Source organism: Chenopodium album, chromosome 20 (genome assembly GCF_948465745.1).
Source record: "Chenopodium album chromosome 20, dcCheAlbu1.1, whole genome shotgun sequence".
Lineage (NCBI taxonomy): Eukaryota > Viridiplantae > Streptophyta > Magnoliopsida > Caryophyllales > Amaranthaceae > Chenopodium > Chenopodium album.
Window position 1 is genome coordinate 1324877 of NC_137853.1, and position 142650 is coordinate 1467526.

The following is a 142650-nucleotide window of genomic DNA, read 5'->3' on the forward strand; positions in this document are numbered from 1 at the left end:
CGTTGATGGAGAACCTATGTGAGTTTGGGGATTCCGGCTTTTGTTACCGTCGGGTAACCTTGGCGAACTAATGGAACATCGTCAGTTGCCTTATTTCAGTTGTCTACATAGGGTATCCGCGAAACGATGAAGTAGTGTTTAGGGTGGCTTGATGCGGACTATAATTCAATACGAGCGAGGAAGATTAGTATTATTAATTAGTCCAATTCTTGACATTTTGTGGCATGAAATCATCGTAGTAGCGAGTTTAGCCTTAGTTAAGGATTGGAATTGTACAAGAGGAGGCGGGCGCTCAACCCAAAAGGTTAGGGGGTTGCTACAAACCTCAGTAGGGTTTGTCCATAACATTGGCCCAAATCGCAATACAATCCAAACCTGGCTTTGATACAATGATGAACAGGTCTAGGCCACACCCATCACAGTTATCCACTTTATATGACCAAGGAGGTTCCATCTCAAGATCATATGTCAACGAGGGCCAGGTTATATTGCGATTTGGGAGTGTATCCCACATGCCAGTTGGGTTTGTCCATAACATTGGCCCAAATCCCAATACAAACTCTCACTTATACACTCAACTAATGTGGGACAACACACCACTCACATGTAGGTTTTTCTCATGGGCTCAAGTGCTCAACATGTATAGGGATATTTTTAATAATTTTTGGGATTAATTATGTTTGAAATGGATGGCTCTTTCAAAAAAAAAATGTATGAAATGTAAGGCAGAAATCAGAAAGGCAATTCGTGAATAGTCTTCTAGAACAGCATATAAATTCTTCAGAATAAAGATATTGTAGCATCCAATGTAACATTAACTCCAGAAACGTTTCTTAGAAATTAAACAAAAACGTACTAAATGTTGAAGGTCTTGCTTCCAAATTGCTGGCATTAAAGAAACGTTTATTTTATCAATATATATCATTCTAAAAAAAACGTTTAGAATCATCATGAATGAACCAGCTAATCAAATTGTAGATCCATTACATTGACGGCAAATTAATATGCAATTAGCTATCTTCAGAAATCTTCTTTTACGTATTACTCCGTAGTCCGTAGTATTTAACTTGACATATTCTTGAGTTAAAAGCTTAAAAAAAATGTAGTATGAGGAGAAGCTTGGCCCCTTGCATTTACATAATCATTAGTCATATTGCAAATTATATGTCTGTATATCAAACTAGTCGTTAACTTGTAAAAGTCCGAAATGAAATACGCATAAGGGTCTGTTCTGATTGACTGAATTGAGCTGAACTGAACTTATTGGAGCTGAATTGAATTTTTTATGAGAGAAGGAAATTAAGATAAGAACTGAATTGAACTGAATTGAACTTATTAAAACTGAATTGAACTGAAATAAGCTGAAGAGAACATGCCCTAAGTATTAAAAATAGAGATTATTATATGTTCAAGTAGGAGTTTCTTGGAATCTTGTATATTATAGAAGAAACGTTTCAGATTCGCTAGCTGGACATTTACAAGAAGCGTTTCTTTGATAGAAACTTATACTCCTAGCTCCTACTCATGGATATTATATGGACATGATATGGAGTATAAACTGCATTATTATAGAATTTGACTATTTCAAGTACGTATGTAATGATACATTGATACCTAGTCATTATCTTGGTTCATAATAAATTTTGTTTTTGTTTTTTTTTTTTTTTGAAAGAGGTTCATAATCAAATTTAACTAATGAGAGTGTAATTAAAGGGTTATAGGAAACTAATTGCATATTAATAACAAAAATAAAATTACAAAACTCAACAACTATTATACATTTATACTGTAGATTGTTTGTATTGCAAAAACTTGTCATGTTGCTGCCAAGCAGCCAAGGAACACCCATGTTATAGGCATAGGCACAAGGTATGTATCAAATCATACATCCGATTATCCAAAAAATGTATTTATTGATGGTAAAATGAGAAATAATGCAAATTTTAGAACACCATTACGTGCTTGCATAAATCAATCAAAATACTCCTCTATCTCAGAATAAATGTTTGATCAACAATTAACTTACTTAACTTCGTGCTAAAATAGTGACAATTTTGCTATTATTAATCAATTAATTATATGGTATGGAGTATGTATCAAACAGCTACAAGATGTATTAAGAAAAAAGAAATCATAAGTTGACCAAGAAAACTTCAAATTCATAGTTTAGATAGTTAATAGCAATCATGCCTTCCAATTTGAGCAAGTCAAAGCACCATAATATACATATATACCAAAAAAATTTAAGTATAGACATTGTAATATCACTAATATGTAAAGTGCCCAAGGCAAATAAAATTCACATATACAAGAAGCTAATAAACAAAATTGTAAGGCTACAAAGTACATACATAGTACAAGTTAAGTTCAAAATTGTCTTAAAATGTCAACAAGTAATGTGACCCCGTTGCCATCCCTACTAACGCCACCCGCCGCCAATCAACCACCAACGAGTCAGCCCTCGTTAAAGCCATCATCAAGCAGCAAGCTAATCCAGATATCAGTCCTTAAAAAGGTATTGCTTCTTCTTTTATTCTAAGTTTTGCTTATTTCTTCCCGTCAAAAAAAAAAAATGTTTTATTTATTTCTTACTTCCTACTACGTATAGCAGAACAAACCTTTTCATCCTTAAAAATTCACTTCATATTAAATTTTATTTTGTTATACTTCCTCCGTTCTCTTTACTTTTAGTTGTAACAATTGATAATTTGCAATATTTAAGTACTCTCATTTGACTAACATTGTTAATTTATATGTTGGGTGACTTATAATTATATGAAATCTGGTTAAATTCATCTCTATTTATATTTTCACGGTATAAAAGTTTTATACTTTATATTTATCCGTAATTAGAGATATTAAGGCTGAAACTATACATTGACAAACCTAAAAAATCAAAACATTGAAACCAAAAAGAGACGGATCGGATGAAGTATTAAGTTTCAAATGAAAATAATAATCACCTTTTTTTTTTTTTTTTTTTTTTCTTTTGGTAACAGGCTGGTGCAGAATTTGTGGGAACATTCATATTGGTATTTGCAGCAGCAGCAGGGCCAATAGTAGACCAAAAATTCAGTGGAATTGAAACATTAATAGGAAATGCAGCATGTTCTGGGCTTGCAGTTTTGATACTAGTTTTATCAATTGGGCACATTTCTAAGGCCCATCTAAACCCAGCTGTAACACTAGCATATGCAGCCCTTGGACATTTTCCTTGGGCCCAAGTTCCCATTTATATTTTGGCTGAAATTCTTGGTTCTATTTCTGCTTCTTTCTTGCTTAAGGCTGCTTATGACCCTTTTATGTCTGGTGGTGTTACCATGCCTTCTGTTACTGTTGGACAAGCTTTTTTGTTGGAGTTTGTTGCCACTTTTATCCTCATGTTTGTTATTATCGCTGTCGCGACTGACCATACGGCTGTAAGTATTTTTTTTTTTCGGTTTAGTTCTGTTCCTTTTTAGGAAATAAGCCCTCCTCTCGAGGGGAAATTAAACTCTGATGTTATCATTTAAACACGTAATGCAACAATGTAGGTGGGTGACTTAGCGGGTGTTGCAATTGGTGGTGCTGTCATGCTTGACATACTCATTATAGGGTGAGTTGTTTGCAATTATACAAGCTCTTACAAGATTAATTTACACTTGTACAAAATGTAAAAAATAATGGTACAATTTTAAAATAAACGCACAAAGTTAACACCTTGCTATTACACACGTGCATGTATCGTTACAACATTAAACTAAATTAAATTGAACTGAATTTGAACACACGCAAAGCCTACGTACATAAATGATAGCTAATATGTAAAATGTTGCAGGCCAATGACAGGTGCATCGATGAACCCGGCTAGGACACTAGGACCGGCCATAGCAACAGGAAGGTACCGTGGAATATGGATATACATGGTGGCTCCACCCTTGGGTGCTGTTGTTGGTGCAGCTGTTTATGCACTTATCAAGCTTCCCAAAGAGGACTGATTAATTTTTTAGGAAACTTCAACTTAACATACATACACAAACTGCAAGCATTACATTCATCAATTTTTAATTCTAAGCTCTTCCCAAGGTAAAATCTAGGAAGGGCATTACTCGTGTAAAAAAATCACTACGTATTGCTTTTGAGGTAATTTGTTATATCGTTGAGGGTGATGAGCATAGTTAGTCACTTTGTCATTTAAGAGGTGACAATCTTTATGATCGGTATTATGAACAATTTAATGTTTTAGAAGTTAAGCTTAGATTTTATGTAAAGCAAATCTCATTGTATAGATACAATCATACAATCCTTAATTTTCGTTTTTGCCCCTTTTTTCTTGTTAAATTGGTGCTTGATGACTAGCAAATTAATTGTCATCTTTTTATAATAGTATGTTAGTATGTACGTATGACGTAACATTGATTAGAAGAGCCAAGACTATGTACTGTATATTGAGGTTGCATCATCCATTCATCAATATATTTAGCATACAAAGGTTTTCACCCGAAAAATATGAGATAAAATCAAAAGATACACCAAATATATTCTTGTACCAGTCTAATAATCCTATAAATAAGAAAACAATCAATCAAGATATATCATACCAGGTAAAAATCGGTAAGGGTGGCTCAAAGCACCCAAAAAATTTGGGATAAAATCAAAAGATACACTAAATATAAACAAGAATCAAGGTATATCACGAAATATTGTCCTAATATTCCTAACAAATATGCACCTATAAATAATTCTAGTTAAACCCGTGATAGTACTCAATAATACACAATAATAATTGAAAAAAAAAAAGCACGAATAATATTTACTCTTTATCCAAACAATCGCAAACATAATGGCATCAAGAACTATTTATTCTTTTGTCATCGTTGTCTTTCTATTGATGTTTGCAAATTGTAAGTCACGCAACTATTTATTCGTGTTTGCATCAAATAAAAATAATAATAATAATAATTCGTGTTTGTTTGAGTGCCTGCTAGTTTAGGTTTCTATACCAATTTATTTATGCACATTTGAGTGGTTATAATCTTAGCAATGTAATTGTTTTGCTTTTGCTTAGGGATTGTTCAATATCCTGAATTTCTAGATATAATTTAAAAAGTAATGTAGCATAATAGCATATGTTATATTATTATAATTAATTCTTACGTACCCTACTTTATGCATGCATGTAGGTGATAACGCTGAAAATGAATTTGGATCAGTGAAGTTAATGAGCAGGAAAATTGTAGTACCAGAAACTATTCTTTGCACACAAAAGCATTGTACTTATGGAAATTGCTGGTGTTGTTTGGATACACAATGTTTTCATACTCAACCAGAGTGCAATGCTTTTGCTAGCTCTAATAAATGTAATCCTGGTGTGTGAAAAAATCTACAATGGCATTCTTTAAAAAGCCACCAATATGTAGATGTGGCGAAATCTAATTGGCTTTCATTTTCATTTTGGATTATTTTTAATGTCCATAATGTATTAAATTATTCTTTTTAATATGTATTTTTTTTAAGCATTACATTATTATAAATTATGTAAAACTATTTTTATAATATTAATTAAATTTCGAAATTAAAATTAAAAATCGCAAAGTTAAAATTGTTCATCAATGTTTTTTATTCATGTCATAGATTAGCAACCCATTCCCAAAATCATTTGAAATGCTTTTTTTTTTTTTTTTTTTTTTTTTTTTTTTTTTTTTTTAAAGAGGCGCTCAAAGAGCAATGTTCTTCATTCATGTCATAAATTTAGCCATTTGTATTAGATTTACAACTAAAATGCAGCTTTGTAACCTATATTCATTTGTTAAATCTTTGTCCATAGCAAGTAAATCCCTTGCTACATCATTGTATACTACTTTCAAGTTCATTAACTGACCATTCTATTTCAAATAGTGAGAAACGGTCAGTTAGTGAACTTGAAAATTATTTTATTACCTATTGTAAAATGTTGCAGGCCAATGACAGGTGCGTCGATGAACCCGGCTAGGACCGACCATAGCAACAGGTTGGTACCATGGACTATGGCCTGGATATACATGGTGGCTCCGCCCTTGGGTGCTGTAGTTGGTGCAGCTGTTTATGCACTTATCAAACTGCCCAAAAAAGGACTGATTAACCTTTTTAGGAAACTTCAACTTAACACACATACTCCCTCCGTGTTTTTTTTAGTGTTACAGTTTGACCGGCATATAGTTTTAGGCAATTTAATTTACTTAAATAAAATAAGAGGTAAGTGGGGTAGTTAGAATATTAAAAAATTGTAGAAAGATAGTGGGTTAATAATTTATTGAAAATTAATGAATGTGAGAGGAAATATATAATAAAAAAGTAGTAGGACCATAAGAGGATAGAGATATACGTAGTAATATTTTAATGTAGTTTTTTGTCAAAAAAAGAAGTATAACACTTATAAAAACACGGCCGGATTTAATAAGTGTAACACTTATTAAAACACTAAGAGCAAACACAATGGTTGCCCACAACCATTGTGGTTATTGCTTATTTTATTAATTTCTATTTCTTCCACGTCACCTATAATCACTCTTATACCCATTTAATAACCAATGTCTCCCAATAGTTAACCACGACTTTTTGGTTATACATTTTCTCTTTCTTATTTTTACCCAACTCCACCAAATAATCTCTTTTTTAAATCCTATCATATACATTTGCCACATTATCAAAGACACCCATCAAAAGCAAAAAGTGGATATTATTTTAATCAATAACCAAAACTTGTACCTGGTTATTTTCATAACCTGGTTATTACTTTTTTTCAACAAAACTTTATCTCTCTTCATTGTTTTAATATTTTTTCACTTTCTCGGTCCCCATAACCAACCAAGCCAATTGGTTAATGGCTGGGTTTGCTCTAAGGGAGTACACAAACTCACAAGCATTACATTTATCAATTCTAACTTCTAAGCTCTTTCCGAGGTAAGATCTAAAAAGGGCATTGGTTGTATAAAAAAAAATCTTGTTCTCATATGGGGGTTTAGATGACATTTGTCTCATCATAATATTTCGGTGGAATATACTACGTACTAATTTTGGGGTGATATGTTATATCGTTGAAGGTGATTAGCGTAATTTGTCACTTTGTCATATTGCTAGCTAAGAGGTAACGGTCTTTATGATTGATGTTATGATAAGTGTTGCACATCAACAAAACACAAACTAATACAGTTAGGACTATAAGTCTATTCATCTTTTTTTTTTTTCTTTTTTTTTTTTTTACGAAGATCATTTTGTTGTTAACATTTCAGAATTTAGACATTCTATTTGCAGTTATTGAGGTAATGAAGTGACAATGACAAGATTCTTCAAAAATTTAGTGAACATCCACTAGATTACGAATGCATTATAATAATGAAAGATATCAACGCAAGATTTTTGGGGAAAAGGAATCAAATGTGACGAAAATCTAATTATGCAATGATAAAGTTGTTTTCACAAGTAATATTCTTCAGGAAATAATAAAATGTAATTTAGACCCAAATAATTAAGCACCCGTATAAATGTATAATACTCCGTATATCATTAGCAATCGAAACAGCAATGAAAACGTGATAACGAAGCCGAAACCGAAACGAGAAAGAAAATGTGAAATGTACCAAGAACGAAACGTTTGAAGCCTTCAAACTCAGAGTATCATTTTTTGTGTACCTAAGTAAGCTCATTAAATTAAGCCAACTTGATTACAAAAATGTCAATGATATACACTAGAAGACTTGAAATTGAATGGTATATTCATCGTAGAATTAAGATACGAACTGAATTCCCTCCGACCAAATCTATTCAATCGACCTACAAACCATCCAACCGGCCTCACAACTCCAAAATATTCAGTGAAATAATTTACAGTTGGTGTATATCCCTCATGTCACAATATTTACCGTATACAATTAGCTGCAATTATCAATTGAAAGCGAGCAGGTAATTTGTCATACCAAACATCCTTTGAATCCCTTTCTAAGCATTGTTTCATCCAAATTGCGTCCAATAAAAACCAGTTTGTTTATCCTCTTTTCATCCGGAGTCCATGTTTTTCCCGGGCAACCATCTAACATAGTGTGAACACCCTGAAGAACCACCACCATAAACCTAAGGTTCAACAATTGTGCAATGATGACCAAAAACTAAAATAGAGGAAGAAATTTATGGTCAAATACCTGTAGAACATAGCGCTCATCAGATCCGTTGACTGATAAGACTCCCTTGTATCTGTACAAGTCTTCTCCCTTTTCCTCGATCAGTCTTTCGAGCCAATCGTCAAGCTAATCACAAAGAAGCTCAATTTTAAACACTAAGATTCTCGAGATAAATTGGCACTAAGGTTCTGATCAATGAACGGCACTAAAATGGTTGCTTTATGCTTTGAAAAGTTGAAAGTTAAGTAAGCCTCCTATCTCAAGATAAAATCCACTAATAAGAACTGATTACTCATTACTTTATCATTATGTATGAGTAATCCCTCTTACAGTTTTTCATAAACAATTACCAAATTGAGAAGAGAGCATAACTAGTTACCTCATCAAGATCAATAGTTCCTTCTGAAACAATGCTCACACTAGACACAGCAGAATCATGAGTATGATCATGATGATGATGACCCTGGTGATGCTCTGTTACATTCAACAAGACAGAGGATAATTAGATGAGCAATTACTATTTTACTTGTAGATCATCCATAGCAGTAGTAAGATGAAACCGCGGAAGTAAATATAGCATGGGAGAATTATATATATGGAAAAAAAATCCATGAATTTACTTTGAATTCCTGCAAGGAATCAATACTTAGGGAAAGGGCAGATTAGTCATAGTCTATTAGTAGTAACTTGGGGAAAGGGCATTTTGTAACTTGACCCCTCATACACAGCTGTATATGTTCAAAATACTCCTAAAAAATCTGACACCTAGACACCTACTTATCTCCAACCTTAGTCGTGAAGCTTACTAACATAGTACAATCAATCAATCAAACAAAGCCTTAATCCCATAAGTAGGGTCGGCTACATAAACCCTTACTAACATAGTACGGAGTACAACTAATGTTAATTTGCAATACAAATCTATGCAACAGGCTAGGCTTTCAACAACTTTGAATGTTAATGTTTCCAAAATCAAATCATGGATCAGCAGTCACCACCAATGATTTTTACCAGAAACCAAGGATATCATGCGGCTCATGCCAACAAAAGATCTATGCAAGCCTTGCAGAGTAGTGCAAGCTACAGATTATACCACACTAAAAATCACCAATCAGCAGAGTAAACAAACTTTCATAAATATTTACTACATATCATGCATTCATGCTACAGATACATCAATTATTAAAATTGGAAAGAAGCAGTGATGTAAGATAAATGTTAACAACTAATAGTAGAGGCGAAAGTTGTTACTCTACCCTAGTAAAGGCAGCAACAAATACCACCTTCCAGCATTAGAATCTTATGCAGAGAGAGTAATGACCAAAACATTGATAAATGACAGAAAAACAAAAAAGTTCCTCACCATGTCCCTTTATATGTTCATGACTAGCACAATGTGAATCATCTGATCGGACAGCAGATTCAACCCTGCAAATTCCAAGAGGGAAATAATATCACGTTGCTTGCTCCAAAATGACAATTAATTATCATACTTAACTAATCCTCAATGAACATAAGATAGAAAGAGACAAAATATTGAAGTTGCATCTGAGTAACTGTAGTTACAACCAGCACTAGCAAGTCTCAACTCTCAAAGTATGACTCATAAATCATAAGGATCACAGACTGCAAACAAAACCTGACCTGTCAAGATCATATCCACCTACTCCTAGAACAAAGTCGATGTCAACAGCTCCATATTTTGCGTGCTGTGTTTGTGCCATTCCATTTATATGCTGCAGAAGAGACAAAGAATACAAGAGATAGAGTGAGTTCATCTCAATATAAGATTCCTACAAAGGGCACTAACTATTTAACTGTATAGCCTTTCATGGCTTTGAAACAATATCCTCACCGGTTAATCCTGAAGGAAATGTGACATAATCGAACCAAGTACTGATTTAATTCAAAGTGTTAAAAATATAACAGTTATAAAATGTAAAAAACAGAAGCTTTTCCCTAGACCAGTCTTATTTCATGCAATGCAACACAGCACAACAGCAATTAAGAACTCTCACACTGTAATGAAATTAAGAACTTCCTAACTTCCTCAAAACTTCCAGAATATCAACAGAAATTATTTTGAGGTCTGACAATCTTGCATTATCTCTGCATAATGCTAGCCGATATTGCAAAATCCTTGGAACCATGAGTATGAAGCAATGGTGACACTACTAAAGAGGACAACAAGAAAGAAATGTTCTCTCACTACTGTATAAAATGTTCAAATAAGAAGACTAATGAGAAATCAGAGTAGAAAGCCTACCCTGATTTTCTTTGTCAACACTTCCAAGTCAGCCTCGGAAACCAAATCAGTCTGCAAAGTCATTACAATTATGATAAATGAGTACTGCAGCACAAGCATACAAACCTTTCATTGTCAAAGCAATAAATAAAGTTACAGAATAGTTGCTGAACAAGTAGCAAAGCTTCACAAAGTACCTTATTTATGATAATCCGGTCTGCATAAGCAACTTGTTCTACAGACTCATTCACAACAAATCTTGGTTTAATTTCATTCAAATGTCTTGTGGCATGTTTAGAATCTACCATTGTTACAACACCATCTAGCTTTACATAACGTGAGACCATCTCATCACTGCAAAATGTCTCAATTACTGGACCTGGTTTTGCAAGACCTGATTGAGAAATGTAAGCCACGAAGGTCAGTAGTTAATATTAATGACTTTGCAATCTAGGAAACTGAAAATTTTGATAATCAAGCACAGGAAGCATGCTGCTACTTTTTTCCTCTAACCCCACCTAATAAGGTAAAAAGACAGAAAGACCTGAATAAATCTCTGTGAAAGCCACAGAAAATTATCTATTTAGATAAGAAAAACAAAGAGTAAATTATATGGGTTGACAAATAGAAGACCAGAATAAATTCTTCAGTAGGAGCAGTTGTGTCCTAAGAGGCTAAGAGTTCCTTAGACAACATAGGTTCTTAATTTAACAAAAGAATTTATGTTATAATTCATATTAAGAAAATCATTATCACATTGGAATTTCCTTTCCCTTTTCCAACCCTGTGAATACAATTGTCATGACCTTAGAGCTGTCAAAATCTGACCCGACCCGAGAACCCGACCTGAACTGGCAATGATCTGAATCCAACCTGTACCCGGACAATGGGATGAAACTAATAACTAGTAATTCGACCTGAACCTGACCTGATGTTAACCGACAACCGATTTGATCCAATACTTTTTGACCTGAACCTGAACCCGAACCTGCACCCGACCTGAAAGTAACTGTCAACCGATTTAATCCGACCCAACAACAACCCGAACTAGTACCCGACCCTATTAAAACTTGTACCCGAGTCATGGAAGGTTTAATAAAATTTATATGCCTTTTGTTCAACTTATATACTAGTACAAATCTGTAAACCCACAATCCGATTCAGCTTGTATACCTTTTATTCTCTATTACTCATATATAGGTTTAATAAAATCTTGATAATGCTGATCAAATTATGAAAGGCGTAATGATATAGGTTCAACTTGAACAAATCGATATTTATTGGAATTGAAATTGAACCAAAACCCAACTCAACACTAACTCGAACCCGAATGTACCATCTATTAACCCACTCAAATCTGACTCACACACAACCCGAACCTAAAATTGAATCCGATCTGAATTTGACTCGAATTAAACCCGAGGAACCGACCTTAACCGACAATAATCTGAATCCATCCTGTACTTAAACAATGGGGTGGATTATAGCCTTCAATTTTGCCATTTTTCGCCACCGGGCCTCAAAACCTCAAAATTTCCATAAAAAGCATGGATAATAGCCTTCAATTTTGTAATTTTTGACATTTTTTTCGACCGGAAATAAAATTGCCGAGATGTTTACCATGGTCCCTAATACCCTTCGGAAGTCCAATTAGGTCGGTGGAACCATCCAATATGCCCTCAAACGGTCACTTTACCCGTTCGCAACTTGCGCCGATTTTGTAGACTCAAGCCTACCACGGACGTTTACAACAACATATAATGATCATATAAGGTTTCAAACGGCATTATATGACCCCGAGATGTATCCCTTAGGGTCTCAAGGCTTTTCGCCACCAGGCCCCTAAACCTCAAAATTACCTTAAAAAACGTGGATTATAGCCTTCAATTTTGTAATTTTTTAACCTTTTTTCGTCCGAAAATAAAAATTACTGAGATGTTTACCATGGTCCCTAATATTCTTCGGGAGTCCAATTAGGTCGGTGAAACCATCCAATATGTCCTTAAACGGTCATTTTACTCGTTCACAACTTGTAGTGATTTCGCCAACTCATGCCTACCACGTACATTTATGACAATATATAATGATCATATATGGTTTTAAACAACGATATATGACACCGAGATGTATCCATTAGGGTCTCAACAATAAAAAATGCTGAGATGTTTACCATGGTCCCTTATATCCTCCGGGAGTCCGATTGGGTAGGTGGAACAATCTAATATGTCATGAAACGGTCATTTTACCCTTTCGTAACTTGCACCGATTTCGTAAACTCAAGTCTACCACGGACGTTTATGTCAACATATAATGATCATATACGGTTTCAAACGTCAATATATGACCTCGAGATATATCCCCTAGGGTCTCAACAATTTTCGCCATCGGGCCCCGAAACCTCAAAATTCCTCGAAAATCGTGGATTTTAGCCTTCAATTTTACAAGTTTTGACCTTTGTTCGCTAGAAAATAAAAATTCCCGAGATGTTTACCATGGTCCCTTATACCCTCTAGGAGTCCAATTGGGTCGGTGAAACCATCCAATATGCCCTTTAACGGTCATTTTACTCGTTCAATACTTTTAGTTATTTCGTAAACTGAAGCGTACCACGTACGTTTATGACAACATATAATGATCATATATGGTTTGAAACGGCATTATATGTCATCGAGATATATATATATAACCCCTAGGGTCTCAACACTTTTCGCCATGTGGCCCCGAAACCTCAAAATTTCTCAAAAAACGTGGATAATATCCTTCAAGTTTGTAATTTTTTTTGACCTTTTTTCGCTCTAAAATAAAAATTGTCGAGATGTTTACCATGGTGTCTAATACCCTCCGGGAGTACAATTGGGTCGGTGGAACCATACAATATGCCCTAAAACGGTCATTTTACCCGTTTACAACTTGCACTGATTTCGTAAACTCAAGCCTACCACGTACGTTTGTGACAACATATAATGATTATATATGGTTTTAAACGGCATTATATGACTCCGAGATGTATCCAATGTATCAAGGCTTTTCGCCACAATACCCCGAAACCTCAAAATTTCCTAATAAAGCGTGGATTAGCCTTCAATTTTGTAATTCTTTGACCTTTTTTTTCCCGATAAATAATAATTTCTGAGATGTTTACCATGATACCTAATACTCCCTGGGAGTCCAATTGAGTCGGTGGAACCACTCAATATGCCCTTAAACAATCATTTTACCCGTTCACAACTTGTAGTGATTTCATAAACTCAAGCCTACCTCGAAATTTTATGACAACATATAATTACCATATATGCTTTCAAACGGCATTATATGAACCCTAGATGTATCCCTTTGTGTCTCAAGGGTTTTCGTCACCGATCCCGAAACCTCAAAATTTCCTCAAAAAGCTTGGATTAAAGCGTCCAATTTTCTAATTTTTTAACCTTTACCCGAAATAAAAATTAACAAGATGTTTACCATGGTCCCTTATATCCTCCGGGAGTCCAATTGGGTAGGTGGAACCATCCAATTTGTCATTAAACGGTCATTTTACCCGTTCGTAACTTTCACTGATTTCGTAAACTCAAGCCTAACACGGACGTTTATGACAACATATAATGATCATTTATGGTTTCAAACGTCAATATATGACCTCGAGATATATCTCCTACTGTCTTAACACTTTTCAACATCGGGTTCCAAAATCCCAAAATTTCTTCAAAAAACGTGGATTATAGCCTTCAAGTTTGTAATTTTTTTGACCTTTTTTCGCTTGAAAATAAAAATCGTCGAGATGTTTACCATGGTCCCTTATACCCTCCTGGAGTCCAATTGGGTAGGTGGAATCATCCAATATGTCAAGAAACGGTCATTTTACCCGTTCGCAACTATCACTGATTTCGTAAATTCAAACCTACCACGGACGTTTATAACAACATATAATGATCATATATGATTTCAAACGACATTATATGACACCCTATATATCCCTAAAGTCTCAAAACTTTTCGCTACCAGCCAGAAACCTCAAAATTTTCTCAAAAAACGTGGATTATAGCCTTCAATTTTGTAATTTTTTTTACCTTTTTTCACTCGGAAATAAAAATTGCCGAGATGTTTACCATGGTCTCTAATACTCTTTGGGAGTCCAATTGGGTCGGTGGAACCATCCAATATGCCTTTTAACGGTCATTTTACCCGTTTATAACTTGTTGTGATTTCGTAAACTCAAGCCTACCACAGACGTTTATGACAATATACAATGATCATATATGGTTTTCAAACGTCAATATATGACCTCGAGATAAGGGGTCTCAACACTTTTCACCACCAAGTCCCGAAACCTCAAATTTTCCTCAAAAAAGCGTGTATTAGAACCTTCAAGTTTGAAATTTTTTTTAACCTATTTTCCCTCGGAAATAAAAATTGTCGAGATGTTTACCATGGTCCCTTATACCCACTGGGAGTCCAATTAAGTAGGTTGAACCATCCAATATGTCAATAAACAGTCATTTTACCCGTTCGCAACTTGCCCTATTTCGTAAATTCAAACCTACCACGGACGTTTATAACAACATATAATGTTCATATATGGTTTCAAACGGCATTATATGACACTGAGATATATTTCTCAGGTCTAAAAGCTTTTCGCCATCGGACCTGAAACCTCGAAATTTCCTCAAATAGCGTGGATTATAACTTTCAATTTTTTAATTTTTTGACCTTTTTTTTGCTTGGAAATAAAAGTTGCCTAGATGTTTACCATGGTTCCTAATACTCTCTGAGAGTCTAATTGGGCCGGTGGAACCATCCAATATGTCCTTTAACGGTCATTTTACCCGTTCTCGACTTGTAGTGATTTCGTAAACTCAAGCCTACCACGGACGTTTAAGAAAACATATAATGATCATATATGGTTACAAACGGCATTATAAGACACCGAGATATATCCTCTAGAGTCTCAACACTTTTCGCTACCGGGCCCCAAACCTCAAAATTTCCTCAAAAAGCGTGGATTATAGCCTTTAATTTTATAATTTTTTTACCGTTTTTCACTGGGTAATAAAAATTGCCGAGATGTTTACCATGGTCCCTAATTATCTCTGGGAGTCCAACTGAGTCGGTGGACCATCCAATATGCCCTTTAGCAGTCATTTTATCCGTTCACAACTTATTGTGATTTCGTAAACTCAAGCCTAACACGGACGTTTATAACAACATATAATGATCATATATGGTCTCAAGATATATCTCCAAGGATCTAAACACTGTTCACCACCGGGCCTTGAAACTTCAAAATTTCCGCAAAAAGCGTGGATTAAAGCATTCAAGGTTATTACTTTTTTGACCTTTTTTCGCTCGGAAATAAAAATTGTCGAAATGTTTACCATGGTCCGTTATACTCTCCGGGAGTTCAAATGAGTAGGTGCAACCATCCAATATGTCAAGAAACGGTTATTTTACCCGTTCGCAACTTGCACCGATTTCGTAAATTCAACGTTTATGTCTTTATGACAACATATAATGATCATATATGGTTTCAAACGGCATTATATGACACCAAGATATATCCTTAAGGTCTCATCACTTTTCGCCATCGGGACCCGAAACATCAAAATTTCCTCAAAAAACGTGGATTATAGCCTTTAATTTTGTAATTTTTTTGACCTTTTTTCGCTTGGAAATAAAAATTGCTTTGATGTTTGCCTTGATCCCTATTAATCTCTAGTAGTCCAACTGGGTCAGTGGAACCATCCAATATGTCCTTTAATGGTCATTTTACCCGTTCACAGCTTGTAGTGATTTCGTAAACTCAAGCCTACTATAGACATTTATGACAACATATAATGATCATATATGGTTTCAAACGGCACTATAAGACACCGAGACATATCCCCTGGAGTCTCGACACTTTTTGCTACTGGGCCCTGAAACCTCAAAATTTCCTCAAAAAACGTGGATTATAGCCTTTAATTTTGTAAATTTTTCGACTTTTTTTCAGTTGGAAAAAAAAAATTGTCGAGATGTTTACCATGGTCCCTAATACTCTATGGGAGTCCAATTAGTCGGTGGAACCATCCAATATACCCTTTAACAGTCATTTTACCCGTACACAACTTGTTGTGATTTCGTAAACTCAAGCCTACCACGGACGTTTATGACAACATATAATGATCATATTTGGTTTCAAATGTCATATATGACCTCGAGATATATCTCCTAGAGTCTCGACACTTTTCGCCACCAGGTCACGAAACCTCAAAATTTCCTCAAAAAATGTGGGTTATAGCCTTTAAGTTCGTAATTTTTTTTTGACCTTTTTCGCACGGAAATAAAAATTGTCGAGATGTTTACCATGGTCCCGTATACCCTCCGGGAGTCCAATTGGGTAGGTGGAACCATCCAACATGTTAAAAAAAGGTCATTTTATCCGTTCGCAACTTGCACAAATTTCGTAAATCCAAGCCTACCACGGACGTATATGACAACATATAATGATCTTATACGGTTTCAAATGGCATTATATGACACCGAGATATATCCTTAAGGTCTCATCTCTTTTCGCCATCGGCCCCGAAACCTCAAAATTTCCTCAAAAAGCGTGGTTTATAGCCTTTAATTTTGTAGTTTTTTGACTTTTTTTTCGCTTGGAAATAAAAATTGCCTAGATGTTTACCATGGTCCCTAATACTCTCTGGGAGTCCAATTGGGTCGGTGGTGATTTAACCGTTCACAACTTGTAGTGATTTCGTAAACTCAAGCCTACCACGGACGTTTAAGACAACGTATAATGATCATATATGGTTTCAAACGGCATTATAAGACACCGAGATATATCCCCTATAGTCTCAACACTTTTCGCTTCCGGACCCCGAAACCTCAAAATTTCCTCAAAAAGCGTGGATTATAACCTTCAATATTGTAATTTTTTTCCCTTTTTTCGCCCGAAAATAAAAATTGCCGAGATGTTTACTATGGTCACTTATACCCTCCATTGAGTCCAATGGGGTAGGTGGAACCATCTATATTATCCTGTAACGGTCATTTTACCCGTTCGCAACTTGCACCGATTTCGTAAACTCAAGCCTACCACGGACGTTTATGACAACATATAATGATCATATATGGTTTCAAACGGCATTATAAGACACCAAGATATATCTCGTAGAGTATCAACACTTTTCGCTACCGGACCCCGAAACCTTTAAATTTCCTCAAAAAACGTGGATTATAGCCTTCAATTTTGTAATTTTTTTTACCTTTTTTCGCCCGAAAATAAAAATTGCCGAGATGTTTACCATGGTCTCTTATACCCTCCGGGAGTCTAATTGGGTAGGTGGAACCATCCATATCGTCTTGCAACGGTCATTTTACCCGTTTGCAACTTGCATCGATTCCATAAACTCAAGCCTACCACAGACGTTTATGACAACATATAATGATCATATATGGTTTCAAACGGCATTATATGACCCCGAGTATTATCCCTTAGCGTCTCAAGGTTTTTCGCCACCGGTCCCCAAAACCTCAAAATTTCCTGAAAAAGCGTGAATTATAGCCTTCAATTTTGTAAATTATTGACCTTTTTTCGTTTGGAAATAAAAATTGTCGAGACTTTTACCATGGTCCCTAATACCCTCCGGGTCTCCAAATTAGTCGATGGAACCATCCAATATGCCCTAAAACGGTCAATTTACCCGTTTACAACTTGTAGTGATTTTGTAAACCCAAGCTTACCACGTACGTTTATGACAACATATAATGATGATCATATATGGTTTCAAACGACATTATATGACTCCGGGATATATCCCTAGGGTCTAAACACTTTTTGCCACTGGGCCCCGAAACCTCAAAATTTCCTCAAAAAGTGTGGAGTAGGTGTTAAAATTTAACCCGTCCTTAACTGACAATGATCTAAAGCCAGCCTGTACTCGAACAATGTGGTGAAACTAGTGACCTGTAACCCGACCTGAACCTCACCTGATCTTAACCGAAAACCGATTTGATCCAATACTTTATGACTTGAACCCGAACCTGCCTCCAACCTGGTAGTAACTGTCAACTGATTTAATCCGACCCAAAAACAATCCAAACCCGAACTAGTACCCGACCCAATTAAAACATGAACCCGAATCATGGAAGGTTTAATAAATTTTATATATCTTTTATTCAGCTTATATATACTGGTACAATTATGTAAACCCTCAATCCGATTTAATAAAACTTTTTGTTCAGCTCATATACCTTTTGTTCTCTACTACTCGTATATAGGTTTAATAAAATCTTGATGATACTTAATCAAATTATGGAAGGCGTAATTATATAGTTCAACTTGGTCATATCGATATTCATTAGAATTGAACTTGAAACAAAACCCGACTCAACATTAACCCAAACCCGAATGTACCATCTTGTTAACCCATCCAAACTAGAGGTGATAAAAAATCGGGCCAGGCCGGACCGGGCCTTAACACAGTTTCTTGTGTCCAAACCCGGGAAAAAAGCAGTGGGCTTGTCGGGCAAAACGGACTTTGCGGGCTTTTTTGGGCCGGGTTCGGGCTTTTTAACTAATTTGTATTTTTATGCTTGCCTAAACCCGCCCTATTTTCGGGCCGGATCGAGTCGGGCTAGCGGGCCGAGCCAATGTTGACCACTTCTAATCCAAACCCGATTCAACACACTCGAACCTGAAATTGAACCCGATCTGATTTTAACTCAAATTGAACTCGACCTATATCCGAAAAGATGAACGACCCGTTATAACTTGAACTGAAATTGACCCGACCTGAACCTTAACCTGATCTGAAACTAGATTGACCCGATATAAACTGATCCTGATTTAACCCGAGACCTAATTTGACCTGACCCAAACCCAACTTGAATAACTGAATTGACAGCTCTACATGACTTTCAATATATTGACTTTAAAACTTAGCCCTACTTGTCCCACTACATAGACCTAAGAAGTTAGCATAGCATCACAATCCATTGTTAATGCCTAATGGCATGATTAATATAGTTCCACTTTCTAAATATACGAAACTAAACTTGATTAGATTTGACCACAGTGACAAAAGGTGGGAATAGACTAACTATTATGGAGTACATATTTATTTAAATCATAAGAGATACTTAAGGAAATCAATCATATTTGTTGAGATGCGGGCTGAAGCAAATAAGATAATGTAAAAAACATGGCAAGAAGTACCTGTAGTCTCAATGATTATGTGATCGAATTTGTCTCGCCTCTCCTTAACTAGTTCCAGCAGCATTTTCACAAGATCGCCACGTACAGTACAACACAAACAGCCATTATTGACCATAACGATGTCATCTTCATTAGAAGACGAATGACTAGCAACCAAAGAACCATCAATGTCTACCTCCCCAAACTGGATACACAAAAAAAGAGTTAGCTAACAGAACACTGCGACGATCAGTTTTTCAGATGAGAGCATATGTGCCACTGTGGTCATTTGTAAGAATCACGGAATACTACATAGCAACATATCCTCTATAATTTAACAAAGGGAACAAAGTTTCAAACATTATTTATGAAACTATTACAGCTTTCTTTAAAAAAAAAAAAAAAAAAAAAAAAAAAAAAAAAAAAAAAAAAAAAAAAAAAAAAAAAAAAAAAAAAAAATTGTCTACAGAGATGGATACAAGGAATATCCAGGGAAATGACAAGTCAATAGATAAATGTAGCAATTCCTGCATAACATGAATGCTCTCTAGGTCATTGTAATATTAGTCCATTTAAAAAATAGTTAAGAGTAAACTGCACTAGTGATTCTTTTACATTTATTCAGTACTCTAGTTTTGATGAAAGGTAAAAAGGAGTTTGCATAGTATATACCTAGATACATCTACTAAGCTTGATATCATTTTGGCTACTTATCATCAAAACTTTTCTCTTCATATTTCAGTCTTCTCAGTTACTACTAGCCAAATGTTTAAAACTGCTGTCGTAATAGAACAAGTGCAAAGGCTATATACTCACCGTGTGCTGTATAGCCTTATGAAAGCATAAATCAAAAGATACTCAATGGTATCCAAATACATATGGCCTTTGCTTCTTGTTGTCAATATTGTTGCAATTACTTCTAATATAGGTTGATTATCTATTGTATCATTGTTGCTTCAATCAATTCTAATATTATTTGATATAGTCACTTGGAGGCCGAATCACTGTGAAAGTAACTCAAAAAACGGTAACTAATTCTAAATGCAGGTTTTTGTAGTATAAGAGTACACAACTATTAGAACCATCTATTAATCAATTAGCACAAGAGGCACATGTTTTCATACCTCATTTTCGATGACAGCGATGCGCTTCCCATGCTCAGCTGTTAGAATGTGATTTAGCAAAGTAGTCTGCCAAAATAACACCAAGCAAGACAATCTTATAAACATATGAAATAACAGCAACATTCCCAAATAATTGTAGAAACTTGCACTCCAAATTCAAAACCAACAACTTAAATTACAATATAATTGCTATAATTATAATCAAAATTAAAGTTCCATGCTTTTTTACCTTGACAACACTCAAAATCAAAAGAAATTAAGAAATAAATTCACAAATTTAACTCAACCCAGAATACTTAAGCTTCTAAAAATAACATAATTAGGCAAATGATCAAGCAACAATATAATTATGAAGTGGGTAATCTTATATTATACAAAATTAACAAATAAAAATTAGATTAAGAAGAGAGATATATATACCTTGCCAGAGCCAAGAAAGCCAGTGATAATGGTAGCAGGGACACGAGAATCGACCCCGAAAGCGGCATTTTGGAGATTATAATCAGGGAATGTTGACAAATTCCTTGAGTTTTTTCTGGGATTTCTGTGAAATACATTTTCAAACAATGTAGTGTGAATATATCTGAGAAATTGGTATGAAAATGGAGTTTGAAAAGAAGGGGTTTTGATTAAAGGGTTAAAGAATTGGGAAGAGGTGGTGATTTTTGTTGCAGAGGCTCTGTAAAACATGTAATTAGCCGCCATTGTTAAGTGATTTCCGAAGAAAATTTGGGGGAAATTTCAAATTTGAGTTGGAGTAGTAGTAAAGTGTTGGGGCTTAAACCCTAGAGAGAGAAGTTGGGAAGGGTAGAGAGAGAAAAGGGTTTAAGGTTTAGGTTCCCTTCTAGAGTTCTAGTTGAGCTTTAAACCTTTTAGGGAGTCTTGTATGACTAATATGTTTAACCATCGAGCTTGTTAGGTCCGGTCAAAAAAACAACTTAGGTCTGTTTATGCATTTTGTATAAGTTATTTCTTTAATTTTTGTAATTAAGAGTACTGTGTAATTTTAAAAGGTAACTCAAAGTATTAAAATGGTAATTTTAGAAATAAATTGACAAAAATGTTAGGCTAAGATAAGCCTTAGTCGACAAGAATAATTATGAGGATCGAATCCATTAAACGGAATTGAGGTTTGCCAATTGAGGATTGAAGAAAAATCTCATAGATTTGCAAATTGAATTTGCTCACTTTGGTGATTTAATTTAGAAAATAGTGAACAAATATAATAGTGAATTAGTAGGTATGATTGAAACTAGAGGATTGACCTTCCCAAGTCGAAGAGGCAATGTGCCTATGCATAATACTTGTATTACTCTCATCGATGAGCTCAAATTCAAGATTGACCAATGTTGAACGCATTCTTACTTTTAAGTCGTTAGTTTAATAATCCAATTGATTTTTAACAAATGATATAACTTGCATAACAATAATCTAGAACATGAGCATGAAGATGCTCGTTTGTATGTAAATGTTAATGGACAAAATATAAAAACGTCAAAAGAAAAAAATAATATAATAAAAAATCCAAATCATTTGTATACTTAATTACTAATTAGAATCATACCTATACATCATTAACAAATTAAAGTAATAATTAGGAGGCTAAACTTTGATCAAATTCATGTTATTATCTTCTATAAGCAAGCAATTTGGCTTCAAAATCAGCCTCATGTGCACCACCAAAATCATAACCATGGTTATTAGTACTAGTACCATTGTTTAAGTTCAATTGTAAGGAGCAATAATTTCCTGATGCACCTGCTTCATGCTTAATCTTCAACATATCTCCCTTGTGATCTTGCTGATCGCCTTCGGATCGACGATGATCAGGATAAATTTGATCAAAAATTGATTTCATCTCCTTACTATTAACATGTTCACTAAACATTAGACTTTCTTGATTATTATTATTATTACAACTATTATTGTTACTACTAGGGCAGCTCATATCAACAGAAATGCCTTGTTGTGCTTTGCATAATATCGATTGTAAGTACTTTTCTTGTGCCTCTATCCTTGTTCGTAATTTTTGCTGAACCTGTTAAAAAAAAAAAAAATGTTATTAATTAGAATATGTACTTTTCTATATTTTTTACCTTAAAATTAATGTTTTACTTAATCATTACTCCCTCCGTCCCTAAATTACATTCCTCTTTCTAGCATTTATTCCTCACATAATAGAGAGAAAGAGGAATGTAATTTAGGGACGGAGGGAGCATTTGATTTAAGATTTGAAAAAAAAAAAAAAAAAAGTATATGCACCTCTAATTGATCCTGTAATTTGGTTTGTATCTCGAGTTGACTTCTTAGTGCCTCCGTGATTGGAATATCTCTGTTTAAATCATCATACGAATAGACTATTAGTTCTTCCATTGTTTCAAATTGTAACAATGTAAATAGTAATAAGGTCAAAAGTACAATTTTTATAAGAATAATGATCAATTATTCAGCTTTAAGCCGATGGTTGAGGCCCAGGAATATGTTTTATTCTATCAACTATATATTCACATACCCTAGATCGTAACTTCCACTTGATGAACCGTGGCCAGTGCCACTAGTACTTGCCTCTGAGCAGTGAAGGCTATATCTTGAGTATGAATTTCTCAGATCTTCAAGAAAATAATCATAAGAATATAATTATTCATGCAAAATTTTAGTACAAGTATATAGTTTAAAACTTTAAATGCATATATGAAATACATAAATGAAGGCATGTTTATTTGATTTCAAAAATAATTAAACGTAGTAAATAAAGCTTACTAGTGGAATCTGTTTTCCCTTCAGAGCTATTTTGCTTCTTAGATTGTTGTCCAAGCCTGTATTTCTACACATAATTAAGAACAATTAGTGAGTAAATTGACACATTAATTTAGGACAAATTTATCAAAATTGAATTATTAACGAGTGAAATGATAATGATATACCTGTAAATGGCTCTTTAAATGATACAATGTCAATCCTTTTAATCCCATCAACTTCAACACTGACTTAGGAGTTGCCTCTACAAATTTTAATGTGATCAAGTTAGACATCAATAGGAAATAAATAATTCCACGTTCAAACAGTATACTATTAGCACTCTAATCATATTATGCATTAATGCATTGCTCTTAACGCTAGCTTGAGAGTAGAGGGGGAGGTAAGGGAATCTCCCTAGCTATATATTCGCCTATTCTCAAGCATTTGTTATTAGTGGAGCTCAAATTTGTGTCCTTAAAGTCATAAGGTGAGTTTCCTACCAACTCTACCAATAAGCATGCTTGGTTACTTATTTTTACTATTATGACTCGATAGCATATATACTACCTCGATACCTCCTTTTTTAATTTGTGGTACTTGATATCATACAACGAACTCTACAAATCATTTTCATGTACCTAGTATAAAATATGATCATTCAAACTACCCCCGATTTCAACTGTTTAAGTACATACCTATGCTATATTGCTAATAGTAATAAAAAATAAAACACTCATACTTTATATATGAAATGCTAAATAACGCTTAGCTAAATTGTTAAGGTTCCAAGTGTTGGGCAAAGTTTAAAAAAATAATTAAGGTTAAGACAAGGTTAGAAGCTTAAGTATACGTGTACGCCTGAAATCACAAATGTTGAAATTCTTGGTGCAGACATGTTCAACTACTCCAATTACAAAGTGTCTTCTTTATATCTTAATTAGGGTTTTTTTTTTTTTTCAAATCAACTCCACTTGTTTATGTTCCTCTTTTGGGATAAATTCATCTCACTTTTATTAATTTACTTAAGCACAACAAAACCACCACATCAATTCATTTAACGAAGATAACCAATGTTTAATTATTTAGTAGCATAATTATATCAAAGCCGAAAGCTTCACTTATCTTAATTAGCTTCTAAAAAGTCTAACTAGCTAAATCATTGGCTTAGCCAAAATAAGATACCAAATATTACAACCGTATGTTATAAAGGGTATGCTTGACAAAATTAGTTATTTGTATGATTGTATCTATTTGGTGTTGTGGTAGTTGCCATACTTGCCAATGGTTCTACTAAACGTTAACTTTTGATCTAATTAAAAATATTTCGTCGTTGAACTGGTTGTACCCTACAAAATATAGATAACTTTTAACGCATTTGCTCATATTGACAAAATAAGTAACAATAGTTGTACCAGGCCAAAACAAAATATTTATCATATTGTATAACTGGTTGTATATAGATAATTGTTGTACTACATACTTGATAGTTGTTTCAAGTTAGTTTTCAAATATATTAGTTGTTCATCATCAATTCATCATTAATACTCATTACATAATTTTATAAAAAAACTCCCAAAAATAGAATAGTTATGTTGGATTTTGTCTAGCTTTTGCAAACTCTACAATCTACACAAAAGCCAATAATTTTGGCCACTTTTGCCAAAAACTACTCTAGTCTAGATAACTAATAGAGAATCCAATGCATGCTAAATGCTTTGCTTTGTAAGAAAAAACTTGCATTCGGTATTTCAGTGTTAATATAATCATTTTTTACTCAAACAAGAACTAGAAATTACTAGTCTCTAAGCTAGTCTCTATCAATAATTCAACTTAAGTACAATTAGTACCCCCTCCGTCTCTTTATTAATGTCTACTTTCTATCACTTATTACTCACATAATAAAGAAAAAGTGAACATTAATAAAGAGACAAAGGGAGTAATTAACTTGTAGGAGCGTATTTACACTATAGGTATGCCATGCACATAGTGCATTATTCACTTATTTCTTTCCAATTTGGAGATATCCTGATCTGAATTAGCAAAAGTACAAACTAAAAAACACCCAAGTACATCATGAGAAGAGTTGATCATATTGACATGTTTGGGTTCAACTTTTACCCTAAATAATGCTCCAACATTACACTGACAATTAAATAAATAAACTTGTTTATAGCCTTGATGTATTATTGCGAGTATTATTTTGTTGCATTCACAATTGCACATATTAACTGCTGTAACTTTTGGACGGTTAATTAGTTGATGCTCCAACAATATACTGTACTGTGTACTGTACCGATTAATTAAAGTAATGTATGTAGGAATTTGGTTCCCAATACAATGAAACATGCATATTAATAGTAATAATAATACAGAGAAATAGATAAGTAAATAAATATAGAACTAGAAGGACTAGAATAATTAAAGGAATTAAAATATCTAAAAAAAGGAAAATAATTCAATAATTATAGTGTAATAATTAGTCTTCTAATTCAATGCCTATTAAATTAAAGCTACTAATTTGTGAAAAATGCAATTATTAATTCCATCTAGATTTATAAATTAGTCAATGATTAATTAATTGATCGGCTTAAAGACATTCAATTCATATCCCATCAAACATAAAAGTTTCATAAATTCATTCCAATAATTTTGTGATTTGATGATCTTATAAAAATGGCTAACTCTAATGTTTGCAAATACTAGCTACCTAGCTAGTTCATTGATCAATTTCAGCAATCACATGTGTAAATTAACCTAAACTTTATAATAAAATTCTAAGATATATAAGAAAACATTTAAATATTTTTCCTACAGTTGCATAAATCATTTTCCTTGAATTGAACAAAATTCAACAAAATTTAACTTTTGGAATATCGGATTTTCATAAATTAAATGTAAAGAAAAAAAAAAGTGAAAGAGAGGGAAATATAACATACTGTCAGGACCACCAAGCTTGGTAACAGCATCAACAAAACGTTCATGAAGATCAGGAGTCCACCGTAGACGTGGCTTCGGGTCCCTTGACACCAAAACACCGCCTTCTAACGCTTGATGATGGTGGTACGGGAAGCTTCCGCCGTCTCCACCGCCGTATACTCCGTTCATACCTCCCTCCATCTCTTTTCTTATCTCTTTCTAATAGATCGATCAGAAATATAATTATATTACAAAGTTTACAAGCAAACGAACGTAGGTTAATATATAGAATGTGTCCGACATCATAATTTTTATATATTATTTTTGTCTCCATTCTCCAACTCCTTAGCTTGTAATTAAGTTCAAATCCCTATGATGTTTTTAAATTTATTTGGTTAAAGTATAATATATGAGAAGCTAGTAAAGCTTAAAATTAAATTGGGGGAATCAATCGTGGCATTGTCACTTTAACTCATATAATTATCACTAATGATTTTAATTTACTTTGCTTGACTTGATAATATGGTGTTAGATTGCATGACTCCTTGGTTGGCTAACCAGTAATGTGTCTCTATGAATCGATTGGCCTTAAGACAACTCACTAATTAATTACTAATAATGATTTTTTCACTTATCATCTCGATCTTTCTATTTTCATGTCTAAATAAAATGAAGAAATGTAGTTAAAAGTGTTTTTTATACCAATGAAATGATTATAATATATTTATATGTCAACTATGTGCATTTACGCCATATATATAAAGTAGTAAATATGACGCGAATAAGAAATTAACGGAGTGAGTAGAATATATCCTGGTAACATAATTTGTATAGATAAGTTGCTACAAGAAATAAAGATGATAAATTTTTCGCAACGAGATGAGGAAAACTAAATATAATTGTTGAAAATTAAAGTTCCATAAATACATATATTTGTTGACATTACAAATTTACAATATATCATGAAGAATAAATGGATAATGGATTAATAGTCAATCGAAGATTATAAGATTGAGGGGCCAATTATGTGATGTTCATGAAGATATATAGACCAAAAAATCAAAAAATTATTGTTAGAATAATTAAACACTAATAAGTTTGTAAGGACTTCATCTAACCTTTGTACTTTACATTACAATATTAATAAAAATACTTGTATTAATTAATAATTATTTGACAATAATTAGGGTTGGGAATCGTAATCTTGAGAGATACTGACAGCATAATATATAAAGTTGTGTATGTATATACATGGATTCAACGGTGATGTTGCTTGGATATTGTACAAGATTCAGAGAACTAAATATTGTTATCGATGTAGCGAAGACAAAGTCTGATTTAATTAATAGAAATTAATTTTTTTTGAATAGAATTAATAGAAATTAATTAGTGAAGGGTTTTTTTTTTTAATAATTATTAACTGACCGACAGTGTCATAATTCATGAAACCAATTTGGTCACTTGATAAAATTAACCACCCTTGCTAACTAATTTTAAATGCAGCCTTAATTAAGAAGTTTTTTTTTTTTTTTTTTTTTTTTTTTTGGGGTGGTGTAGTGAGAGCCGGCTATGACAATGATATGTGAACGGAATTTGATCTCAAATTCTTAGTACTCCGTAATTCTGTATGGTTCAATACTTTAATTAACCAACTAAAGTAACAATTTGGTACGTATGAATTGATCACAGGTACTATGCCTGGAAGTCGATAAGCTTGGCCAATTATTGTCTCATGCTCCCTTCCTAGATTGATTGACAATTTTATAAATTTGGCCACATGTATGTTGTTGTCAATGCACCTTTGGGTATGCCATATATTTAGGAAATAACACTACGTATAATCCAATGTCTTTAAGTAACCTTCTAAAGCTGAGCATGTTGCTGAATGCTCATACTTTGTGAGGACGAACGTTATCTTGATGAGCCTGAGCTTGGCTTGTCTTTAAATTATTATTTTTTTCGATCATTTTTTTCGTAAATAAGTGAAAACAAGTTTAGCTCAGTACGGTTAAATGTTTGCTCGCTCTATGTACATTTTTGTTGACGTTGTTCCTAAATGTTTACTTCAATTCTTCTTTATTAAGAAAGTAAACCGTTAGGATTTTAGCCTAGTTATATCCCTTGTTTCATAATATTTGCAATATTGATTGACTTTTGCATGCAATTTTAATTGACTTTGTTCTTTTTTTTGGGTAAATTTACACGCGTAACAAACTTGTTCATGTTAAGTGTTTTTGGATTAGTCTCAATGTATAATTCCAATACTTCCAACTATTCAATGTTATAATTTAGTCATTTAGATATAATCCTCGGTTAATGTTATGTATTGACAATCAAGCATATATATAAACCAAAGCATTATTGCAGATGTTTTAAATAAGGTCTTATATTATAAATACTTGACCCCATCATATCTAATTGTAAGAGTAATCATCACTTTTAATCATTACCACATTACTTGATATAATAATGTAATTCCACATGTAATAATCCATAAACAATAGGTTTTCCCAACAAGGGACAAAAAACTCAATTGTGCTAAGACTACAAAACAACAAAAGGAAGAAAGAAAATAAAACAAACAATAAATAAAAAAGAAAAAAGAAAACATGTAGAGAGAAAAACGGCGAAGAAAACAAGAGTCTGCCATGCATTGATGACGAGTTGCGAGGGGAGCAAGAGGTAATAGGGGAGGGATGCTTGGCCGGGGTATTTTGGTCATTTTCTGTGAAATTTTAAATTTAAATGGTATAATTTGTGTACCATTAGAGAAGTGTATATACTATATAGTATTAGTGGAGTCTTAGTGGAACTATTAGTATCACATTAGTATATTGAAATTCCAAATCTAAAACTCTAGTTTTACTACTAGAAAAAATGTCAATTTTGATGGTATTAATGTGCTATCTAGACCTATTAATTCTTGATCCAACCTAGTAACCCGTTTCTATTCGATTCCAAACTTGAGTTATGAGGGAGACTTTAAATCCAACCCGACTTGACCCAAACGATCCAAAATCGAGCCGATTCGACTCAATTATCATATTTTATTTGTAATAGCGGAAATGATCCAAATCACTTGAATCAAACGACCCAAACCGACTCATTGACCCAAATTGGCAGGTCCAGTGATATCTAATGTTACAATCAAAACTTTAATGGTACTATAACTATGTTTCCAATTTACACAAATTATACTATTGAAATTTAAAGTTTCATTGAAAATGACCAATAAACTTTGGTATGTAAAATGCTCCTACTTAACAATGTCACATAATAGGTTAATAGTAAGGCATTTGGGATATATGGATGAATCAAACAGTTAAAATTGTAAAGTAAGAAAGGTGAATGTTTATTTTGATCTCTTTACATCAAATCATGGCATGATTATTCACTCATGCAATTGCCGGCCATAATATTCGGTAAAAATCACGTGCCACGTCCCCGAGTCAGGATTAATTGGGCCAGTTTAGTAGACGGTGCGCACATGTTAGTCGGTAAGCGTAAGTCATTGAGGAAGCACAAACTTTTAAATAAAACAGATGTTAACATCCGTTATAAAGTGACAATAAAATGCGCAAAAGTTACACTGAAACGCGCAAAAGTTACTCTGACATATATTAGAGTTATTTATGCTTCATTGATAAATTTGACAAAAGTGACACTAAATTTAACAAAAGTAAACTCGATGTACAATAAATTACTGAAAACAGGGTGTATACAAAAGTGATTGTTGAAGAAAAACTAAGCTACTACATACTTCTTTTTTTTATTAAAAAAAAAAAAATTCTTTCTTTACGATAATTTCCTTTCAATTAATATATTCATTTCAGTTTATATATAGATAATAGATATAGGCCAAACAAAGGTTAAAAATAAAAAGTTAAACAAAAAAAAATTATATAAATTCTATAAGTGTCAAAGATGGAAAAGAAGAGTATTAAGTTTGTTACTTATCTTTGTCAAAATAAAATGAAATCAAACTAGATCGGAACTTATGAAATTACATATCCAAAAGTACACGATGAGACAAATATAACAAATTTTATTTTGATAAATGTTTTTTTAATTTTTATTTTTATTATTAAATTATACATTACCATATCATGTCTTATTACAGTAAGACTAGATTATCTTATTTCATGTAAAAAAACAAGTACAAATTAAAGATATAATTCAAGGAAAACAAATTAGACAATCAAAAGACAAGGACAGCTTAGAAAATCTTTAATTTTTACATTTTTTCCCCCTCACAAGTAGCGTTTTAAGTAATTATACATCCGAGTGTATTCAACCTCCGGATAGAGTTTTGAAGCTTCTTCGTCATCTTTTACCTCAAAATTAGTAAGGCATCCTTCATAGAAAATGTGGTAAAAATGTCCTATTCCCACTTGGTGTGCTAATTCAGCATCTGAAACACAATAATTTTAATCATATGCAATTACCTACAAATGCTTTTAATTACATAGGCGACTAATCTATATATTCTACAATATGAGTACTACCTTCATTTAAGTATTAGTTGCAACTTTAGAATATTTTATATATCTCACAAATAATACGCTAAAGTTGCAGCTAATATTTAACGGAGGTAGTATATGTGATAATTATTTTGGTCGGGGGAGTAAAATTGAAAATCGTACCTTTCATAGGGGCAAGAAAATCCTGAGCAGAGATGGTGTGCTTGTTGAGGTCCTTTCCTGTGAGCTTCTCCCACATTTGAACCAATTCTCTTTGAGACAATATATTTTCTGGAGGCCTGATGTTAATTGTTTTGTTTACTGCACGAGGATCGTCTATGGTCTTCACAGCATATGTTGCAACATCATCCTCGTCCATGAAACATGCTGTTGCAACGTTGTTCACGTACTTAAAATTTAAGTGCATTCTAGACAAACATAATTACGTAGTATAAAACATTTATTCATACATGCATTATTCCTCAATAATATCTTTATAAAATTTATATTAAGGGTATATTTTATTCACTCGATGTATCTTTCCACACTTAGCAGAACTATTATTTTTCGAAATAGACTTTTTTGAACTTATTAAAGTTTTGAATTGAGCTTTAGTATATATGATGTAATAATACTTATTTTTCATGAACGAATAAGGTGGACAGTTTGAGCCAAAATATAAAATTTTCGTGAATAATGACTTTGGACATATGGAGAGAGATCGAGTTTGAATCGAAAGGTACCTTTGACATTTCCATCCCCATAGAGTACAACATCTTCCTTAGGAGGGAGAAGAGAGGTCATTTGAGAAAGGTTGCCAACAAAGTAACCACCAAAACAATTAGCAATTACATAAGTAAATGGAATTTGAGCATCTTCAATTGCTTTTCTCACAATCATCTTCTCATCAAACGTAACTCTTCCTGGCTCAAGTGCATTTCCCATTTTTGCTGGGTCCATACCAAACTCTGATGGCAAAAAACGCTGCAATATACATGTACATATACATGCACCATAACTATTGTTAATTATATTACAAACTTATGCTTTCTTTTTTATGCAACTTATGTTATTATTACAAACCGGACAAATTAGTAAATTTATTTGCACCATAAAGGCATAAATGCGTACCATAGGTGATTAGCTTGAAAATTTATGGCAAAATACGGTTAGTATGGTTTTATAAATTGTTTGCACCAAATCATTAATCTTCTTTTATTATTCATGGGGTAACCATGTGATTCCTATCTAACTTAGCTTTTTTCCATATTCTAAACCCAATTTATTCATAATAGAAGAAGAAGTGTAAGTTAATCATTACTCTAGTCATAAATGACGATATTAATTAAGTGTTCGTTGATAATCGAATCAACATGAGGTCATGAGGTTTAAAAAAAAAAGAAAAGGACCTGTTAAGAAAACAATGACCTCATGTTATATATATACTCATTGAAGACAATACGTGGTAGTAGTAATTGCACGTTCCAAACAAACTTATCCATAACATTGTCGTCTAGTACTCTAGTCCCATCCAAGTCGTGAATTGTGTGACCAACGTATAAAATTAATTTTTAAAAAATCTTACTCAATATATAATTATAAAACTACTGGTAGTTTTTTTTTTTTTTTGGCCCGAACGATGTTCGGATCGGATTATTATATGGAACTGATCAATTAATAATTTAATATACATTGTAATTCATGATTCAATTTCTTGTAATAAATTTTGTTGTTTATATTGTCATTTATTACATACAAAGTATTAATATTTTGTATTCAATAGATTGTATAAAAAATCACATAGCTTGGTAATAAGACACTTAGTTCTAAAATTAGAAGTTGTGTTCAAATCTTAGCCATGTGGCATAATGAGTACTCTCTCCGTCCCTAAATTATATTCCTACTTCTCTTTATTATGTGAGGAATAAATACTAGAAATAGGACTGTAATTTTGGAGATGGAGGGAGTAGTTGAGTGGGTGACGTGGCATAGTAATTGGGGTTTATGTGACACGTGGACGTTCTCAAGAGAATCTTTTAAATATACTAGTATAGGTTAGATTATCCCCGTCCGATGCACGGTTTTAACAAAAAAATTATAGTGTAGAACTCGTATATACAATGAATCTTTCAATTTTGTCATGAATTCATTGGAAGGAGATTTCTAAAAAGGAATACAATTTGAATCAGGAAATTTCTGGATGTTTGAATATTAGTATTAAGGAATTGAGGAGAGGGAATGATAGATCTTTAAGTCAAAAGAAATGAATACTGTTAGCTATTCAATTTACTATACTATGATTTTCTAGATTAAAGTTGTTGAAAGAATTCACTTACCTTGTTTACCAAGCATCACACACACACCAAAAGAAATCCTTTCAACAAAAAAAAAAAAGTATCTTAAGAAAATAATATCATCAAGGGTTTTAGGTGGAAAATTTTTTTATAAGAAAGTGACAAGTAGATAATTTTGAGGAGATGAGATGAGATGATATCAACAATGTTTTATTTCAGTAATATTTATTATTAGATAGAGGGATCATGGGGCAAATTCAAGTTAATCTCTCGATATCATGCATATATGTACTATAAAAAAAATAAATATATTGTTATAGCAGAACATATATACCTTGATATTTCCAGCCTCCTTAATGGCCTCAACAAGTTTGAGTTGTAACAAAAGGTTATGGCTTCTAAAGTGAACACCAGACATAGTTGAGATCACGACGTCGACAAGCTTCACCGCCTCGACAAGGCTGTGATGATCTTCGAACGAGCCCTCGACGAGGCGAGCACCCTCCATCTTAAAGGAGAGAAGCATCTGGAGCTTGTCAATATCTAGACCAATTTCCCTCCTAAGGAGCACATAAGTTTGATGGCCTTGTGCTAAGCATGCCTTCACAATCCTCTTGCCTATGTACCCTGTCCCTCCTACAACAAGCACCTTAGTTGTCTTTGCCATTTTTCTCGAATAATAATACCTTACAACTTTTTTGTAATAAAAATTTTGAGTTATATTTATACTAATAATTTGTGGCCTAAGACTATAAGGTGAGGATTTTTATATATAGCCTCTTATTTTCTAGCGTTGCACTGTAGTGTGTTTGAAAAAAAGGTTACTTTACGAAATTGACATAATGTTTGGTAGAGTAGCTAGAAGTTACTGTACAACTTAGAAATGTGGCCTTAGCTTAGTAGGTAGCAGTCTAAATTAATATTTACAAAAAATAAAAAATGTTTGGTGGAAGTTACTTAACACTCCGTCAAAAAAAAAAAACACTCCAAGTGTAACTTTTGAGTGGTTATAAGATAAAAGGGCACCAAACTATTGTTAGAAAATATCTATTGACAATGATATTATTGATATATGTAGTCCATAATGAAATAAGGCATGACAAATTTAATCTCTATTACTCCCTCCGTCCCCAAATGATAGTCCCTTATGGCCTATTTTTAGTCCCAAATTGATAGTCCCATTTGCTTTTTTTAAGTACCATTAATATCAATTTTTTTATCAAAATTTCCTCCAATTACAACAATATTTGTGCAAATTTAACTTTCCCATGTAAATTTTGTTTTTCAATGTACTTTTATTACTTTCTCTCTCTACTATTTTACATACCCAATGTAAATTTATCTTTTCAATGTATTTTTACTACTTTTATTTCAGTTTCTTAATTCCCGTGATTTTTGCCCATAATGGACTATCATTCGGGGATGGAGGGAGTATTTTTTATCCTTTATATTTTGACTTTTAAAGTTGGTTTTAATAACTATTGCTATAAAAAAAAAATTATTATTATAAATATTGATATAATAATAATTGAGATCTTGTTAATTCAATTGGAAATATTATTTTAAAGATCTACTCATACCTTCATTAATTACTTATCAATTCCCAACCATTTAACATGATTAGGGATTTAGTATATATTTCTAAAGTCATATACAACGAAAGAAGGGCATAGATTGGACCGACATGCCGCCTGATCTAACATAAGCCCGTTACATAGATTGGATACGAACCTTACGTGAGCATCGTATTGAAATTTGGCACCCAGAATACTAGCTAACTGGTTAATTTTCACTACTATAGTTCCCAAAAATAAAAATACAAAATACGATACAATACTAATACTCCCTTCGTTTTTAAAAATGTCCTATATGCGAAAACTGGTACATACGACTATACGAGTAGATGATAAATTAGATAATGCATTAGCTCATTTTATAAAAGATCGGCACAACATGATTTTTTGGCCCATAACAGCCTTATTAGTTATTACGGCATGTGGTGGACCGGCCCAACCCAACTATGTAGTCTATGATTAGTTGATTACCCAACCTACAAATATCAATTTTTTTTTTTTTTTTTTTTTTTTTTTTTAAAAAGAAACAGATAATGTTTACCGTTTTCGTTTAGCTTCCTCTCTTTTTTTTTTCCTTGGTAAACAAAATGCCGTTTTCCGGCGCCAAAATTCCGACGGCAATTCCATCTCTCTCGTCACCTAAAGTAAGTTAATTTTTTTTTTCTATTTTTTTTTTCAATGAATATAATTCTGAAATTGTTAATTAGGTTGGAAATTGCCGGTTATTTGAGGTTGACAACATTTGCAAAAATAGAGCTTTGAAATTGAGTTGGAATCTTGGAACTACAAAATTGAAGCTGACAAGAAGTAAATATCACTCAAGATTTGTTACTTATGCTTCAAATGTCTCAGTTTCTGACGCTTCCTTTCCAACTGATTATTCTGAGCTTCTTCGTCAAGTAATTATTCTCCCCTTTTTTCAGTTATTATTGTCCATGAATTTAAAATTTAATTTGATTTCTTCGTTTTAGGCCAAAACTTTTATACAACGGGTGTATTGTATACGACAATCTGTCGAATTTGTCGATGCGATTGTGGTGACTAAACTTGTTATATACGAAGTATTTTGTACTACTTGTTGGTGTATTGTTGGGTTAGTTGATACAATCTGTTGATATTTAGGTTTCAGAGAAATTACAATTGTATAAACATTACTATTGTAGCAATGAGCTATTTTGTCCCATTTAATCTCCGTGATAAACAAAACGGAGATGAACTTGGATTTTCTCCTATTTTAAATCTTGAGTGTTTGTTGGAAACTTGGAATCAATGAAATAATATTGAAGTTCTAAATATGAAGAAAGAATGGACATTGGAAAGCTGAACTGCCAATGTACCTTATATAACTGCGATTTTCGTTATCATTCACCTTAGAGGCCTGTAATCAAAAGAAATTAGAGTGCAGTTACTCATGAGTAGGCTCTAAAATCTTCTACTTGTATTTTTATCCACGCGCTTACCAGTAAAATCAATTCTAATCGTTTTGCAAACCAAGTTTCTGATTCTCACTTCACTGTCTTACTGGCTGACTACTTGTGTCATTGTGTGTTGTGAATTGACAGGCGAAGGAAGCCACTGAATTAGCAATGAAGGACAATATACAGTTGATGGTTAGTCGTGGTTTCTAATTTCACTTTGGTTTATCAGCACTAGCAGTTATAGTGTTGTGTCTAACAGACATGTTATGCAGGAGATTGAGTTCCCAACCTCTGGATTACAGTCAGTGCCAGGTTCGACATACATGCTTTGTCTGAAATATCACTTATCCCGCATTTCCTGTCCTTAAGTCTATCGATTACTCTGAACTGATTAGCTGGTATGAATGTATGGTTCTTTGATCCCTGGATCAGGTGATGGTGAAGGTGGTAATGAAATGACTGAGAGCATGCAGTTGATTCGTGAATTCTGTGACCGCCTTGTAGCTCCAGAAAAAGCTACCCGGACCAGGATAGTATGAATGTTTCTGGATAATTATATGTATTCTCCTTTTCTTATAATAATTGGAGTCTGTTTTGCATGATTTTTCAATGTGCATACTTCATTTTACAAATATCCCAATTTTCTAAGAATGTTCAAATTTTGTGTTACCCGATTTATTTGATTGTGAAAATGTTCAAAATTATCGAGCTACTATGTACACTGAGTGTTGTGTAATTTAATGGTAATCAACTAAAAAAATATTCCTTTTCCCCATATTGAATACTCTTCAGAGTTGAAGTTCTTAGAGAATTGAAACTTGTGGATTCTGGTGTGAAAAGAGAATATTGATAAAATTGAGACAATCAAATCTGCTGAGTCTCAGCCCTATGGCCTATAATATGGAAGTTTTTTTATTGTGTATAATGGAGTCCTTAAGTTATTCTTTAAATTCAACTAATTAAAGTTTTGCTTTTGTTATTTCAGTTTTTCCCAGAAGCCAGTGAAGTAAAGTTTGCGAGAACTTCAGTTTTTGAGGGAGTTACATTGAAATTGGATTACTTGACTAAGCCATCCTTTTTTGAGGATTTTGGTTTTGGCACAAAAATCAAAATGGCAGACCGCGTACGACCAGAAGATGAGCTTTTCTTGGTTGCATACCCATACTTCAATGTGAATGGTAGATTCTGTATCACATTCCTCCTTTTAGTGATGTTGATCTAATCCTAATGTGTTTTTATTTGTTTTTTTTTTTTATTTTTTTATTTTATTGAAGAAATGCTTGTTGTGGAAGAACTTTATAAAGAAGCAGTTGCCAACAATTCAAGAAAATTGATTATTTTCAATGGGGAACTGGATCGAATAAGATCTGGATGTATCCTTTATTCACATGAACATTACTTTGAGTAGTCTGTGCATGCTTCGCCTGAGTTAAGTGCTTGTAATTCCTTTTTCTCTTAGTGGCCATTTGGTTTGACATGAGAATCTCACATCCCATGTAGTTGTAATACTCAAAGAATTTCCTTGAATGTGACCAAAAATTTTTTGGTTGGAAAGCTGCAATTAGTAAGGAAGTTCCTCTATAAAATGGGAAGTTGTACGTGCAGTTGTTTGGTATTGGCAAACCAAGCAACATTAGAGTTTGTATTTCATGTTAATTTTGACTTCCTGTGTAAATATGTAATATCATAATGTATGAAATTGTTGTCCTTTACAAAAGGGGATCCAGACTACCCGTCATTCTTTTACCCAAAGTTGGCCGCACTTACCAAGACATTGTTGCCAAAAATGGAAACCGTGTATTACATTCATAATTTTAAAGGACGAAATGGTGGAACTCTTTTCAGGTCTGTTGCCAAAAGTTGCATTTTAGCTGCTCAGTTGCAGATATTTACATAAATCTGAATTTTCTAAGAAGCCAGCCTTTTTGTATCTTCTATCAATTATCACTAAAAAGATACAATACTGCAGGTGTTATCCTGGGCCTTGGCAGGTTCTTAGAAGAACTGGAAACAAGTATATATGTGTACATCAACGAGAAACTATGCCATCCCTGAAGGAAGTCGCCTTAGACATCCTTCAACCAGCTTGATCTTCATGGCTGCTTCCAAGTATCTTGTATATTGTATCTTCTGATCGTAAATCCCAGGTACATAAAAATCATAAAATAATAATTAACTCAATAATTGTAAGCATATTTCTTCCATATATGGTTTGTTGTTATTCTGTTCATTAGTTCGGTCTTGTATGTTTGAGATGCTGTGTTCTGGTGTTCAACTTAACTATCCATTGTTAAATTGATTCATTGAGCCCTTGTTATTGATATTTGGAACCTCATTTCTCTTATTGTCTTTTTAGTTACTACAGTTATTAGGTGGTCACTCTTGTAGTGATCAAGCTGATCATAGGGCGTGGGCTGGGCCATTCTGAGTTCTAAATTGTAATATGTTTATAGCTCGGAACTCTGCTTTGGATCTTTTTATTAGGGTCATGTACTCATGTCGGCCCCTAACATTCTTACAAGTAGCCTAATCATAGGGTCCGGCTACCATCCAGACCCTAATAGCAGTCCGAATCGAGTACAGTTGAATAGGCCCGGCTAGATTTGCTCACCTCTAGATATATTTGACATACCAGCCTCTTGTTGTAGCTAGGAAAAGCAATAGCCAAATTTCAAAGATCCACGTAGGTAAAGGCAGTGTGCCAAGATCACTATGACGATGACTACATGAAACTGGATGTTGAGACTTGAGAGTGACTCAGAATTGGTTGACTTAGGTGATAGCTTGTGCAACTAAACCTTGAATTTTATGACACTTTATGACTCATTATAGGATATTTCAATAATTTCGTTTCATTTTACTATATAATTTTAGCATGTTTATAAGATAAAAAGTAGGCTCGCTGTCGTAGTCTTTCTCCTGACATTGATATTTTTTTAAAAAAAATTAATTAGTAAGCCAATCAATGCTAAAACTATTGCACCAACTCACTAATGACAGCATTTTTCTCTTAAGAATTATTGGGAGGTGAAAGAGCGTAATTAATTGTGTAGTTGACTTGCTTGTCAAATCATACAGTGAAACGAACTGCTTCCTCCGTTTTATTTTACTTGCCTCGTTTTTCATTTTGTGTGAGGTACTTCAGGAAATAGTTTTCTACTTTTTTCACGGGACAAAGGGAGTAACAAGATATAAGCTCGCTTGGCCTCATTTGTTAGTTAGGGCAGTTTTCTCCTCTGTTTATTTTGAGGCTTTGTCTTTCATTTGTACAACTGTACACAAGGACTACTGACTAGTTGTACACAACGGGCTCAATATAAAAAAACAATAAATAAAAAAAAAAAAAAACAAATCTTTACTTTTGCTCCTAAATTAGTCCGTTGCCTTCTATTAATATATTTTATAAATCTATTCTATTAAATTAAATTTTTTAAATCCCCCCTTAATTTTATAGGTGTTTTGCAAAAGTTGTTTACTTATATGACTGACTTGGTGCAATCTTGTGTATATTGTATTCCCTTCTTGTCAAGATAATATTCTTTTACTAATATTTTTATTCGATGTTATTGCTGTAAGATTAGTATTAATGTGTATTTTAACATATCAATTTTTTAAAATTCTTATTAATAAACTATTAAATATGTTGGTCAAAGTTACGCATTAGCATATATATATGTAAGTCCTATTATTACAATTATTTTGGAACAAAAGAAATATTTACTTACATGCAAATGTTGTGTTTTCCTGCTTTGTGAGTTGTACCTACTACTTACAGAGTTTATAAGTATTCCTACTTTCTGCATGCAAAACAATAAGAAGCAATCCATTATCTCATATGATGTCTTACCTGAAAGCCTCAATCCTTGCTCTAGTACTACTTCCAACTCTGTTATCCTCTTCCTTTGTAACTTCACAATCTCTTGATGAATCCTTTAAACAATGCCTCAATCTAAACTCCAAGCTTCGAATCCAGTTCTCCAATACATTTTTCACTGCAAAAAATCCCTCCTTCACTTCTGTTTTAAACTCTACTATTATGAACTTCAGGTATTTGTTGCCTTCAGTCCAAAAACCTTTGATTATTTTCACCCCTTTACAAGAAACCCATATTCAAGCAGCTGTTATATGCTCAAAACAACTCGGGATTCACCTAAGGATCCGCAGTGGAGGCCATGATTATGAGGGTGTCTCTTTTGCATCCGAAATTGACCACCCTTTTATAGTTGTAGACCTAGCCAAACTCCGAAACATCAGCATTGATATCAAAGATCAAACTGCATGGGTTGAAGCAGGCGCCACTGTTGGTGAATTTTATTACAGAATTGCTGAAAAGAGCAGAGTTCATGGCTTTCCTGCTGGTATATTTACCAGTTTAGGCATGGGCGGGCATATTACTGGAGGAGCATATGGATCCATGCTAAGAAAGTTTGGCCTTGGAGCTGATAATGCCATTGATGCCCGTATAATTGATGTGAATGGGCGGGTTCTTGATAGAAGATCCATGGGAGAAGATCTCTTTTGGGCTATCTGTGGAGGTGCAGGAGGAAGTTTTGGGATCATTGTTGCTTGGAAACTCAAATTGGTTCGTGTACCACCTACTGTGACTTATTTCGTGATCAACAAAATCATGGAAGAAGATGACATCAAGGTCTTAGATAAATGGCAACATGTATGTGATAAATTTGATGACAATCTATTGGTTAAAGTCACAATGCAGGCAACAAATCCTAATGAAGAAGGCAAAAGAAACGTGACAATAGAATACCAAGGTCTATTCCTTGGCAAAGCCAGTAGACTGCTTCAAATCATGGGAAGAAAGTTTCCGGAACTTGGTGTTTCAAGGAAGGATTGTCTCGAAATCACATGGATTGAATCGGTGTTGTACATGGGTGGATACCCAAATGGTACATCTCTTGATGTTCTACTTCAGGCAAAGTCATATTTTAGGACCTTCTTCAAAGCAAAGTCTGATTTTGTCCGAAAGCCAATTCCTGAAAGTGCAATCACAGAGCTTTTGAAAAGGCTGAAACAAGATAGTGGTGCTATAATATTCACTCCTTTTGGTGGAAAGATGAACAGAATCTCAGAATCCGCAACTCCCTTCCCGCAGAGGAAGGGTACCGTGTATATGATCCAGTACCTTACGATTTGGCAAGACGGGAAAAAGAGTGAAAAACTGCACATGAAATGGATTAGGAAGCTGTACAAGTTCATGGAGCCTTATGTCAGTAAAAATCCTAGGAGTGCATATGCAAATTATAGGGACTTTGATTTAGGGATGAATGAGCTAGGGAACACAAGCTTTAAGAAAGCAAGTGTTTGGTATTATAAATACTTCAAGGGAAATTTCAAGAGATTGGTTCAAGTTAAGACTAAGATTGATCCCGATAACTTTTTCAGACATGAACAAAGCATTCCAATCCTTGCAATGTAGATCATACTGTTTTTCCGATGGTGCTTGCCGCCTCGGTTTCTCTTTTGGGTTTCGACTGAGTAAACCTTGGTAGAGCTAGGCTAAATAAACCAACTCTATTGTTGTTCATATAATTCAACTCTACATATATAGATCGAAGTGTTCCTTTTTTCTATGTAAGATTATTACTGAAACGATTAATTATGGAAACATTTGCTTCTAATGGGCTGGCTATATACCAGACAGAAATGGGCTTAGACCCAGGACCAGGCCCACGTGTATCGCACCGATATAGTTCATTCAACAGACTTACAACAAACTAAAAATTACAAGTCATTTTACTTTATTGAATATTTTCTCTCAAATTTTTTTTTTTTTCACAAGTTGTTCACTCAAATATTACCTTTATTTAAACCTCATTTTAATTGTATTGAATCATGTAAAGCCTGTTTTCTTAAATACCGCAAAAAAAAAAAACAAAGAAAGTTGTTGCAAGTATTAAAAAAAGAAAAAGTATATTCCAACAATAATCACGAGAGTGTAGTCACACTTGAAACCATGAATTTTCCTCAAGAGCACAAAAATATATATTCTACACTATGTACTTACGCCTCAAGGATTTTCCATTATAACAGCAAAAAAAAACAGAAGAAAAAAGGGGGGAAAGATATTCACTATAGATGTTGATTGTGGTATTCTAATTTCTAAACTCTGTATTATGTAACTGAGTTATACATAGACATCAAAAGAATAAAACAGATCAACTGCCACGTCAATAAACTTGTACAACCTCAACATATTCTGGAGGCTGAGTAAATGGCAGGACTTTACACCTTAGGAATGTATAACACCGATAGATTTAGCACATTTTGCTGTCATCTTGCTCCAAAAATATACAATGTGTAGCTGCTCTGGGTGGTTGGTTCTTCAGCTAATCCAAATGGCGTAAATCTTGGTATTGTTTTGCAACAGGAATGAATATGATCAGCCAAAAAGAATGACTGTACTTCCGGATAAATATATGCACATGAACACCAGCCAGCTGTATAAATGCTCATTCAGCAGGTGTATCTGGCAACTCTGGCACAACTGCAGATGACAATTCGATATGAGATACACGGACAGCACCAATCAACCTCTCTGGTAACTCCTCTTCAGTATTTGCCTGAATTCACATCAGCTTGGAGTCAATAAGCCTGCAAACAAAGCAGTTTGCTTGCGAAAAAGAGAGCAATTGCCCAAATTAAACAGTGCAGATCCCTAAATATAGGGTTGAGATAATTTTTCCCATTTTGATTCCAACCTAGTGCCTCATCCATAAATTGAGTTTGGTTCATAACCAGCTTCAAACTAACCATATAAAATCAATGGTAAATGCAATGCAAGTGCTGTAACTAAAAAAATTAGGACATAAGAAGGAACACATTCATTGGATTTCCACAGCACACAAAGATCCCAGATCCAACTAAACCGCAAGGTGCCTAAAGTTCCCTTGAGTACGAAAGAAAAGAGAACTCTCTAAAGTCTATACCACAATCTCATTAGTTACACAAGAAATGAGAACTTAAACCGCAAACCAATTCACTGTCACATAACCTCAATTTCAGTCCTAAAAAGGGGGTTAAAAGAGAAAGACGGGATTTAGAAAAAAACTGATTCTCTAATCAAGCAATAAATCTCCACCTGATCATAAAATTTCATATATTCATTCATTAAAATTTCAAAAAACTCCTCAGTAGCTCTGTAAGACCACAATCTCATTAGTTTTGGGCCTTTACTCTAGGCTCCATCAGTTGCCACTTTGTAGCAACTTTTTTTTTTTTTTTTTTGTTTTTTTTGGAATCCATACCTGTACAAGGAAAGCCATATCAACCACCAATGTTGTAATCACCCCAATCACAAGGCCCAAAACTCCATTGGCTACTGTTGAAGAGCCAATATCTACATCAACCTACAAAAGGTAATCAGCAAAGGATGACCAAAATCAATGCAAATACACTTGAATCAATATTCGATCTCAAATTCACAAACAAATTTAAGATTTACCTCTAAGTAGTTTGGCCCTCGAATGTAGTTACAGTCAACTGCTTTTCCTAACAAACAAGGAGTGCTTCCAACACTCTGACGAACAATCCAAGAGCCCTGCATAAAGCATTTACCCACTTAGAAAATGCAGAACATGGAAGTAAGAAGAAAGGCTAAAATAAGCAGTAATTAAATAACAATGCCTCAGAGATTCACATTGCAACAAGGCCAACAACTGGAACCTGACATTCTTACAAAACTGGGGATATCTCTATTGACAGAGGGGCAGAATTTGACCAACTATTCAATTAAATATTTACATATAGCCTTTTTATCTCTACACAAGTTCAGCAACATAAATGGTGCACAGCCTTTACAATTAACAAATAAGTAAACGGGAACATAACATACCCTCCAACAACACCAGTGACTTCTTAACAACGACATTAGAAAAAAAAGAAACTTTATTTTACCTATTATTTGGGGAGAAGGGGGGGGGGGGGGGTAACAAGGCATAAATTGTGCAGTGGCAGTCAACTTGGCCTATATGAAATTAATCAACAGCTTAAATCTTTTCCTGCCTATTCTTGGGAAAATTAAACCAGAAAAAGCAGTGACAAGCAGACAGCTGAAAATACAACTGGTGTAATGGAATTAACTGAAGTACAGAAGCAGGAGACAAATTCTATGCATAATATCCAAATAATATCTATGAAAATTCATGGGAAAAGTAACAAAAAACGCATAATAAGAAAAGGACAAGTTCACTTATCAACTTATTAAAAACCAAACTCTAGCAGGCATTTTGAAAACAATCTCAACAGGAACGTCTGAAGTTACCTTGGGAACTGAAGGGATGAGCTTCAGCCGGGTATTACGGAACTCATCATCGCCATCCACAAAACGTTGCAGAAGTGACCCAGGTATTAATTTTGTTGTCACAAAATAGAACACCATACTATAGTGAGTTGAACCAGGTACCTGATGGAAATGGAGTAAATAACCTTTCTAATTCAAGGTATGTAAAGTTAGATCAAGGGTTGGGTGGTTGAAAAAAACTCACTTGAAAATTAATAACTAAAGGAAACATTCCTTTCTCCACAGCAACCTACAAGCAGAAAGACAATCAATGGTTCATTATACTCATTATATGAGGGACCAAGATAAATCCCTGGCAAAATATTATAACATCTAATTAAGGCATAGTTTAAGAGATGGGATTGATAGCACGCCTAAAAATAAATTAATAGATTACATATTTAACACCAAACAAACTTAAAAGATAGGAGAAGTTTATATGGCCAGATACCCATTATAACATTTGAATTTGTAAGATGTATGCTTCATAAATTCACTTCAAAACTTTGTAAAGTAGGTTTAAAAATAGGGAAACAAATGACCGAAGTCTCAACATCATCTATAATACAGAGAGGATCTTTGCTATCTCTTTAGAAAAAGGCAACAAGTTAACTAATTTCCAGGGATAACATTGCTTATACACAAGCTTGTGTATACAGATCAGCAGTAAAATCCAAAGTACAAACCCCTGATCAGAACATGTCAAACACCAAAATAAATCATCATGTTAGCACATTATTTTCAAAGCTATAGTTGCATAAGTGCACAAGCTGTTGCAATGAATAGTGTCAAACACAGATGCCACAATCAGTACAGATTTTCCAAAATTTGCTGTGTTGATCGATTCAAAAGAAAACAAGTGTGATACACTCATAAACCCATACTAGCCCTTCAATTCTAAATCGGATAATAACAAAATGGAATCAAGTCAATTCATGTGATTCTTGCTTTAATAACAAAATAAATTTACTTCTGTATAAACACAAAAAAAGGAATGAGAAAAGACAGAATTTAGATCTCACCTGTGCTGCACAGCCTTGACGTCTAGCAACATGGTCCATCCGATTTGAATCTTTGAACCAATCAACTGCAACAAGATCCATTATAGGTTTCCCTGCTGTGACCTTTGATTTGTCACGACAGAAATTCTTGCTGCGAACTTTGAAGTTGTTTCCATCGGATATTCTCCAACAATTGCGAGCATTTTCATTGTCGTCTCGTCGTAAAGTTCCCGAAAACATAGTTAAGTCAATCTGATCAGTCGGTTCTTCAACAGCTTCAAACATAAAGGGAGCTGTTAACCTCTATGCAGGGATAAAAGTATTACAGTCATAAAAACAAAGGAGGATAAATGATTAAAGCAATGCCCACCTGCTATTTTGACTTCATTCTCTGGTGGAGAACGGTAACCCTACAAGATTGCCAATATAGAAAAACAGAATTTTAGATAACTAGCCATAAAAAGAGTTTAGAGAGCAATCTTGTACAAACCTCTTGGTCTGACTCAGGTATTTGAAAATCCTCATCTTCATCAGAGTCTTCATCCATCATGACAGAGTTTCTATTAGGAACAATATTCGGATCGGAAAAACTAGGATGAATAGATGAGTCCTGAAATTTTTGGTTCTTTCGAGAAGACATGGATGCTGAGGTCATGTTGACCATGACTGGAATTCTGGGAGTCGCGATCCTTTCATCAGTTTGAGAAAAGTATTCACGCAACCCTGTCAGAATCATGAGAGATTACAATTAATCACATGGACACATTTTAAAGAATTAAGAGGCAAAAGCTTCTTGACAGGCCAATTGACAAAGGGGGGACTCCATAATTGTCCTATACAGTTCTGCATGCAGTCATAGACTCTACTGTCAAACTTGAACACTTATTTATTTAATCTTTTAATATTACCTCCGTAATTTAATGTTGTTCCCATTCAAAATCTTTATAAAATTTAAATGCAAATGGAATCTAAAACTCTCTCGGTGAATATATAAGAAATAACAATTGTGGGATAGATCTTGTTACAATCATCTAAATGTGTTAGTTTTAACATAGCGACTAATTAATATTTTTTACAAAGCGTATTTTAGTAAATTGATACTAAAAAAAAATGCAAAAGGCAAATGGGAACATTTTTCAGGAATGGAGGTATTACGAGTTATGCTGCACAGAAATACTTAGCTGTTGAAAAAATAATTCAGAAAGGCCACAGGTGGAAAACACGAGTCCAAATGAATACGGCTTTTAATAATAAAAACATTAAGGGGGTATTTGGTTGGGAGAAGTTAGGGGTAAAATGAAAGGTTTGACTACTCCAAACCTTCAATGGGAATGCTTGATTGAGAGAGAAGTTTGAGCCCAAAAGGCTTATTATGAAAAAGCTGATTGTAGGAGCTTATTTAGAACAGAGGTTTGTGTATGGAATGGTGAAAAGAATATTCTACCCTAGACATTGCCAAATCAACTAACCTTTATAATCTCCCACCAATATATTACTTAAATATCTTTAATTGTCATTTAACCCAATAAACTAGCAAGCAGCTAAGAGTTACTTACCAAGCCCTTTTACACAAACAACTAAATACAAGTATACAACCACCTATACATCCGGCAATAAGAATAAGATAACAGCTAACCTCTAATTGGGAAACAGGGTGTAAATCTAACAAGCCATTTTAATCTTAAATATCTAACTTCCCCTTGCATTATTATTTACAACTCCCTCGTTCTCAAATATATGAGGTGCGTCTCCATTTTCAAGAAATGTCTCCTGCCTCCGTAACTCTTATTATTATTATCAAACTCCCATTTTTCTAAAATAATAGCCAAAACCATTAAATTGCACCCACTTAGAATTACCTCTCCAATTACCATTTCAAATCAAGGTCATTATTGATAAATGGAAGAATCAAGAAAGCTTTTCTAAGAGCTTCTTTTATTTTTGAGATTTGAAAAGGTTTTTCTATATTAAAGTAAACCTAGAATTTATAATCTCTCTTAAAACTTTGGAAATATAATTCAAGGGCACAATTTCTGTTAATTACACAAGGACCCAAAAATAGTTGAGCCAGCCCTTGATAAAAAGAATCGGCAACAAGAGCTCACCAGCAACACTGTTTAGCACTTGTAGGAGGCAGTGCTGCTGGAATGATGAGACATAGCCCACACCCCATCCTTTTAGATCAATTTGCATAAGGTGCTGCACCTGTGATCTGGGCTTTCCATTTCGGGGTTTTAAAGGAGAGATGTTGAATCCACCACCTGAAATATTGTAAAACAAAGTTGCCTATTTCAGTGATTGGAAAACAAAGTGAACAGTAATTGTATTTGAAAGCAAAGAGAATTCAATTATACAATGCATCAAACTGAGTCGACAAAAAGCCAGTTAACGAAGAGATCTAGAAATTACTTTCAAGATGGGCTCGCACAAATCCTGGCTGCGGACCACAATTTTCATGCACCCTTGAGCGGAACAATACAACTGCATTATAACAGAATAGTATAATACAGTCAAGGAAGAAAAGAGAGGAGTGTGAAGGTGAAGAAAGAAAGAAAGCTATAAACAATACAACTGACCATAACTTCCGTCATCATTACGTCGCCAATAGCGCACATAGCAGAGGTCACGAGGCCAAACAAACCTGGAAAAATCACAGATTGCTACATAAATCTACAGCACGTTCTACTTCATAGATGTTGTATCAATGTGGCAAAACTGCAGAATTCATCTTATTTCTTCTTCCCATACACAAATGCAATACATTCATCTTTATAAGAATTTTAATCAAGATGTCTTTGTAGCATCAAGGCAACTCATATCTCGTTTAGTGTAAGAGATAACACGAATTGGGGACAATTTTTTAAAAAGTGAACTGCTTTCCATGCAAACAAAGCACTGGACAGAATATTCAGGTAAATATGTTCAACGCCCCAATAACCTATCAAGTTGATCAGTCAGGTTGTGCAACTTTGGGTTCCGCTAAGATCGGCTTTTAGATCACATTTCTATCAAATCCCTTTTTTGTTCATTTTCACAAGTTCATTTTGGTTTTGGGCTAAAAAACTGTGTTAAAGAAACTAAATTTTCAGGCAGATTCTAATCAAGTCTTCAGTACATCAAATTAGTTTTTTTCTATGCCTACCAAGTACACTACCTATGTTAAAGCACAGGAATCATATGTACTTTAAAATGAACAGTTAGAATGTTAGATTATCCAGTTCCCTTCTCAAGTATGATAATCATCACAACAAAAGGCATAATAAGGAACTATAAAAAGAAATACAACAGGAGAAAAACTTACATTGAAAACCAGTCAAGCTGGAGTCTATGATATATTATAGCAGTATGCCCATCCACCTCCTCAACTAAACTACCATACTGGAAAGAGCAATCCCATCTGGAAAACCATACAAGTAAAACTACGTCAGACTATAAGAAATTAGTGTAAAAATCAGCAATAATGATAAGTCAACTCAAGCACAAATCTCCAGAAATTTCCAATTGGAGTAGCCAAATGCACATGAAGCTCTAACCCAAAAGAAAACAATACTTGATAAGATCTACACATGCCCCAGATCAAACTGTTAGGTCAGGCATCCATTTTCATCAAAGAAGCAATAGCATGAAAATGAAATGGAAGCTGAGGTATGGATGAGCAAAGAAAACAGGAATGAAACTTATACAATAAATAAAAAATAAAAAATAAAAAAAATAACTTGAAGGAAAATAACAGCCTTTTCACATCATAGAATAATATGTAAAAAAACAAAAAACGTATCACAAGCTCAGTCCACTACAAAGCATCAATATTTAGGGGGCGTTGTAAGTAAAGAAAATTATAATCATTCTGGGGTAGGCTATTGGGTTCTATAAGAATTGCATCACATGAGGGAGAGAAAAAAGGCTTGGGAAGAACTCCAAGCAAATTTTCCCATGGCATGAATATAAAAGCACTTCAGAGGTATGATGAAAGTTCATGGATGAGATTGGTTACATACTCAAATCTTGTCCCATCCATACTCATTATAAGCTCAAAAATTTCTTCACAGGTAGCTTCAACCACTCCTACAGCTCTCATTGCTCGGCTACAACTCCTCGGCTGTATATAAGCGGAAAATTGAATAAAGAAATAACAAAGAAAAGTACACCATCATACTTTTAAACAACACAACTTTACATACAAGGTAATCAACTTCAGAAAGCTCTTCAAAAATACGAAGCCCTGCAAATTTTAAAATAAGATATTATCAGGCATCAGCTTTGTGTTAAGAAGAATTTTTTTTAAGCAACATCACAATACAAGTACCATTTTGACATTGAAGAAGACGCCAATGCTTCCGAGAAAATACTTGAGTATTAGTACTTTGGGATAAATCAGAGTCTATTTCACGGGTCCAATCCAATATAGCTTCTGGAGGTCCTGGAAGATAAATAGAGCAGGTAGTACTGAGGCTACTGACCGAATAAGCACAAGTGCCATTTAATAATTATAAGGGAAAAAGAGCACTGACCATTTCCAATTGTTGTTCTCCTCAACAAATTAGAACCATCCTCCTCATCTTCCTGGGCACTAAGCCTGCAAAGTTCAGAAAACAGGGTGTTCAGAAAATAGTCAAAATACACAATTACAAGGACCAGAGTGTTCAGCAACATAAATATCCCATCTCAAAGGCAGATTTTATCTTCTTCTGACCAGATAAAAAAAAATACAAATTTCCTACAATAGTATTACCCCACCCTCTCTGTCAAAGAAAAGGAAGGGATGGTATGGCTAGATGAATTGGTCAGCAACTGTGATATAATAGCCTACCTCCTAAGGTGCATGGAGTTAGAAGTTTGGGGATTGCTATCAACAATCCCAAATTAGAGCTCAAAAAAATAATTGGCAGTGCCAGTGCATACAAGTAGATATCCACAGTAACTGGCCATTGAAATAAAAAATGAAAGATGATGCTGAGACTTTCTAAACTGAAAAATACTACATCCAACAAGATTCCGGTCTCCAGTAAAAAAATCCTTAAAACAATATTCTACCAGTATCAAAAATAAGGATATAGATACTTTTTTAATCAAAGGATAGATATACTGACACATCATTAAAGACCAGATAATGCAATACTTTTATTGAAAGGCCGAGTTTAACACTTGGACACCGGACAACATGGGGCTAGACTAGAAACAACATATCCTAAAACATAATGTTGCAACCTAATGTCAAATCATACAATCATCACCACCACCACAAATGATGATCCTGCACCTTACGAGAGTCTATTGAGGATAAAATATTTGATATTAAGAGGAAAGAATGGATGTTCCAATGTCCTGATGGAGCATGCCCAATAGTGCTCTGGATCAGAAAAAGATAGGCTATGAAAAATACTACATCCAACAAGATTCCGGTCTCCAGTAAAAAAATCCTTAAAACAATATTCTACCCGTATCAAAAATAAGGATATAGATACTTTTTTAATCAAAGGATAGATATACTGACACATCATTAAAGACCAGATAATGCAATACTTTTATTGAAAGGCCGAGTTTAACACTTGGACACTGGACAACATGGGGCTAGACTAGAAACAACATATCCTAAAACATAATGTTGCAACCTAATGTCAAATCATACAATCATCACCACCACCACAAATGATGATCCTGCACCTCACGAGAGTCTATTGAGGATAAAATATTTGATATTAAGAGGAAAGAATGGATGTTCCAATGTCCTGATGGAGCATGCCCAATAGTGCTCTGGATCAGAAAAAGATAGGCTATGAAAATTACTTATCACAATTGCAGTGGGGCGATTAGTGACGGTGTATCAAGAGCATAGAAGTTGCACTACCTTTCTTATGGTTTCATACCACAAGAGCAATATATGGGATTTTACTTGTAGATTGTAGATTTCCAGTAGGATTGGCATACTGTTCCCTAAATCCCTACTAATTTTCCCTTTCTTAAGATCAGTTGGCTATCACATATTTTTACATGATTATCAGGATAATTAACTTTGTTTGGTTTCTCTGTTAAAATCCTACTGCCTAAAACATTGAAAAGGGGTCAAATATCCAAGTCCACAGACAAGACACCCAAAAAAATATCATCAAAATAAAGTAAAAATTACTATATTAGAAACATGAATCAAGAAGCCACTTACTGACTTTCATGATCTGAGGAAGAAGCATTTCTCATGGAATCAGAGCCCGCTTTGTACTCAAAAGATATGTACTTGTTGCCATTACCAACTTGAGACTCCTGGTGCTGCATATAGAATACAAAATTACAAATCAGTGAATCCTAGATTTGAGACTTAAAGAAAGATATTACCCTAGAAATTCAGCATGCAATTGACAAAGAAAATATAAATTCAAAGTCTGTAGAAAGAATACCTGGTCAATGACTTGCTCTATCTTCTCTTTCCAGATTAAAGCTTCCTGGATGTTGAATGCTGCCAACTTTATCACGAAGACACATCGGGTTAAGCTTTTCCATAATTTTTTTTGTAGCAGCGAGACAATTGAAGGACACTGCATAATAACCAAGCATAGTCTGGTACCACTATTCGAGTCACATTAGAACTACTTACAGCAAGGAAATCTAAACAAAATTTTGATGTGCCTCGAAGTTGTAGCAGCTAGCTGCAGTGTATTATTTAAACAACTGCACTACCTGGCTGAAACTCAAGATCTATGAAAAAATCATACGTGAGTAGGCGCAGATCGCTAAGTTTTGCATTATTGCTATTTCTTCATTAGTTCCTTTACATGTCTGATACTGAACCTTTCAGAAGTAGCTTCCACAAACCATTTGGAGGGTTAAGCTCTAATAAAAGTTTTTGATGTGGCAATTTAGCAAATTAGTTTGTAGAACAGCATGTAGTCAGTCCAACCAGGACCATACTGCTAACCTTTTGCATAGACTAAACTACCACCATCTGTATCCATCACAAGCATCATGGGCAGAAAGAATCCAGAAGACTAGAATATAAAGCATTCAAATTCTTAACAGAAAATGAGAGGTGCAAAGGAACATAAAATTAGAAGAATAGCTAAGTATTGAAAAGACTAAGATACACACCGTAATGCGGTGATATTTGTCCTTCTTGTTGTACACGGATAAGACGTACACCATCTGTATAACCAATTAAAAAGATGCAATGATAATAAGCACACATAAGTAGAGAATCTTAGACGAAGTACCAAAACAATTTTTTGAAACAAAGAAAACATATTCACAGAGTGTTAAAATAAATCTAAGTAGTCATTGACAAACAGACAACGAGGTCAGACACTTGAAGAGAATGAGTCACAAAAAAGGACTCTCAATCAGTCACTGAACTTGTTTATGGAGCTTATAAAAAGGTGATTTTTTGTTCCTCTTCCTACATACAGTTAAAATTGTGATAACTTCTAAACATCATATCCATAGTTCTACAAGGAGCCCACAAATAACCAAGCTTTTTTTCCAGTAATACCAAACATCTGTATCAATTCTAATGCATCTTTGATACATTTCCAATAAATAGTGTCATGACTCCCATCAAATGCTGAATAAGGAGTCCCCCATTGACCAAATTTGTGAAGTCCAAATGTATGCAAACCTAAAATATAAATCTTACAGAAAATATAGGATCCAGATGAATGCAAAAACACTAAGTTTCTAAAGACCATCCACAACTTTCCAAGCATGAGCAAAGTTCAATCCCCAAATCTTAAGACAAAAGAAACTCCCACAATGTGCAGATTTCGACAAATAAAAATATAAATGGCTAAGAAAACAAAAAACTCACATGTCCATGATGGGTCTTCAAGCCTCGGTCTTCCACTCTACAATTGCCATCAATAACAAGTGTCTTGACAGGTACCTATATAATGCATTAAGAAACAAGTAAAATAATCTACATAATGAATCCTAAACATTGGAGGAAGAATAAAGGCAGCCAGAAAGTTACTATAGTAGTATAGTACTCGTCAAAAATTTCTAAAACAATAGCCGAACTCCCTACAGAATATTTTATCATTCCCTCAATACACTATCAATATCTATTCGAGTCCTCGTAATTTTGTCCATTTTCCACATAACACATTTTGGTTAAAGCCCTTTCATTCAAGAAGAAGCCAACAAGTATGTGATTCTAACATGAAGATTCTCAACAAAAAGATGGGCCTAAAAACTTCACTAACCCTCAAAAGAAAATCATCTATCCTACTCCTTTAGAATCCAACTTTATCCATTAAACTTATTCCCAACCACTCTTCCACTTTGAATCGATTTTTCACCGAAATTCGAACAAAACCAGTCATCATTTCGGCATGATATCAGTTCTGATAAATCAAAATTCAACTAAAACCACACTCAATATCCTCTAATTCATGAATACTACAATTAATGCGAGCACTTTTTCATCCAATTTCACAATTCAACAAATAAATTCAACAAAAATTGCATAAAACCCAAAAAATTAAATTAAAACAAACTAACTTACTCAAAACTTAAAATGTAACAACATAAAAAAATAAATAAATAAATAAATAATAAAAAGAACAGAAATTTTAAAATTAAATTTATACCTGATTATCTTGGGGTTTTCTCTTATAATAAGCAAGAAGACGAGGCTCAAGAACAAAATATCTCATATGAATAAAAGATCGACCGATTTTCCTCCTCCCAATTCTCACCATCCATCCTTCATACACCACCTTAGATGATGTTGACATCACTCACTTTCACCAAAATTAATTAAAAAAACGAAAAAAAATCAAGCAAAAATTAAATTTAAAAATCCGCCAAAAATCGGCGAAATTATATCAAATCGAAAAAAAATCGTCTGATCGCTACTAAAAAGCACAAAATTAGCATATCAAAGTAAAAAATTATCGTAATCGATCAGCATTCAAATGATTAAATTGTAATTGATTTTTGTTCAATTTTTTTTAAGAATTCGAAATTCTTCTGCTCATGAATAATCAAAGAAAAATTGGAAGAATTTGAGGAAAAAATTGGTGAAGAATTGATTGATTGAAGCAGAAAAATTGATGAAGAAGAAAGGTTTAATGTTTGAAATTCGAGGTTGAAAAAATGGCGAAAGACGTGAGAGAGGAGAGAGAAAGAGAGGAAGGAGGGAAGGAGCACGAAAGAAGAGGTACGCGAGATCTATGTTTGCACAATATTTTTTTTAATTATTTTAATTTTTTGTTGATGAAAAAAAAAACAACAAAAGGAAAAAAATATATAATAAAATTCAAAGTATAAAAAAAAAAAATGAGCGTTTTGAAAAAAATGTAGCTTTTTGTCTTTTGTGTGTAGTATGTGACTGTGTGTGATGTCCAGGAACATTGCATGGTGGAAAATGAAATTATTTAAAAGAAAAAAAAAAAAGTGTACACTGGAGGAATAGTGGTAGTAAATTGGATAGCATTAAGAAATTACAAAGAGATGAAGGGATTTGAGCTTGTAATTTGTCATACACCTATTTTCGGGTTTTGTCGAGCTCATTGATAATTTCGTATATATGTTTTTCTAGAAATAGAAAGGAAATTAGAATGAAATACATTGATTTTAATTGGTCATGTATGGACCTGGTCTACAATAAATTATTGTAGACCCAAAATTTGACACTTTCAAATATTATAATCACTTTCTGGATGATATAATCACTTTTTTAGATGATATAATTATCTTGTTGTGAGTCATATAATCTCATATTAAACCATTTAATGAGATTATATAATTATCTTTAGGATGATAAAAATGATATAATTTACTATTTGATACTTTTTATAATGATAAATTCACTTTTTGAGTGATACATTTACATAACAGTTTCAGGATGATATAATCACTTTTGTAGTAATAATCACATTTCGTATGATATAATCACATTCGTATGGTACATTAGAAGATTCGGTCTACAATAAGTTATTGTAGACCGGGTCTACTCTAGTCTTTACCCATTGATTTTGAGACCAAAAAAAAAGACCACAACTAAACTAACATTTAAAGAATCCCACGGGTTGAATTATTGAAAGAAAAAAGTTCAGAAGCTAAATAGTAACTTCGTATAATACTAATGTATGTGATGCTTTCTTGATTGTTCCTTTAACCTACTTGTTAAATAATATGGAATCACATTAATTCAAAAATCTATATCAAGGTAAAATCTGAATTTATTTTAACCAAAATAAATACTCCTAATTGTTGCATGTTTTATTGTTTGAAATATATAACATTATTTGTATGTGAAATGATTTAAATGATATTCTTATACTTCGCAATGTTTACAAAATATTTATAATTCACAATGTTTATAATTGTTGCAATGTTTACAAAATATTTATAATTCGCAATGTTTATAATTGTTGCAATGTTTACAAAATACTCCATTATAATTATATAAGTAGAAAGTGAAAAAAGCTAATTTGACAATACAACTTTTTCCATTAGTTTTGAACTTACATAAGGAAAACCAAGTAGATTTGTTCATATTTTTCTTGTGAGCAATATCTACAAAAGTTGCATTGTGGAAAGTGGCTTTACCAAAAACAAGCTAATTCACTTAAAACTTTTCTTCTTTAGTTTGTGAAAGAAAGACAAAGTTGTTGAAGTTCATCAGTAAAGCTAAAACACTCCATCTGATAATTAGCTCCAATAAAACATACTATATGCACCATCAACTATCAAGTGCATGGGCCCAACTATTATACATTTTGATTCAAATTCAAACTAAAATGTTCATTGTTTCAAATTTTGTTGCTTCTTGTATTAGATGATTGTATAGTAAGATTCCAATAAATTTTCGTGACTTGCAAATTGTAGGGTAACTTTCATGGAGGAACATTATTTTCTCTATGATTTAAGATTGTCTCGTTCTAAAATTTGCTTTCTTGTAATGAATTAGCGATAGCAAAAAGATCAACAAGAACATTGTATAAATTTCGATATCAGTATCGTGAATCATGGTGTACAATGTACATGGATTATGGGGCTGCAAAGCAGTCATTTTTTTCACAACCCTCTCCCAAAATAAGAAAAAAATTCTAATAAGGTAAAAATTAACTTAACATGAAACTACAATTGTGGGATATATCCATCTCTAATTATCTCTGTAGTCAAACTTTTAAGCATGGCATATATGTCTCCTACTTGATCATGTGTTTGATCACTTGCAGTAAACACATGAACCTGATTATTAACATCAATCCAGCTACAGCCAGGACTTTTCTTCAGTCCCATATCTTTGATTTCGGATCTGAGTGTTACAACCTCGTTCCATTTATCCAAGTCCTCGTACAGATTCGCAAGGAGTACACGATACCCAATACTATCAGGATTTAACTTGAATATATGATTAGCTACAACTTCAGCTAACTTCTCATTACCGTGAATTTTACAAGATCCAAGCAATGATCCCCAAATGCGGTCATCTGGAGTGTGTGGCATAGCAATTATCAGATCATAAGCTTGGTCTAAATATCCAGCACGACCTAAAAGGTCAACCAAGCAAGTATACTGCTCAAGTTTAGGTTCAAGCATATGTTCTTTTGTCATGCTTCTGAAGAATTTCAAGCCATCTGCAACTCTTCCTGTATGACTACATGCAGAAAGAATTGCAGTAAATGTTTGATGATCAGGCTTCAAGCCATTCTTTCTCATCTGGTCAAACAAAACAAGCATTTCGTCTACAAGACCATGTAGGCTTAACCCCAACATCATCGAATTCCATGAAACTTCATCTCTCTCCTTCATCCCAATAAAGACTCTCCATGAGCTTTCCAAATTTCCACACCTTGCATAGGCAACTACAAGTGAATTGTTCACAAGAATATTGGTCTCAAATTCATTGCGTATCAGATACCCATGAATTTCTTTACACTGTAAATTTGAATACAAATGTGAGCATATTGGTAGGAGGCATGATATAATCACTGCATTAGGTCTAATTCGATGATCTTGCATCTTGCAAAATGCTCTCACAGCATCATCCAAGCATTCATTGTGAGTATATCCGGATATCAGACTACTCCAAGCTACCTCATCTTTTATAGGTAACATTAGAAAGACTTTTTGAGCACATGATACGTCTTGACATTTCATATACATATCAACTAAGGCACTACCAATGTATGTATCTAGTTCCAACCCCATTTTAACTGCCATCCCATGAAGCAGCATGCCCTCAAGCTTAACTGTCAGAGACGAACATGCTCGTAATGCAGCTAATAACATGACCAAATCCAGATAACCATGCTCCAGTCCAACAACAAACAGATCTAATGCTTTTCTAGAAGAGCCACATCGAGCACAATTTGTGATTACTGTACCCCACATGACTATATTATGATTATGGAACCTGTCAAATAACTGTAATCCTGAATCAGGATTGCCACAGTTAAAGTACATGTCTATCAATGAGGTTCCAACTCTAACATCTATCTCCAAACCAGTTTTAATAATAAGTTCATGAATTTGCTTTCCAAAGGCAAGATCTAAGGCCTTTGAGCACAAGACAATAATAGTAACCATAGTAGAAGAATCAAATTTAGCCCCTGAAACCATCATTTCAATGAAAGAATGTAGTGCCTGCGAGTAACAGCTATTCTCCACATATCCCAAAATCATAACATTCCATAGCACGGTATTTTCTCTCATACTCCCAACAACGCTCTGAAATAATTGTTCTGCATAGCTTACAACAGAACATTTCATATAGAACTCAAGCAATCCACTCAAAACAAACTCATCAATATCCAACCCACTTTTAATCACAAAAGCATGCATTTCTTGCCCATGTATTAGAGACTTAACTGAAGTACATGAGGAAAGCGCTGAAATGCAAGCTACCCTATTGGGATATATTCCGAATCCACAAACCATGCGTGTAAACCATTCCAGTGAGCTAATATACAACCTTGATTGATGAAAGCCAGAAATCATAGTACTCCATGAAACTGAATCCCTCTCTCGCATTGTCTTAAACATCCTTATTGCATCATCACTAGCACCACATTTCCAAAACGTGCTTAAAAGAGAATTTGCTACAGATATATACTTGATCACACCTAACTTCAGAATATGCCCATGAACTTGCCTAGTCAAATTCAAATCACAAACACCGCCAATTGCCTTGACTAAAACAGGAAAGGAATAAAAGACATTTGGAATGAAACCGCCATCCAACATCCCAATATAAAGCTTGACAGCATCAACATAGAATCCTTCATAAGTAAGCTCTTTAATCAGCTCGTCTACAGATGATTCATTGATCAAACCCTTGTTTCGAGTAAGATCATGTTCAATGTGAGAACCAAGAAAAGAACTACACTGATTTTGCTGTGTTATAGCAGTATAATTGAACTTGGAATTGCAAGTGATGGAAGCATGATTAGTATCGCGGTAACCATAAAAGAATTTACATTGCTCAAGTACGAAATGATGTCGATTAAAGGCGACATAATGATGTGATTGAGGAATGAGGACATTACAATGTGTGATAGTTGCCATACTAAAAATTTGAACTCCAAAGTCCAAATCATTCGTGGTGTGTCATGCACTCATGCTACTGCTATAAATAATCATAACCTGGACAAATTAAGAATTCAACACATTCAATAATAATAAAAATAGCAAATAAAATTTAACCCAATTTAGCAGGGGAATCAAAAAAAAAAAAAAAAAAAAAAAATCAAAGCCCTTATACTTAGCCATATAATTAGATTAGTTAGAACGAAGTAGAGATTTTTGCAAATACAACCAAACGAAAAACAGAGCATTTCAATGGAGTCATACATAATTAAAACTTCAAATGAATCAAAACATATAATAAATTCATAATTATATCTATATAAACATCATAAAACTTGCAGAGCTAATTATATTTGCACAATTAAAAAAGATGATAAGAACAACGAATTTTCAATTAGTTCAATAGTATATACATAGTTCCAAGAACCTTACTTAAAAATGAACCCTAAATTAATAAATAAGCGTTAAAGATTCAATCTTTATGCAGTAAATTGGTTAATTAAAATGTGAAAATGAAGTTACAAATATAAAGAAGGAAGGAAGATGGTGCACCTCGGCATTAAGAAGGCGCCGCCGGAATATGGTGGTTGCCGACGACCGGGAGTTGAACGGGTTTGGGCTTGGATTTGGGTTTGGTTTTGGTTTGGGGTGTTATACTGTTATGAAATGAGAAGATCGGGTAGGCCAAGTGACCAAGTGCAATGAATCAAACTCTTAATTTGGGTTTGGTCGGGTTATTTAACCGGTTATAGGTCCCTTAGAACCATTTTGAGCAGATTGAGTATAAAGGTCGGATTATTTTATTTTTGGCGGATGCCCCAAAGTAGGATTATTCCCAACAATTTTTCCAATTGTAAACATAATTCTTCATATGATTCTCGAACTTCTCCATCCAAGACTCCAATAGCTAGTCTCTTGCAATTTCTTTCGCAATCCTCATTATCCTCTTTTCATACCAACACAAAGTCCATCATCTCACATGTACAAACGAACATATTTGCATGTGAACTATCTAAAGTGCACTTACGCCAAACACACACAAATACACAATAACATATTATGTCGTGTTGTGCTCATGCATTAATATATGCGTTTCAATTTTAATACATCCTCCATGGGCTCTAAAAGTTTAAATCCTCTAATCTTTTCACCTGTCCATAATGCTAGATTGCTACGATGAGTACAAAAATCTCGTAGTCAAATTAAAAAAATTGACGATCACGATGAAGTCAACGTTTGCAAGGCAAATCACGAGGGTCCATACAAAATTACGAAAAATACAAATGATTTCATTATGATTTGATTTAAAAGGCGGTCCCTTTTTCCAGATGTACACTTTCTTCCTCTCTCTCTCCTCTCTCTCACATACAATTACGCACAATTTACAGTGATTCTTGGATTTCCATCATTTTGTTTAGATTAGTTGGTCAACTTTTTGCCTTTTGGATCCTAATCATTCACTAATCACTTCTCATCAATTTTATTTTTCCAAAGTTATACAATATTCAACTGTTTCTATGTAAGTTCATCCATTTCTTGGAAGCTTTAACTATTTATTACTAGCAATTTTTATTTATTTGCGAGTTTGTATTTAATTACATTAATGGGTTGTTTTTAGATTTTTGTGGGTTTTCTGAGTTTCAATGCATTGTTGTAATTACCATTTATACATAAATTATGAATAAAAGGATTTATATTATTTGTATATTTTCCATTAGTAGAAATTTGGAATCTGAAGTCTTTTTCAAACCCACCAATTGTGACTTTTAGTTGCATCATCCACTTTTGACTTGTAAAAGGTAGATTTTTTGTTGATTGAAGGTGTAATGAAAGTTCTTGAGATTGCGTTTTCATTTTTGTGAATTTAGGAATATTGTATGATTTTTGTATGAACTTTATGGTTAAAAGGGTGTATAGAATATGATTCTTTAAAGATAGAAAAGTTTGACATGAAATTGTGTTTTTTAATCTGTTGTTTTTAGGGTATGCAGGTGCAAAAGGTGTAATTAGGGGACATAGAAGGGAGTTAATGAAAGAATTGGGTGATAATTTTGTTTAATTGAAGAAATGGGGTCATTTAAAGGTCATGTAGTGCCAGGGACACTGTTTTTGGTGGTGGGTTTATGGCATATGTGGTGTAGTGTGTACAGATTTGTGAGGAGTCCGAATTCGTTTCGGATCCGGGTATGGAACCCGGTGCCGGGTTTTGGTGGGAGGCTAAAGTACTTGGAGTTGTATCTGGTGGTGATTGGTGCTTTTATTGATTTGTGCATAGAGCTTGTGTATGCACCTCATCTTAAGTACTTGGTAAATGGGGTGTTGAATCCTTCTCATATGAATAATTTTGAGCACTCTGGTATGCTGATCATGTTCTTCATCTTCGGCCTCGTCACTCTCATATCAGTGAAGACCAGGTTTTTCCTCCTTTCTTGCCCTTTTGTTTTTATATAATTGCATCAAGTAATTGTTTATGTTTTCAGTAATAAAAAAGGTGGGTAATATATTGATAGAGCATTTATGATTGTTGGAATTGACTAGCATGTCAAAATCTCAAAAACTAGTGTACTTCTGAAGTACTTCATGTTTGGAGCTTTGAGGTATAACTATATCAGCTTTTGTTGGTCATGAATGGATTTGTTTTGGTAGGGCTAAGCAAGTGATTTTTGGGTACAAAAGTTAGTTTAGCGATTGTTGAGCTCGGTAGCTCTTTCAATTGATAATTGGTTCAATTAATCCCCCAATTAACAGTTCAAGTGACTTGGGTGCTGGTGGCGAATGCCAAGATCACGAGTCTCTTGTTTTTCCTGCTACGACTTCCTGTAGTTTTTCTGCCTGGTTTTGCAAATTCTATAAAATTACCTGTAGCTTTATACTCTTCATCTAGTAAACAGAAAGATTATGACGCTGAAACTACTATAGCTGTATAGCATTTAGTGATCTGTTGATATGAGTTTTATTCTTTTGCTCTTTTTCCATTTTGACTTTAGTAATTTCATAAAGCAAATGTTATATCTTTATAAGTTTGCAATAAGTGTTAAGCTTGTATGAGTAAGAAGAAAAGAAGAAACGGTACTATGTAGGCCAGGTTTAGCATTTGTAAATGGTTTGGTTCTTAAATTTTGCCTGTTCTGGACTTTATATTTCAACATGTTTACTGTTTGTTTGCTAGTATAATATTTAGATTTCCTCGAGTAGCTATTAAGGCACGATATATTTCAACCTTGAAATGGTTTATGTTTATCAATGCTGAAAAGTACTCCCCCCATCTGTAAAAGTTTTTTGTGTATTGACTTATTTGTGAGACAATTGCTGTTTAATTAAGAAGAACATTTAGAGATGGAGTAATTTTTTAACAAAGGCATATATGAATGGAAGAAAGCAGTATGGTTTAAAGGCTTTTTTAATTAGAAAATCTGTGACAGGCTTTTAAACAACCATTGTATAATTGAAGCTGACAATATTAGACATTTAAACTCCCACTTTAGTTCTATCATAATTATGCTGGGAAGCCTTGAACTTATGTTTTTGATAGATTGACAAAAGTTTAGTTCGTATTAAAGAGGAAAGTGGAATTTGGAGTGGGGCATCCAAAATAGGTGCTAGATACTTGAAATGGGTGGAAATTGTCTAACTTTGGTCAGTTGTCAACATATAATCTAGTAACGTCTTGCGCTGGATATTGTCGATGCTGGCTAGGCCCAAGGTACAAGGATGGAGGGGTTCCCCTGTAAATAATCTGTTGAGCAGTAATTTGTGTGGCCAAATATTATTTACAGACCTCTGGTCTGTGGTCTATTGTCTGTTGTAGAGCTTTATTAGTTGCTTGACTAAGTTAAAATTCTCAATTAGGCTTTTTTTTTTTGTTACTTTTTATCTCTACCCTCCTCTTCTTGTTTGCGTTATAATGGGTACTTTGGTAGATCTACTATCTTTTACGGAGTAGGTTTTTTCTTTTTAGTGCTTCTGAGGAATTCAGTGCTTGATATCGCTACTTGTAACCATTAGACTACCTTCTCTCCTATTTTTCTCTGGTTACAAATTAAGATCCAAACGACTGTCTGCAGTGTCATGGTTTGGGCATACTGCAAGTGCATAGTAGTTTCATGTGAAATATGAAGTTTTTATCTTATCCAACTAAACTCTAGTTAATATTGTCCATCAGTGTTTATTAGAGTTTTCATTTCTGCCATGAGTAGCGGCCTTAGTTATAAACTACAATGACTAGTTAGGCTTTGTGCTTTGTCTACAATGACTAGTTAGGCTTTCTACACTGGTGTATATGATCTGTTTGTTAGTTATATAGTCATATAGACTTATATCCATAGAGAAAGTTCAACATGATGTTTGTTACTAGTTCTTGAGACAGTTGCTGCTGATTTTAGAACTATATTGGTCTCTCAGAGTGCTCTCCACTCTTTTGATTCCTATGCGGAAAGTGGATGTTAACTCAAATGTGGGACCAGGGGGGTGTATTTGGTTGAGAAATATGAATTCTACTATTTTGAACAATACAGAGTTACGTAGCTTCTGTATTCCTACCCTGGCTAGTTGAACTTGGATCCTGTTTATATTCAATGCTATGTTTTATTGTGCCTCTTTTAACATCTGCTTGACACTAATTTCTGAAAATATGACTAATCTCATCATGTTTTGCATTGTTCAGCATTCTTCCCTTGCCAAATGGAGCACTTACTTTGATTGCTGCAACAGCATTCTCTTCAGAGTACCTGCTATTCTATTTCCATTCTACAAATCACAAAGGCCTGGAAGGCTATTATCACTATATCCTGGTAGTACTAATAGGCTTGTGTGTTCTAACTAGTGTTGTTGGCACGCTTGTCCCATCAAGTTTCCCACTTGATTTATCTAACAGCATTGCCATAACTCTACAAGGGCTTTGGTTCTATCAGACTGCCTTCACCCTGTACGGCCCCATGATGCCGGATGGTTGTCTACTTAAAGAAGATGATATTATATGTCACTCAACTGAGAGTCTGATCAGAGGGGAGATGCTTGCAAATTTCCAGCTATTTTCAATGGTTATTGGTGTTTTTGGTGTAATATCTGTGTTCTATAGTATTGCTACTTCAAAATATGGCCATTCTAGTCAGGAGAGCTTGCAGACAGCTGATGGTGATTTGTAGATATTATAAGTAGGTATGTCACCTTTCCAGCCTTCCTATCTTCAGTGCTTTTTTTGCAGTTTCCAAAGCTTATTAGTCTTAATTTGTTTGCTAAAACATAGAAATTAGAAAGTATTTTATAATACAAAGTTGATCAACCAACGCGCACAGATGTTGTTATATATAAAATAATATTGGCAATGTTAACGAGTCTATTTCAAGTTAAAAACTGCTCCCTCTGTCTAGATTTTATTGTCACTTTGATGGATTGAACCAGCAGTGTGACAACACTAATCCAGACGGAGGTAATCTCATTGCATGTGCCAGTTTCTTTCATTGTTCCTGATGTATCTTTTCTGAGGTGCAACAGGATTTTTCATACAAAGTTGAAGGTGGCAATTACAGCAAGGGTAGTCAAGTTACCAAGACATTTCAAGGATGCAGTGAGCCATTTGCGGAGCAAATTTTCTTGATTGTGCAGTATTTCATTGATTTATATACACGTAGACCTAGTACTCTTAAGAATTTGCTTAGGGGAGCATGTGAGTGCTACATATTCTTTTCCTAGGGGTAGTGACACATTTTTGTGTTGCACTTATCTTCCACATGATTCAATAATCGTGATTGTCTATTTTACGGACTATTTTGGTTCATTGACAGCTATAAATGGGAGTAGTGCAAATCGTGTACCATTTTGAGGATGGTAAACCAATTCATCTTAGACATGGGAGAAAATATTCTACTCCCATGGAGATCTTGTAATGTTCTTTGAAATAGAGGCAATTTGTAGTTTCCTTGGTTAAGTTGGAGCTACTTTTAAAAGAAAACACTTGATATTGAATGATTCATTTTGAGATGAAGGAATCATACCACTTAAAGATGGTTATCATATAAATCCAACTTATTTTTCCCAGTTTAAATACCTGACTCCCCACGTGAAAAGAAGTTAGTATTAAGAAAATTTTGTCCAGAAAAATAGTACGGAGTAGCAAAGAGCTGCTTTGCATTTTTTTTTTTTTACATAAATCACTTTGAGCGTCTCAGACCTGACAATCCTGACCTGATGACCCGACCCGAACAACCCAAAATCAACCTGGAAAGGTGGCCTAAAACCCAAAATCAAACCGACCCATACCCGACCCAAATATGTGTTGACCCAAAATGACCCGACCCATACCCAACCTGAACGACCCATTTGCCAGGTCTAAGCATAACTTAAAGCAGTAGGCCAGAAGTTATGACTTCAGACCTATACGCAATTTCAGACCATGAAGATGCATCTGCATTGAGGCAAAACCTGCTCAAACTCCGGTAAATAAAAAGGGTGTACTTGTAACATCACAGACGACAAAAGGTTGTACTTTTATAGTTTTAATATCACAGAGAACTTCTCGACCGGATGATGGTCCAAGAGCAATCAATAGTTGTTCAAGCTATTAGTATTCTGCCCAATCTAGAAAAAACAAAGATGTCCCTCTTCCACAAGCATGGGTTCAAACAAAGTTTTAGCGACCTCATTCAGAGCTGAAAAATTCCTCAGTAATTCCATCAAAATTAGCTTATAAATCACTACATTGCATCATATTCAACTCCCACCAAGTGATCTGCTATCAAAAAGGAGAGGCCTTTGAGAACATGCACATACATAATGGCAACAATCATTTCCATGGTTATATCATATACTTGTAATGACGAAATACATTCATATATGGAAATTGAAGCATATACAAATGATAAAATTAAGGCACAAGAGCAAAGAGGGGCACACGGAGTCTAAAAACTGTGACGAGTTCCTATGATTCCTTTATTAGATTCAACTATCTGACTACACCAACAATCCAGGATATGTAATTAAAAAGGTGTTACTTCAGTAAGGAACAATGGATTCTATAAGTTCATGAAGAGGAGCCAGTTCCTTCTTCTCAATCAACCCAAATTCCTGCACAATTAATGACAGTAACATCAGATCCTGAAGGAGGTGACTATGAGAACGCAGCTTATATCTTTTAGATAAATTAACTCCTAGACATAACAAAATTCCAAATTCTATATGGAGAAAACTTTAAAGATTCAACTCAAGGAATCCAAATATCAAGATCAAATATCTATCAACCATGTGTTGGTTCTATACAACTATAAAAAATATTAAAAAATAAAAAAGCAGAGAGACTTACAAATGTGAATAATATGAAATGCTTGAAGCAAGTATTCAAGTGGGCCTCTTCCTTGAGACTCACTATCTTCTGGAAGTGCGAGTGATAAATATGAGCATACACCCTGAACAACCTCTTGAAGATAGTTTTGACAACATCCCTAAAATTCGAAGGAAATGGTGCCCCTACAAAAAGAGAATGTCCACAAAAGAAGAAACAGTTAAGGTACAACCAGGGTCTGTATATATATATAAGCCTGCCCACCTCTTCAACCAAAATAACTTCCGTCAAAAGCAATCATTTACTAGAATTTTTATCCAGGGATGTCATGTTGTTTATACAAATAACAGCAGGAAGACGTGAAATGAATAAAAGATTACCAATCTTCTGTGGGAAGAGGGATTCATCATCCAATTGCGATTCAACCCAGTCCATCAAGTACTCAACATATTTCGGTGCAGAAACCTCAATAGGTTTTTTTATCTGAACTCCATCAGCCCATCGATACTCATACCTGTCGCGGCATAATCAAAGTAAATACGGAGTATAGAAACATGGTGTTGACATCAATGATTGCATGTAAAAATTTACATATCAATCATCTTAAAGGTTACATACAATTATATTGAAAAATATATACTGTAATAAATTTTTTTGACATAAACAGGCAGAAGCAAATTTAGCAAGAATTTAAAATTTCAAAAAAGGCAATACACATATTACAACTTACAAGCAAGAAACTTCCTAGGAGCTGAATATCAATCTATTGTATACGACATAAGAAATCCCAATAGTAGTAGAATAAGCTAAAGGAACTAGGGAAGGAGCTTTAATCGAAATAAAAGTTCTGTCAAAGTAATATCAAGACACCTCATGCTTCATAAACCTTACTTTCAAAAAGCAGAGGCGTAAGAATGTATACAAAATAAGCAACCCAATTAAGCGAATAATGCCCTAAGTTGGTTTAGGATTAAAAGATGTTTTCAGACATCTAAGACCCAATCCCTTTGACTCCTAGACTTGCTGACATCCTCTCTCCATTCTAAATTTCTCACTTCCATTCTACCATCTTACAGAGTGAATTATCTATCTTCAATTCTTCATATTTTGCTCCTTTGAATATTCCAAGAAACAGACAACTTTGAAAAGAGTCAGAAAACAAAATGGAGTAATTCAAGACAATTGAAAAATAATACAGGCTCCTAAAGTTGAGTGAGACTGCATTCAACAAGAGCCAAGATATCTAGCATCTTTGACCACTTGATCCATTAAAAAAAGACTCAGATATTGCCTACAACAGATGCTCCAGATCACTTCTGAAGGACAGATCTTATAACAAAGTCAAACCATCTATTTGGACAAACAGCAATAGAGCTAATCACTCCAAAACAAAAACAAAAAAAAAAAAAAAAAAATAATAGAAACATTGGGAAAAATCACCTCAATTGCATCTGTTATAGCTGTAAACAGAAGCTACACAAACTTATGAAGACCTTCAATTCAACTTAGCCAACCCAGGATCACATAATAACAATAACCATCACAATGGCTCTCTCTTTTCTCAGCTTTGGCATGTTAATCTAAAAGGCCAATATCCTTGTTGACCTTTAAACCTTTTACTCAACCATGACCCATATATGATCAAATTAGACTAATACAAGTCTACAATCAATGCAGAAAGCAGCCTTAATCACCTTCAGTTGTTCTACCTTGAAAGTTGGGCTTAGTCTAACCAAATATTCATAAATTTTTAGTATATATGACCAGCTCACACATCATATCAACAAACTACATGAGCATCCTAAAGGACAAGAATACACAATAGACAGTGTCATCACCACCAGCACCCAATAAATACTTTAATCCATCCATTAGCAGAAGCAAACATCCAAACTGACCAGCTTCTTTCCATGAAACTAAAGCCCTATTTTTGGAAGTAATCACATTCAACCTTCCAAATTCTTTTGTTACTTTTACCCTTAACCATTCAACTTTGTGCAACGAAGCTAAAAAACACCACAGTTTCAACTTTACCCTTTAGGCATCGATTACTCATTTAATCCATGATCTATCTATGTGAAAGATAAACCGAAATTAAATCTGTTTTTAAATATTTGTTTATTTATTTGAAGTAGAATTAAAACCTGCAATAACATAATCCCACAAACCACTGGGTAAAAACATAAGTATTCAGAATCTGTTCACCCAAGTGCCAAAAATAACCTAATAGGCTAATAACGAACATGATTAATTTCATGATCCTCTTTAGGCATTATTAACTCAAAATCCCAAAAACTAAGAAGAATCCCACGCCGGAAAGATCCCCAATAAATTAGCACTTAATTATACCGCCAAAATGTTGATCTATTGCCAAACTTAGCGAAACAAGGCAAAAAATAAAAACAACAATTTCCCAATAAGGTACTGCATTATTCAGCTCCCAAGGATTTGGGGCTAAATACAATAAATTTGCACCTAAACTTCGAATCTGTGTGGACCATGCAATTCTAGCAGATAAACAACATTTATATTGACCAAGAATGTAGTGAGGCACAATCTTTCAATATCTGGAGAAAAAAAATTGATAAATAATCCTATTTCAAAAGATCTGTAAATGCTACTGCATGAACTCAATAAATAACTATTGAAAATAGATCTAAAGGGCATTACTTGGGTCCTGCAGTCATCGTAGGACAGCTCTCTGGTGTACAGAACTCGGTGAGAGTGCCATAGAGTAGGTTCACCTGGTTGAAGAAATCCACAGCTGAAAAAAAGATCAATCTTAATAAGACTTAGATACAAGAGGTCATTATAACTATAGGATAACAATGTGAAATTGTAATGCAACAGCAATTCCAAATTTCCAATCAGAATAGATTTATAACCTGACAATGGCAAAGCAGCAATAATACATCAAAGGTAGACAATAGACTAATTTATGACAATATACCAGGGTGTGTGATTTGTTTTAAATTGTGCAAAATATACGAAAGAGAAAAGAGATATACTGTTCACAGCAAGCCATTCATTCAAATCCTCCCCTGGTGGAAGTCTCACTGCTTCCCTCAGATTTCCACTGCCTAGGGTCGCATCAATAAGCTGCCTCAACTGGGCCCCCTGCAATTGAAAGATATAGTCAATGATTCACTTCTAATTGGTATTAGCAGCAATGCAGCATATATTCAGTTATCAATATGCCTTAAACTAAAAAGTATAAATGTGACAAATCGAGTCAACATTTTTGATGAGCATCATAAATTGCAGCATAACAATCGACTTTAGTGGTCTAGAAGCTACTGATTAACAATATATAAACAGATTTAAAGGCTAAAACTGATGCTAAGTTGAAAAGCAATAAGAGGGTAGGATGACCTCATAGTTGTCATAGTACTTATACATAGCTAGAGCCTAGAATCAACAGTCTAAAAACTGTAACTAGTATCCTCCTTGACTTTCCCCTTCAACAGAAGCTCCTTACAAGTATTGGAGAAGTCATGCAATAACCAAAGAAAAAAATTCCAAGCATATTTATAATTACAAAATAAAATTAAAAAAAAATAAAATTAAATCCAACCTTACTTCCAGAAGGAGCACTTTTTTTGGGCCGAAATGTTCTTTGGTTCCTGCCAGCAAAGAATGGTGCTGTAAAATTTTAGTTATATGGAAACAAATGATAATTGATCAAGAAACATATGTCAAATGGATACTCTCCTGATTTCAATCTATAATAGGATGTCAAATGGATACTCTCCTGATTTCAATCTATAATAGGATATATAAACTAAAAGAATAATACTTCCTCCACCCAATTTTACTTGCAACACTTGTCTAAGGGTATGTTCTGTTCACCTTATTTTCACTTATTTCAGGTAAGACGGGTATAATATAAAAAGTTCAGTCGGGGAAAAAAAGTTCTAATAAGGGTTAGCCAAAAACAAATTACAACTAAAATAAGTTTAATAAGATCTAATAAGTTCAGATAAATGAAAATCAGGTGAATAAAACACACCCTAAGAGTTCACGCTTGCCAGAGCACAATTTTAAACTATTAATATCTTTGGTTGCATTTTGGTACAAATTATAGGATATTAGATTTTAGTAAAGTACAAATTGAGACGAATCAAACTGAATCTCACATGACTATATTTTTTCTTCCGTATAAATCACAATATGACGTAATAAGCGAGAGTATGAATAGTTCCATAGTCCTTATGTTGCAAGTAAAATGGAGCAGATGAAGTATATAATAAACAATGAATTAGTAAATATATTTGATTATATATGAACTATTTCCTATGAAAAAAAGGGTAAATATCTTTTAATAACATGCAACACATCTCTTTTTGGCATAAAATTAGAGGACGTGAATAGAGAAAGTAAAAAGACTTGTTAATTAATACTTCCTTTATTCTTTTTTAGTTGGCACGTTTTGATTTTTGAGATGATTTAAAAATTCTACTTTGACAAACTTTAATGATTTAATACCAATCAATTAATTAATCAAAGCCTTAATCCCATAAGTGGGGTTGGCTACATGAACCAAATTTAATTATTCCGTGTAGTCATCGACAAAAATCTTCCTTCTCTATCCCTTACAATCCAATGTTTCATCCTCATGCAAATCCCTATACTTCAAATCCTTCCAACCAAGTCATTTCGGTCTCCCTCTCCCTCTGATAACCCCTCCATGGTCCCACTCTTCTACTCTTTGAATCGGTGCACCCTCGGGTCTCCGTCTTACATGCCCAAACTTTTATGATTTATAGTTATGATAAAATATAGTAATATGAGATTTTGTTAGAATTGTCACGATTATTTCATAATAACAAAGTTTTATTATGTTCACTATTACTTACTGAAATTGTGCATGTGATAAAAGAAATATTGCGACGGAGGAAGTATAATTTAAAATGTAATAACATAACCCTTTCCTCTTAGCAATTGTAAAGTCATTTTTATTAATTTGTCCAAAAACCTTCTCTAATCTTTGACTTAAATTGCATGCCATAAGGATATAATTACTTTACATATCTCAAAAGAGATGTATGTTCAATTACTCCCTCCATCATTCCAAAAACTTTCCACTCTTTTCTATCCACAATTCTTCTATTCTTATAGTCGTACAAATTATCTATTCTTCCTTCATTAACAACTTTTGCAAATTTGACATTATTCACATTCTCCTCTTTGACCACATATTTTGATTTATATGTAAGGAAATATATATTCATGTAGAGTCTTGTGAGATTCATCTTGATATGTACTTTCACAATATCAACTTTTTATAATTTCAACCTTTATATAATTTTGTTTTCTGGGAAGCATAATCCCCTCATATTGCAGTATGGAATAGAGGAAGTATTTCTCATATATCTATTGGAACCATAATCTCCCCTCACACCCACTTGTTCATTAACATTACCATACAAATACCCTACTCACTCCCACCACAACTACGGAGTATTTTGTTGTAAATACCAATAGATAACACAATTACAACTAAACTTCTAAGACTCCATGCAGTGATAAGGTGATCAAACTAATGAGGGGTGAAAGGAAATAAGATTCTGATATTTTGGTTCCATAATGGCTTTATCAACTAAAATAGAAAACAATCCTAGTGCAAGTACAATATTTGTGTCCTGTACAATGAGCATATTTTATATATAAATGATGGTAGATAACTCAACTACAACTTATTTTCTAAATCTCCATGTAGTTAAGTGTTCGAACTAGTGTGGGACTGAAGGAATAAGATTCTAATATAACGTTTCTATAAAGATTCCATTAAATAAAATAGAAAATAATATTAAAAAATATGCCTTGCATAACAATATTGTATTGTGTGTGTGTGTGTCTGTGTAAACACAAGAATTTAAGATCACACAAGGTTGGTGCATATGTGAAAGGAGGCTTTGTTTTCCAGTGAGAACTTTCCCTTTGTTCATAAATGCACCTTAATGCCCTTAAGAATTTCTAACAATTTTGAAGCAGATTCCGCAAAATAAGTTGTAGATTTTGTTAAGGATGTGTTTAATTTCGTGGGAAAATAAAGGAGATTTTGAGTTGTATATTCAATCAGCCAAAATAAATAAAGATAGGAGACAATCAAAAAGATAATGAAGTTCGTTGTTTAACATTTTGGGCATCAAAAGCAATCACAAATTCACAGCACATAAACTAACACAAACAGTCAAACACACCGAGGTGCATTCTATTCACTTGAGTAACCAAAGTAAACTAACTTTAGATGTAATTTGACCTTCAGCACTCGTTATTAAACCTTAATCCCTTAAAATTTATCTTATCGGAGCTTATATGAAATATGAATATATTAACCCTATAAATAAATCGATATAAGGTGCGCATAAAGAAGTCGCAAAGCCTAGAAAGAAAAGAGCAAGTGATCCACAAAGGATATCAGGCCACATAGACTAGACATAAGACTATAATAGTCATTTCAACATTATTCATCAAAATGGGCCAAATACAACCTTCATCTTGATTACATATTCATCAAGAGGCTCAAACACTAATTTAAGCCCCAATTAAGAGTTTAAGTCTTGACAATCCTAAGCCCTTCTTTACAAAATAAACATATAGAAATTTTAATGTTTTTAAAGAAGCATATAGGACTATGATCAAAGACTTTGAGAAGTTGAGCGTTAAATTAGCCGTACACAAATGCACCTTAGGTGCAGGGTGCCTGTGGCAAGCTATAATTTGAGTTGCTTGCATCCTATTGCCACAAACGATAGTGTCCAATAGCACAAATGACCATGGGCAACATTGATTATGCTTCTTTCCACTATGTCTTTGCACTTGAATAATAACACAACCACCCGTACAAAATTTTGATTTGTTTTCCAGCCTTATCCATTCCCAAAGCCTATTAAATCCTTTGTTTGACTCTCATTACCCCCTAAATTCATAAACCCCAATCCAAGCATGCCCTGAGTGTTAGTGTTATCATCTGCTCTAAGCTAATCATATCTCTAGTAATTGTTAGCACAAATTGCTACAATCATACTATCAAAAGACATCATTTGATACAAAACATGCTATATAAACATTCTAAGAATCAGAATTCTGTACTCTCCTATTACATAAATGTTTGCACAAATTGCTAAATTACTAATTTCAAATTACCATCATTTGTTACAAAACATAATATATATTAAACATTCTAATAATAAAAATACTGCAATTTCATAAAAAAAAAATTATGCAATCTACATGCAAGTAACATTGAAAATTATACACCTTTAATCTTGTTCTTGCCAGAAACCCAGAAGATTAACCCCACAAAATTCAACATAAAACTAATTGACTCATTCAAAACCCAGAATCAACCCCAACAAAAACAGATCTTCATACAATTCTACATCAATAAAATATCATCCCACAAGAAATTAAAATAAACCCAGTTCATAAATCACTATTTTATGCTCAAACAATCCATTCAAAGAAACAAATTAAAAAAAAAAAAAAAAAAAAAAAAAACTAACCTGCCGAGACCGAAGAGACTCATGGCTCAATCTTTTATCAAAAGGACATGAAAGAGAAATCTAGTGTTATGTAATTATGTATGAGAGTTGAGTGAGAGTAAGTAATGATTTTCTGGGTTTGAAAATTGAGGAAAAAGGAGAATTTCTAGAAAGAATGTCACTTTTGTTTTTCAGTTGGTGTTAGTATTTTATTTTGGGGAAAAGTTGAAGTATAATTGGGTGGATTTGTTCTTCAAATTTGTCTTTAATAAATAATGGGGAATAATAAAATAACAACAACAACAACCAGAAAAGGCGCAGATTCATAACGCTGGGTTTCCACGCCATGAAGCAATTCATTATTGATGCTCCTTCTAGTTCTAATTACATCACGTACTCGTACATGGGAAGCGGTTAGTTGTGTCCAAACTCGGTTTTTGTTAGCGGGTCAAACGAATGGCTGGACCACAAAGGAGAGTGACGTAGACGAGAAAAATTTTTATATACACTCGGATGTAAAGTACTCCTACATATACTTATCTAAATTTATTCAATTAATCAATCAACATTTTAATCTCATAAGTGGGGTAATTTGTATTTGGGTAATTTTTATCAAAACTTATTTTCCTAGACTTAACTGAACTTATATGAAATTACTGGACATGCATGAAATATGTGAAAGTAAGTTGAATGAACAAGTTCGAAGATATCTAACATCACACATTAGAGTCGAAAAAACCACTTGGGGACTGAGCCCTGTTTTTAGCAGTTAACTGGTTGTATTAATCGATTTGACTAGCTGGTTGTAAATAGCTTGTTGTGTAAAAGTGTTTGATAAATAGCTGTTTATTTTTAGCTATTTCAGTGTATTAATACCCAAAAAGCTAATAATTCAATAAGCTCTTATAATGAGTTTTTCTAATAAGTTTTTTGACCCCAGAAAGCTCTTTTAATAAGTTACTAGATTAGTCCCGTGCGATTGCACGGAAATATAGATTATATATATTTTATGTATTATTACGTATCAGAAAAATTATTGAGATATAACCATTAGTTGTAAATGCTAATTATATAAAATTAATTTTGAAGAAGAACAAACCGAATATGAAAATTTAAGCACATACATAAAAGTTAGATTTTTAATATACGAATTTAATTAAACAAATAAATAATGATTTTAAACTTGTAATATATACAGGAAAATAGAAAAAATGTATACATCAAAGTATTTTGTTCGATGAAGTATAAGGGAAAGATGTATGAGATACCAATAGTTGGTGATAGAAGAAAAATAAATAAATTAAAGAATATAGATAAATTGAGAGGAGGAGAAATTAAATTTGAAATTTGAAACCAAAGAAAATATAATGACGTCAGATTTTTATTTAGGCGGGAAAATTTTTCTTGTAAAGCTGCCACGTGGACAATATGATGTCAGCGGTTGTTCCTTTAGTTTATTTATAGATAGATTTATCAAATATCCAAATTACTTTTTATTATGGTCAAACCTCTCATAAAACTCAATAAATTAAAAGATTTCCAAAAAGTTTTTTACCAAACAAGGCCATAATAAAAAGAGTTGTCCCCAATATGGTGCAGTTTTGTTGCATAAAGTTCTCATTGGTCACATTCACATAGAAGAAGTGTACAAAGCAGAGGATGCGAAAATTTTATGAACTTTTTTTATTTTTAAGTCTGTAAGTTCAATTATAATCGAACTTCATGAAATCATATGAGCTTCATTTCACCAAGGTACTGGAGTAGAAAGTGGCAATTCAATTTAATTGGGATATTGGGGGGTCGTATGAGGAAGACCCTAAACTTGCCCTGCTATGTACAAACTAATATACTTCCAGTGTCAAACAGCAGTCATCGGATTTAGGTGTTGAAGGAACACATCGTTTGCTAAAGTTGTGGCCTTTTTCTTAGAGATATTACTATGACAACTGCCTTGCTCGCATCGCCTTGTATCTTTCAGTAAACACTTTAGCCTTGACTGAACCTAGAGGTTGTGGCCTGTCGGCATTCATATTGGATCAATTGTTATTGCACGGTGGGGATAACAAGGAAATCTATGACAGTTTTTCCCACCCTGATACTGACTAGTACCTTCTGCGGCATCTGGTGCTAAAAAATCGCTGTCAAGGCGTTGGGACTTCAGGACAGGAAAGAAAGATCCTTGATGTTCCTCTTAAGCTTTTGTGTGGTAATGACGTTCTTGGAGCGAGTTTCTCAAGGACTATTATGGTATTACCCAAGTCAGGTTCGAGCCTGAAGTAGGGTATTACCTTTTTTCTTTTGAGAGAGAAAAGTAGGGTGTTACCTCGTGACTGCTTTCCATGATAACACCACCACCGGGCTATGGCCCTCCAAGAGATCAGTCTTCTCTGAGGTCATGAGTGCCCATCATTGGATATCAGCAAATACTAAGTCATCTATTGATACTGCTGGCTATGATTGCCCCATCAAATTATGGTCCATAACCTCTTCAGCTGCTGCTTGCTACAAAGCTGCTCAAAGGTTCTTTAGTTCTTTTCAGCTGTACCGCATAAATTCAAGAGGTTGGAAAATTGCCAGATCCCTCATACTAATGTCATTTACCAAAACGGCCAGTGGGAATTTTACAGTCCCTCTCTCTATTATCAGCAACAGTAATACTCGTAAATTACATGAAACTGTCAAAAGAGAAACTTCAGCTCTACATTATCACACATGAATACCAAGAATTTGAATACTGGATTTGGAGGTGATCTAATGGACCCACAAGGTAGCTGTGTCGTACTAAAACTTCTGAAGATAAACCCAAATCTTAATAGTCAATACGCTCTTCATATTAGTTTTTGCTTCACCATAGGTCCATAGCTCAGCCTCACAAAGCTCCGTCCTTGATATCAGCATGTCAGACTTGATGGCCATGGTTTACAATGTGGATTTTCCATACTCAAACCTACGAAGTTGATGCCAAAAGCGCAACATGCTCTTCATATGTAGCTTTTGCTTGCCATGTTCTAGCCTCTCTAGTATCAATCTTTGATATCTGCATGTCAGAGAGTAATAATATCACAATTGTAAGCCACTAGGTCCATAATCATCAAAATATTGCTCCTATCATGAGCATCAACTTTCATAACACAAGATTTGTACAGTGACAGCATAAACTCAGATATTTGGCTAATAAACTTCCATTCTTCACCAGCAACTAAACAAACTATGTCAAATCCAGAAAAGAAAGCACCAACAAGTTTTGGTACTTGCTACACGAAGAATAAATTTTGTGATAAGTGAACATGTTTCTTTAAGACAGAGAGGAGACAGAATCTATGTACAGTTTATTAGACCTATAAAAGCTGAAAGAGAATTTCAGACATATGGCATGGAATGAAGAAAAGATTGTACTGCATCTTGCAAGGAAGATATTGGAAGGTAGAATAAGCAGCTTGTTGTATTACAGCAGCTATGAACTCTAATCCTCTTGAGGGACTAATGAGAGTAAACAGCTTAATGACTGGAATAGCACAGAGTAAGAGTCAGCTTAGATCTCAAATGTTTTCTTTGGATTAATGATGTAAATAACAAATCCAGATAATTAAATGAAATTTACTTCGTATAAAACAAGTTAGGATTTATGTAAAGAACAACCTTCCAATACTCAAGAATGTGTATTCAAAATGCTTACCTCTACCAGATTCAGAATTTTTTTTCTTCAATACTTCAGAGCTATCAGAAATAGCCTTTCTCTGTGAAGATATTGCATTTTCTACATCGAATTTATCTGTCCCTTTCAATATATCTAAGTCCTTCAAGTATGAAAAGCTGTCATTTGCCTTCTGTTGTAATCTCCGAAACTGAGATGGAATGTCCCAAGTATTGCTTCTTGTGGCTATTAAAGCTGAAAACATAACCTCCCAATAAAAAATGCAGCTAAAAATTTAAGATTTAAGCTCCAGCAATCAGCCAAAATGAGAATAAATGAAAAGGCATAATTTGAGAGCATAGATCTGAAAAATCATCATTAACTCCTCACAACCAAAAAAATCAGCCTCTTAGCAGATTAGAATGAAGTTTACTCTTAAAATTAAGCAATCAAAGAAATCTTAATAGAATAGAAAGTATATAGAGGTACAAAATCAGAAATATAGCTAATGTCACCATGACCAGAAAACAAAGGAAACTAATTCTTCAATCATCAGAACCACTAAAAATTCATTTGAGGCAGAGCTGAATAGGCTGGTGTTCTTTGTAAGGGACAAATATTAAATAATGTCTCATCTAAATGCTGCTATAAACTTGCTCTCTTGAAAATTGCAAGTGCTTCTAACCATTGAAATTTGAAGAAAAAGAATTATGTTTAGTAAATTTATTAGTAATTAGTTTTTTAAAACATAGACATGAGAAATTTCCAGCAATCTTTGCTTAGTCACAATCTTTTAACCTAAATCCGTGTGTCTTTGCATGATAATCTCATAATTAACAAGTTGCTCTTTTTTGTCTTCATCCCTAACTCCTATTCTTATTCTCCTAATATAGTCGACCTATACAGCATCACCCTTCAGATCCATGGCATGGTACCCTTAAAAAGGAGAATTTCACTGGTGTGGCAAGTGGCAACATGCCATAATTATGCTTCAAGACAATATGAAATTATTGCAAAGGCCATCTATATCTCAAAACCGACAACCTAAAGGACTCAGATGAGGTTCAACATGTACATCAACTCCCTTGCCAAATCTTTGAAACTATAGTGACTTCACATTTTGTTATCTATCATCACGCCTACCCTCATAATTAAATGTAAACAAAAAAGAATTACGGCTCTGATGAAAGTTGAATGATCCTAGGTAGCAATGTTTCCCCTTTAAAATGAAGGTGTAATTGAATTTAGTTATAGGATGGGCAATTTTAATGTACAAAACAGTTGAGTAATCAGCAATGATGTTACCTTTAGGAGCATCGTTGAGAGCATATACAGGAAGGCCAATGCCAAAACCAACTAGAGTAATACCAACACTAAATCCAATACCACATCCAGCACCAACATATCCAATCACCTCAGGTCCAAAACCAGGACCCCAACCCACACCGCAACCAATCCCTACACCCATTCCCCAAAAGGCTCCATGGGTTGGATGCACAGGATTCCATCTCTCATACCTCCTGAAGAGCCCTTTTATTATCATTAGGACCTGAGAATGTAGATAAATGATCATATCAATGCGTATGTCAATCTACTGGCTATACTAGTAAAGAATCTCATAGCAAAATATATATAAACAAAAGCTATGTAACATCATTTTACATGTCCAACCACTAACCACAATATCAGCGTTTATGGAAGAAAACCACTAGGAAGCATCAGAAGGCAAACTTCCAACTAGAACCAAAATATACCATGGTTTGTAGTGCCATTCCCATCATCACTTCATGATTGTAGAGCCATTGTTATTGCATGGGAATCAGACTCTAAGTCATCCAAAGGAAGTCCGTGATTGCTCTAAATCACATCATATAGGTTTCTGCCCAATACAGCCATAGAAAACAACTCACTTTACAACCCCCCGCAATTGGTTACACTCTTATCTAGAAAAGCGGTTTAAATGGTTTTTACAAGCAAATGCTGATAGAGCTCATTCACAATTAAGAGCCTAGTGTACACAAATGAACTTATCAATGTGCACAAGCAATAAGCATTACCAATACCAAGAAAAAAGTGCCTCTAACAAGGCTCTTACCCAAGGCAGGGTAAAGAGAAGGTTAAGTAATAACACTCATAGAATTCTCCCAATGTGCTCATCTAAACTCGAGACCGCGCTCATAGCCTCACACGGCTGATGTTGGATCAATGTGGGGGTAAGACTAAGACACTCCATCTCCACCCTTCTTAAAATTTTCTTGTAAAACACATATCCTCATATTTTAGTAATAATAATTATAGAATACCCAGCTGATTATTACTCATTCATAAATTGATAAAATGGTTATTCATTAAATAGGGTCCAATCAAAACCCTCAATACTGAGTGAAATTTCATACAAATGCTCATCATATAACAAGGTACAAAACATGGAAAACATAGTTATATAGCATATATTATGATTGAACATTCTTATACAACAATGGGGTTATGAAACTAAAAATTGAACAAATACCCAGAAAACCTCTAGTCATTCTTCATCAACCCCAGATAAACTAGTGTCAAATGAGCTTAAATCATACCATACAAACACTGAGAAAATACAAAAACGATGAGATAATCAAATACAACATGAAATTTACAAGTTAATTAGTAAAAATATAGTACTATACCATTCAAATTGCAGATAAAAATCAAAACAATGTTCACCTCCAAATTAAAAATCTTCCCTTTTTTTTGTGTTTACCTGGGTTTTGTGTGATGGCAAACGGGAGTTGAATTCGGATGAAACAAAATAGTCCGTACTTGCGAGTTTGGACTGGGTTCAATTAACAATCGGGCTCTAAAATTCTTAATTAACATTCATAATCATACTAGTATATAGTTAATTAGTTATGGAATATGGATTATGATTGTGGTCTTTGATAATCCCTTATCACCTTTATCTTATCTTTGGAGCTTATTTAGGCCCACTAGCTCTTTTCTCTCTTGTAGATTTTTTGCCAAAAAATATGATGCAACTTTCACGTTTTGTATTTGTAGATTGTGCATCTGTGCCTTTTTTTTTTTTTTTTGAAACAGTGCATTTGTGCCACTTGGTACAAAAGGTATACCAAAAATTTTCCAGTTGATTGTTTTGTTGTTTTTTTTTTCGGTGTTTAGAGAGCTACAAAGGGCGGGGGGAAGAATCGATCCCAAAATCTCCTAACCCAGCCTCCTCTCTTCTTTATTCTTTTAAAACCGGGAGGGAAGCTCTAACCACTTGAGCTTATCCCTTACTCTGATTTTCCGGTTGATTGTTGTACTAGTTTTTTTTTTTAATGTGTGTTTTTTCTTATCATTTCAGTGAATATATCTTCTAGTAGTAGATTTTCTGCAATTGTCAAGTTGACATCACTTATTGACTGTCAACAAAATAATTAATTAGTTTAATTTGGTCGTAGATTGTGATGCTCATAACGTAAGAGACAAACTCATATTGTATTATATTTTTTTTCACGGTAGCACAAAGACTTTGATCACAACTACTGTTGAAAGAATTCTAAAGTGAACATCATTTACAAGTTATAACACTATTGAAATGTTATGAATTTAAACGCAATTGCAAAAAACTTGATCCGAATCACAAATGCATCTCAATTTAATATGTATCGAGTACTCTGACTCTTTGATTCTCCTAGTACTCATGTCAGATATTCAACACTCGAACATGGACATAACGTGAATATATTTCATTTAGCAAAAACAACTTACTACCCTTTTATATAGTCATGTTTGACAGTTGAATATATCCTCATGTATTGTGTTATACACTTCTAGCCGAGTCTAAGTAATATATCTTAACAGTTTATTTATTTGGTGATAATAGGCAATCAATACTCCGTAGTTCATAACAACGACCACATGGGTAAACATTTACTCTGTAGCTCTACAAGAAAGGAGTGATACAGTTATCACTATTGTAAGTCTTGTAACCCCCAAGCTAGTTGACTATATCAACTACATCAAAAGAGTGACAATCAACATATGTATGCAACTTGGAAATTAAAGATACTACTACTTTGAATATGGTGATATTGATGACTACGGCATCTCCCATACCATGACAATCTTTCCATTTCAACGCAAATCGTTGCTAAAACTATATAATACTCACTTGAATACGTGTCTTATTATAGGACTATCATCGTTCTTCAAAATTCGTTGCATAAACACGAGAATATTCAAGTTGAAGATTTATATTCATGCTCAATTATGATTCTATATTCCAGATCTTTTGGGATTGATACAGCATTGAATATTCCTTTAACCACTATATCGTGAAAGGCAATAACAAAGATCTCCCTTAGAATTATAAATTGCAAATTAATAATACTATTAACACTTTAGATGTATTTAATTATGAAGGCATTAGGCATATATATTAATAATTTTAATATATTATCAAGTAGGTGATCAAATCAAAGCCTATCACAGTCATGTTTACCACATTATCTTATAAAAAGAAAACTTAAAACATTTTATATTTTGAAATAGAGGGATTAATCTTATTTACGGGTTTTGAATATGATGATTTTATGATATACATTATGGATATACATTTTCACTTGCTATACTAATACACTATAATGCTTTGTCAAAAAAAATAAATAATAAATAAATAAATAAAAAATAATAATTAAAAAAAAAAAAAAAAAAACTAATACACTATACATACTCAGCTCTGTGAAATTTACTCCATAAAAGACAATAATCGACATTTTTAAAGAATGTTCATGGATATTTGTTAACTTACTTTTTATTCGCTTTATAGTAAAGAATTTTTTTAAACTTATACATGGACAATCGTATAAAAAAGGATAGTTGTAACTTGTAAGAAAGATGGTGTAATAATATACCCATAGTAATCATTTTTTTTTCAATAGGATTATAAACGTTGTCAAAAAGGTTATTTTAGCATCTTTTACATTAATTGTTGAGTAAGGTGGCATTTGACTTCATTTATCAAGGCATGTTTCCAGTTTTATAATCACTTGCCATAATGATCATTGTTAAACCCGCATAATAATCAAAATAATCATTGCTTAAGATTTGCTGAAATTAAGTCTTGCCAGGATTTAAGCCATAAAGCTGTTAATCCACGTTCTACTTTGTCTTTCATGGGGAAAAGTCAACCCATTAAATGTATGGGTGTTTGACCAAGGTTAGATCTTCCCACTTGCTAATATATGGTTGGGAGGGAGTCTTGAGACTGGGGGAGTAATACAACTATACACGTAGTGTTAGACTTGGCTTTTTAGTACTCTGTAGTCTGTAACCAATAATAGTAAGATTATATGATTAAGCTAATATTTTGGCATAATCAACATAAAAGTATATTTGAGTATTCGACGTTTTAGACTTTAATAGTTATTTATGTCCGCATAGTTCTTTTGGTTTGGTCTTATGTCGATAGCATAAATGAGGATAACAATGTAAACAAATATTTTTAGAGGTATAAATGTACAAGGTTTGCACACATTATTAAAAGTTCAAAAAAAAGAGACAATTAAGGGTCTGTTCTCATACGATTATTTTCAGTTCAGTTCATCTCCTAATTTTCCTCTCTTATAAAATATTCATTTTAATTCAGTTCAGTTCAACTCAGCTGAGTTCAGTCAATGAGAACGAACCCTAACATTAATAATGGCAAATAAGTAAATTAATATTTTAGAGAATATAAATGTCCAAACACTATTTATAAAAGTTATCCAAAATTTTTTAAAAGGTAAGGAAAAGTGTTTTTTTTTTTTTTTTTTTTTTCCCCCGAAAGGGTTTTAATTCAACTACTTTCACTAATCGAAAACTCAGAATAATTTGTTGAAGTTGATAATTATAAACCAATCTAATATTGCAAAAATAAATAAAACTCCTTATAATGTTACATACAGTACAATTTTATTACGTATGGTTGAATGGCTTATTTGAAAAAATTGGTTTGAAAATGAACTAAAATACACACTTACAATCACTACAAATGAAAAGCGGTAAAACTATTAATTCATCTCATCAGCTTCCTTCCCTGAATACCCTCTCAATGTCACATTAGTTGAGGCAGAATCCTTTTTTTGATACCTCTTGTATATATCTCCCTTGTAGAATTTCCTAGTTCTAGCCACAAGGATCAGAGACACAAGCGCGGTAACGAATGTAGCCGCGGTGATTATTAAGTAGGCCAACTGATAGCACTTGACTCCGTAACAATGCAGCTCCTCGCCATGCTTCCTTGTGAGGCCCAGCGCCTTGAGTTGTCTTAATCCCTCCCGGTCATACAAATGTCCGGCGATTCTCACGTTGAAGATGAAAGACCCTAGTGGAGCGGCCAATGAACCGTAATTGTACAAAGTACCATAGTGCTTGAGCCCAAAGAGCTCGGATATTATGGTAAAGAGGTAAGTCCACTCTGCACCAAAGCAGAATCCCATGATGACTGATGCCACATAGAGGCCATACGGCACATTGAAGGCTATGAGAAGGTGAGGAATGCACGATACGAAGAGAACGATGCTAAGACAGGCAGGTCTAGGCCACTTGTATTTGTCTAACAAGCGCTCTGAGATTAGTCCTCCCATTACACGCCCAAGAAACTGCCATATAGAAACTAATGACACAAACGCACTAATGCTTTTCTTTGGGTATCCTAATGAAGTCCCAATTTGTCCTAAGTTGTCTATGGTGGTTAAATTCCCTCCTATCCCACATATTGTGGCAAGGAACAGAATTTGCATGTCGACGCTAAAAGTGGCCTGTAGGATGGAGTGGTTTTCCCCCTTAGCTGGAGGACGGAACACATCTTTATTCCAAGCTGATTCTACGTGTTCAGGAGAGCTATCAGTTGCTAAAGCTTGGTTTTTTGCAGGAGAAACATGGTTTTCAGGCACGATTTTGAGCTCGGAAAGGGTACTGGAAGCATTAGAAAGCTTGTTTTTCCAAATAGCATATTCTTCTCTGAAGACTAGAAAGATAGGCAAAATGAGAAGAACAATAATGACAGCAAAGGTTCCACTATAACTAGCTTTGCTGAACTCAACCTGTTTTTGTACTATGATCATCACCATGATGAACCCAGCAAGACCAAGAGACATGCCAAGGACGTCGTTAAAGAATTTCCTGTCTCTTTTGATATTTCTTCCGGAAACATCAAGGACTCGAACACTAAACGCAAAGAGCAGCGAAACAGCTGCTGGTAGCCAAGAGATGATCAAGATGACCCCACTAGTGTTAGAGTTATCCCCATACAAAGCATGGTAAAATTGTGTCATTATAGCCCCACCTATTCCAAGATATGACTTTAAGATCCCAATCACAACCCCTCGATTCTCAGGGAAGTTCTGGACACAGGGCACAAGCCCCCCAGTGTTGGCAAACCCCAAAGAATTTGCACCAATGGTGATGTAGAGGCACATCAGCCATACTGGGGGCTGAGAGATCTTGTTGGTGACTGCAAGCCAAATCATGAAGTAGCCGAAAAAGTTCACCACACCTCCTACTGAAAGAACCACCCAAGGTGGAGCCACCTCCATTAAGAGACCGGCATGGACACTGACATAAGTGCCTAGGTCCTTAAAGAAGCTAAGCAGATTAAGAGTGGTTTGGTCATACCCGAGGCTTGTTTTTATGTCACCTGAGTATAAACCAAAGATATAGGCAGCACCAATAAAGCCAAGGATCATGAGGGTAGAAAATACAATGAAGAAGCGCCCTGCTAGGAGCTGTACTGTGAAGCTCCTAGCACTAGCACAACCACCATTGAAATTATCAGTGGACATTTTAGAGTCTTTTATTTTGTTTCCTACTATTTTTCTTTTGTATGCTCTCTTTTATTCGGTTAAGTAATTGGAAGCCCTTACTAGGAGAGTAGGAGATATAATGAGAATTGTTTAGGCTTCTGCACTCCAGTTTCTGGGGAAAGTGGGTTTCATTTATACTTGCAAGTGCATAATTATTATTACTTCGTATGAAGATTGTTTATTGTAGTAGTAGCTGTCATTCTTGTGCAACTGTCTGAATTGTTCAGTATATCTATAGAAATATAATTATTTAATTCAAAGCATTTGATTTAGTAATATTTTTATGTGTATATATATAGACCATCTAAACTTGATGTATATACTTTCTTGAAATTAATAGTAGCTGTTCTTGCGCAATTGTCAAGCTGGCATACTTATTTGACTGTGTAAAATATAATTAGGTAGCTTAGTATATATGATTTTGAATCTTGATGCATCTTTAATACTATAGGCTGTTTGCACAATAATTTAGTAGTTTAATATGGTCGTGATTAGTGGTGCTCGCAACAACGAAAGAGCCAATCACAATCATATTGTATCCTTAATCATGGGAACCTTAACATAACTATTGCTAACCTATCTCTAACACGAAAAAAAAAAATTAATAATAATAATAATAAAGGTGGTTTAGAAATTTGTTTAATTTGTATACATGATCCTGATGAGTTTAAGCTCAATCATATCTTACCTAAATTTTTTGAAAAAAGACGGAAGAGTAAGATGATGCTCAAGGTTTAAGCAAGGTTAATTGGTGTTGGTTGTATTACTAATAAAAAAATTATTATTTTTCGTAACAAATTGTATGAACATGAATTGAATTGGAATTCAAATTGAATAAAAACGTCATATATATTATGCATTATGGTCAAGTGGAAGGCAATTAATTCAATAGGATAACTGGAGAAGAGAGTAGTCTGTAGCCTAGAATCAAATCTGTCTCTTATCCTAATCTTCCATTCCAAGGTGAATAAAATGACGCTGATTTAATACATACTTGGAAAAAAATAATAATACTGAAATGATGAAAGAATTGCCTGAGTGCTAATGGATGCTTGGAATACGGAGATAGTCAACTACTCTAATCTCCTATCTTAATACTTTTGACAAAAAAAAAATTACATTACAAGCAAGTATATATGAAGTAATTTGGTTTAATTTTTTTGTAACACGTTTAAATGAATCTAGCAGCATACGGTAACGAGTGCAACATGCCAACATGGAAGATATGAATACTTCCTAGTTAAGAATTGCCTTGCTGTGCCCATAAACTACGGTGCTTCTTATTTTGAGTGCATCTCATTTCCGTTAATTATTTAACAAAAAAATACTCCATGTGATTATCAATTTATCATACAATCATACGTCAATGGTGCAAAAAACCATAACTAAAAAATAAAAAAATTAAAATTGAAGTTAAAGTTCCATATCATGCCAAGAGTTTTAAGATATTTCTGATATTAGCTGGTCTTGACCGATACTATGGTGGTTCCTTCCGAGTATTTTGAGCACACCTTGTTCGGTATATTGTTAACTTTAAAAAAAAAAAAAAAAAAAAAAAAACTAATGCTGTCTATTAAAAAAGTTTAAGAGTTATCACATTCATATTACAGACTTACAGTATTATACTTGACAAGTCAATGCAAGGACCCAAATAAATATTAACGTAGAAGTTCCGCCCACTTGTGATTCCAGATTTTATGGGAGTTCTAGTTACTACAGCTCCCCAAATCTCTGAGGCATTGACAAATTACTAAAAATAGATTTGAGACCATGAAATTAGGGACATACACATACATTGCTAGAATCTTCGTTGAACATTTCTATAGCAAATTCTGAGCCCAATCCAATTATACAAAGTTGGTTTCTATAATAGGCTGACATTTTTGGGTTGTGGTCCAATCCAATCAGCTCAATAACACGATCAAACAATTTGAGACAGTAAGTTTTCTATAAGAACTAGTTACTACAGCAAATTCTGAGACTTTAAATTTGAGACTTTAAATTATGCATAACATGTCAAAGATTGCTAAGTTACTCCGTATTTCTATGAATTGAGAAATTTTATTCTGTGTTCCAGAACAAGACAACAGCACAATAAGCAATCTAATAAAGCAAAGCAGAATTAGAATATAATTCGTACCTCAAGTAACACTAACAGAACACTGATCTGACTTTATACAGCGCTCCAGAAACATATAATAGCCTCAGTTTGTGTTAGTTTTCTAATAGCCCTTTCTCATAAATGTGTTTCTCCTTCAAACTTACTGCAGTACTATGTTTTTCACCTATTTACCTGCTAAAATGGAATGCTCTCTAATCTCAATGTGATTATAATCTTTTGTACCAACACTAAGGACTAGGTAGGCCAGGGCATATACATAAGTTTCTCACTCGATACTTCTGACACCAAACTGTCTGAATTGCAGCAGCTTGTCCCTGAAATTCCATCGAAGATACTAGTTTAAGAAAAGGCCTAAGGTGCCATTGTAGGAAGAGTTGATTCAAGTTGAAGGACGAAAAGCAAACAGCCTAAAATTGGTGGCACGCGACATATATGGAACAATCATATGAAACTAAGGTATCTTTCAAACTTAGAAATGTGATTGTATAATACACTATACCCGGCTAAGAAAGCAATATAGAGAACGGATACACAGAATCAACAAGGCAATCAAAGAACCATTTAGTCATGCAAATGCTAACTGATCCACATTCAAGTTATCCAAATTATAAGCAGCATACTCAAGTGACAGTGATTTGACTAGTTTCTACTTACCAGGTCACCAGGATACAGCACAAAGCAACTTAAGCTGCTGGAAAGATCCCATGGCGGTTCCGCAGAGAATTAATAGCTTTCTCATAAAAATCTGCTTTCTCAGGGATGGTTGTCTTACACACTGCATGCAATAACAAAAGGGTATATTAAAAATATTATGTTTATACTGTTATTTAAACACGGTAACTCTCATCAGTAGATCATGCACAAGTTGAAAGACAATCACAAAGATAACATAAGTCACTCAAGTGTATTAGAAGACAGTAACATACCACGAGCAGCAGTAGTTTGTGCATCCCCTATAAACTCAGCATACGAAGTCTGTTGGAAAAAGAAATATATCTCAATTAACTTCAATCATATAAACACTGATCTTCTAATACATTAGCTACACTACCTGCATTAAAAAATAATGTAATACCTTCATTGCATCACAGCTTTCAGTAATCCTTTCAGACATCTTCTTAAATTCCTTATCTGTCTCATCCATGAGTTGCTGACATGCTTGAGCCTGAATCTGTAGAAATAATAAACACAAAATAATCAACAATGCAGCTTTATAGATAGTTTTATAGAGCCACAAAATCTCAAACAGTTTACTTTTCGATACTAGTCTTCTTAGATGGAGTGCACTCCATGCTAATCTCAATATCAGAAATGAAATCATACATTACTCTATTTAGAGGCACATAATTGTATTGAAATTTGGATTTCAAGGCAATCAGATACAAAGACTTTGTATAGCATATATTGAGGATCTCTGCCTCATCTCAAATTTAAATCTGTGCATAATCGAATGAGTTTGAAAATTTTATTGAAGATATAGAGCAACAAGAATCAGAGATATGAGATAGATATGCATATTGTCTGCACACACAAACTCATATAAGCTCTTTTAGTCTCCAGCCTCCACTGCAGAAAATTAATAATTGCAATACTTATTAGATTAATTAATTCAGCAAAGATCAAGATATATGATACAGAGTAGCTCATGTACAATATTAGCAAAGTTTATGTAAAACATTCAGAGGATCAAATTAACAGAATCATTTTAGACACCATATTTCCACTTTTACACAAAATGTAAGTTAATTGTATAGACACTGATTAGGCAAGATAATAAGTGTCCAACAGTTAAACTACCTACAGAGACGGCAAATGGACTGATTCCTCAAATCTCAACCCACATTCATATAAGCTTATGAGTTGTAATTGCAGAGTTCCATCATTCAATTTAATCGACATAGCTTATTATTGTAAGAGAAAACCAATTTTCAGACTCTCAATGATTCTCAGCAAATTCAATGAAAAGCATCCAGAATTCCACAACTACGAGGAGCAAAGCATAGAATTGACATTTTACCTTTCGCGATTCTTCATATTGCACCTAAAATCTATACTAGAGCAATAGGCAACTAATCAAATCCTAATAGTTCAAAATTACACTTAGGCGCTATTAATATTATAAACAACTTCGCCAGTAACGAAATATCAGTCACAAACAACAAAAGCATACAGAACTGTCGAATAGTATCCAAATCCCTAATTTAAGCAAATCAAAGAATTCAGGCACTTAATTGATATTAAGATGCTGATTGCTCGATATCGCACTAAATCCTCTCCTAATAATACAAATTATTTCGCATCGAACTCAAATCTCAATCAAATTAACGACAAAAGAATACAAAATTCACAATTATTTACCTAATCGCTTGCACAATTCTAACTACTCCAGCGTTTCATTGCAATCAACATCAATTGAAATACAAAATTCAGCACAAAATATCAGCGAAAACCTAAAAATAATTTCTGAAACGATTTAACCTAATTGCTTGCACAATTCTAGTGTTTCATTGAACTCAATACATATTTCAATTTCAATTCAAAAATTAGCAAAATATCAACTGAAACCTCAAGAAAAACATTCAGAGACAAATTTGAGAGAGATACCTTCAAGCGTTTGTGAAGGCGAGAATTAGTGGATTCGACCTCCTTGATTATATCAGAGTGAGAGCGATCAGCCTGTCGCTTGATCGAGTCCAATTGAGACGACACCATTTCCTTCAGCTCCGATATCGAAGACGACGCCTCCATTTTGCGCTGCGGCGAAGATTTCAGCGGCGATTTCCGGCGAGTTCCAGAGTTTGACGGCGGAGAATTGAGCTTGAATTCGAAGGATTTTTCCGGCGATAATTCGGTAGACTTCTTGCGAGTGTTCACTGCATTTCCTTCTGGTGGCGATGCTAGGAAATCAGCTGCTGATGTCTTCTTCGTCGCTGCTCTTCCTCTCTTCCTCATCTCTCTCTCTCTCTCTCTCAAGATTTCCCTCTCTCTAGATTTCTCTCTCTCTCTCTCTAGTTTTCTTTCTCTCTCTAGTTTTCTCTCTGAAGATGATGATTGTGTGAATGGTGAAATGAATGGCGGGAACTCGGGTAAGGTTTATATAGGGGAGAAGTTTATGGAGAATTTTGAAATCCGATGGAAATTTATGTGTTTGGGCTTTTTAGCATATATAACTTGGGTTTGTATTGGGCCTAATCTTAGCACAAATAAAGACTTTTTTTTTCATGAGATAAGAACATGTTTGTTTCATCTTGTTATTCACTTGTGAGTCATCACAATATATACTCCGTACTTTTTTTTTTTTTTTTGAAGGGCATCCCAATATATATTTCAATAAAAACACTTACAAAGTATTGTCGTATTCGTTATGATTAATAATTAAAGATGTTATAAATACTCCTCTCACTTTTCAAAAACCCTAAAACTTTCTCAGTTCTCTCTCTTCAAATCTACCCACCATATTAAAACTTAGGGACTGCCATCGATTTTTATCGGTGGTAAGCCCCAAATTCTTCTTTAACTTAATGTTTTTTGCTAATAAAGATCACCATCAGTATGGTGATTATAATCAGTCCCTCCATGTAGGGTTTTGTCAGTCCCTCCATGTAGGGTTTAGTATTGTTTGTTTGTTTGTTTGGTTTTAGTGTGTGCAGGGATACAAATTTAGAAGATTCGTCTTGTAAATTTGTGGGATTGCGCGTCTGTTGGTATAGGGGTGCAAATTTAGAAGATTCGTTTGGCAAATTTGCAGATCTTGATGATCAATCAAGTTATATCTCTTTTACGACTATACATCAATGGAGCTCTATCAAGAACGATGAAAAGACATCTAAAATTATGCAAGAGCAGTTCAGAAGCAATGCCATTAGTTTAGGGGTATTTAACTCTTGTATTGAGAATTTAGATCTCTTAAGGGATGATTGTAAGTGTCGAATGGCTATTATTATTTAATGAAATCACCCCTCCCTATTCTATTCAAAAAAAAATAATTAAAGATGTTATTGGTCAAAAATCTGCTTCGACATATGTATCAAGTCAATGTGTTACCAAAGCTTTGCACAGTCCATATGTCTAGCTAACTTAATTATTCTAGTATAAATCCTTATTGTACACATGTCTTTTGTTTCGAGAACGTTTGAATATCTCTGTACTCAAAGTACTACTTTTGTTCCTTAATGTTTATCTCGATTTCATTTTCGTTGAATTTTCAGCATTATACACGGAGAATTCATTTCTTTCTCAAGTTAGGCCCTGTTCTTTAAAACTGCTCTACTCTGTTCTGCTCCACAGTTTGTGAAAGCCTAGCCCTGCTGTGCTCTGCTTAAATCTACTCTACTCCGTTTTGCTCTACCCAGAAGCTCAAAAAAAAAATGCCTTACCTCAATAGGACGGGCAAACAAAAGGGTGAAGATAGTAGTTTAAGTATATAAGTATACTTTTGTAGACTACTTGAACAAAGACAAAGCACAAAACACATTGAAGAAGCAAAGCAAATAAAACAACCTTGGGAACAAGGAAACATAATAAAATGGCTTGGGGATTGAGATTTCTACTTTAAGACATGATCACTCAATATCTTTTTGGCAAACTACGTGCCTTTATAAAGCTTGCATATTTATAAATGTTTATTTTGTTCCCCATGAAACCCCAACATTCCTAACGTTAATTTAAAGTTCTCAAAGTAGTTTTTGACAATATGTTGAATGCCCTTTTGGCTTTTGCTTATTAATAAGTACTAGACTACTAGTCGGATGATTAGCGCGCGGATCAATCAAGAGACCGGGAGAATTTTTTGTATTTCAAGTAGGTGATGTGAAAGTGTTTCCAACTACAAAATATATCGATTTTGTGTTACAATACTTGTAAGTTGCAAACTATATACGGTATAAAATTATAAAAAGTACTCTCTTTCAAGAAATATATGTACTCTCCCTTAAGGAATGATAATTGTATTATCTTTGTGACTTTTAGATCATGAGTTCGAATCTCACTAACTACGTTTGCTTGGGAATCAAAGTTTGGATAACACTATAATGATTCAAATTTTAGAGGCTCTTCCAAACGTCGTACACCACCAGGCCAAAACAAACGTCAAGCAGGTATTTTCAAAATTTTAAAATATGTAAAAAAGAATATAAAACAAAATTGAAGAAAGTTTAGTCAAAATTTTCAACCAAAGACAAACTTAAGAATGATCTTTTAGCCTTCTTAACCCTTAAGTACTAAAAAAGGTAAAGTTTAGTAAAGGTTGTTAAGAATACAAATACAAGTAATAGGTTAGTGCATTTCTACCTTTTTGATACATTTTTGTTTTTTTTTTATTTTTTTTATTTATAATAACAATTCCGAGTATAATGAAAATAAATTACTCTATAAGTACTCCGTAAATATTATTGAGTTTGCACGTAGTGTATCAAATGCAAAACAATAATGCTCCGTACATCATACATTCATACTTATAAATTTATAATCCTATTATACTATGTAACCAAAATTAGTAAATTACACACTTATTAAGAGTTTTTGGAGAGACAAATACAAGTTGCCAAGTTGGTGATAGTGATATTGGGCCTCTTAAGTCCTAAACAAATCTACGTTGAGATTAGAAAACGGGCCAAAAAGAGCAAAACTAAAGCTTTAAAAAAATTCAACTTAAAAAAAATGTGGCCATAAATCCTTAGTTACAAACTTACAAATAATTTGTTAAGTTTCATAAAATCATACAATAAGATTACTTAGTACCTTTGTTAGTTGGACCAAGACTATGCTTTTCTTGTTTTAGAAGAAGTTAATTAGTGGGTCCATTTTAATTATGGGGGGAAAAGTAACGCTTTTCTTGGTTTGAACATGAGAATGAGAAAGAGAAGATGCTTCGTTGCTTTAAGTCAGACACAGGTAAAGCCCAGGAGGCAGGAGATCAGAAGAATAAATTTAAAGTTTTTTAGAATTTGTTGATGATTTTAAAGGCAATAGTTTCATCTTGCCTCCTAAAAATTACCAAATTCTATACTCCATATTATTAAAAGAAAAGAAAGGGTATAAAAATAAAGAGTGTAATTACTAATTAGGCCTCAATTATTAGGGACAATATAGCAAACTCAGTTCAATAATACTTACAAAATTATGTTGTTAAATGGTAACAGTAATATTGTTATATGTTGATTATTTTAATAGGTTTTATTTGACTCGACAACATTAACCTATAGTCTTCCCAACTTATTTTGGAGGTGTTTGGGTAGGAGTCTATTGGGACAATGTAAGTTTATTTGATCAATATTAAATGATCAACCACTAAAACAAACTAATTTAGGTGTTTGGTGATTAGCTAATTCACAAAGCTTATTACATCAAATAAGCTCGTTTTCAATATATTGCTACGGGTTTTATCATCAGCCTATATGACAATCATACTTCATAGTTCATACCCATATGGCCATATTCAACCCAAATCCCTGCCACAAAAAAACATAAGTCATCCTTATAAATTTAATACTCGTATTATTTCGTTAATCTAAATCTTTAATTTAATTAAAAGATTGCTCATAACTTCATAAGTCGTCCTTTATAAATTTATAATCATCTCATATTTCTAAATCTTTATATTGATAAAGGAATACTGAGAACTGACACTGAATATATATTGAATATATATGTGATTGTACAATTGTACCATACAAAATACAGATGACGTGCTTTTACTATTCTTGCATGTAACGTCCCATATACTGATGATACCTCAGCTCCAATCCAGGTGCAATTTCTTTAAAAAAAAAAACTAGAAAAAGTATGATCTTAATAAAAAATATTGATATCTAAAATAATTTACGGAGTACGGAATAAAAATTATAGAAATAAATAAGGTGACAAATACCGACCAATGTAGACAACTGTATGTCTATCATTTGTAATGTTAAGTCACCCGTCACAGCCGTCAGTTTTTATTATACGACTACTGTAATTTCCTCCAAAATTAAAAATTACTTACAAATACCTGGCCTGTATGTGTGACTATTGACCATGGTTGTATCTTACCCCTTACCATTTTTTTTAGTTGGGAATTTAAATTACAGGTCAAATACTTTAAAAATAAACCCCTATTTTCAAGGTTAAAAGGTGTAATTTTTCCAACTACATCAAGCTTAACTTAGTAAGGTCCTGTTCTTTAGAGTTGGGGCCTGTTCTCATTGACTGAACTCAGCTGAACTGAACTGAACTGAACTTAGCTGAACTGAACTGAACTGAAATGAATATTTTATAAGAGAAGGAAATTAGGAGCTGAACTGAACTGAACTGAACTGAACTGAATTGAGCTGAACTGAACTGAACTGAACTGAACTGAACTCAGCTGAACTGAACTGAACTGAACTGAACTCAGCTGAACTGAACTGAACTGAATTTCAACGTAAGAGAACAGGCCCCAATGTCCAGAACCTCAAATGAACAGGGCCTAAGTTGGTAACTACGGAGTATTTTGGATTTAACCCTACTAGTATAAAGTGTACTATAAATATATACCACTAACTTTATCATGTACTGTACAGTACCAAAGTAAGCTTTAGTCTAATAAAACAGATAAATCGAGAGTAATTTTATTAACGAACTTACACATTTATGATCAAATTGGTTTATTTTACAATATAAAAATGTGTAATAATATGATTTGTGACAGTTAATATAAAATGTCAAAATGAGACGGAAAAGATACACAATAATTAAAGACTAAATATAAGTAGTATAAGAAAATATATTGTACGTACGAAAAATATACGAGTATTTATACGTATTACTTACTCCATACATCAGTGTATAATGTATATGCATGCATTAATAGGACAAGGGCACGTAACAACCGAGGTTCTTTTGCCAGCTTATTTAGTGGTAATTTGTTGGGGAGAATCTTTTATCCAAAGGAATAATGAAGATCTTCTTCTTAACCTTTCAATTTGGGATTTTGACATCTTGTTGCATTGTCAAACTATGATTTGATGCACCATTTTACGCCTAGAGATCATCACAGGACATGGTGCCTTGACAATCACCAAATATTCATCAATTTGATTGATTTGTGAAATAAATTGGATTTCTTGCATTATTTCGTATTTTGGTACAGCAGTTGATTTTTCCATAAATAACTTGTGTACTTAATTAGCTTATAGTTGGAGTACTAGATTTCAATACATCTATTCAAAGAAAAAAAAAAAAAGATTTCAATACATAGTACAAATGTACAATACAAATGGTAGCAACAATTAATGAACGATGCATTAGGAGCTGAAAATACATATGTGTATGGCGTAACCAAGTAAGTTGAATTGTAAATAGACGATTAATGTGTAGGCTAGGCAAATGAGAGATTAGGTGAAGATAAGAGATAATGCATGAAGAATAAGCTATGGTGATAGGTCAACAAATTATTAAAGATCGATCTTAACATCAGTGTGAAATCCTGAATGTAGCTTTATATTTACCACTATGTTTCTTATTTGTCAATCAGCTAATATAAACAAGATAATAATTAATAAATGTTTACCTTTCTTAGAAATAGTAATTGCTACTTTGACTATAGGGCCATGTCGTAGCTAGGTACATATATATTTAGTATCATGCAAAGGAATGATTGTTGTTTGGTGTTGACTATTTTTTTAAAATAAGTCTTGTAACAACTCCATAACAAGCTTATTAATTGTGTGTTAGGTCAATGTTGTTCAATACATAGCAATAACTCAATCATATAAGGTGTAGTTAAAGAATAATTTAATTGGGGCATTTTCCTAGTTCAATTTGATGATATAGCTAGATCTTTATAAGTACATTATAGTATATATGTAGGGTCTCTTCTCATACGATTATTTTCAGTTCAGTTCAATCCAGCTCTAATAAGTTCAGTGCAATTCAGTTTAGCTCTAATAAGTTTAGTTCAGCTCCTAATTCCTTCTTTTATAAAATATTCATTTCAGTTAAGTTCAGTTCAGCTCTAATAAGTTCAGTTTAGTTCAGCTGAGTTCAGTCAATGAGAACAGGTTACACTATTGTATACTTGTTAGATATATTTTGTATGAAGTAAATATATATTCTCTTTTTTCTTTTTATTAGAGTTTCATTTCTAACATTTATCAATGGGTCTCTAATAAAAGGACGGATGGAGTATTTTTTTTTTCATCAATCTTTTGATTACATAAGCTAGCTAATTAATAAAAAAATCTCTTCAATTTTTGTTACAATTAATAAAAAATGTATTATATCTAACTAGTTTATATCTTATCTACATAATTGAGTGCTTCAAATTGCACATTAAACTAATCATTTTTAACTCCATATACAAATAGTATTTATATATCATAATGTCTCCCACCTAATTCCTAAATCATTTTTATTATTTTGAATTAACATTTCATTCTTTGTCAAACATATTGAAATTTAACATTAGTGGTCCATATTTTATATAAATTGTTACACCAAAAATGCAATGATAAACCTTTGCTAGCAAATGCCATGATTTATCATGATCACATGATATATCTTTCTTCCCAAATGATTATACTTCATTATTCTAATCAAATAAAATAATAAGGTAGAAAAACAAAATTAAATAAAAATAAAATGATGGGAATGTTCTTATTCCATCACCTGTCAAATTAATTCACATAATTAATCAAGAATTACATTTCTTTTTAATAAAAAGCCGTAATTTGCTAATTTCATCAGGGGGTGATCACAACAAATGAAACAACGACACGTGGAAACTTACCCCACACGCTAGTTAATATAGACCTCCTGCAACCTCAGAACGACCAAACTGGGCCCATTTTGCTCCCTTTTAAAACTTGGGCCTGGCCCATCTGTCTTCATTTCCCTAAACAAACAAAATATTAATAAATATGAAATTACATTATTACCCTCCTCAACTTTAACGGCTACCGTCAAATCCACTTTCAATTTAAAGAATTAACGCCAACATTTCCGTTAATTAACGCCGTTATCCTCCCTTATTTAAATACCTTCACTTCAACTAATTTCTACTCTTCTTTTGTTTGTTTCTTCTTCTCTTCCTCATTCTCTCTCCTCCTTCCCACTCTTGGCATCATCATAATTTCATTAAATCCTTCTAATTTTTTTGAACGGGATTTTCGGAAAGCGCAATTTCCAAGATTACATGAAATCATTTACGATTTATAGAAATATATTCTCCTGATTTTCCTTCTACTAGTATCCTATTTTTCTTAAAACTATATTCATATGATACAACCGGTTGTACAATAAAGATTCTCATTTCATCGTCGAGGTAGCAAATTAAATTACGACGTCGTTTTCCAAGAAGACAAAAAAGGGTATAGCGTGTGCGGAGTCATTTTCGTCCTTCATAAACAGTGATCTGGTTTGATGGTTGTTGCTCCAAATTAAGCAGGAAAAAAAAAAAAAAAGAATTGAAGAATTTTCAAGATTAATTATATTTTTAGTTGTTTGGAAGAAGAAGAACAAAGGCGTGATTCGTAATATCACTATTGTTGCTGGTAAGTTTTTTATTTCTTGGATTATTATGTCATCAAGTAATAATGTTGTTGGTGATTTGTTTTTTTCTGGGTTTTGTTTGTATTGAAGAAAATGAGGAAAAAAAAAGCAATGAAACAACATTAACATATGCTGGAATAAGATAAAAGGGGGAATGAGGAAAATAATTGGATTGGATTTTAGTTTTGTCTTTAGAGAAGAATCTTCACTTAATCCCAAAACTAAACTTTTTTATTAGTATTACTGTATCAATTAGCTAATTGCATTTTTCAACATATTGCGGCTAATTGCTTAACAGTTAGGCAATTAAGGGAAGGTGAAGAGTCGAGTTGGCGGGTATTGATAATGTTGTTTGTATGTCAAGTAGTAGAGTGTTATTCTCTTGTTTCAAAATTGGATTATAATGTGCTAAAAAAGTGAATGATGGTTTATAACACAAGTTAAAGGAGATTCTAATGTCTTTCATCTAGTTTGAGGACAACTATTCAATAGAACAGGTAAAGTGTACATAAATACCACAAAAGAAAAAGCAAATTTGTCTATTTAATACATATAAATAAATAAATACATTTATTATTTCATGGGAGTAATTTATTTGCAGGAATTAAATCAATTTATTAATTTTAAAAGTTGAGAGGTGAAAATTAAGGAAAAGAAGGGAAAATTAGTAAAAGGATGTGAAATTTCTTTATAAGGGAAGGTGTAGGCTAAAGCATCCACATAGAACTGATAAACGGACCACTTTCAAAGCACACTTCTTAAATCTTACCCCCATTTTTTTAATTTTTTTTTTTTTTTTTTTATCAGTCTTCAATTAAAAGGGTTCTTCTTTCAATTATTGGCACTTCATTTTTGTTTTGTTTTGTTTTTAAATAATTTGAGCTTTTTCCCAACTCCCTACAAACAATCTCTCTCTGATCCCGAGATTGCTCTTTTTCTCTTTATCTTTTTTTTCTTACTCATCATTCTCTCTCTGACTCATTCTTGGAATTACAATGAAAAATAAATTATTAAAAAGATAAAAAAAAAAAAAAAAAAACATTACCTGTACAATTTTATTAAGAGAACTAGAGCAACATTTTTGTTGAGAACTTGTACCATTGTACATTTGTACGTACACCTTTATTTGTTTCGGGTTGGTTTTGAATCGAATAATGTCACACATATCAAATTAGTAATTTTAAGATTAAAACCCTTGTTCAAGGCTCTACATTTGATTTGTCAATGGGGTTTGTATTAATGAGTTTTATTAATGGACCCTTTTGGGCTTGATTGACCCCAAGGGTGGAAAAGACTCTTAATAAAAATAATGTGTTCATAGGGTTTGAAAGACTCCCGTTAAGGTAGGATAACCTTAGTACGAGTCAAATTTAAATCGAGACACTTGTCATTAAAATTATATACTTGTCATTTATGGAGTGGCGAGTGATTCAACTAAATGTAACGATAACAATTTTCTTGTTAGACAAGACTTGAATCCTAAATATTGTCTGTACCGAAAAATTTAGGTTTTATGTTTATAGATTAAGAATTGAATTGATGAAAAAAATTGATTTGAAAGAACGTACTAAAAACGGTCCCAAAATAATGAAGTAGTTGCATTGTGAAATTTGTCTACGTAAGATGAACTGGGTCACTATTACTTTGTATCGTATGAAATGGCCTAATATGGGCCAAACTATACCTTGACAATTCATCCACTTTCGTCTTTGTAATTTATTAGAAAGAGGTAAGCACATAATTTATTAATTATATTTGTCTACCTATTTAATTTAATACGTATATTTTGAGGGCAAAATATCATATATTGGACCCACCAAATTGATAATGATACTTAACCTTTGGACCCAGAAAATTATGTTTACAAGGTTCTTTTTTTTAATTTTGTGAGTAGATTGAATAAGAGCTTTTTAAGCTTCTTTTTTCTTAAATTGACCATGTTTGATTTTGTGCCAAAATTAGGCAGCGGAAAATCTTTACTGATTATTATTCACATCTTTTTCTTTAATTTGGATTAAAGCTTTGCATCAACATCTAGAATGATATTAGCTTTCACCTTAATATTGGATTTTACTTGTAAAGATACTATGTCATCAATTTCTAGAAATGATTTTGTTTTCTTTATCATAGAGTTTTGATATATGAAATAAGGCATATTACTCGTGATAGATTATATACGCAAAATATTCTGTACTAATTATTCTCATTTTGACGAGTAAGCTCTATAATATATTTAAGTCATAAGAGGAAAAGATTCCTTCCTTACTCTTTTGGCAAGTTTGAACCTTTGCTTAGCTTATTCATAATGCAAAATTTTCTAAAAAGCCCATTCTTCTTCTACATCCTCTACGTGTAAAATTGGCAAAAGCCCATAATATTCTTATAGTGTTAAACACTTATACCAAAGTAATGATTCATCTAATCAAACCTCTTATCAAATGACACGCTTATCTACCTACATGCTATATATACATACGATGTTACCATTCACTTGTTCCATTCAATTAGTAACGTGACACTTAAATCTAAAAGGTACTTATTCAATTACAATGCAGGTGTAATATCAACAACGACAATTGAGTAGGAGGAGGAGCGAGTAAAGAAAGATGTTAACATGTATAACGTGTGCGAAGACAGACGAGAAGGGGGAAGACGGAGGAGGGCGTGGAAGTGGGAATGCGACGCCAAACACAAAGGAATCTGTAAAAGGCATAACAGCACAGGTATGTAGTTGTAGTTTAAAATGTTCTTGGTGAGTAGTAATTTGGTAGAAGTAGTACAGTACAAAATGTTGGGTTGTTAGTTGATCAATACCATTCCATATGATACTTGGCTTTTTGGCAGCTTCTTTTTCCTTGATTGTGAAACCATTACTTAAAGCTCGTTTCCCTAGTTTGTACTGTCACGTGCTATTTGGGGCATCAGGATTTGAGGGGGACCAAAGAATGTTGCAGAGATATAACTTAAAGTTGAATTATGCATTTTTTTTTTTTATTACTCCCTACAATTTTACACCTATGCCCCCTTATATTTTTTTTTTTTAAAATAAAAAAATTTAATTATTTTTAGGTTAACAAGTACTCCTACCTTTTTTTTTTTTTTTTTTATTCATTACAAGTACTCTGTAATCTATATATTCATAGGAAGTATAAAGAACGGAGTAATTTAATAATTTATATTCAAGTAGTTCAAATTAAAAAATGTTTCGAAATATTAACAAATCAAGAAACAATAGACATACACTAAACCGTTTTTTTTTCATTGATGAAAGTCTTTTGAATTACTAATTACTATACATTAGTATCATTTGCTACTTTGTATAAACTAACTTTAAATTGGTAGGAGATCTAAAATAAATAAATAAAGAAAATAAAAGAAAAGAAATGAAAAAAAGAGTTGACTCTGAAAGAGTCTGTGTTTTTTTTTTTGCATCCGGTTAGAAAAGAGTGATCATACAGTATCTGCTTGACTGCTACTCTAGCTAGTAGCTTAGCTATACACGTAGAGCATACTATATGATAGGCATACAATATCAGACTATTATTAAATGTATAATATATGGTCTATGTTGAATACGTAGTATATTAATATGAGTAGTCCAATGGAAAAGCATTATTAAGATTACTGTAATAAGTTATCAGCAAATCAGCCATACAATTAATTGATGGAGAGGCTGCAAAAAGACCTTATAATATAAATTCTGCAGCTTAGATCTTAGCTAGGTACCTAGACTTAGACAGTTAGACCCTGCTACCAATTACATTACATCTCTATTTAAGCATGGGTTTGGTCTAGTCACTCTCAACCCCTATTTATTTTGTTACATGAACATCTAATGCTATTTTATCATAGATCACGACCCCTTCTTTTGTCTTTGGGTTTTAATGCATGTGGTTGATGTGAAGAATTGATATGCTAAATATTTTTAAGCCCTTCAATGTATTCCCTTCGTTCATGAAAGAGGGTTACGTTTGTCACTTTAGGTGTTCTCCTTTAATGGTTATGTTTCAATTATTGTTTTTTTTATACATTACTCTCATTTATACATATTTTTCATGCTAATGGCTTGTTGGATAACAAATTTTGTTTTTAAGGTATTTGGAAATAAAAGACAAAAATTGTTCAATTTTCTAGTTCACTCTTCAAAATCAACTTACAAAATAATTATTTAAAATCATAATTGTGGTTATATTAATAAAATTTAAATCAAAAGGTCTTACAAAATGTGGTAATGTCACTCCTATCGAATCTTCTTGAACAAACAAATGAATTATCCACATTGTAAGTTCGTAACCCTTTCATAATAAATTCACATTATTTTTTACTACGTATTTATGTAATGGTAGGCTGTAAATAGTAATCTGTGGATTGTGGAGTACACATTTTGGGATAACAAGGCTCTCATATTCTTTGCTTAAGAGCTTGGAGGTTCGAATCCTCTTTAAGGCTTTCGAATATTTAACGGATTTTGAATATTTTATACATAGTGTTTTGATCAATTATAGAAGACACTAGTGGTTTTGATCAAAGTATATAAATTATCTTTCTTTTATCTTCATGTATTATACCATAATTACATTACTTGTTAGTTCATGATAGAATCATTTAATATCAACTGAAATTCTTGCTAGGTTGTCTAAAAATATAAATTGGTCTGGTTGTACCAAACATAGCTGTAAAAATCCGTAGAAAAGTAACGCCAAATTGATTAAAGATTTGCAAGTGTCTTATAATATGACCCACTATAGAATTCTTGTCCACCATATATGTAACAAATTATCATAATACTATTGAGTATATATTGAAATAAAGGGAAAGGAAATTTGGTATGGTCGCATTTACATTAATTTTTCATTGCTACTACATAATAATGGACTCAAAAAGAAGAAGAAAAAAATGAGGAAAAATTAAAAGTGATCCCTTAATTTCTTGAGCACATTTTAATTTTGATATTTTTGTTCCTATTTTATACCTTTTTTTAAAAAAAAAAATAAATTGTTATAAAATTATAGTTGTTGGAAAATACAGTATATAAAATTACAAATTCATACAAGTACTTGTATAATCTTAAACATTGAGCCTTCAGCATTGCAGCCTTAATCATGTATGAAGAGTGCAGTGTATAGTTCTGAGTTACATTGCAGCTATAACTGTTGCTAGGCTCTTATACCAATACAGAAAGTCTGAAACAATTTCTTGTTAGTTTACTGAATCAAGGGTAGATGTAAATTGCTGGTAAAAGTTTTTAAGAGATTGTACAAACTACCCTTTGGCCAAATTTCAATTACATGTACTGGTGTTTTTGCCTCATGCATTAACTTGTTAAAACAAATTAAAATGATCCTTAAACAATATCGAGTATGCCTGTAAATCCGTATTTGACCACCCTTCTTTGTTTAGCCAATATAGTCATCAGTATGGCTGAGTTAAATCCATCAGCAAAGCCTTGAGTATCATTTACTGTATAATGTTTTCTGTTTGAGTTGGGTAATCTACCCACTATGTGGACTTAATGTTTTCCGTCTTTTGAATAGATGAGCGCAGCACTTTAGGAGCAATACTTGGCTCATTTCATCTTGAGCTGCCAAAATCTGATCAACAAAGCAAGAAAGAATAAAATTGTACATTGGTGTTATAATGATGCTTGATAATATATGTTTGAAATACATGAAATTTGAGCAAATTATCAAAACAAACTTAGATCAATGTACAAATTTACATCGATATGTTCTTGTCCAAACTCAATAATGATTGAGTTACGTTTGTCCAAAACTTTGTTCCTTGTTTCATACTTCATATGTTGTCAATGTTGGCTTTTGTCAATACAAGGTTTTTCTTTGAATCCTCACTCCTCAGGGCTTTTCAACCTCCTTGTCTGTAGCATGATTGCTGTCTATTTGTTGTTTTATTATGTTCATGTAAATATGATTTTAAAGAGGCGGTCTTTCTCTACGTGACACCAATTCACATAATAACATCCATACTTTTGAAAGACACCAAAAAAACATATTCCATCAGTTTGTTTTATGCCTGAAGTTTTGGCTCTAACTTTGATTACAATGACTTGCAGATAAAGGATATGGCGTTGAAGTTTTCTGGTGCTTATAAGCAGTGCAAGCCCTGCACAAGCTCCGGTGATTTTAAGAAAGGCGAGAGGTCATACGTGGAGTATGATAGTGCTTCAGAAGGGGGCCGGTACTCTTACATGCAACCTGGAAGCTCAAGTTCAACGCCTGCATGGGATTACACTAGCAGCATGCATCATCGTGGTGTAAGATCACATTCGAGGTTTGCTGGTGGATATGGAGGTGACAGAACTCCTGGAGGAAGAGATTCTATTGCTGCTAGTGATTTGGTGATAGAGGACGAGGATGAACCTAAAGAATGGATGGCACAGGTGGAGCCAGGGGTGCATATTACATTTGTTTCTCTTCCTAATGGAGGGAATGATTTGAAGCGAATTCGATTCAGGTATGAACTTAGATCAACCTATAAACTCAATCTTATTCAAGATTGATTATGTCAAAAGATAAAACAAATAGTCCTGTTTCAACAAGTTTTGTTCCAAGTGGTTATCAGCAGTGAACTAACATCGTGTATTTTCTTATTAAAGCCGTGATATGTTCAACAAATGGCAAGCTCAAAGATGGTGGGGTGAGAATTACGACAGAATCATGGAGCTTTACAATGTCCAAAGATTCAATAGACAAGCTCTTCAGACTCCAGCAAGATCAGATGATGAGGTACTCGTCCATTAAAATTTGTCAATTGTTTGCTATTCTGAAATAGACCGTCATTTTGATGTTATACTAATGCTGTATTGAATTAATTACAGGCCAGAGATTCCACTTACACTAGAGTTGGATCCGTGATGGAGAGTCCTATGACTAACAAGGAGTGGATACCGAGAAATTACTACCAACCTTCAAGTAAATCATTTTTCCCACCCGAGCCTTCAGACCATGGTTACAATGCAGGATCAAGTGCTTATGGCATGGGTGCCCAGCATATGGAACCATCACGGACAACCACCTCATCTCGAGATGATGTCTCAGTTAGCAACGCCAGTGAACTTGAAACGGAGTGGGTTGAGCAAGATGAGCCAGGGGTGTATATTACCATCAGACAGTTGGCAGATGGTACTAGAGAGCTACGGCGTGTTAGATTCAGGTAACTAATCGTTTGATCTTTAACCTTCCATTATTCTCAAAAACCTGTCTAGTTTATATATTAGAGGAATGCAGACTAATCTAGTTTCATGACTTCAATACTCAATGTTCTTGGATCTACGCGATCTCTAACTTTGACATATGTTTTATGCAGCCGTGAGAAATTTGGTGAAGTTCATGCAAAGATGTGGTGGGAGCAGAATAGAGAGAGGATACAAGCTCAGTACCTTTAACTTATTTTTCCCTTAAATTTTTTTCCCCTCGTTTAGAGTTGAGGCAAAGAAGGCTTGACATTGCATAGAATGCAACTTCAGCCTGAGTTTCGCGGATCAGAAAATACTCGTACTAAGATATGGATCTTCAGCCCACATTACAGATCATACAGAGAAGCATGTTCATATTACATATTTTACAGCAGTTGAACTTGATATATATCTTCTCTGTAGTGTCCCTCCCAGTTGTTGGGGCTGTTTTTATTAGCTTAAGAGTTAAGAATACTAGTAATTGGGGCTATTATGATGTTTTATAATGCCCCCCTTTTGTTTTCTTATCATTTTTCATCTGTATTTCTTTCCCCTGACACCTTCAGTTTCTGAAAATTCGTTCATTCTTTTTATCCGATTTTGGTGATTCGGCTTAATTATGTTCCAGAATACCTTGATCAAACCTTGAAGTTCCAAGACTTCCAACAATATCAGAATATTCTTTTGTACAAACAATGAAATCAAAGCCACACAGCGAAAGTGTGTTTCTTTTGAAGATATTTTAGGAAACATAGATAGATCATATAAGCATCTTACTTACCAGATTTTACTCGAACTACATCTTCATTTCACTTCAAGTACTAAGCTAAGGTATGGAAACTTGACACTATTTTCGGCCAAAAAAAACATGAAATTTTTTCATAAGTAGCCAAGTGTGACACTTGAACACGTACCTGTGTATGACACAAGTAAAGCCAGAGCAAGTACCAAATAAAGCAAATGTATACCACTTTTGCAAGGTTTTCAGAACATGGAAATGAATATACATAACACACCATTATAACATGGGATATTAAGATGGTGTTGGCTTCGGCGAATTATTGATGTTGAACTGAGTAAGGTGGACCTCTTGTGGAAGAAGGTGATATTTGATATTAAGGCTTTCAAAGTTCTTCTTAAGCTCCAATATAAGATCAGTTAATCGAAGGTTTCGTTCACCAATGTTTTGGTGGTTGATAGTGTGTTGCACACATAAGGCCATCTTCATTGTGTTCAGATCTTCTATATCTTTTACTATGAAACTATGTTTTGAATTCCAATGATTTGGCTTGCTGTCAATGTAACTGCACAAAACACCGATATTAGTCATATTACTGATATTAGTCAACTCAATTCAGTCAATCAGAACAGGCCCTATGACTATTCAAGTGTTAGCATAATTATATATAGTCCTAGAAGAGCAGCCTTACCCTTGTGTTGCCTTCTTGAGCGCGTTGATGGATTCAATCGGAGTGGAAGCATCAATGGTGAAAGGAATTGTATCCCACATTTCGGGACTTCTGTAGAAGTTACTGATTGGCTTGCTTAAAAGAGCTGAATTCGGATAGTAGATCTTCTCCATGTCATACCTCAGGAAAACTGTGGTTAGTATGTTCATCTCTTCTACAATCATCTGCAATCACATAGGAACATAATCTCAGTAAATCGCGACTAAAATTAGCAAGATTAGCATATAAAAGAGACTAACATACCTGAACTCCATCGACTTTGCAACGATCTCCTATGTCGAAAGGGTGCATAACAAACACGAAAATGATGCAATCGAAGATAGTTTTACAAGTGTTATGAAAGATGACACCAAGGACTACCATTTGTGTGATGACAAATGCGACTACTTTTGGTGTTGCTAATCCCATCAACAAGAGAAACACCACAAAGATTACCACAATAACAATTGCTGATGCCATCTTGTGAAGCTGCTGCACTGCTGTTTTCGTGTCGTTCAGTGAATGTGCTAGAGCCTTTCTTTCGAAATAAGCTCGTACCTTTCAACCATATATAGTCATGTAGGTACTCATCAGAAAATCAACATATACAGTCCAATCTTTTGTCTTAAATAATTTGTATAAGCTTGCATTTGTGTAAACATATATAGGACTATATATATAAACTTACCACCCAATTTCTGAAAGAAGACTTGGTGATTCTTCCTGTCTCAAGTGCTCCTTCGAAAAGAGGGAATATAGCATGAATCTCATTCCTTTTTAAGAATCTTGCTAAGTCCTCCTCCTCAATGTACCTTCAAAATAGTAAATTTTTAATTTAGCATGGGAATGAATTCCATCTATATCATTGTACTTTACGAGTCCCTTTTATACTAGTACGTGACATTATTTTTAATGAAAGGAGGGTATTATATATAAAACTTAAAGACTTACTTGGCACCGCGTTTTGCAACGTTTCTAAAGATGCGTTTAGCGGTAGTTCTAGCTTCCCATTCACTAGTAATCTCAGATTCAGCTTTCCCAAATTCATCAACTGTCTTCGAAATCGTAGACAAACTAGAAGATCTAATGTAGTTCATCAACCTCTTTAAACTCCAAATCGACGCCGGACTTTCCTTGCTTAGCTCCCTAAGCTTCTCCATGTCCAATTTTCTTGATCCATATTTCTTTGATCTCATCATTTCCTTAGCATCCTTCCATTTCGTTGGCAAAGATTTTGACACTTGTATTGGTTTATGTTGTTCCCAAAGTAATTCATCCATTGGTGGACCTAAATCATATCAATAACAATTCAAATTCACATTCATTACTTCACTAACATCTAAGTCATGTATTTTTTTTTGATGCAAACATCTAAGTCATGTATTTTTTTTTATGCAAACATCTAAGGCATGTATACTATTACTACTAACTAACATATAAATCATGTTACATGCAAATTAAGGGCCTCAAACTCATCATCACCAACTAGTAATAATAACTAAATTGTCCATATACCAATGTCACATGTCACACTACAATTGTGTCTCACGATAGAATTAAGTTGTGTGGAATCAGAGACGGATCTTGAATTAGGGATCACCTTCAAATAAATTTTTTTTTTGGTTTAATTAGTTAGTTATTAGACTGAAATAAACCTCTTTTACATATAAATTGACGTGTGGTCCACAATCAGATAAGGGTATTCGTCATCTATACTATATAACATGTCACATGTGGAAATTTAAAATGTTGTAGCACGATGGTTGATATTATTTGTTTTATTAAGCAAGATATTATACATTTAAGTTTTATCTCCTCCTATATTTTCGGCCAAGATCTGCTATTAGCCCGACAGTTAGTTAAAACTAGCTAGAACAATAAGGATGTGTTCATGTGGACATGTCATTTTCGTATCCAGGAGAAATGCCGAAAGCTTCAATATGTCGCAGTAAGTGGGAACTGCGACATGCCAATTTGTCCAAATAATTTGGACCTAGCATCATAGCTGTAACAATTTATACGCCTAATAGTGGACTTTGGATTTACCTATATACTCCGTACATCATTATGTAGCACATACAAGCGCAAGTGCGCTACACCGACGAATTTTAATTACTCACCCAGCCATGCAGTTCATCTTTGTACATGCAAAATCATCATCATAGCCACAGAAATTATTTGTCGGATTTTTAAATGATAGGCCACATTTTATTTTTATGTCATACAAGTGGTTTAAAGTACAATGACGGGTTACTTTCTAAAATAAGCACGTAGCATTTATTTCCACCATTCCTTTTTGTTTTTTACGTAATCTAATCTGAGCGCTTCCCCTCATTTTTTACATATGCTTTTTTATAGATTATATAATGTTCTAGCTTTACAAAAAAAGGTGTCATTCATTATTATCTCCCAAAACTTCCCTATAATTAAAGTAGATATAGAAGAAGTAGAATGTATTGTCAATTTTAAATTAGAAAAAATATTCTCATTTTTAGTTATTTCTTAACCATTATGCAAGTCAAAGTACAGTAGAAAAACTACAGTCAAATTGAAGAATGCAAATGATGCAAGTCAAAGTACAATATAACAATCTAAAAACACAGAGTAATTAAGTTCAAAAGTACTAACAAATTTCATGAAGCAAATCTAAATAATAATAACAGAAATAAGAAGAAATTAAAGTAAGTCATAAAGTACTGAGTTTAGAATGTGATTCTTATTAAAACAAATTAGGTATCAAATCAAATAATTCTCCCTGCCTATTCATATTACTCCATTAATAAGTACATGAGTAAAATGGTTGGCTTAGATTTTCACTTTGTTTATTAATTGGTTGGTTGATAAGCATTCAAACACTTGGCTAGTTGGCTTATTTCAGGTCAAAAAGTAGTGTAAAAGTTGTTGTGAGCAATTGATTATAACGTGTTACTCGTATCATCTTTTTTTAAGCATTCTTTGCCTATTTTGAATGTTTTAGTAATCTTGCTTAACTTAATGTAATCAATCAAATCAATTTATATTAAGAAACATATTATCCTTTCTTTCAAAAAAAAAAAAAAAAAGAAACATATTATCTAATTAAACACAAGATATTTGTCACTTTCTGAATATACTCTTCTAACTTATAAACCTTAATTTAACTTACTAAGAAAACATCATTTTTGGTGTCATTATCTTAAATCTAACAACAAATTTCTAAGTAGATTTTTGTATTGGAAAATAAAATAAAAATTGCATCAATATTGTTTATTAAACTAGACCATGGTTCACAGAAACTTGGTACTTTCCTCGTATAAGATTAAATCCTGTTTTTATATAATTTTTGTAAAGGGTCTATGTAATTATGTATTCATTAAAAAAAAAAAAAAAGTGTATGTATAAATCCATCTTTAGTTACAATAAAATTAGGAACAAATCTAGTTTTTTTTGGCACATCTTAAGTGCAACAATAGTAAGATTGAGTAGTTGATGAATTGTTTTAATTTTAAATACAAAAGATGATATTATATTGTATAATTATTAAGAAATGTCTTTTTTGAATCACAAATCAATATTAAAAATAATTGTTTTAGAGTACTTCCTCCAATCCTTTTATTCTAAAATCTTTTCACGAGACTAAAAATTCAAATAAAGTTGGAAGATGGAATTGATTAAAAAAAAAAGTTGGAAGATGGAATATAAGAATCCTATGGAGTACAATTGTACCAGATAAATATTATTTTTGTAAGAAAAATATAAGATGCATATAAAAATTAGCAAAAAAACAATGAATAAGAACCTGAGAGTGCGTCAAGTATGTAGTGATGAAAAACGCTTTCCTTCATACGATCAAAGTAAGTCCTCACATGAAAAGAGGAAGCTAGGGTCTTAACCAAAACAATCTTAACCAACCATATGATTGCACCAACTAGAACCGCGACTAACAATTGAGACACCCTCTTGACCACCTTGTTATTTTGGTGCACTTGAGCATCAAACATACAAGTCCAAGCTAATAACACAAGTGCTAACCAAATACAACTTTGTATACTCTTCCTTAACCCATACACAAAGTACAACACCTTTTCTCTTAACATGAAATTCCTCTCTATCAAAAACACCAAGAAGCTCACTAGCCACCCCGAGCAAAGCCGGCCACTAAACACTACCATCACCATTAGGCACCATTGCCACGGCCTTAGACCCATCATGGGGTAGTCCCTAAGGGTCTTCACCGTGAAAGAAAGGATCAAACAAGTCAATATAACAAAAAATATTGACCATTCTCCTACTCTCCTCCACTTAATCTTTCTCTTCTTTTTTTTAGCTTTGTGATATTTTTTACCTTCACTTTCTTTCTCCTCCTCTTCCTCCTCCTCCTCCTCCTCCTCAGACGAGGAGTAGGAGGAAAAGTCCGTACCACTATTACCACCATTATTACAATTATTACTAATTTCTTCTTCCCAAATAGTAGCTTGATCTCTATCAAACTCGTCGATGACATTTATTTTGGGAGGGAGGTTAAACTCAACATTTCGAGACTTAGGTTTAGAAAAGCTAAGACGACGTAGGGTGGCTCTCTTTCTAAGAGTATTAGTTGATTGTAGGGCGGGTGGCTTTTTCTTGTCACCACGTCGATCAATATTATTGATATTGCCATTGGCATGGTCGGAGTCCACGGATTGACCGCCGTTACTATGACCCTCGGCCATGAACACAATGACTTGATCACCACCACCCGCATCACCACCACCACCACCACCATCCATCTCTAGGAGAGCTTAGCTAGCTTTTATGGTTCGTTATTATGAAATTGAACCAATAATATAATAATACTAGCTAGCAAACTTTCTTTTAAAGGTCCTCCTTGTTACAACTCTATTTTTAGTGGGTCACTTAATAATATACATTGACATTATTTATACAAATTTGTTGTCGGGCATATCATGTATAAGATACAAGCATACAACCAATGGTGTCACTCTCATCATGAAATAAAATTAAAGTAGAAAAAGCCAATGTTCTCACGATTTGTTATTTTGTGGTTGATAATCTCTTTAACATCTCGTTCACATATTTCGTACCCCGTAGGTTTATAATTTCACAATTCTTGTTACTAGTATAAAAGATGTATACAATCTAGCTTATATGTATGTGCTTAATTAGACGAATCAGTTGGTCGACATTCATGTTTTCTTTCACTTTAATTAAGAATTTCATTGATTTCACATTGTACCTAAGCTAGATTCAATTCCTAGAAGGCTAGAATATATATTAGGATTTGTATTGACTACTAATCTCCACGTATTGTGAATTTAAAGAAAACATGCGTGCACCCATTACAGTCACCAGTAATTTATGCCCCGTCATAACTATTATAATCCTTGCTTTTAAAAATTCTTCATATTTCTTTTTAAAAGTTCGTATAAGAAAATTCTCTCTTTTACCCTCACTTATATGAGTCATCCCAACATTTGCATATACACAAGCCCACTTTTATATTATTAATTACTTTATGGTGATAACTCTAGTATATACAATTTTCTCTTCCCTGCTCAAAAATTAAAAACTGAGAGAGACTAAATTTTCATTTCCTTGATTAACGTCGTATTTGTAAGTAGATTGATCAATGAGAAACAACGTACCATCAAATAACATTGAATACACGGCTTACATAATATGAGAACCTCCATTTTGGGCGCCTTAAGCTGAGCATGATTCCACTTTTTTTTTTTTTTTTTTGAATATGATGACATTTCAAATTTGAATGATATCTAAAAAATATTTAACTAATAAATTACAATATAATTAGGGTTGTAATTTGAAGATTATCAACAAAGTGCATTATTTTACAATTAAAGTTCAAGAATAAGCAACATAATATGTTCGTACAATCTAGTTGTACAATGTCGTTTTCCGTTTTTTAAAGATTTGTTTCCTTCATCATTAATGACCCCCAATAAAATTAGAATCAAAATAATTGTTTTTTTTTTTTTTTTTTTAGAAACCAAAAATAATTGTTTATAAACAAAGCAATCTTGTAATTTTTCAATTTGTCTGTATGTTTTCTTCATTATTAAAGATCTGACCCCCCCCCCCCCCCCCCAAACCCCAAAAAAAAATCTAGATTCAAAAAAATTCAGCAAATACAAAGAAATTAAAACAATCTTGAATTGATATATATGTTTGTAAACAATTACAATTACTATCTAGTTTTTTTCAAGTAAGATTAACAATTTATTAAGTCAAGGATGATATTGTTTATAAATACATACATGGGTCTAGGAAGTGTCACATGCATAGACAATAATTTCCCAAACTTATTTGAATCCGATTGACACTAATCTAGTAAGATGTTGTACAAGTGCAACAAAAAAAGGAGTATAGTCCTCTAGAGTAATCTATATGGCTATGCAATATTATGCATGCATGTCATCAATCTAAAAAAGTACGGAGTCAAAAAAGAAGACAATTAATTCGAGTATAATTATTTTTTTGATACTTGTAATAGTTATCATAAAAAAGATTGCGTATTTCACGTTATTACAACGAGAAACAAATTGCACAAGTATTAATCAAACCTTAAGCATCTCTATAATAACAAAAGTAAAATCTTTATATTAAAATCAATAATTTGCATTATAATTTACAGAAGTTTTGTTCAATTCAATAATACTTGTACAACATTATGAAAAGCAAAAATAGTCTTGAATGTTCTTGATGGATGCGTGGATGAAAATTGTCAACTTTGAATAGAAGGCGCAGATAGTGCACTTTATTTGTCTTCTGATAGGCTGATAGTGCGAGACAGATGGAGATGCACCAACTAATTAATTATTGACAACGTAGTACTCGTGCTCTTAGCTTGCTCCTCTTCTACCTAGGTCTCAATTAATATTGGTTCATCACTAAACAATTTCTTAACATAACAATCAAATTAATCCTTTCTTATTAAGATTATAATTATTCTATCGTTTTCGATTCAAAAGACAATATCAACGTGATTGTCATAAAATATCTTGTGCAACTATTGTACTTCTATATTCATATTCATGTAAGGTGAAACCAATTACCCGTTACCTAATCAAATGATGTCAGCGTAATTATTGTTATGTACACGTGTTTTCATCGTAATTATATACAGTATGTAATGTCGGATTTTTGTTTCATAACAATATACAAGAGTACAACGATCTTAACCCTTTCAGTTGCTTGTATCATTTAATTTTAAGATTACTCAATCATTCACGATTCTATAAATATCAATGTAATTATCAATTTCGATTAAGATATAGATGTATTTCATCGAAAAGATCTTTTCAATTTAATAGAGTACTAGCTTTAACATTATTACTCTATCATTATTCTCAATTCAAAGAATATTAACATAATTATTTATTTTAGATGTATATGTAAACGTATTTTTGTCCTTATTACAAGAGTAATTTTTCCACACAAACTACAGCTGAACTGTACTCTTGCTTATCCACTTCAAAAGTTCAAATATGTGGTTTATCACGTATGTATTGCTTGACTGGCACATATTAATTTTGCAACAATAATTAATATGGCATGAATTTCTCTACTCTTCATTTTCAAGTCATCATCTCATAATAAAAGTGTATCCACTTTACCTATAAGGCCTATAACAATTTATTATCAATTCCAACATAAAGTTATAAAAAACCAAATTCTTGCATGTCCAGAATTTCAATATGACAATGTTTAAAACCTGTAAAAACGAATGTTTATATGTAGCTAGATTGCTAGAGGATGAGGTATATATATCTTCTTCAATCCGTTTCTTAAACCATTGTCTGATCTTCTAACCTGTACGCACCATGGGCGGATTTAGGGGGGGTTCAAGGGGGTTCATTGAACCCACAGATTTTTTGGAAAAAAATTATAAGTTTTAATTTTTTTTCTAAAAAAAACAAAAAAAAAAAAAAAAAAAAAAAAAAAAAAAAAAAAACAGGGTTAAAAGAGATTTTGTGAGGTAAATAATCTGTTGAGTAACTTTGGCGCATTGGTTAGAGCTGAAAGTTAGACCTCCTCCCACCAGGTTACAACCATGTTCAGTTGGGACAAGAAAGGGAGGGGTTTGAAAGCTACATAATAAGTGTGGATGGATCTTGGGATAAGAAAACAAAGAGGGCAGGGATTGGTTGGTCGGTTATGAGTAATGGGCTAACAAGGACGACGGGGGAAGGAGGGAGACACGGCGCTGCTAACTCAGCCCTCCATTGCGAAGCTTGGGCATGCTTGGAAGGGATGAAGTGGGCTCAGAGACAAGGTAAACAGGGTATTCTTATCCTGTCTGATTCAATCACCCTGATCAACAACCTCAAAGGCGACAAAGGTAATGACTTGGAGATCTCGTGGACGGTAAGTGAAATAAAAGAGATGGGGGCATGCTTTAATAGATGTGCCATAATTAAAGTGCCGAGAGACCAAGTTAAGAGGGAAAATGATATTGCCAAGATTTGTCGTACGAGTAGTTTTAATTTTCCTTAGTTTTCTCTTTGTTTGTTCCTTTGCTATTGTCAAAAAAAAAAAAAAGTTAGAGCAGCGAGATACTTATAAGTCCTAGGTTCGATTCTTACTGTCCCCATTTTTAGTTTTTTTTTTTTTTTTTTTTTTTTTTTTTTTTTTTTTCAGATTTCAGACAAAATAACATTTAAAAAAAAAAATGTATATTGGGGACTTGGGATTTTTGTTTCATGTGAAGTATAATTTTTTGCAATAGAATTATACTTTAAAAGTAGTAGATTTATAAAAGTAGTAATGTTGTAACTAGTATAGACTTTAAAATTGAAAATAACAATTATTATATTGCTTATTTTGTGTATTATTGTAGATTGTAGAGCTTTTGTTACCAACTTACCATGAGTTTAGAGTCTTTTTGGTTGTTTTCAAAAAAAAAAAAAAAAAAAAAAAAAGTCTTTTTTGGAAACGTGCCGAGAATTTGCAAAAGTCCACTACTAGTTCTTCACCTAGTTCAAGGAATCCTCCGATTGAAGAAGATATTTTGTCTCCTATTGATGATGCGGATATTGAGTCGCAAAATTTGAACTTATGTATTGAATATTTAACTAATATATTATCATCAGTTTTTTTTTTTTAGATTTCGAACCCACGGTTCAAAATTCCTGGATACGCCACTGGTACGCACTATATATAAGGGATGAAGGAAGTAATATGTACTTTACTTAGCACGATTATGGTAGTTCGGGTGTGTAGGAGGAGAGGAGTGGATAAAGGTTATGATACTTCGTTATTGACACTATCTTTAATTTGTTACAATAAAGTTGTTATAGTAGTTGATTATTAATATTTTTAGTAACATATTCTTACAATATCTATTGAGGCATATTATGAGAAGTCTCACATGATATTGTTTTACATTATTTTAAACGTCCATTAAAGTCTCACATGATATTGTTTTACATTATTTTAAATATGTCACATGATAATGATCCTTGCATCGACTCACGGTAAAATAGATATACATTATTGGATATTTCATCTAAGTTTCAGAACATCTTAACTGACATTTGAAATGTATATATATACTTGTATAAGTTTTTAAAATTTTCATATAGTAAGTTATTGGACTTTGGACATACTCCGTATCAATTTTTGGAAATTTATATATTGAGTGGATGGACTTATGGTAAACAAACTCACTCAATACTTTGTACAACCATAAACTAATCAGCCTAGTAGACATAAAATGATATCAATGGATGTCATGGATGTCAATTCTTCCATTATCTTATAGCTTTTGGAGAAATTTAAAGGTTAATGGGACCAAGTGAGTGTTATAGACATAAAATCGTGATCATACATATTTTAAGGTCCCTTAACAAATAGTCATTACGATTAATATGTAGGACCAATCAAATTAAGTGTGGTCTATAAAGATCGAATTTATCATGGCAGACGATAATGTAAATGAGATTTAAAATTAAGGTAAAAGTATACCATCAAAATTACTAAACCAATGATAATCTTATAGTCAATTTAAAGCAAATCATCAAGTACTCCGTGGTCAATACTCATCAGTCATCAAGTATGGGACCTAAGGCATTTAAAGTTTGTTAAGAGTATTTTCACCTATGTACAATCTCGATTTTAAATTAGGAATTTACTTTTTGGCAAAGTCTACAATTATTTGGTTTGCATATCAATGGAATTGAACCGTATGTGATTCTCATATTAGATAACTTGTTAAATCTTACTAGATATCCGTATGTGATTCTCTTAACTAAACTTATAAAAGCTTATTTCAACTTATTTTAATTATAATTTGAACTTGGATAACCCTTATCATGACTATTTTTTCCTAAACTAAACTTATCTGAATTTAACCGAACCTATTATACTTGAATTAAAATATGTGAAAATAAGGTGAATAAAATAAGCCTCTGAAAAAAAAAAAAAAAAAAAAAAAAACCTACGGAAAGTCTAGCTATTTACTTTGTACGTTATTATTTTCCATCCTCTAAAATAGATCGATCTAAAATCTAAATTATTTCCTAGATCCACCATTATATTCACATTCCAATGACGTGTTTCTCTAATAAGAATTTGACCTAGTCTAGTACGTATATCCACTTTGTAATTTTAACCTAGGACTCACAAGTCACAATCAAAGTGCTCCATTATATTCATTTCAACTACGTGTTCCTCCTTCGTTCCTTTCTTTAATTTTTATTGAAAGTTATCACCTTTTTGCTAGAACTAGAATGAATGAAAAAAAAAAAAAAACTATCAATTCAAACATGTGAATTGTGCAAAGTACTACTACTCAAGTACTCATTGTGTGTTACACAATGTGCGCGGTCCTCACACCACCACTATTTGATCACTCCAAATTTAGATTCTTCGAAAGAAGTAACGTTAGCAATTAGAAGTTACTATTAGTGTTAATTAGCTATCATACTTTATAATGTGCTTTGAACATGAACATAGTCTCATCACTTTCCGTCTTCATGTCATGACATATTTCGATGTAGAGATTGAGTTTAATTTTTTGTAATGTTTTTGTAAATATAAGGATGTATGTGTTAGCTATCATCCTTTATAATGTGCTTTGAACACGAATATAGTCTCATCACTTTCCGTCTTCATGTCATGACATATTTCGATGTAGAGATCGAGTTTAATTTTTTGTAATGTTAGTTTTTTGTAAATATAAGGATGTAAGTGTTAGCTATCATACTTTATAATGTGCTTTGAACATGAATATAGTCTCATCACTTTTCGTCTTCATGTCATGACATATTTCGATGTAGAGATGGAGTTTAATTTTTTGTAAATATAAGGATGTAAGATAAAGTAGGTACTTTAATATACTACGTATAAATCAGGACTTCTATTAATTCTATATATAGCAATATATGTTTCAATGATAATCTCTTTTAGTATAGTGTGATGGATACAAGACAATAAAGAAAGCATTTATATACTAAATGGCCCCCTTTAGATTGAATATAGTGGTAGTGATAGTGGTAGTTGCTTTGTGATCCTAGGGTTAATAATATGAACTGCTATCATTTTGAAAGCTATATTTTTTTTTTTTAGATTTTTTTCCCGGCACAATCACCATACTAAGGCCCTGTTTGATTCACCTTAATTTTTTTGGTGTTTAGAGAGCCACAATGACGGGGGTGAGAATCGATCTCAGGATCTCCTGTAACCGGAAGGAAAACTCTAACCACTTGCGTTATCCTCACTCTCGTGCTGATTATACACTATGTTTGGGTAGTTGCTCCAAACTCTTGGTAGAACAAGTAGATGGGCTTTATCAGCTCAACAATAATAAAATTAAATCCCAATAGAATTTATGTCTCTCTTGGACGTTGAAAATTTTACACTACACCCCGGTGTAGCTTCTCCTACCTACACCCCCCTCCCCAAGTGACGTCATTTTAAACATATAATATTTTAAAACTGAACATATTTTATTAATAGTTGTAAATGAACATATAATTATTTATAATTGAACATTTAATTAAGGAGTATTATTATAGATAAAAATGTATAAAATTTATAATTTTTATACTTGTTATTGAAAATTTTAAAGGTAGCACACACTCCTTATTGTAATTGTAAGAATCATTTCCATGAAAACTACATACTATATAGCACACACTCTTATTGAAATTCATTATTAAATTTGTTAAAATAACTAATTTATGATATAATTGGGTGCTTTAATTAGTAGTATAAAAATGAACTTTTAAGTATATGCACATATTCATTTTAAAATTAATGCATTTACTTGTTAAAAATGAAATGATCATGAATAAGAATGAAAATGAACATTTTATCAATACGTAAATTAACATTTATATATTATGAAAATGAACATTTATCAATACGTAAATTAACATGTATCATCTATTAAAATATGAATGACGTTATACTAACATATAAATGAACATTTAACAAAATGAAATTGAACGTTCATAAAAATAAAAAATAAAAATTAAAGAAATAATAATAAATTAAAAAAATAACTACGAACGATAATCTTTGTTTCTCTTCTCTGAAACGGTTTCCTTCGCTCTGCAAACAAAACTGTAGAATGTACAGATATAATTTATTAGTTCTTCGATAAAAATTGCTAAGATTATAGTATAATACTTACATTGATTTACATTACTATATATGTAAATGAACATTATGAATTTCCTATATGATCAAAAGATTTCATAGTATGCATAAGTCAGTTTCTCAACTCACATGAATGAATATTTATGCATTTCATAAATGTGCATAACATATCATAAAAATGAACATTTTTTTATTTTGGCATATAAAGTCAAATATAAACTCAAATAGATTCAAATATACAAATGAACACTTATAATTCAGTATATGTTCATATATTACCTCGGAATTGTAGAAATATTAACATCTATACCATAAGTTTTAATATCTTTTAAAAGTTCTTAGTCTACAATAGGAGATTTTTACAATGACTATGTAGTAATAAATAAATAAATATTTGTATTAATCATTTTTTAACATGTGAATGATTGTATACTAATATATAAATGAACATTTATCAAAATGAAAATGAACATTTATAAATATTTTTTTTTTTAAAAAAAAAAAACCACTACGAACTAATTTAATTAATGCTTACTTTTCTCCAGTTTTTTTTTTATGTTCTTCTCTGAAGCTATTTCATTCATACTACAATAAAAAAAAAATGAAATACTTTATACTCAAAATTCAAAATGTACTTGTTCAAATTACTAGTTTTAAAACTAAAAATAGTAAATGTTCCTGTAACACAATTGCAACAATAAATTATAAAAATTAGGGTTTATACTCTTTTTCGAATTAAATATGAACAAAATCACTTACTCCTTTGAATTTCGACCTTGATTTGTTGAATTATGTATCAGTTGAACAACTTTTTTGGATAATTTGTCGCAAAGTTTGTTGAAAATTTTGGATTAGAAAATGCTGAAAATGGGTGTAGAGAGAGAAAATGCAGAAAATGGGTGAGGAGAGAGAAAGTGAAAAAAGATAAATGGTGGTTTGATTTTTACTGTACAATTGCAGAAAGTGGGTATATGAGGGAGATTGTTAAACGCATCGTTTAGAGTGAGGGTGTAGGGTGTGGTACCTACACTAGGGTCTAGTGTATAACAATTACTTGGACGTATGTCCAAAGCTGTAAGCCCTCTGAGAGCTTTAGCAACTTCTTTTTAATTGGCCCAAGCCCAAGTAAAAAAGAAAAGGTACAATTAATGTAAGTCACCCTTATTAGGTGTTTATAAAATTGTGTATGTGCCACGTATTTCCTTTCTTACACCCGTATAGTGCCATGTCATCATTGAATAGCCTTTAGCATCATGCCACATCATCCAGTGATGTTAATTAAAAATGCATACAAGGAGATTTGAACCCCAAACCTCATTGAATGGAAACCAAATGCATTACCATCTAAGCTAGAATTAATTCATGCTTTATTGATCAAAATTTATATATAAATACATACATGTATTAGAATGTTGAATAAAACCAAAAAAATCCAAAATAAATTATTATTGTCATTGTATTCTAATTTACATACTATACCCATGTTAAATAAATTAATAAGTCTTTTAAAGCTTCTAATTTAAAAATGAAATTATTCAAAGTATCACCTGGGGCAAAGCCCGGGGTCACACACTGTTAACATATTGTTAAGAGTTCATATACACAAAGTATTATCACAATCTGTATCTAACAAAATATGAAATATAAAACAAATTTAAATTGCAACTGTACTTTCAGAATATAACTTCTTATTGTTTAAATTGCCCCGTTCTCTTCACCTTTTTTTGCTGAACTGAAATTATTTTTACTGAAACAAAATTATATTTGTTGAACTTAAATTATTTTTACTGAAATTAAATTAATTTTACTAAACTGAAATTATTTTTACAGATTTTCTATTATAATTCTTCTTTCTTTAAGAAAACTGAATTTTACTGAACTGAACTTATTTTTACTGAACTGAAATTATTTTTACTGAACTGAACTTAATGTTACTGAACTGAACTTATTTTTACTGAACTGAAATTAATTTTACTTAACATTATTTTTTTAAGGTGAAGAGAACAGGCCCTAAGTGTATCTCCAATGGTAAACTATACTATCTTATTATACATAAGTTTATAAGGTGCTAGACTTTTTAGGTAGAAAACCTCCAAAAGTTAGAGTTAAAACTTATAAGTTATAACACATTAAAACTTGCCACAACAAATTAAAAATTTCAATACAAAGTTCATGTTTTAAGTAATATTTGCTTTTCGTTTCTTCAATAATGCATTATTAATTATTTAAAATAGGAAAAATTCACATTTACTACCAGCAAAAACACCACGTATCAGATTTACTACCTATCTAAAAAAATATTTTATATTACTACCACCCAAAATCCCTAATTGTAGAAATAACTACCAGTGACTAACCCCGTTACTGTTTCTGTTTGTGGGGCCCACAACAACGGCTAGTTGGGTTTAGCCACCGTTCAACCACCTTGCAGCCACCACTTCACTTCACTGCCACCCCCTCCCCCTTGCCGGCGCCGGCACGACCCCACCCCTCCCTTTCCCCCACCCCTACACAGCCAACCCATCCCTATTCCCGTTCTTGCTGCCCCCACTTTGACTCCCCTGCTCAGATCCACCACCCGCACCCGCAACCACACCTGTTTAAGCGTACCCACAACCCCCCAACTGCGACAACATCCAATTAATCATAATCCCAGCACCTCCAATCAAAGCAAGAAGAACCTGACGCATTTGAAGGAACCCACTAGTGGCAGCTCCGGCGAAGATTGAATTCGTTTTGGGTGGTTTTAGGGAGGTAGTTTAGGGCTAGGGATGGCCGAAAGGGTAGGGGAAGGGGAGGGGGTCAATTTCGGTGGGGGGAATAGGGAGGGGGTAATTTCCGGTGAGAGGGGAAGGGAAAGGGGGTGGTTTCCGTGCGGTTCGGGGTGGGGGTAAGGGCAGCAAGAACGGGAAAATAAAGGGGGTTGGCTGCGTAGGGATGGGGGAAAGGGAGAGGTGGGGTCGCTCCGGCGCCGGCAGGGGGGAGGGGCACCGGCCGCCGGCAGGGGGAGGGAAGGGGTGGCAGTTGAGGGGAGGGGGTGGCTGGGTTACGAATTTTTTTTTTTTTTGAAAAATCTTAATTATTTTTTTTAATAAACTTAACGGAACTTTAACGGATTCCGTTACGTGGTAGTAAATAGGTAATAAATCTGATACGTGGTGTTTTTGCTGGTAGTAAATGTGAATTTTTTCCTTTAAAATACTTTAAATTACAAAAACTTCTAAGGGTCCGTTCTCTTCGGTTTTTTTTCAGTTTAGTTTAGTTCGGCTCCAATAAGTTCAGTTCAACTCAGCTCAGCTCAGTTCAGTTCTTATCTTAATTTCCTTCTCTCATAAAATATTCAGTTCATAGCTCCAATAAGTTCAGTTCAGTTCAACTCAGATCAGTTCAGTCAATCAGAACAGGCCCTAAGTTAATGAATAATTTAAGCCTCCATCGATAAATTTTTATCTGTAATATTATTCTTGGTGCAAATCAATAAATAATATATACCATTGTTATTCATACTATACAATATCAATGCAACATTATATAATAGTACACATAACATCACACCTTTTTTTTTTTTTTTGAATAGATATTAATTGTCACTTTACAATATGTATACAATTTTATTTACTTGTAATTAATAATCAATCTCATATTCTCTTATACTTCATCTGTTTTTTTTTTTTTTTTTAAGTTGACACCTTTTGATTTTCATGCTTGCCAACGCATGTTTTTAACACTTAATAACTTTAATTATCAACATTATAAAAAGTGGATATTAATAAAATATATATATCAAGACGATTCAAACAAGATCCCACATGAATATGTTTTATCGTATCTATAAACCACAAAAGCGAGTTAAAACTTGTTGTGTGAATAGTGTAAAGTCAAACGGTGTCAACTAAAAAAACGGAGGAAGTATTAGGCAAGCTTATTTAATTTTTTATCGAGCCCAAGAAGATTAAAAAAAAGGGGCTGCAATGTGATGGGCCGGGTTTGGTTTTTGTACGTGTTACTATTTGGGCCAACACCTGAAGGGACACTGAAGCTTCGTCTTTGATGATGACAAAAGACCTCAAGGACCACTTAATAATCTAATTGACACATTGATAATGAGTCAAATAAGTAGTGGTCTCAAGGTCTCTCATCCAATGGATGATTGATTTCTGGTTAACTATGCTCAACCATGCTTACTGAGTTACTGTGATTACGTCGCTCGATCATGTGAAAGACGGTAGTGAACCGTACACCATATTTAAGGATGGCATTAGGTTAATCAAGCACGTGACATGACATGACTTGACACAATTAAACATGTTAAAATAGATGAATAATGAAGTAGTACAATTTTTTTTTTACTAAGTATAAGAGTGGCTTAAAAAAGCTCATATGAAGATCAATCTAAGTGAAAAAAAAAAAAGTGTTATCTAGGTTTAATATACAACTAAAATAACTAAAATGATTTTTACTATTATTTTTTCCAATCAAATAATAAGTTACCACCAAAAATTAAAGGGTTATCTAGGTTTAATAATTGTACTAGTAGATTTTCTTAACAAATACATCTTGAAACACCTAAATTAAAGCATATAAACCTCATATTTAATGCAAGAATCAAGTGTAAATTCAATCTAGTTGTTCGTTTAGAATGAACTCCCTAATTACCCACACATATTTTCAGTCGAATAACACAAGTGTTTATTAAGCAATGTTTTATCTACTCCATATCATGATAAAGTGAAAGTAAGATACTTTTTGTATTTCCATCATTTCATGCATCACTCAAGCTTACGAACTATTTTAAACGAGTTAAACATAATTACTACTCAGTAGTTTCCTCTATAATAATAAAAACTTATTAATAAAAGAACAAAAAGGCAGCACATAAGACAATGAGTAGTTTACTGTATAAAAGATGCATTGATGCCATTAACAGTAGATCTCTTTTCTCTTTGTTGGTTTTACCTGATCAATATTAACACAACCATATTATATTTATTTTGGACCCAAAAAATAAATAAAATTACTTCTTAAAAAAATAAAAATCAATAATAACTGATTAAATGATTGATTTTTATTTATTTTTTTGGGCCAACATTATAATTTGAAGAGTGTTGTCAGATCTCAAAATCTCTTACCTTTTCTCGTGTCTCTCTCTTCTTTCTCTCTCCTCTTCATCTTCACTATCCTCTTCTCCTCATCACATCTTCGCGATCGCAGGTAATCTTCCTTTCGCAGATCTATACCCTAATTATTTTTCTTAGGATTCAATATAATTTCACGAAAATTTCGAATTTGAGTTTAATTTTTGATTGGTTTTCCTAATTTATTGATTGATTCAAGTTCTAGAATTTTCATCGGTTGCTTGATTGATTGATCGGTTTTCGATTGGTCCTGATTTGAATTCTCACTGATTTTGATTTTGCGCTAATTTTTTTGTGAATTGTTGTGTGTTTGATTGATTTTTAGTTGTATTTACAGATTTTGTTTGATTTTTGTTCAGTTTTTTGATCGATAATGGGTGCTCTGGATGTTGAGGATGGAAACCTGGAGGTTGGAATGGGTAAGTGTTCTTCAATTGGATTGTGATTCATTTATTTGTTGAATGTCAACTGAATTGATTGATTGATTGCTATGGAGAAGTTCACATTGATCAATTTTTTGATTTTGATTTAAATTTTAGCATCTGTTGTAGGAAGATCGATTTGTGTTAAGATTTGATAACATTTCGAGGTGTTGGAGGAGAGAGATTTGTTGTTTCACATTAACTTGATCTATTGTAGAATGGCCTGCCTTTGAAGTAGGTGATAGCAATATATGGTTCAATGGTTTAACAACCAGCTACTTTAGTCTGATGAAGTGGCCCTTGGGGCGCGGTGTTGGATGTTAATTGATAGGAATGATATTTTTGTCGAAAAAGCTAAATCATTTACCTTTTTGGGATGCCAAGCAAAAGTTGATCATATAGTAGAAGATTAGATAGTTGACTTTGAGTAGTGAGGTATATGATTGAAATCCCAATTGCCGGTCAATGTTTGACTTGCTCTCTGTGAATCAATCAATTTGTGATACTTGGATGACCCTCATTCGAACTTGCACATTGAGGGGCCTGATGATCAGATGAGGCTAGTTTTAGTAGCTCATTTTGCTGTTATTGAATATGAATTGTCTTGGGGTAGTGTCATATCCAAGTCTGAGGCTTTGGAGAGTCTAAGGAGTGTTGATCATGCTGGTTATGACCTGTATGGGTGGCTTTATGATCATAGCATGATCTGTTTATTACTTCGTGTTATGTGTTGTGTGTGATTTGTGAAAAAGGGAGAGAATGAACTGTGTGATTTTGATAGAGTTGCAAGTCTGTTGTCGAATTACTAAGTTACATTTTTAATTTCTGCAGAGTACAGAACAGTCTCAGGAGTTGCTGGGCCACTAGTTATTCTGGAGAAGGTTAAGGTAAGTCTGGTGTCTTTTTTTTTTTTTTTCCCCTTGTCCCAATTAATATCTATTTGGATCAATTTTACTTTTTTGCTGTTACATTTACATTTCTTATGAATTGTGCGCCTATTTGCGACAGGGACCTAAATTTCAAGAAATCGTGAATATTCGTTTGGGAGACGGATCAACTCGTAGAGGTCAAGTTTTGGAAGTTGATGGTGAGAAGGCTGTAGTCCAGGTATTTAAAGTTTGGATTTTGAATTGTTTGTTTATCTTTTACATTTTGTGACACTAGTTTTTTCTGACCTGCTGTCACTAATCTTAGTACTATTAGACAATGCTTCTGCAAATGGAAAACTTTAAGCAGTTCTGTCTTATGAAAGGAAATTTACTCAGGCAGTCTGATTTATATTTGTGACAGGTCTTTGAAGGAACATCTGGAATTGACAACAAATATACTACTGTGCAGTTCACTGGTGAGGTAAGGTGACTCAGACTATCAGTGATTTCAGTAACAAGACTAACAACACAAGCTATAGCACTAAATGGCTGATTGCATGAATGTAGTTAGATTAGATTCTTTGTATTTTATCAAGAGTGGATTCTCACTGTTTTCAAGTTGTATCCATATCTTAATTGTGTGTAATTTATTACTTGCTAGAAAATTATTTTACCTGATGAATAGATAAATATGGTTGATGACTTTTTAGTTTTTAATCATAACTTGTTTTGCTGTGTCTCTGTCCTCTTCTTTTTTCCTGCTTTGTTTGAACTTAGTGTACTATTGATTTGGGTATTGGTGGGTCTTAAATTCTGTTAAGTTAAAATATAATGCTCAGGAAGCTCCACTTAGGGAAGTTATGTGATGCTAAAGTGCTTCTCCCACGAAAAAATCTTCAGAATGCAATATCTGCTGATACCGAAAGGATTTTCATGAGACATTGGCCCCAAGTCATTATTTTTTGTTTCTTGCGTATTCCTTTACTCTCTTACCCCCCTCTCTCCTCTTCCCTGATTTTTGTTGTTGTATGTCTCTTTTTCTTGTTGGGATTGATTACAATAATTGCTTGTACCTATAAAAACTTTCTTAAATGGACTTTCTTTTAACTTGTGGGTCTTTTTGATACAAACCCTTTAGCAGTCTTTGACTGCTTGGTTAAAGCTCAATCGATTGCACACTTACCAACTTTTCATCGTGGGCAGGTTTTGAAAACTCCTGTCTCCCAGGATATGCTTGGGCGTATTTTTAATGGATCTGGCAAACCCATCGACAATGGCCCTCCTATTCTCCCTGAGGCCTACTTGGATATTTCTGGTATGAAGCTTTGAGGCTTGTTTATTTGTTAGTTTAATTTGTTCTATTTGCAGATATTTCTGGTATGTAACTTGGAAACCTTCCTTCTTGTCCAGGGAGTTCAATCAACCCCAGTGAAAGAACTTATCCAGAAGAAATGATTCAGACTGGAATTTCCACAATTGATGTCATGAACTCTATTGCTAGAGGACAAAAGATCCCTCTTTTTTCTGCTGCTGGTCTTCCTCACAATGAAATTGCTGCACAGATTTGTCGCCAGGCAGGTTTGGTGAAGCGGTTAGAGAAGTCTGACAACCTTTTGGAGGTATGAGCACATTAACGGCCTGCAAAAGATCTACTTGCTTTTCACAATTTAACAACTGAACCATTAAATACTATTTTTGTTTCTCCTGTAACATTTATATGATTCACTCATTTGGGCTTATTTTGGTGGTGCAAGTGCTACTGGGTTTTTAATTTAATCAATATTTTTATGTGCTTTTGTTATCTTTTCCTCCGTCTTTTGTCCAGCCGGAGGTGCTAATATGCTTTCACAATTAATAATATCTATTCAAGTAGTAATATTTCTCTTTGTTTTCTTTAATTTCAAACTTGTCTTGCATACTTATATGAGGATTTGCCTGTACACTATGCAGGGTGGTGGTGAAGAGGACAACTTTGCCATTGTATTTGCAGCTATGGGAGTCAACATGGAAACTGCTCAATTCTTTAAACGTGATTTTGAGGAGAATGGATCTATGGAGAGAGTTACTCTCTTTTTAAATCTGGTATTTCCTTCTCTATGGCTGTTGCTCAGTGTTAAATTGTTAATTGCTCTCTGGTTGTGGCTTCTGCTCTATGTTGAGTCAGGTTCTGATTTTTTCAAATTTCTTCTTCACAGGCCAATGACCCTACTATTGAGCGTATCATTACTCCTCGTATTGCCCTTACAACTGCAGAATACCTGGCATATGAATGTGGAAAGCATGTGCTTGTTATCCTGACTGATATGAGTTCTTACGCAGATGCGCTTCGTGAGGTAAAATTTTGTCATCATCATAATTGATGATTTACTGTAAGATGCTTAATGTGATTGAATTACACTCCTGTATTGATACACCCATGCACCATATAGGACATATCTTGCTTTGAAGCAAATATGAAAAGGATTTAATCGTGATGAGAGCTTTGGACAGCCTAAGAGTTTAGAAGTTTGGCTACAATATATAGCTTTTATAGGCAAAGACATAATAAGTGCAATGATCTTCAGTTTGCCCAACTCATGCTATTTAATGATCTTCAATTTGCCCAACTCATACTATTTATTGATCACACCTAGCTGATAGTGTGCCTGAGATCATGAGGCGGCACCTAGTGACTTGTACTTCTTAGTGTAATGGGTTAAAAGCTTATTGATAGTGTTTTATTTATTAAAAAATTGAAATTAAAAAGGCATTAAGCTTGAGAAAATGATTCTGATGAATTCTATTCAGTCTGCTATAGTTGAGATTTTCAAGGTTCAATACAAGGTCTAATATTAACTGAATTAATAATTCCCAGTAAGTGTTGTTTGTAAGGTTTGCTGTCATCAAGTCTATATAGTAGTCTTATTGTTGTGCCTTTATTATTTATATTTAATTCTTAACACTCCTGCTGAATAATTGTTGCTCTGTTCTGGGTTTGAAGTTGTTCAGACTTTGGTTGTTCATGGAAATCCTCTGCCTCATTTCTGGATTGAATGGAAACTATATTTCTTACAACATGGTTAATTTTAATAATGAAGCTTCATATTGCCCAGGAAACTATACACTTTCAAATGTCTATTGCTAGTGGCTGAGCACATTTAGTAGATTAATTGTACTTGTACTGTATTTCAGCCATCTAATTGAGCATAATATTTCATGAATGTTAACCTTGTTCGGAGATCAACTAATTGTCTAATACAGTTAATCTTTTCAAAAACTTTTTTGGTTCCTTGTCATGTATGGTCTTTTGAATATAATACTTGTGGTTCCAATAATTTACAGCTAAGATATTTATACAATCAGCTGTACCACGTCAGCAATACTACATCTTATGCTATGTGCCATTTCTGTACATTTTTCTTGTTAATTAAGGTCTGTTGAAACCTCTCAAGTAGTCTTAAGCGGTCAAATCTTATTCAGGTCAACTGCTCATAGTAGTGCAGGGCAGCATCTACTATGGGTGCTCTTTTTTCTAAGTTGCTATTATTTTGAGTTTAGTCTAAGATCTGGAAATTAAAAATGGAAAACTCTTTTAGATGTAATTGTGCTGCAGTTGCTGGGGTGAGCTTGCATTGACCCTCAGTTAAAAACTATCTTTCTGAACTCATGTTTCTCGAACTGCAGTATTTAGGGCATTGTTGTGCTGCAGCATCTTGATTTTTGATTCAATTTATTCTTCAGGTATCAGCTGCCCGTGAAGAAGTGCCTGGAAGACGTGGTTATCCAGGTTATATGTACACTGATCTGGCCACCATCTATGAACGTGCTGGACGTATTGAAGGGCGATCAGGCTCTATCACTCAGATTCCAATTTTAACTATGCCTAATGACGGTAATGATTTATTTTAGACTCTATCATGCCTGTTTTATGCTTCTATTCCTACTTTTGTTAACACCTTTTGCTGTCTTCTCTAATTTAGATATTACTCACCCAACTCCTGATCTTACGGGGTATATTACTGAGGGGCAAATCTATATTGACAGGCAGCTACACAATCGTCAGGTGAGTATATATTTTGGCTCTTGAACTATAAGAAGCCTTTTTTTTTTAAATTTTTTTTTTTTTGGTTTGTTATGTCTTCAACTGTACTGTTGTGAAGTATGCATATGGCTGAATTAATTCAAGTGTAGAGAAATTATTGGTAGGAAAAGTGTCTAGATGATTGGCTATGTTGACTGAATTTTTTCATGTACAGATATACCCACCAATCAATGTCCTCCCCTCACTTTCCCGTCTTATGAAGGTATATCCTGTTGAGCTATTGATCAAATTTAAGTGCCTCGTGAATGTTAATTCATGTCATATTTTCTCAAACTCTGGCTGAATTTTACTTCTGACTGTGAGTACAGAGTGCTATTGGTGAAGGCATGACTCGCAGGGATCACTCTGATGTCTCCAACCAGGTCTGCCAGCATACATGGTTTGGTGTTTATTTGACTTGTTTCCGAGCCTCTATTTGAGTAGTATTTGTAATGTGTCCTGTTTCTGTGTTTTCAGCTATATGCAAATTATGCCATTGGTAAGGATGTACAAGCCATGAAAGCTGTGGTTGGAGAGGAAGCTCTTTCTTCAGAAGATCTGGTATTTTCTGCTTCCTTTATTATAGATGTGCCGTGCTATAAATATAAATTTGACAAATTGACCATTTACTTTCCATTCTAATTGTACAGCTATACTTAGAATTCTTGGACAAGTTTGAGAGGAAATTTGTGGCCCAAGGAGCATATGACACCCGTACCATCTTCCAGTCACTTGATCTAGCTTGGACACTCCTCAGGATCTTCCCCCGTGAGCTTCTCCACCGTATCCCAGCAAAGACCCTCGACCAGTACTACAGTCGGGATGCTTCAAATTAATCAACAAACGAGTCAGTACACCAGTGTCATTGTTGCATTCGGTATTTTCAATTCGTTCTTCATTGCTGTTTATCAGTCTTCTGGCTTCAATAAAGGTTCCCATGGTTTTCAGGTCCTCTAAAATTGGGGCTCTTTGGTTAGTTGGTGTGTACATTAAGATATTCTTTTAGTGTGAGGGACCGTGTAGATTGTCAAGGGAAAACAAGAAGCAGCTGTATTTTGTGGTTTTGACAATTATCCGCAATTTCTTGTACTACTATTTAAGGCTTGAGAGGGTGGATTTAGAGAGCAGGAATCCTCGGCACTTGTTTGCACTGCTTTCTTGAGCATGTATTTTATTTATTAACTCCGTAGCTCGGTTATTTATTGGGAGCATTGCACAATAATTTTTGGTCTATTTGTTTTAACAATGCCAAATAATCAACTGTTTCACATTGTTTACACCCAGCTTGTAGCTTTATCTTCTCAACTGTTTGACAAGTATATAATTTTCGTGCTGGTAAACATTGTCGTACCCTCGATGTATCTTAACAAGGTACCTCAGGTATAGTGGTGGTGCATTTTGTGCAGCATGTGAGGTTTACCCACTGAATGTGTCGTGCATAGGTGTGTGTAGTGCACACAACCTGAGCGACGAGCGTACAGTGGATGAGATACTTGATATTTTGGACGCTGTTTCAGCAATGTTTATTGATTTTAGAGCATTCACAAAACTTGGAGATTAAATTTAAGGGGTAATAGTCGGGACATGCTATCATACAGAACACGATGAACATGTTATGGGAAATGAAATGATGTCCGCTTATGAAAAATAAATTATATTGATACTCTAGTTTGTACTGTACATGGAATAAAGATAAGAAAAACAAATTCCAAGAGGTGGACAGGGAATATTTGAATACGTAAATTCTTACTAGCAGCATCTAATTTTTTTGTCACTTTTGTGTGTAGAAAATAAATTATTATTCACCTTGTTTTGCTAAATACTTCGAATTTTACTCATTTCTTATTTACATATACTTCCTCCGTTACATATTACTCGCAACAAAGGAATATTTTATATCTCACAAATAATACCCCTTTGTTGCGAGTAATTCGTAACGGAGGAAGTAATATACCTTGTATTGTACTCCCTCCGTCCCCTTTTGATAGTCTCTTATGGGCAAATTTCCCATGTAAATTTTGTTTTCTCATGTACTTTTATTACTTTCTCTATCTACTTTTTCCATACCCAATGCCAATTTATTTTTTCAATGTAATTTTACTATTCTTACTAGTATTTATGTTTATTAATTCCCGTGAAAAATGCCCATAAGGGAAATGGACTATCACAAGGGGACGGAGGTAGTATAATGTTTTGTTTTTTTTCAAAAATCAGAGCTCTAATACACATTAGTCAACAGGAATCGGATGTAGTGACACTAACTTTTAGTTTGGTTGTAGGAGTAACTTGTAAGGGTAAACCTGCAAGATGTTCTTAATATTAGTGATAAAAATTGTTACTTGAAATATTGTACATCTATTATAGCAATTTTATTACATGGTCTTTAACAGGTGAACAAACCTAGTGCCAATAAAAATAAAAATAAAAATGAAAAGAAAACAAACAATTGAGCAAACCGTCATACTAAAATCTTACTTCTTCCGTTTCTTTTTAGTTTCTACACTATTTTGTAAATTGTTAATTAGTTGCAACACTTTTCATTTTTTTACATTTCTTTCTCTCTATCTCACTCCTACCCACATGGGTCTCTTTTTTTTCTCTCTCACTATCTCTTACCTCTTAAAAAATTGTCTAAGAGACCGTGAAAATCAAAGTGTAGCAACTAAAAAAACGGAGGAAGTAAATGATTTAAGTAATAGATATTCGAAACTAAAAATAATGATCCATTCACTCCTTGTCTACTACTTATCTATACCTTTATGGCTTTACCCTACTTTATAGTCAAAAGAGCCTTTTTGTTGACGCTAAAGTTACTTAAAAAGGGATAAACATTTGTTACAACGATCATCATCAGAAACAACCACTGGAGTTGCAAATAAAAAGCTGGCTGATAGCTGAATCATACACAAAGCTGACAATTCAAGGTGTAAAAATCTCAGCACATTTCATATCATTACAAAATTTAAGGTACTGGCTATTTTAAGTACAATGTTGGGAGCATGTATAAACTTGATTAAAAAAAATACATTAACTACAAAATAATAATATCTTATTGTTTTCTAACATTCCTTTAAAATCGACTAATTTCAGTATGACAAACTCTGGTTTCTTATATGAGCCTTTGATTTCTTCTATAATGAATTGGATAGACGGCACGTTTCTTCGTGCGGCAAAAAGAATCATCTATATATGCTTTGCCTTTCTTGACCTGTGCTCCTGATCTTTCTCTAAATCATATCAATGTATAACTTATATTTCATTCTTAACCAGAAAACTCGATGGCCTTCTTGATTCAAAGACTGTTATAGTTTGTCATCTTGAACTCTGTTTAGAGTACCAGAGTTTCTTCTGGCAGACTAGTATCTTTTCATTCTCACTGTTGTAACCAGTTTCTTCCTTGCGACACTCCCACTTCATCCCCTTAGCAATAGTACTGATAGAATCCACAAAGTAATTGTTTTCCCGGATGATAGCATACCCACTAGGTCGAAGGATTCGATCCATTTCCAAGAGCACATACTTCATATCGCACCTGTCAAATAAAATAGTAAACACGTTATTAAGGTCCTTGCCTCCTTTTGTTGCTTGTGATGGGGCAAAGTCTTTGCAAGACTCTAAACCCAGATGATGATTTTAAACAATGATAAGGGATTACAAACAAGGAGTTACCTATGACTTTCAGCGGTGAAGAGGCCATCTGCGTGAAGAAGATCATATGTTCTTGGATAGGTAGAGAATGGCTCGCACCTGAATCACATAAAGGTCGTTAGTAAGGAACCCTATTGAATTTGTGAAGTTATTACATGGAAAGTATGCATATGGGTGGCATTGAAATTGAACATATATAGATGCAAGCTTGAACAATCACAAAGAATTTCAATCATTTTCTATGATCTTCTACCAAAACAATAGTATAACAAAAAGAATAGTGAATGATGCAAATCCAGATTTTTGTCCACAAAGGGAATATTCGGTTACCACTTACCAGTCATGATAAACTCCAATGAGACCCCGATCATAAACTACAGGCAATGTGTTAGGACCATAGGAGGACACTACGTTCATAACCCAAACAGGATCCTCAATTAGTTGAGCTGCAAGACCCCCATACACTGTATTCATATCCATAACATTCCTTATCTTGTCACTTCCCAAGGCCGGAACTAACTTCTTGTAATGCTTAACTCTGACCTTCCACTTGCTTTCATCATGCTTGAAGGCACCGCCATTCCCACCAGGAATATCAGAGAGGCGATCTGGTGCAACGTCCAAACGTTGTGGCCACTTTGGCACGGATTTCAAACTCAATTTCTTGAACTTTGGGTTTGGGACTGTCACACACGAGCGTAGAGGAGTGTACCAAACTGAATCAGGCTCCACGCTGTCATCACACTTGGGAGGATAAGCATCAGGATTAGCAAGCTTCTCATCGTAGCAGCTATTGTCTGAAGCCTTCCGCCACACAGCTATATCGTCCTTTTTGCTGAACAGCTTGAAGCACATAGATGTAAGCAATTCCTGTAATTTTTCATAGTCTGATCTTTGTTCCTCAACAGTGGTATTCCACCCTCGCCAACGGTTCTCATAGTTCACAGGTGGTCCAGAAAGAACCCAGAATCCTCCTGGTCGAAGTATACGGTGAATTTCCATGAGGTAGAGTCCACCTAGAGACAGCATTACAAAAAATTACATCCGCATTAACATAGGATAACCGGATTTATCAGAGATCTTAGGTGAAAGTCTTCAATCTAAATATCACACAAGAAAACCTCTGAGCTGAAACAAACATAAACTGAGGAACATACCAAACTCTGTCCAAGGGATAAGGCATCTTGAGCAGTGAGCCATATCAAACGAACTAGAAGGGAAAGGAAGCCGTTGTGTTGAAATAACTCCTAGAATTGCAGGAATACCACGTTCCAGGGCAAATTGGACTTGTGCCTCATGGTTATCCCTTGGGGCTAAAGAAACAGTAAGAATTCCTCTATCCAGCAAATCACCTCCCCAGCTAGCGACCTTCAAGTCAATTAGCTCATAATATCAATATTTAATAACAGCATCAATAGTTTGGTTATATACTCCAATATAGAGCGATATTTCATTCAGAAAGAACCCATTAAAATAAATTTAAACTATCCTATTATCAGGAGATGTAAAACTTACCCCACAGCCAGTATCAATAGCAGTACGAATAGTTCCATCTTTCAATTGAGGAAGCAAGTTTTCCATAAGATCTACATAATGACTAACTCCCTTAGGAAACATCGTGCCTCCACCAGGGAAGAAAAATTTTTCTCCTTCTTTCCTCAGCCAGTGCTGATTAGACTTCTGCTTGTTGATCCAATCATATGGCACATTTCTACAAATAAATCACACGAATAATCTCACAGAATCAGCAAGTTTTTATTTTTTGATATTACCACATAATCTAGTATGACAAGGCCCATGGGCAACTATATGGAGTTATTGACAATAAAAATCACCTGTACCAACACTCATTCTTGCTCTTTGGCCATCTAATTGGCATTTTATAACCCTCGGGTGGAGGCACCAAGCACTCTTTTCTTTCGAATATTGGTGGACAATGTCGTTCCAAGAAAGCAAGCCGTTTGTAACCATACTTCTTCCATCTCTGTATAAAAAGCCGTTTGTAAACATAACTTGAGCAGTGTACTTCAGAAAAAAAAGCATCTATGATATGAAAAGCAAAGTATTGTGTATACCCTTGGATCAGTGCAGGGAGTGTAATCCTGGTATTCAACGCCACATTCAGGGAAGGAAACAGACTTAATTTGTAGAGGTGCGACAGCTGATTTCGTTGTCCGTTTTTGTTCTGTTTTTGTAACCGCGTCGGTGATATCTTTAGCATCAATATTATTGAACACCCCACCAAGATAGAATGATATCCCACATAACAGAACAATGATGAACGACAGGGGGACGATCTTCACAGCTTTATCAGGTTGAGAAATCGACCTTCCATCCTTAAACTTCATCCTACTTAGACTTGATTATTTACCTACATCAACAAATCCATGCAAAAACATGTCAAAAATGGCTGCATATCTTGGCAACTTTGGTACAGAAAATACCCTAATATGAGATCCTGGAAAAGAAAAAACAAAAGCATGAAGCACATATTGTAGCCAACATATCATCAACCCACCAACCTATATAACAAGTCCAAATCTCCAGACTGAACAGATTAAGTAAAAATTTACACTTATATTATTACATTTAAGTTACCAGAAAAACCAAACACTAGTAATAAATGATGGAAGAAAACCAAAGCTACTTAGAGTCTTAGACCTAGATAAATTACTCAATTCAGTCTTCCACAATCACATCTAATGGAAAAACACCAAACTCGGGAAGTGTTCGCAAACACGTAAATTCTTGTATAAGACGGTCTGACCGGAAAGGTAAATAACAATGACAGTGCCATAAACTAAGGAGCCTAAACCATGATTATAATGGCAACAGATCTACTAGTCAAAGAAGTAAATTGGAATTTAATGGCAGCCCACCAAAATACTAAACCAATCTACAAGATGGTGGGGTCCCAAAATGCTAAAACCAATCTACAAATCTTTTCCATGAAAAAGGCCAACCACAGTCCCCATCCCCACTGTTAGAATAAGCGGTGGAAATTATAAAAAAGCATATCATATATAATTGTTGACAATTTCTTACATTAAGAAATAACTAGAATGGAAAGTAGAAACAAACATGAAATACTACAAGATCATTGCTTCAAATCTAAGGAAAGGAAAAAAGAATTCATCCTTAAATCATGCCCAAATTTCCTCACCAATCAATGCTTTTCAAACTATACATGATTAAAAAGCAATAACAATAATTACAATAAATAAATAAAAGAACATACTCTAAAATCCAGAAAAATGAATAAAGTAAAAACATAAATCACCAATCAATTCCAATATGAAATGAAGGAGTATATTGGATAAACCAATTAAATAGATTCTTGAACTGCAAAATCCCTACCCTGTTTTTCGATTGATCTAATTTCTCAATCATACACCATTTAAATTCAATTTTACTGAATACCCATCAATTATAAACCATTAAACTTCAATCAACAGCTCAAATTGATGAAATCAAATATACCCATTTCAAGATCTAGCTAATACATTGCAGAAATGAAGGTAAAAGGGAATAAAATCAAAGAAAAATCACAAGAAATTGGAAGAAATTACGATGAAAATGGGAGAAGAAAATACCCCTATTTTTTTCCTTAAAAGTTTTTCTGTAACTCTTAATCTTTTGCCTGAATCTAGCAACAGAGCACCAAAGAAATTATCACCCAAAAAATGGATGGTGGAGAGCTTTCTCTCTCCAAAAAAATCAGAGAGAGAGAGAAAGAGAAAGAGAGGATGGAAGTCAAGTGAGAAAGAGTAATAGTGTGAGAGAGAGATATGGGGAGAGAAATTTGGAAGGTTATGATTATTGAAGATTTATATATAATTAATTCAATTATTAAAACATAAAATAGGGCAACATTTTTAATGATTGTACGAACTACAAAGTACTGTATCAATTTTTAATACAGGTGTAAGACTCCGATCCGGTAGGACACGACTTAACACGCGTTCAGACCTTCTCCTTCCAACTAAGAATAATACGGATTACAACTCCGTTCAAAAAAAAAAAGTATAGATACGGTTTAAGACTCTGATCCGGTAGGACACGACTTAACGCACCTTAAGACCTTCTCCTTCCAACCAAGAATAATACGGAGTACTACTCTATTGAAAAAAAAAAGGTATGATGCATTCCATAATAAACATATACGGGGTATTTTTCATTAACTTTAATCATTGTTAAAGATATAATTGGTCATCGAACATATTTTTTAAAGATCGTGAAAAAATAAATGGCCCAAACATTAATAGAGAGATTGAGGGAGTAAATGAAAAAAAAAAAAAAGAGAGAGAGAGAGAGAGAGAATCCCAAGTTGCTTGCCTTATGTTCTGCTAGGGTGTCCCATGAATTTAATCCATGGTAGACTCTTGACAGGTTAAATTTGGGATAGTTCTAAATCGATATATTATTTTTGTTAAATTTGGATAAAAAGAACATGTGTTAATGTATTTCATAAAATCAGTTTTTTAAACTTTTTTCTAGTACATAATCAAAGATTTTAATTGTAAAGATCATAGAAAAATTACTTTTATACATAGTAGTGGTTTTTTTTTTTTTTTTTTTTTTTTTTTTTTTTTTTTTGTGAGGAAATTATACATAGTAGTTTATATATGTCTATATGAGCAGAATATTGAAACAAATAGAGTAATAATCGCATTTTTTTTAAATCAAGATATCTTTTAACATATCATTAAATTTACTAATCTAGATATTTGGCTGCAAAGGGTTATAAAATAATGTACTCTCCAAAAAAGATTAGTGATTGATTAACTGCTAATTTGGTAAGCAAAGGCAGCTATCGACTACCATTTTTTACTTAGGGTTTGTTCTCTTACGTTGAAATTCAGTTCAGTTCAGCTCCTAATTTCCTTCTCTTATAAAATATTCATTTCAGTTCAGTTCAGTTCAGTTCAGCTGTTCAGCTGAGTTCAGTTCAGTTCAGCTGTTCAGCTGAGTTCAGTTCAGTTCAGTTCAGCTGTTCAGCTGAGTTCAGTTCAGTTCAGCTGTTCAGCTGAGTTCAGTTCAGTTCAGTTCAGTTCAGTTCAGTTGAGTTCAGTCAATTTTCTTTACCCAATTTGAACACAAGTTGTGTAATACTCCTCAAATGTGATAACAAATTGATAACGAATTGTATAAAACATAAATACAATGATATTTATATTTTAGGATCTGTTCTAATCAACTAATTTTCAGTTCAGCTCCAATAAGTTCAGTTCAATTAGTTCAGATTTTATCTTAATTTCCTTCTCTCATAAAATATTCATTTCAGCTTAATTCAGTCAATCAGAACAAGCCCTTAAATTAGTCTCAAATTGAACTCTAGCTTTGTATATCAATCGTAAACTCTTACCAAAATTACCACTACAGTACATAGTACGAAGTCTCAAAGTTTACAATAACACTTTAGACAATTTTTTTATTCCCAAATTAGCGTAAATACAAAAAAGATTCTAATTTAATGACTTATGACAGCAACTAAAAATAAAATACTGTCACTGTGCCAGAAAGAATCGTACCAAAAATAAAATAAAATAAAATACTTTGATAAGGTTTTTATTCCACATTTTTGTGACTTTTTTTTTTTTCGTATTTATACTTGAAAACGAATTTAGAATAATTTCAATAATAAGTTACCGACACTTTCACAATCAATGACACTGTTAATTTAGGCCACTTTATTCCTTGCTTTGTTTCTGTCCATAATCATCATTTACAGAATAAAAGGTTTAACTTTATATAATTAACTATATTAACTTTTTTAATGTATGCTTTTTATTTAATAAAATCACCGTAATCCTCTCATTAATATAAGGGTATTCACATTTTGTCAGAAGCAGGTGCCTTTAAATGTGGATTGCCTTTTAATTACAATTTATGAAAGTCATGAGAGTTGTTTCTCAGTGTTTGTGAAGGTTGTACTGGGTGAGGGATCATTCGGTTGTTTTTAAGATATGTTTTCAGTATTTATGGCATAAGAGTACTTCGTACATAGACGCGTTATGTAAATAATAATAGACTATATAAAGATTAGATGGTCGTGTTTTTCATTAAATTAAAGGTCATTTTTATAAGAAGTTGCGTATTATTGGATCGACTTATCCAAGTTATAAATGGGATCGAGCTAAGATGGAGCTCTAGTGTCTTTTTTCAAGTAAATGAATTTCGTGGATCACCAAATAAGTACATCAGTTGGTGATATATATGTAGGGCTAAGATACACTATCACAAGAAATATATACTTCGTACAATAGAGATTAGATAACCTATATCACAAAGTTTTGGTAGGGTACTAGGTTGTGCCACAATTGTGCTAGCTCGGAAATACATACAATACATATGCATCATATTCATGTGCATCATATTCATGTGCGTTGTGTTGTGCATATAATTCATGAGATAGATCACGTAGAATTTAAACTCCCGTTTTTTTTTGTAAAAAAAAATTACTCCCTCCGTCTCTTTATTAATGTCCACTTTCTATCATTTATTACTCTAGAGAAAAAGTGAACATTAATAAAGAGACGAAGGGAGTACTTTGTACAACTTTTTTTGATACGAAGTATTAATCAAGTTCTTTATGTTTTTTTTATATTGTTGTTTGAGGTAAAAATTATTATTCCAACAACACTCTGTACATGATTGTAGTGTTTTTTTTTAGTAAAATAAATAAATTACTCCGTATGATTAACTAAATTGGAGTTATCCCCCTCAAAAAAAAATAAAAAAAAAAAAAAAACTAAATTGGAGTTATCGATCAAGTTATTTTGAATGAGAGCAAACACTAAAAGCATTTAATTGTGTTTGTATGAATTAATATTTGGTCAATAGACCAGAACAACGATAAATTCTTGACCTTTTGCTTAAAATTTAGGATTTTTTTGTATCATAGGTCACAATTTCAACTTTTTAATCGTCCTTATTTGTAATTTGTTGCAATACATTGCCAATAGTAAATGGTACCACTTACTACCGACAATCCACTCCTCGGGCAATAGAATGTTACATACGAGTTGATGAATTTTGTCTTTTGCTTGCTCTAATTTATTTATCTTCATGTGAGACAAATAGACTATATATAATTATATATATGCCAATATAGGTTTAGGAAGAAAAGAATCCCATAAAATAATTAATATTTTGGCCTTTTGAAAAGTTATCAACCCATCCCAATAAGACAGAGCCCCCCATACTTCCATAGCTAGATAAGAAATTAAGGGGGAAAAAATGATAAATAAATAAATAGAAAAAGAAGCTAATTATTACTGTTAAATTTCATATTATAGATTATCCTCCCTTGGAAAAAATTAGATTATACTTTCCACCAAAAAAAAAAAAAAAACCAAATTAGATTATACTACTCCTAATTATTCTGTAACACATTATAAATAAAAATAATTAAGGATGTGACAGAGTTATACAAATTACGGAGTATATAATAAACAAAATGGTTATATAATATCCAATTTGACCATTATACACATTACATAGTATTACACTATTACATATCTATCTTATTAAGGTATTGGTCAATCACATAGTATTATGTATTTTTATTTAAGATTCACTCTTGATTTCGGGCCTGTTCACATTTATTGAATTTCAGTTCATTTCAGCTCCTAATTTCCCTCTCTCAAAAATATTCATTTCAGTTCATCTCCAATCAGTTCAGTTCAGTTCAGTTCAGCTCCGCTCCAATCAGTTCAGTTCAGCTCAGCTCAGTAAATGTGAATATATGCATGTCCTTCATGCTAGTAGTGTGGAATAATAAATAAAGTATCGAGTGAGTCTGTTTTACCGTAAGTCCACCCGTTTAATATACTTCGTATAAAATTTCAAAAATTGATGTTACAATATCCTATATAAAAATTTCAAACACTTATAGAAGTATAAAATGTACAAAAATGTAAATCTAAATTTGTAAAGTCAAGGTCTTCAAAAAGTTTTTTGAATTATTCAATAAATTATATCTGTCTCATTGTAAATTTAAACTCCCAGGGGAGAATATTATTAGGTTCACGAGTAACAGAGCAAGGCCTTGTTTAGTTCAACTAATTTTTACTTATTTTAGAAAAAATATGTTTAGATCAGAAAAAATAAGTTCAGATCAGATCATCGTTTTATGTGCATTTTTTTATCGCTAAATATCTTTAATTTCGTAATGAAAAAAATTATGAAAATTACATATTAATAAAATATACATTATTACGAATCTAATAAAATCCCACTTGATATATTTTTTCCTTATAGATTATTATACATTTAAGGTCAAAGTTTGGTCAAATTAGACAACCAGATCAGATCAGACAATCAAATCAGGTCTGATCCTAGATTAGATCAGTTCAAATAAGCAAAAATAAGATGAACCAAACAAACCCTAAATTTTCACTACGCTAATTTCTTTACAAATTGAAATATTGTCTTTGCGTGGTGCTTATAGTCCAACCGCACCCAAAGGGCCGGTAAACAAAACTAATGATTGTTTTTGACAAAAACAACGAACTAAAAAACTACAGTATAGTGTAATAAATCATGGGTTTTGACCTAAACTTACTTATTTACTCCAACCAAGAGACAATTGTTGCTTGCCAATGTAAGTTAACATGCCACAACGTGAGTTTTACGACATTAAACGCCATTTGCCTATTACACAGTAACATTATCGCTTCAATCAAAATACGCTGTTATAAAATTTTAGACGAGGATGTTTGAGGTGTGGCACGCTTAATTAGTCCAAGAGTGTTAATGTCTTACGTTTACTACTCCCTCCGTTTCCTTTTGATAGTTCCTTATGGACAAATTTTAATCCCAAAATAATTCATCCCATTTGCTTTTTTCAACAACCATTAATATTAATTTTTTTTACCAAAATTATCCCAATTTGCAACAATATTTGTGCAAATTTAACTTTCCCATGTAAATTTTGTTTTCCCATGTACTTTTATTACTTTATCTCTCTACTATTTTGCATACCTAATGTTAATTTACTTTTTCAATATACTTTTATTATTCTTATATGTGTTTATTAATTCCCGTGAAAAATGCTCATAAGGGACTATCAAAAGGGGACGGAGGGAGTAGTTGTTAATTAGTTTTAGTTTTTCTTTTTGGGATTTACCTCTTTTATCGTACACTGAAAAATATTAATTTGAAAAGAATAACCTAATTAATTAGTATCATAAATATTTGCATGAGGAATTGAGGAGGATACATGATGGTTATCATAGTACTCATCACCAATGTTGCATACTTATTGCAATGGTTACGTCTTGCATGTTAACTTAGATTTTTTTGTATTTCTATAATAAAAGTTGACTTTTGTGGATACTATATAAATTCGTACACCAACACAATAATGTTGGTGGTTATAGTATTGTGGAACCTTTTCACAACATCCAAAGTATCTTGCAAATTTAAGCAAGTAGGAAAACTTAAGCTATAAGAATTAAGAGTCCTCTGATCTTGCTCTATATATACTTTATGCTCGTATATTTGTAGTGGTGATTGGTGAACAT

General features: G+C 33.4%; 16 protein-coding genes and 1 pseudogene across 22 annotated transcripts; 6 read left to right on the forward strand and 11 right to left on the reverse strand.

The window, feature by feature from the left end:
• The first annotated feature begins 2383 nt into the window (after positions 1-2383).
• LOC145599092 (putative aquaporin NIP5-1) lies at positions 2384-3977 on the forward strand. The gene is made up of 4 exons (XM_081655504.1): positions 2384-2515; positions 3000-3419; positions 3534-3595; positions 3818-3977. The coding sequence occupies exons 1-4, from the start codon at positions 2384-2386 to the stop codon at positions 3975-3977; spliced, it is 774 nt and encodes a 257-aa protein (XP_081511630.1).
• Positions 3978-7606: 3629 nt separating this feature from the next.
• On the reverse strand, positions 7607-21464 carry LOC145598579 (uncharacterized). Its single transcript, XM_081654949.1, has 10 exons — positions 21097-21464; positions 20677-20742; positions 19574-19757; positions 10578-10774; positions 10402-10452; positions 9780-9871; positions 9499-9563; positions 8515-8609; positions 8157-8261; positions 7607-8066 (listed from the first exon to the last, which is right to left on the reverse strand). Exons 1-10 carry the CDS (start codon positions 21379-21381, stop codon positions 7929-7931), a joined length of 1278 nt encoding a protein of 425 aa, XP_081511075.1. The 5' UTR covers positions 21382-21464; the 3' UTR covers positions 7607-7928.
• An 839-nt stretch (positions 21465-22303) lies between these two features.
• On the reverse strand, positions 22304-26531 carry LOC145599093 (myb family transcription factor PHL11-like). The gene is made up of 5 exons (XM_081655505.1): positions 26352-26531; positions 23601-23677; positions 23419-23500; positions 22939-23042; positions 22304-22714 (listed from the first exon to the last, which is right to left on the reverse strand). Exons 1-5 carry the CDS (start codon positions 26518-26520, stop codon positions 22304-22306), a joined length of 843 nt encoding a protein of 280 aa, XP_081511631.1. The 5' UTR covers positions 26521-26531.
• A 3881-nt stretch (positions 26532-30412) lies between these two features.
• LOC145598495 (isoflavone reductase homolog) lies at positions 30413-33823 on the reverse strand. The gene is made up of 4 exons (XM_081654856.1): positions 33420-33823; positions 31535-31775; positions 30975-31178; positions 30413-30742 (listed from the first exon to the last, which is right to left on the reverse strand). Exons 1-4 carry the CDS (start codon positions 33750-33752, stop codon positions 30582-30584), a joined length of 939 nt encoding a protein of 312 aa, XP_081510982.1. The 5' UTR covers positions 33753-33823; the 3' UTR covers positions 30413-30581.
• A 1341-nt stretch (positions 33824-35164) lies between these two features.
• Positions 35165-38307, forward strand: LOC145597744 (protein LPA3-like). The gene is made up of 9 exons (XM_081653986.1): positions 35165-35303; positions 35367-35558; positions 36222-36269; positions 36350-36389; positions 36510-36610; positions 37063-37255; positions 37352-37450; positions 37805-37922; positions 38047-38307. Exons 1-9 carry the CDS (start codon positions 35247-35249, stop codon positions 38165-38167), a joined length of 969 nt encoding a protein of 322 aa, XP_081510112.1. The 5' UTR covers positions 35165-35246; the 3' UTR covers positions 38168-38307.
• Positions 38308-38559: 252 nt separating this feature from the next.
• On the forward strand, positions 38560-41665 carry LOC145597743 (monolignol oxidoreductase AtBBE-like 15 pseudogene; annotated as a pseudogene).
• A 321-nt stretch (positions 41666-41986) lies between these two features.
• LOC145596652 (protein ENHANCED DISEASE RESISTANCE 2-like) lies at positions 41987-54565 on the reverse strand. Of its 3 annotated transcripts, none has more exons than XM_081652868.1 (21): positions 53948-54565; positions 53167-53241; positions 52455-52508; positions 51767-51904; positions 51535-51638; positions 49886-49950; positions 49681-49794; positions 49556-49596; positions 49373-49473; positions 48676-48771; positions 47951-48015; positions 47784-47855; positions 47480-47635; positions 45865-46097; positions 45745-45784; positions 45396-45649; positions 44579-44623; positions 44356-44496; positions 43537-43632; positions 43340-43441; positions 41987-42655 (listed from the first exon to the last, which is right to left on the reverse strand). In XM_081652868.1, the coding sequence occupies exons 1-21, from the start codon at positions 54092-54094 to the stop codon at positions 42545-42547; spliced, it is 2250 nt and encodes a 749-aa protein (XP_081508994.1). In that variant the 5' UTR covers positions 54095-54565; the 3' UTR covers positions 41987-42544. The 3 variants fall into 3 exon arrangements, with proteins under 3 accessions (XP_081508994.1, XP_081508995.1, XP_081508996.1); XM_081652869.1 differs by having other exon boundaries at positions 51767-51832; positions 53948-54564; XM_081652870.1 differs by having other exon boundaries at positions 51767-51832; positions 51964-52508; positions 53948-53967.
• A 1723-nt stretch (positions 54566-56288) lies between these two features.
• LOC145598722 (putative pentatricopeptide repeat-containing protein At3g01580) lies at positions 56289-59770 on the reverse strand. The gene is made up of 2 exons (XM_081655108.1): positions 59451-59770; positions 56289-58955 (listed from the first exon to the last, which is right to left on the reverse strand). The coding sequence occupies exon 2, from the start codon at positions 58875-58877 to the stop codon at positions 56445-56447; it is 2433 nt and encodes an 810-aa protein (XP_081511234.1). The 5' UTR covers positions 58878-58955; positions 59451-59770; the 3' UTR covers positions 56289-56444.
• Positions 59771-60217: 447 nt separating this feature from the next.
• LOC145598908 (uncharacterized) lies at positions 60218-64713 on the forward strand. Of its 2 annotated transcripts, none has more exons than XM_081655310.1 (4): positions 60218-60417; positions 60881-61312; positions 63562-64055; positions 64392-64713. In XM_081655310.1, the coding sequence occupies exons 2-3, from the start codon at positions 60966-60968 to the stop codon at positions 64040-64042; spliced, it is 828 nt and encodes a 275-aa protein (XP_081511436.1). In that variant the 5' UTR covers positions 60218-60417; positions 60881-60965; the 3' UTR covers positions 64043-64055; positions 64392-64713. The 2 variants fall into 2 exon arrangements, with proteins under 2 accessions (XP_081511436.1, XP_081511437.1); XM_081655311.1 differs by having other exon boundaries at positions 60890-61312.
• A 988-nt stretch (positions 64714-65701) lies between these two features.
• LOC145597422 (MOB kinase activator-like 1A) lies at positions 65702-73985 on the reverse strand. Its single transcript, XM_081653582.1, has 7 exons — positions 73683-73985; positions 69749-69797; positions 69183-69291; positions 68845-68938; positions 66555-66688; positions 66196-66359; positions 65702-65960 (listed from the first exon to the last, which is right to left on the reverse strand). The coding sequence occupies exons 1-7, from the start codon at positions 73703-73705 to the stop codon at positions 65889-65891; spliced, it is 645 nt and encodes a 214-aa protein (XP_081509708.1). The 5' UTR covers positions 73706-73985; the 3' UTR covers positions 65702-65888.
• Positions 73986-75417: 1432 nt separating this feature from the next.
• On the reverse strand, positions 75418-80192 carry LOC145599304 (cadmium-induced protein AS8-like). Of its 4 annotated transcripts, none has more exons than XM_081655699.1 (5): positions 79965-80020; positions 79050-79174; positions 78601-78844; positions 77338-77550; positions 75418-76698 (listed from the first exon to the last, which is right to left on the reverse strand). In XM_081655699.1, the coding sequence occupies exons 2-5, from the start codon at positions 79074-79076 to the stop codon at positions 76685-76687; spliced, it is 498 nt and encodes a 165-aa protein (XP_081511825.1). In that variant the 5' UTR covers positions 79077-79174; positions 79965-80020; the 3' UTR covers positions 75418-76684. The 4 variants fall into 4 exon arrangements, with proteins under 4 accessions (XP_081511825.1, XP_081511828.1, XP_081511827.1 ...); XM_081655702.1 differs by having other exon boundaries at positions 78974-79174; positions 79965-80000; XM_081655701.1 differs by lacking the exons at positions 79050-79174; positions 79965-80020 and adding an exon at positions 80039-80192.
• Positions 80193-83310: 3118 nt separating this feature from the next.
• On the reverse strand, positions 83311-85100 carry LOC145599135 (protein NUCLEAR FUSION DEFECTIVE 4-like). The gene has a single exon (XM_081655545.1). The coding sequence runs from the start codon at positions 85098-85100 to the stop codon at positions 83328-83330; it is 1773 nt and encodes a 590-aa protein (XP_081511671.1). The 3' UTR covers positions 83311-83327.
• A 2048-nt stretch (positions 85101-87148) lies between these two features.
• LOC145599374 (uncharacterized) lies at positions 87149-90281 on the reverse strand. The gene is made up of 5 exons (XM_081655764.1): positions 89848-90281; positions 88319-88414; positions 88170-88218; positions 87898-88018; positions 87149-87557 (listed from the first exon to the last, which is right to left on the reverse strand). Exons 1-4 carry the CDS (start codon positions 90193-90195, stop codon positions 87927-87929), a joined length of 585 nt encoding a protein of 194 aa, XP_081511890.1. The 5' UTR covers positions 90196-90281; the 3' UTR covers positions 87149-87557; positions 87898-87926.
• A 7020-nt stretch (positions 90282-97301) lies between these two features.
• On the forward strand, positions 97302-105557 carry LOC145598032 (protein BREVIS RADIX-like). Its single transcript, XM_081654321.1, has 6 exons — positions 97302-97751; positions 100305-100472; positions 103820-104220; positions 104363-104492; positions 104585-104919; positions 105073-105557. The coding sequence occupies exons 2-6, from the start codon at positions 100356-100358 to the stop codon at positions 105149-105151; spliced, it is 1062 nt and encodes a 353-aa protein (XP_081510447.1). The 5' UTR covers positions 97302-97751; positions 100305-100355; the 3' UTR covers positions 105152-105557.
• An 80-nt stretch (positions 105558-105637) lies between these two features.
• LOC145599088 (mechanosensitive ion channel protein 10-like) lies at positions 105638-111264 on the reverse strand. Its single transcript, XM_081655500.1, has 6 exons — positions 110168-111264; positions 107341-107677; positions 107078-107201; positions 106654-106947; positions 106372-106574; positions 105638-106245 (listed from the first exon to the last, which is right to left on the reverse strand). The coding sequence occupies exons 1-6, from the start codon at positions 111135-111137 to the stop codon at positions 105975-105977; spliced, it is 2199 nt and encodes a 732-aa protein (XP_081511626.1). The 5' UTR covers positions 111138-111264; the 3' UTR covers positions 105638-105974.
• Positions 111265-124062: 12798 nt separating this feature from the next.
• Positions 124063-130697, forward strand: LOC145599068 (V-type proton ATPase subunit B 2). Its single transcript, XM_081655480.1, has 15 exons — positions 124063-124200; positions 124484-124543; positions 125378-125433; positions 125555-125653; positions 125837-125896; positions 126619-126730; positions 126826-127034; positions 127366-127497; positions 127611-127748; positions 129136-129286; positions 129375-129457; positions 129651-129698; positions 129805-129858; positions 129953-130036; positions 130126-130697. Exons 2-15 carry the CDS (start codon positions 124498-124500, stop codon positions 130309-130311), a joined length of 1458 nt encoding a protein of 485 aa, XP_081511606.1. The 5' UTR covers positions 124063-124200; positions 124484-124497; the 3' UTR covers positions 130312-130697.
• Positions 130698-132344: 1647 nt separating this feature from the next.
• Positions 132345-136925, reverse strand: LOC145598188 (putative methyltransferase PMT21). Its single transcript, XM_081654506.1, has 8 exons — positions 136717-136925; positions 135199-135494; positions 134959-135107; positions 134639-134834; positions 134281-134491; positions 133461-134139; positions 133145-133222; positions 132345-133007 (listed from the first exon to the last, which is right to left on the reverse strand). The coding sequence occupies exons 2-8, from the start codon at positions 135469-135471 to the stop codon at positions 132788-132790; spliced, it is 1806 nt and encodes a 601-aa protein (XP_081510632.1). The 5' UTR covers positions 135472-135494; positions 136717-136925; the 3' UTR covers positions 132345-132787.
• Positions 136926-142650: the final 5725 nt, after the last annotated feature.

Bases quoted from the DNA above. Each gene is read 5' to 3' on its own strand.
- LOC145599092 (XM_081655504.1), top strand. From the start codon at position 2,384: ATGTCAACAAGTAATGTGACCCCGTTGCCATCCCTACTAACGCCACCC. The intron at 3,420-3,533 runs GTAAGTATTTTT...GCAACAATGTAG, and splicing joins TCGCGACTGACCATACGGCT to GTGGGTGACTTAGCGGGTGT. The intron at 3,596-3,817 runs GTGAGTTGTTTG...AAAATGTTGCAG, and splicing joins CTTGACATACTCATTATAGG to GCCAATGACAGGTGCATCGA.
- LOC145598579 (XM_081654949.1), bottom strand. From the start codon at position 21,381: ATGGCGGCTAATTACATGTTTTACAGAGCCTCTGCAACAAAAATCACC. The intron at 20,743-21,096 runs GTATATATATCT...TTATTTTGGCAG, and splicing joins GCTTTCTTGGCTCTGGCAAG to ACTACTTTGCTAAATCACAT. The intron at 9,872-10,401 runs GTAGGCTTTCTA...TCTCTTCTGCAG, and splicing joins TGTTGACAAAGAAAATCAGG to CATATAAATGGAATGGCACA.
- LOC145599093 (XM_081655505.1), bottom strand. From the start codon at position 26,520: ATGAACGGAGTATACGGCGGTGGAGACGGCGGAAGCTTCCCGTACCAC. The intron at 23,678-26,351 runs GTATGTTATATT...TAAAATTTGTAG, and splicing joins CAAGCTTGGTGGTCCTGACA to AGGCAACTCCTAAGTCAGTG. The intron at 23,043-23,418 runs GTTTAATTATTT...AAACAATGGAAG, and splicing joins TAGTAAGCTTTATTTACTAC to AACTAATAGTCTATTCGTAT.
- LOC145598495 (XM_081654856.1), bottom strand. From the start codon at position 33,752: ATGGCAAAGACAACTAAGGTGCTTGTTGTAGGAGGGACAGGGTACATA. The intron at 31,179-31,534 runs GTACCTTTCGAT...ACGTTGCAACAG, and splicing joins TGGGGATGGAAATGTCAAAG to CATGTTTCATGGACGAGGAT. The intron at 30,743-30,974 runs GTACGATTTTCA...ATTGTGTTTCAG, and splicing joins TTTTCTTGCCCCTATGAAAG to ATGCTGAATTAGCACACCAA.
- LOC145597744 (XM_081653986.1), top strand. From the start codon at position 35,247: ATGCCGTTTTCCGGCGCCAAAATTCCGACGGCAATTCCATCTCTCTCG. The intron at 35,304-35,366 runs GTAAGTTAATTT...ATTGTTAATTAG, and splicing joins CATCTCTCTCGTCACCTAAA to GTTGGAAATTGCCGGTTATT. The intron at 37,451-37,804 runs GTATCCTTTATT...AAGGGGATCCAG, and splicing joins GGATCGAATAAGATCTGGAT to ACTACCCGTCATTCTTTTAC.
- LOC145596652 (XM_081652868.1), bottom strand. From the start codon at position 54,094: ATGTCAACATCATCTAAGGTGGTGTATGAAGGATGGATGGTGAGAATT. The intron at 49,951-51,534 runs GTAAGTGGCTTC...TGAACTTTGCAG, and splicing joins TCCTCAGATCATGAAAGTCA to GCTTAGTGCCCAGGAAGATG. The intron at 44,497-44,578 runs GTGAGTTTTTTT...CATTTCCATCAG, and splicing joins CTTTAGTTATTAATTTTCAA to GTACCTGGTTCAACTCACTA.
- LOC145598722 (XM_081655108.1), bottom strand. From the start codon at position 58,877: ATGGCAACTATCACACATTGTAATGTCCTCATTCCTCAATCACATCAT.
- LOC145598908 (XM_081655310.1), top strand. From the start codon at position 60,966: ATGGGGTCATTTAAAGGTCATGTAGTGCCAGGGACACTGTTTTTGGTG. The intron at 61,313-63,561 runs GTTTTTCCTCCT...TGCATTGTTCAG, and splicing joins CTCATATCAGTGAAGACCAG to CATTCTTCCCTTGCCAAATG.
- LOC145597422 (XM_081653582.1), bottom strand. From the start codon at position 73,705: ATGAGTCTCTTCGGTCTCGGCAG. The intron at 69,798-73,682 runs GTTAGTTTTTTT...CTTTGCTGGCAG, and splicing joins AGTCTCTTCGGTCTCGGCAG to GAACCAAAGAACATTTCGGC. The intron at 66,689-68,844 runs GTAATGCCCTTT...ATGCCGCGACAG, and splicing joins ACGATGACTGCAGGACCCAA to GTATGAGTATCGATGGGCTG.
- LOC145599304 (XM_081655699.1), bottom strand. From the start codon at position 79,076: ATGATGGGAATGGCACTACAAACCATG. The intron at 78,845-79,049 runs GTATATTTTGGT...CTACATTCTCAG, and splicing joins GAATGGCACTACAAACCATG to GTCCTAATGATAATAAAAGG. The intron at 77,551-78,600 runs GTAACATCATTG...TTATGTTTTCAG, and splicing joins TCTCAACGATGCTCCTAAAG to CTTTAATAGCCACAAGAAGC.
- LOC145599135 (XM_081655545.1), bottom strand. From the start codon at position 85,100: ATGTCCACTGATAATTTCAATGGTGGTTGTGCTAGTGCTAGGAGCTTC.
- LOC145599374 (XM_081655764.1), bottom strand. From the start codon at position 90,195: ATGAGGAAGAGAGGAAGAGCAGCGACGAAGAAGACATCAGCAGCTGAT. The intron at 88,219-88,318 runs GTATTACATTAT...TTTTTCCAACAG, and splicing joins AAAGCTGTGATGCAATGAAG to ACTTCGTATGCTGAGTTTAT. The intron at 88,019-88,169 runs GTATGTTACTGT...TATTGCATGCAG, and splicing joins ACAAACTACTGCTGCTCGTG to TGTGTAAGACAACCATCCCT.
- LOC145598032 (XM_081654321.1), top strand. From the start codon at position 100,356: ATGTTAACATGTATAACGTGTGCGAAGACAGACGAGAAGGGGGAAGAC. The intron at 104,493-104,584 runs GTACTCGTCCAT...AATTAATTACAG, and splicing joins CAGCAAGATCAGATGATGAG to GCCAGAGATTCCACTTACAC. The intron at 104,920-105,072 runs GTAACTAATCGT...TGTTTTATGCAG, and splicing joins CTACGGCGTGTTAGATTCAG to CCGTGAGAAATTTGGTGAAG.
- LOC145599088 (XM_081655500.1), bottom strand. From the start codon at position 111,137: ATGGATGGTGGTGGTGGTGGTGGTGATGCGGGTGGTGGTGATCAAGTC. The intron at 107,202-107,340 runs GTAAGTCTTTAA...ACTATTTTGAAG, and splicing joins GTTGCAAAACGCGGTGCCAA to GTACATTGAGGAGGAGGACT. The intron at 106,246-106,371 runs GTAAGGCTGCTC...TGTTTTGTGCAG, and splicing joins CTCAAGAAGGCAACACAAGG to TTACATTGACAGCAAGCCAA.
- LOC145599068 (XM_081655480.1), top strand. From the start codon at position 124,498: ATGGGTGCTCTGGATGTTGAGGATGGAAACCTGGAGGTTGGAATGG. The intron at 126,731-126,825 runs GTATGAAGCTTT...CTTCTTGTCCAG, and splicing joins GGCCTACTTGGATATTTCTG to GGAGTTCAATCAACCCCAGT. The intron at 129,287-129,374 runs GTAATGATTTAT...TCTCTAATTTAG, and splicing joins TTTAACTATGCCTAATGACG to ATATTACTCACCCAACTCCT.
- LOC145598188 (XM_081654506.1), bottom strand. From the start codon at position 135,471: ATGAAGTTTAAGGATGGAAGGTCGATTTCTCAACCTGATAAAGCTGTG. The intron at 134,835-134,958 runs GTGATTTTTATT...ATTTATTTGTAG, and splicing joins AAGAATGAGTGTTGGTACAG to AAATGTGCCATATGATTGGA. The intron at 134,140-134,280 runs GTATGTTCCTCA...TGCTGTCTCTAG, and splicing joins TATCCCTTGGACAGAGTTTG to GTGGACTCTACCTCATGGAA.